This window comes from Myodes glareolus, chromosome 18, assembly GCF_982192425.1.
Source record: "Myodes glareolus chromosome 18, mMyoGla1.1, whole genome shotgun sequence".
Taxonomy (NCBI): domain Eukaryota; kingdom Metazoa; phylum Chordata; class Mammalia; order Rodentia; family Cricetidae; genus Myodes; species Myodes glareolus.
The window spans coordinates 3,913,720-4,057,898 of NC_142043.1; the positions used below are offsets into that span (position 1 = coordinate 3,913,720).

The following is a 144,179-nucleotide window of genomic DNA, read 5'->3' on the forward strand; positions in this document are numbered from 1 at the left end:
GAGGGCATAGAGAAGTTCCTGATATACCCATGCAACTTAAGTAGCAGCTTCCTGTGAGCCAATGAGAGGGAAAAGACAGAATAAACTTCAGTGGGGCTAGAGCTAGTGTACAGGTAGCCAGGAACAGTCTACTTTACAGAAATCCTGAAAATGTTTCATAGAGCTCACAGTTTGGTTGTTCTGAGTTCTATTCACATCTCTGCAACAAAACTTGAACATACAAATCCATCTAACAGACAACAGAGAACAACAGAAAAACAGTACAGCAACACAATCGGAAACAAATAAATTAACAGATGAATTCAGACATGGCGACCTCCTTCATTCATACACTCAAACCAGGACAGTCTGCCCCAGAGACTGGTTCTACAATGTTGTCAGAGCTTGCTTTCTATCTCTTCAAATGTCCAGACTCCAAACAGAATAGAACAACTCACCAATTGCCCAAGCTTCAGTAGTACATTGGCCGGCAATTCTTTTCAATTCGTAACTTTGGGCCAGTTGCAGTCTGGGATCCCCAGGGCATATCAAGTCCAGCTTGGACATGCTCCCTCTGGGGCCTAGCTCAGACCTCTGACCCTGAGTTTGGGGTTTTCCAGGGATCTCACTGGGGCCTCCAAATGTTATGAAGTTTATAACCCCTGGGAAAAGACTGTAAACTCAATTCAATTGTCATTAAAAAATTTGTAGATTTTCTTCTAGCAGAATGAACAATCTTTGAGCCAAATTTGAAATTGCTGTGTAGGAGGAGTATGGAGAAGGACATTTAAAAGGGAAAAACACACAAAGACCTTCACTATCTTTGTAAGTAAGTAACACTGGGTGTGTTCAGCCAAGTTAAGTAATTAAGGCAACTCAAAACAATCTTTGTATATAAAGCAGTTAGTCATATTGTAATGGAGTCAGAGACAAACAGCCAGTGGGTACCGAGATGGATGCCTAACATAAAATGGAGCTTCTGTAACCATTGAAAAAATATTTTTTCAGACTTTGAGCTGCAATTCTTCTCCTTCCTCTATTTCTATATTTTCCTAGAATCCCAGATTGTTTGTATGTTTTGTGTCAGGACTTATTTTAGATTTCAAATCTTCTCTGATTGATGTATTTGGCCATTTCTTCTATTGTATCTTCAATGCTTGAGATTCTTTCTTTCATCTTTTGTATTTTGTTGGTAAAGCTTGTCTCCTCAATTCCTGTAAAAACTCCTTTTTCTTTTCCAGAATTCGCTCAGTTTTGGTTTTCTTTCTGATTCATTTTCAGGCCAGGTCTTAAAGAGTTTTATTTATTTCCTTCCACTGTTTTTGTTTTCCTGGATTTCTTTAAGAGATTTATTTTTTTAAAAATATTTATTTATTATGTACCCAATATTCTGTCTGTGTGTATGTCTGCAGGCCAGAGGAGGGCACCAGACCCCATTATAGATGGTTATGAGTCACCATGTGGTTGCTGGGAATTAAACTCAGGACCTTTGGAAGAGCAGGCAATGCTCTTAACCTCTGAGTCATCTCTCCAGCCCCTTTAAGAGATTTATTAATTTCCTCTTTAAGGACCTCTATCATCTTCATATAGGCAGTTTTAAGGTCTTTTTCTTGTGCTTTAGCTTTGTTGGAGCATTCAGGGCCTGCTGTGGTAGGATAGTTCGACTCTAGAGGAGACATAGTGTCTTGGCCATTAATGACTTTTTTTTAATTGATATTTGTTGAGCTCTACATTTTTCTCTGCTCCTCTCCCTGCCTCTCCCCTCCCCCATCCAATCCTCCCACAAGGTCCCCATGCTCCCAATTTACTCAGGAGATCTTGTCTTTTTCTGCTTTCTACATCCCATGTAGATTAGATCTATGTGAGTCTCTCTTAGTGTCCGCATTGTTGTCTAAGTTCTCTGGGATTGTGATTTGTAGGCTGGCTTTCTTTGCTTTATGTTTAAAAACCACCTATGAGTGAGTACATGTGATAATTGTCTTTCTGGGTCTGGGTTACCTCACTCAAAATAATGTTTTCCAGCTCCATCCATTTTCCTGCAAAATCCAAACTGTTGTTATTTTTTCTGCTGTGTAGTACTCCATTGTGTAAATGTACCATATTTTTCTTATCCATTCTTCAATTGAGGGGCATTTAGGTTGTTTCCAGGTTCTGGTTATGACAAACAAAGCTGCTATGAACATAGTTGAGCACATGTCCTTGTGGCACGATTGAGCATCCTTTGAATATATACTCAAAAGTGGTATTACTGGGTCTTGAGGAAGGTTGTTTCCTAATTTTCTGAGAAATTGCCACACTGATATCCAAAGGGGCTGTACCAGCTTTCATTCCCACTAGCAATGCAGAAGTGTTCCCTTTTCCCCACAACCTCTCCAGTATAAGTTGTCATCAGTGTTTTTGATCTTGGCCATTCTTACAGGTGTAAGATGCAATCTCAGAGTTGTTTTGATTTGCATTTCTCTGATGACTAAGGATGTTGAACATTTCCTTAAGTGTCTTTCAGCCATTTTAGGTTCCTCTGTTGAGAGTTCTCTCTTTAGGTCTGTAGTCCATTGTTTTTATTGGATTATGTGATCTTTAGGTGTCCAGTTTCTTGAGTTCTTTGTATATTTTGGAGATCAGACCTCTGTCTGATGTGGCGTTAGTGAAGATCTTTTCCCACTCTAATGACAGTCTTTACACTGACTTTTAGGCATCAGGGGTAGGGATGATTATAGGTCTAGGTGATGATTTCTAGATTTGTCTCTGTTGGGTAGGTTCCTTGGTTTCTGTTTCTTGTCTGGATTTTTGGAGAGTATGATGACTGTGTGCTTGATAGGAAATATTCTTTGGACCGGATAGTTGTGGCCATTGGAGGTTCCAGATAAAATGTGTTTCTGGGTATTGATAGTTGACACTTAGGAATGGGGTTAGGCTAGGGGTCTGAAAGGGTTTGCAATGGGGAGGAGAGCAACATGTTCAGTCAGGATCTGCTTATTTTGTCTCCTTGGAATGGGAAGAAAGTGAGGAGGGTCTGCTACAAGAGATAGGGATGAAACTGGGGGTTTGACTCTAAAGGAGCAGAAGGAGAGGGAAAGATCTACAGACAGCCTACCTGTTTTCCAGGCAGAAGTGGTCTGCCTGCTGGAGTTGGAGCAGCAAGCGAGAGGGAGATTAGGAGGGGAAGGTGTGTGGAATCCTTAGGACCTGTGGGTAGAGGGGAAGGGGAGCTGCAGTTGCTATACTGTCTTCTTCCTTCTTTGTTTATTCAGTTAACAGTCTTTAAATTTCTTTTGAAATTTAATTCACTTGACATGTGGGGTTTAGCATGCAGAGAAATAAATTTCTTCCTGACAATTTCTTCCATGTAAAATTTATCCTGGCCGGGAGATGGTGGCATATGCCTTTAATCCTAGTACTTGGGGGGGGGGGTGCAGAGGCAGGCAAATCTCCGAGTTTGAGGTCAATCTGTTTATAGAGCAAGTTTCAGGATAGCCAGGGTTACACAAAGAAACCCTGTCTTGAAAAAACAAGAACCCAAAACAAAACAAAAGGGCACTCTCTCTCTCTCTCTCTGTGTGTGTGTGTGTGTGTGTGTAGTTAGAGTGATGGTTCAGTGGTTAAACTTCATAGAGCTCTTGCAGCAGATCCACGTTCCCAAGTCAGCAGCTCACAGCTCCCTTTGAGCTTTGGAGGAATCCAACACTCTCTTCTGGACTCTGCAGGTACCTATGTATGTACTCACAAGCACACACACACACACACACACACACACACACACACACACACTTAAAGAAAAATTTTGCAGTCTTATATGTACTCTTAGTTACTATAGAAACTGAAGAACCAGGATTACAAATTCAAGACCAACATGGGCTACAGAGAGAGTTCAAAGCCACCTTAAGCAACTTAGACAGAGCATGTCTCAAAATGTTAAAAGACTGGGGTATAACTTAGTGATTGAGTTCTAACCCCTTCTCCAGGAGAAAAGAAACTGATTGAAGCTCTGATAGCACATGAGTATAGCCTTAGTCCTCAGAAGCTGATACAGAATTTTAAGGTAGAGGCCTGCTTGGATTACAGTATATCTCATCTCTAAGGAAAAAATATGCAATTTCAATTAATGGACTATCCCACCTTTAAAATCAATAAAATTGAGCTGTCATGTTATACAATACAGTATGTGTTACTGTGTTACAGCTCAACTGTTTTGGTGGAGACAGAGTCTTCCTATTCAGGTTAAGCTGGCCTTGCATGTGCAGCCACTCTCTTCTGAGTGCTGAAGCTACAGCCTTGTGCCACTATGCCTGGCCTTTAAACTTTAACAGAGACACTTAATATAATTTGAAGCCTAGTTGTCTAAGGACTTTGAAATGCTACTATAAGAAGATATTTGTATAATCCTGCTGCGAAATATAACTTTCTAGAATTTAAAATAGTTTTAAAAATTTTTAAATACATTTTAATTTATTTTGGGGCGAGAGAGGTTGCCGTGGGGCACATGTGGAGAGCAACTCTAGGGAGTCAGTGTCGGTCCTGCAGATAGAGCTCCAGGTTTCTTGTGTGGTGAGCTGTCTCCCTGACCTTGCAGCCCTTCCTTAGTGATGCAGATAGAGCTCAGTAGAGGAGAGGCTGTCTGGCTGCAGTGTCAACAGTATGGAGAATGAGTGTGTGTGGGATTTTTTTTTAAAAATTTTTTTTATAGACATTGTGGTTTTGAGACAGGGTCTCAATCAGTAGCCAAGTAGCCTTGCTGGTCTGGACCTCCTTTGTAGACCAGGCTGGCCTGGAACTAACTCACAGAGATCCTCTGGCTTCTTCCTTCTGATTGTTGAGATTAAAGGCATGTGATATTTGGCAGTGCCCATTCCTGACTCTTAAACACTAAGGTAACTCTAAGCACTGGAGACACTTGTGGGCAAGGGGACACCTAAAAGAAGCAGTCGCCACAAAGTATTTGATCCCAGATGACCAGAGAAGAGGCCAATAGCCTTCAGAACTGAATCTATTTCTCTGTCTGTTTCTCGCTCCTCTTTCCCTGTTTCTTTTACCCCAAGCTGGCCTTCAACTCACGACGACCCCTCTGCTTCAACCTCTTGAGTTTTGTGATTTTAGTTATACACCACCATACCTGGCTCGTCTATTAAAACCATCTTAATAGGACTGTATAACTTGGGAAACTGAAGAGAACTCCACAAACATTAGGTTTAACATCCAAAAGCCTCATCACTCAAGTGTTTTTTTTATTTTTTATTTTTTTTTATTTTTATTTTTTTTGCCTTCTATAAGTAAAAAGAAACCCGGAGGTGTGTGGGGGAGGTGTTGGGGATTCGGTGTGGACACAGACTGAAATTGGGGAGATGGCTCAGCAGTTAAAAATCTTTCTCCTTTTGCGGAGTTACATTTCCTTGTAACTTCAGTGTCTGAATCCGCAACGCATCTGGTTTCATGACACACACACACACACACACACACACACACACACACACACTCGCATACACATAATTTAAAATAATATTCTTTAAAAAAAGAAAAATAAACCGGGGTTTGGGGAAAGAAAAGGAGTGAAACCTACTGAGGCGTTATGAATAAGAGCTGGGCCGGTTGGGTTGCCGCGAATTGCTCGCCAAGCCCCGCCCCGTTTGTTTCCCAGGTAACGAGGTAAACAGACTCTACTCTCCGTCCAGCAGGCAAAAAGCAGTCCGCAGGCAGTACAGGGAGAATGTGTTCATTCGTTAGAGTGGGGTCCCCTAAAGCTTTGCAAACTTCCCTAGAGCCAAATATAGCTTCCCCGTTAAAGATGAGTTCTCCGGGAAGGATGAGGACACCAGAAATCATGGAGGTTGGACTCAGCCAGGAAAAAAAGGACGACTTAATAGACAGGGCACTTAGAGATTCAAAATCTTCCACGGACCTGGGACTTGAAATGAGACTAGGACAAAATCTAAGGTGGAGGGAGAGAATGGCATCACCAGAAACAAAATCGCCTCCTTGCCGTGCTCTTGGAGTAGGCTTAGAAAGACGTACTCTTTCTAGGACACCTATGGAGTTGGATAATTTAGGATGCCACAGGGGCTCTCCTTTTCAGAGACCAAAACCTCTGGATGTGTTACCAGGAAGAGTGGGGTCAGAAAATGAGGGCCTTCTGCCTCGGTTTCCCTACGGAGGGACACTTCAGCCTCCTTTGGGCACCGTGTGTGCAAGTCCACAGGCTGCGGGGAGCACAAGGAGACCTGTCACCTGTGGACCTGCGTGGACGGAGGCTATAGCAGAAAAGCAGCCTGTTGTGGGTTTGGAACTCAGAAAAGAACTGGAAAAAGAGCGCAGCTGTGTTGTGGTGAACCCCTATGCAGAGAAGCCCCCCGAGGAGGTAGACATTGGGTTGCCACAAACCCAGGAACCAGGCGAATCCAATAATGCAGAGCCTCAAATAGGCTTAGTAACAGAACCTTCTGAGTGCCCATTTGCCCAACAACCTGAAGAGAAAAAGGAGCCCACGGCCCTGGAACCTGGAGTGGAGGCTCCAGCGCACATCAGGCCCATATATTCTGGAAAATTCTTTGACCGGATGCCTTGCTGGCCAAGTGTAAGTTCATGTTCTTGTGTTTGTTTTTGTTTTACCTAGAATTTCCCCTTGAATGTGTGGTAGCCGTGTCTTACTGAAACGATACAGTAGTGAGGCCTCTTTGTGTTTGGAGAGACAAATAACAAAGTTTTCGCTGGGATTAATTAGGGTTTCTATTGCTGTGATGAAACATCATAGCCAAATACAAGTTGTGGAGAACAGGGTTTATTTTTCTTATACTTTAACATCACAGTTCACCAGCAAAGGAAGCCAGGGCAGGGACCTGGAGGCAGGAGCTGAGTGACCAGCCCAGGGATGGCACGCGCTCTGGGCTGAGCTCTCCTCTAAACACCCCTGAATAAGCCTTACAGACTGATCTTATGCAGGCATTTCTCAACTGACGCTCCCTCCGCTTTGACGTAAAACTAGCCAGTTCAGAGTATTATTATTATTTTTTTTGGTTTGTTTGTTTTTCAAGACAGGGTTTCTATATGTTACAGTCTTAGCTCTCCTGGAACTAGCTCTTGTAGACCAGACTGGGCGCGAACTCATAGAGATCCGCCTGCCTCTGCCTCCTGAGAAGAAATCACGTTGAAGGTTTAGGACCAGGATCTTAAATACCTTGTAGGCGAGATCTTGGGTGGCTGGGCGGGGGAGGGTTTTACCTCTGGTAGGCTTCCTGAGGTTGGGGACCTGGAATTGGAGGAGTGGGGCTAGGTGTCTAGGTGAACATCTAGGTGAGGTTTGGAATGGAGCCCAAAGCTGGAGATTCCCAACAAGTAGCACTCCTCCATGGCCTCTGTATCAGCTCTTGGTTCCTGCCATGTTTTAGTTCTTGTCCTGATTTCCTTCAATGATGAACTGTTGGAGGAGGGCCCACTTGTTTGTTCTGGTCTCCCTGATAGCTTAGCCCTGAAATAACCACACAGAAACTGTATTAATTAAATAATTGTTTGGCCATTAGTTCTAGCTTCTTATTGGCTAGCTCTTACATTAATTTAACCCATTTCTATTAATCTGTATATTGTCACCATGTGGCAGTGGCTTACCTGGATTTGCTGTGTCTGTCTCTGGCGGCTCCATGATGTTTCCCTAACTACTTTCTTCCTCCCAGAATTCAGTTCCGTCTTCCTCGCCTACCTAAGTTCTGCCCTATCAACAGGTCAAGGCAGTTTCTTTCTTCATTAATGGTAATTACAGCACACAGAGGGGATTCCCACATCACCTCCCCTTTTCTGTTTAAATAAAAAGGAAGGTTTTAACTTTAACATAGTACAATTATATATAACAAGTATCAAATAAGAATTGCAGTTACAATATTTATATCTACTTTGTCTTTTATCATAACTAAGGAGAACTATAACTATAAATTCTTCAGCTCCATCAAAGACTCCAGAAGGATATGATATTACCTAATTAAACAAGAAGTACATTGTAAGCAACTTCCAAAACTCTAAAAATGACAGAGATATCTTGCTGCCTGTACAGTCACCCAAAGTTTTCTGTACTGTTGGGGCATCCATCTTCAGCCTGCATGCCCATAGTATCTGGCAGATTTTTCAATGATCAAGAAATTTCAAAGACAGTTCAGTCATTTTCTTCTGTATCCTGCAGAATGTCTTGCAGACTCTTTCAGGAAGCAGGAACCCAGAAGGATCAGCTCACATTTAGGCAAGTTCAGCAGCCATTTCTCTGTGGGCTCTCTGTGTCCAGTGAAGCAATCCAGGCAAGAGCAGTTTCTTGTCCAAATGGCTAAAAATCTCCATAAAGAGCCTCTTCAATGCCCATCATTCTTTTGAAGTAGCTTGGATGCCAGATGATGATGGGTCACAAAACAATCCCACACCAGTTCAGAATTATGAATAATAAAAGGGTTATTTATTTAAGGTGAAAACTTATAGATCACTGTCCTAGACAACAGTCCTCTGTGTGAATAGGAACAGAGCCTAGCAGCCAGAAGTGGGAGCCAGAAACAAGAGAGCAGGCGCACATTCACTGCTGCTTTTACAGTATAAGAGACTATGCCCAAGTGGGCTGGCATCTTAAAGGCTATTGGCTGAAGGAGCAGAATGTGCTCCCACAGCACTATATATTAACATATTCAGCTGGTTTTGGAGATGGACAATGACTTTGTACTTCTCTAAATCCAAGCTTGTTGTTAAAAGGAATAGGGCAGAAGGAAGACTTTAGAAAAATTTTACTTTCTCCATGTCTATTTTGTCTATATCATATTCTTCATTGAATGTATGTTTATATGAATGATGTTTAAGTTTTTCACAATGAATAATAGACTTTTTATTGATATTTATTGAGCTCTACATTTTTCTCTGCTCCTCTCCCTGCCTCTCCCCTCCCCCATCCAATCCTCCCACAAGGTCCCCATGCTCCCAATTTACTCAGGAGATCTTGTCTTTTTCTGCTTTCTACATCCCATGTAGATTAGATCTATGTGAGTCTCTCTTAGTGTCCGCATTGTTGTCTAAGTTCTCTGGGATTGTAATTTGTAGGCTGGCTTTCTTTGCTTTATGTTTAAAAACCACCTGTGAGTGAGTACATGTGATAATTGTCTTTCTAGGTCTGGGTTACCTCACTCAAAATAATGTTTTCCAGCTCCATCCATTTTCCTGCAAAATCCAAACTGTCGTTATTTTTTCTGCTGTGTAGTACTCCATTGTGTAAATGTACCACATTTTTCTTATCCATTCTTCAATTGAGGGGCATTTAGGTTGTTTCCAGGTTCTGGTTATGACAAACAAAGCTGCTATGAACATAGTTGAGCACATGTCCTTGTGGCACGATTGAGCATCCTTTGAATATATACTCAAAAGTGGTATTACTGGGTCTTGAGGAAGGTTGTTTCCTAATTTTCTGAGAAATTGCCACACTGATATCCAAAGGGGCTGTACCAGCTTTCATTCCCACTAGCAATGCAGAAGTGTTCCCTTTTCCCCACAACCTCTCCAGTATAAGTTGTCATCAGTGTTTTTGATCTTGGCCATTCTTACAGGTGTAAGATGCAATCTCAGAGTTGTTTTGATTTGCATTTCTCTGATGACTAAGGATGTTGAACATTTCCTTAAGTGTCTTTCAGCCATTTTAGGTTCCTCTGTTGAGAGTTCTCTCTTTAGGTCTGTAGTCCATTGTTTTTATTGGATTATGTGATCTTTAGGTGTCCAATTTCTTGAGTTCTTTGTATATTTTGGAGATCAGACCTCTGTCTGATGTGGCGTTAGTGAAGATCTTTTCCCACTCTAATGACAGTCTTTACACTGACTTTTAGGCATCAGGGGTAGGGATGATTATAGGTCTAGGTGATGATTTCTAGATTTGTCTCTGTTGGGTAGGTTCCTTGGTTTCTGTTTCTTGTCTGGATTTTTGGAGAGTATGATGACTGTGTGCTTGATAGGAAATATTCTTTGGACCGGATAGTTGTGGCCATTGGAGGTTCCAGATAAAATGTGTTTCTGGGTATTGATAGTTGACACTTAGGAATGGGGTTAGGCTAGGGGTTTGAAGGGGTTTGTAGTCCATTTTTTTTATTGGATTATGTGATCTTTTGGTGTCCAATTTCTTGAGTTCTTTGTATATTTTGGAGATCAGACCTCTGTCTGTTGTGGGTTTAGTGAAGATCTTTTCCCATTCTGTAGGCTGTTATTTTGTCTTGTTGACCATGTCCTTTGCTTTACAGAAGCTTTTCAGTTTCAGAAGGTTCCATTTATTAATTGTTTCCCCAGTGTCTGTGCTGTGTTCTATTTAGGAAGTGGTTCCATGTGTCAATACGTTCAAGTGTGCTTCCCACTTTCTCTTCTACAAGGTTCAGTGTGGCTGGCTTTATGTTAAGGTCTTTGATCCATTTGGGCTTGAGTTTTGTGCATGGTGATAGATATGGGTCTATTTTCATTTTTCTGCATGTTGATATCCAGTTATGCCAGCACCATTGTTAAATATGTTTTCTATTTCTTCATTTGATTTTTTTGCTTCTTTATCCCATAAATTTGGGTATCTTGTGTGGTCATTTTCATTGAATTTAGGAAGTCTTTAATCTCCCCCTTTATTTCTTCCTTGACCCTTTAATGATTCAGGTGAGCATTTTTTAATTTCCATTTGTAGGTTTTCTGGAATTATTAGTATTGCTGTTGACTTCTAGTTTTAAAGCATGGTGATCTGATAAAGTACATTGGTTTATTCTATTTTTTTTGTATTTGTTGAGGTTTGTTTTGTTACCGAGTATGTGATCAATTTTTGAGAAGGTTCCATGAATGAGGTGCTGAGAAGAAGGTATATTTTCTTCTGGTTTGGATGGAATATTCTATAGATGTCTGTTAAGTCCATTTGAATCATAACATCTGTTAGTTCTCTTATTTCTCTGTTCATTTTTGGTCTGATTTACCTGTCCAGTGGTGAGATGGAAGTGTTGAAATCTCCCACTATTAGTGTGTGGGGTTTAATATATGATTTAAGCTTTAGAAGTACTTCTTTGATGTATGAGGGTGACCTTGTATTTGAGGCATAGATGTTCAACATTGAAATTTCCTCTTGATGGATTTTTCCTGTGACTAATATGGAATGTCTTTCTTAGTCTCTTTGATTTTAGCTTGAAGTCTATTTTGTTAGATATTAGGATAGCTATAGCCACTTGTTTCTTAGGTCCATTTGATTGGTATATTTTTCCCCAACCTTTTACTCTGAAATGATGTCTCTCTTTGAGGTTGAGATGTGTTTCTTGTATGCAGAAAAGGGATGGATTCTGTTTTCGTATCCAATCTGTTAGCCTGTGCCTTCTAGTGCGTTAGTTGAGTTTATTTACATTAAAGGATATTAATGACCAGTGGTTGCTTAGTTTTCATCATTGCTGATGTTAATTCATGCATTTTTTTCTTCTTTGGGATTTACTGTAATGAGATCATCAATTATCTGTATTTTTGTTGGTTTAACCATCTTCCTTAGGTTGGAGTTTTCCTTCTAGTATTTTGTGTAGGACTGAGTTTGTGGCTAAGTATCGGTGAACTCTAGATTTGTCATAGAATATCTTGTTTTATCCTTCTATGGTAATTGACAGTTTTGCTGGGTATAGTAGTCTGGGTTTGCATCCATGATCTCTTAATGTCTGCATAATGCTTGACCATGAACTTCTGGCTTTTATTGTCTCAGCTGAGAAGTCAGGTGTAATTCTGATATGTTACTTGGCCCTTTTCCTTTGCAGCTTTTAATATTCTTTCTTTACTCTGTATGTTTAGTGTTTTGATTATTATGTGGCAAGAGGACTTTTTTTTTGATCCAGTCTATTTGGTGTTCTGTAAGCTTCTTGTATCTTTCTTTAGGTAGGGAAAGTTTTCTTCTATGATTTTGTTAAATAAATTTTCTGTGCTTTTGAGTTGAACTTCTCCTTTCTCTATACCTATTCTAAGATTTGGCCTTTTCATGGTGTCCCATATTTCATGGATATTTTGGGTTAAGCTTTGGTTAGATTTAATGTTTTCTTTAACTGATGAGTCTATTTTCTCTATTGTATCTTCGGTGCTTGAGATTCTCTCTTCCATTTCTTGTATTCTGTTGTTCATGCTTGCATTTGTGGTTCCTGATCTTTTATTCATGATTTCTGTGTGTTTTTTTAAAAAATTTTTTTCTCTCTCAGTTTTCAAGTCCTGAATATTTTCTTTTATATGTTTGAGTTTTTTCTTTGGGTTTCTTTAAGTGATCTGCTTATATCTTCTAATTTTTTGTTTGTTTTTTCCTCCATTTCTTTAAGATAATTTCTCATTTCATCTTTAAGAATTTCAAACATTCTCTTGAGGTTACTTTTTAGATCATTTTCTTCTGGTTCATCCATATTTGGTTGTTCAGGTCTTGCTTTTATAGGGTCTTTAGGTTTTATTGTGTTGCTCTTTGTGGTGCTGTATGTGTTCTTACCTTTTTTACTCATCTTTTTCTCTAATAGGTATGGTTGGGGCTGTCTGAGATTCTCTTAAATAATCTTCTAGGTGTAGTGAATCCAAAGCTCAGATGGTTGCTCCTTGTGGTACAGTCAGTGTCACAGTTCTAGTTACCCCGTTGGTTATTCCTGTTCCTGAGGTAGCTCAGTGCTCCTGTGCTTTGGTCTGCTCCTTTGGAATTTGCTGCCTCAGGTCTACTTTGGCCTAGGCTGCTGGATTTGATCTGTTTCTGAAAATCTTGGTCTGGATATCCTCCTGCAGAAGTCCCTGGCTTGGAGTTGGACTTGTTGTAGTGGAGATTGCTGACTCTGAATCTGATTGCTGGCTCAGTCCTGATCCTCCAATGTCCTGGGACTGGGTTTGCTCCTGGCTTCTGCTCCTGTGGAGCTTGTTCTCTCTGTGTCTTAGGTAATTGGTTCAGTCCCGAACAATAGATTTTCCTACAGATCCTTTTCCTGCAGTAATATTTGATGTTTCCAGGAAGAAGACAGGGCCCCACAGCAACAATCCCACCTGGTTGAGATGATGTTGTGAAGCTGACAGCACTACTGTAAGAGCACGTTTCTAGGTGCCAGCTGCTGACATGGTGCACCTTCTCATGACACTCTGGCCAGAAATCCATATAAGAACTTTGGAAAAAAAAAAGAAAAAAAACCTTATTGACTGCTTGGAACTTGTTTGTAACTATACTGGACAATAATTTTGGAATTTAACCACCACTTAATTTTCACAGAATTGCATTAAGAGACATGATAGTGGGAAGCAATTCTAGAGAATGACGTGCCCTATTCCAAAAGAGTTTGTCCTTAGGGTTGGGAACATTGTTTAGTGGTTGTTGTTTATCACTTTTGCTAGATTGAGGGTTGGGGTGAAAACTATGTTTGGAAAAAAAAGGATAATAGTAGTGGATAATAGAGTGAATACTTGTGAGCTATTATTTATGGATAATTTATATTACATTGGTATAATTTTTGTATATTAATACAAGTTCAAATTATATTTGTTAGTTTTGTTAACATTATTTATACACCTATGCAAAGTTATTCTGTCAAATTGTATATATACCTCTGTTTAGGACATTTTTATATGTTGATACAACTTTTAGAATATACTTTCATATTGCATTATATATTACTCATACCTCTGCTCAAGATACTTATAGATTGTTTACATTTTGAGGTCATTTTCCTCATTTGTTGCACATTTGTTTACAGATTTTTTAATGTTCTGACATGAAGTTTTAGTCTTTAAGTTATACAGGTATTAATTACTCTAGGTCAATAGTTGTTCATGTTTGTTGTACATACAGTCAGATCAATTAGATTCTTTAGCTACATAGTGATTGTATTCTGTCTATATAGGTAATCTTCAACCACTTCAAGGATTTAAATAACTTAGACATTTAAATAACTTAGGGTTCTGTTGACATGAGACATGATTGCTTCTGACAGCACTAATCTATTCCCAAGAAAATGTTGAGCACTGAAGACACTCCACTCAGAGTTTGTTTTATTCTTGGCAAAACTGGCCTTTGGGTAAGGAACTGCCCATGCTTCAACCACTGACAAGGTACATGGTATCCAGAAATGGATAAGCAAGACTGTCAAATCTTGCCAAGACATGATAAGATGGTTTTGAATAAATTCCTGTCTCTGAAAATGATCTGTCAGTTATGCTAGGCCTTAGCCAAAGTTGGTTGCTTCAACATTGCAAAGTGAGACTTTGGGTGATTGCTCAGGTAGCTAATTGTCTCCATCACATATTGCTTGCTTTGGAAGCTACTTGATTGTATTTCCTGCCTGCTCAAGTAATATTATCTTCCTTCTCAGGTCTTCAATGGGTTGAATATTAGATAGTCATAGTTACTGTATGCTTATGCTCTGGCTAAGCCATTTCCTATACAAGTTAGAATAGATAGGATAGAATGTTTATTGAAACATTTAGCATATGTTCCTTGCTTAATATTGTTTGTGCTGGTTGTAATTCTAATTAAACTTATATCTGTTCCTAGTGTTTTGTATTGGGTTTGGAACTCTCTTATTTAAACAAAAGGGGGAGGTGCTGTGGGAGGACATTCTGCCCCTTCAGCCTTTAAGATACCAGCCCACTTGGGCATTGGTCTCTTATACTGTAAAAGCAGCGGTAAATGTGTGCCCACTCTCTTGCCTCTGGCTCCTGCTTCCGGCTGCTAGACTCTGTTCCTATTCATTCAGAAGACTGTCATCTAGGACTGTAATATGTAAATTTTCCCTTTAAATAAATAACCTTTTTATTATTCATAATTCTGAACTTGTGTGGGATTGTTTTGTGACTTATGTCATCAATGAACAGCAATATGCAAGTGTAAGCTGAAATAAACCCTTTCTTCCCACACTTGCTTTTTGGTCATGGTGTTTTAACAAAGCAATAAAAACCTAATGAAAACAGTTTCCAAAGTGATTAGTTCTAAAATGTCTGCTTCTGCCACCTTCCACCCTTCCCTCCACCACTTATCCTTTCTTCCTTCTTCCTTTTTTCCTCTTCTTCCTTCTTCTTCTTTCTTCCTTCTCCTCCATCCTCCTTCCTTCTTCTTTCTCTTCTTTCTTCTTTTTCCAAGACAGGATTTCTCACAGCCATGGCTGTCTTGGAAGTCACTATTTAGGCCAGGCTGCCCTAGAACTTGGTTTGTAGACCAGAATGGCATCTAACTCACAGAGATCCACCTGTCTCTACCTCCCTGGTGCAGGGGACTAAAGGCATACACCACCACCTGGCCTTTTTTTAAATCTATCTTTCTGTCTGTCTGTCTGTCTAGTTTTTTGAAGTAGTGTCTCATTTTACACTGAAGTGCAGGCTAGCCTGGAACTCAGTGTATAGCATCTTAGGCTTGTCTGGAACTCACAATGTCACTTCTGCTTCAGCCTTCCTAATTGACAAGATTATAGTTGTGAGCCATCATGTGTGCATGGCACACTCTCTCTTTGAACCTCTCTTCCCTGCCATTCCCTCCCTCCCTTACTCTCTCTGTAGCCCCTGTTGTCTTCAAATTAGCAAGCTTAATGCCTTAGCTTCTTTAAAAGGACAAGAAAGAGGTTAAGGAGACAGTGGCTAATTGAATGAGGTGGCTCAGGCCTGTAACCCCAGCTTTCAGGAGGCTGAAGCAGGAGGATTTCCATAAATTCAGTATAGACTGGCTATAAGATGAGAAATTGTCTCAAAAAACAAAAGAAAGCAAAACAAACGGTGACTAACAGTGCTTAAATATAGCTAATAGGGCCTCAAATTTAGGGTAGTCTGACTATAGGACACACAGTGCCAGCAGGGCTTAAATGGGCCAACAGAAAGATGAAGCCTACACCTTCCAATGACTCATCCACCAAATGCCCTTCTATACAGTTGTTATTGAACATTAAAAAATGGTATTTTTTCCATTTAGCTAATAAAAATAAATTTCACTATATAATACAGAACTATTTTGTTTGGTATGGGCTAGAACCTCTACAAGATTGTTTTCACTGAATTATTGCAGAGGCAACCTTTTATACTGCTATTTTGGTTTATGAACTTCAGAAGTATGAATTCAATTATTGAAAGAAAGATTAACTAAGAAAGTGGCACATCATTTATAGGCACAGAGGTTCATAAAAAATAAGTGAGCCTCAGATTGATTATTAGACTCAGGGACATATGATTACTTAATGAAAGATGTTGTGAAGCTGGCCACTGTTTCGTACCTGTGAATCCCAGCTATTCAGGAATCTGAGGTAAGAGAATAGTAAATTCAGAACAGCTTGGTTACCATAAAGGTAGGAAAAGGAATTGGAGGAGGAGAAAGAGAAGATGGAGGGGGTAGGCAGGAAAGAGGAATACACACATAGGCAGAGAGAGAGGGGGTGCGACGGAGGGGATGGAAGTGGAGGGGAGATGGGAGGAGAGGAGAGAGAGACTACAAGGAACATTAGATTTTGGAACATTCCTAGGAAATATTTCCGGAGAAATAATGCAAGACACAGACTATTTTGGTAGTGTCTGTGTACACTTCACTTGTCAACTTGACACAGTCCAGAGAAGTCTTTCTCAACCTTTTGAATGCTTTCACCTTTAACAAGGTTCCTCACGTGGTGACCCCCCCCCCCCAAAGGGTTGTAACCTATAGGTTGAGAAAGGCTGGTTTAGCATTACCTTAGAAGGGAATCTCTGTTGAAACGTTGCCCAGATTAGATTGACCTGTAGTACCTGTAGTTACAACTGTAGAGGGGTTGTCTTGATTGTTAATTGATGGAGAAGGGCCCAGACCACTGTGGGCTTCTCCATTCCTTGGGTAAGTAGGAGGTTCTGAACTTCATAAGAAAGCTAAGCCTGAGCTAGTGTGCCAGCAAGCAGCATTCCTTCATGGTTTCCTCTATACTGTCTTGACACTGAGTTCCTTGGTCAGAGGTAGTGGTGTGTAAAACAGCAGGCAGGTCTTCTTGGGTTTCTGCCTCAACTCACCTTGAGGATAGATTGTCATCTGAGAGTGCAAGCCAAATAAACGTTCTCCTCCCCTTCATGGATTTGATCAGTGTTTTATCACAGCAACAGAATGAACCCAGAAGTCTGTTTATGCAGGGTCATCTCCATGGACTGGCCTCAGGTGCCGGGAGTTGCTCTTGCTGGGTTTGGGAATATTGCACAAGAGCAAGTCAACAGCCCACTTTTAAGTAGATCCAGAGTAGGGAAGATGACTTGATTTTTATTACCCTCCACTCAAAATACTCCACTGAATATTTTAGGTGATTTATTTTGATTCTTAGAGGATATTTAATTTTTTTAAGGATAATTTCTCCTGTATCTTAGGCTAGTCTTAGACTTTATGTAGCTGAGGATGACCGTAAATATTTAATCCTCCTGCCTTTCCCTCTGAAGTACTGTAACTGCAGGTGTGTCCCAGCATGCCTGGTTTCTGCAGGACTTCCTGGATGTCAGACTAGTTCTATTTCAACTGAACACTTGTCCCTTTTATTTGTTTTGGACAGGATTCTGCTACTGTAACTCAGGCTGTCCTTGAGCTCTTGGGGATGTCCCTGCCTCAGACTCTCAAGTGCTGGGATTACAGGAATGAATCACCACGCTGAGTCCCCAATTCTTTAAATTTTTAAAAGAGCAGTGTACATATAAAAATATCAGCCACTTTGAAATGAAAGGCAAAGGTGTGTGTGTGTGTGTGTTGTGTTTCTGGGAGTACATTAGATAAAACCCAAGTTACAAACAAGTGGGCAAAGCCAAGTAAGAGTTTATTCTCTCTAGGGACTGGGCTACAAATAATATGCCTTCACATATCAAAAATGTATTTTCTGGGTTTATGTGAGAGTTTGTGCAAGTCTAGAGGTTAAGGGAAGGGAATTGTGAGTTAGGGACAGCTTGGACTATGTAAGAAGAGCTGTATCTTAAAAAACTGTATTGGAAACACACAGATACACTCATATATTTGGGCATCAAAAAATTAACCACTGAAAAATGTTAGGATTGTTTGTGACTGAGCATGGTAACGCTTGTAATCCCAGCCCCAAGGAGATTCAGACAGGAGAATTGCTATGAATTTGAGAGAAACCATCTGTCAAAAAACAGACAAAATGCCTTGTTTTTTTACATGATACATACTTGTAATCCCAATCCCAGCAACAGGGAGGTAGGCAAGGATTAGGAATTCAAGGTTACCTATACTATAAAGCCAGTCCCAGACTTAAACAAAGCAGAAAAAGAAGCCCTGTTGGAAGCAAGTAAATGCCTCAGGATGTCTCAGAATTACTGGATGCATGTCTGCCTTTTGTTTGTTTATTAATTACTTAATTGTTTACTTATTTTATTGTGGTTTAAAAATATCCTTTGCAGTATTTGAGGCACAGGCCATGTTTGATATAAAGTCCATTCTTTTAAAATGCCTTTTAATCCCTACAGTAATCTATGTTTTCTCCCTGTAAGGCAGGAAAAGTTAAGCCAGTTGGATACAGAGTTGCAACCTGTTTGACGGAAAAACTTCCCAGGGTGAGCACTTCCCAGTCTTTCTTTGTACCTTGAGTAAGAGCTGCAGGAGACTGAACTGTCTTTCTCGTGAACTAGTGCACAGATTTAATGCGGTCAATTTTGAACTTCTATTATATTTTATTGTATTTTGAAGATGTCTGTTGATTTTGTTCAAGAAAATGAAAAAGTTTACATTTCCTGTAGTTTACCAGAAAAACTCTAGGCTTCAATGTGTATCAGTAGGAATAATGAGATGAGCTGTAACCTGAATATTGCCTGTTTATACATAGACACAGACACACACACCTGCATGGATATATGCCACGTATATTCAGGGAGCCATGGAGGCCAGAAAAGGGCATTAAATCATTTGGAGCTGAAATGGTAGGTGGTTATGTCTGAGCACCTGATCCATCTCCAGCCCCTTAAATTATAATCTTAAAAAGTATTTTGAAGTTGAGTTTTATTTTATGTGTATAAGTGTTTTGTCTACATTTATGGCTGTGTACCATGCATGTGCCTGGTGCTTACAGAGGTCAGAAAAGATTGCCAGATCTTTTGGAACTGGAGTCACAGAGTTCTGAACCACCATATGGATGCTGGAATGGAATCTGGGTCCTCTGTAAGAATAACAGTACTTTTCATGACCAAGCCATCTCTTCAGCCCCTCAAACTATAATGTTTAAAGTACTGTATTTTCATCAGTAAACAGATTTTAAGGAACATGTCCTCATTTGGGGATGATGTTCAGAGAAGTTGAATTGGTGTTTTAGAACTTGTGCTTTATGGTCTTATTTCCTTGTCTTACCCTTTCCAGCTTACTACTCCCCCAGAGGCAAAGAAATATTTCAATTTCAGATATCCACCTCCTGGAGAAGAAAGAGTATTTTATGGCAGAGCAAATGATCCCCAAATTGCACCTTACTTGACACATGGAATAAGATCTAAAATTTCAATGCCGGTAAATCTTTCTTTTTTTTTCCTTATTAATTTACATTGTATTATTAATTTACCAAGTTAGAAAGTTGTACAAATAAAGGTATAAGTGAAATTCATAATTCCTGTGGGTATTTTCTTTCCTCATTATGTCCTCTAAAAATGCTAATCTTGGCCAATGAACTGGGTTTTCAACCAGCAGCAACTAAGAATGTGTGAAAGAAACAGCAGTTAAGCCGTAAACTTAACTGTTCCTCAGATGGTATGAGGCGGTGGCGTCCCATTTCCCCAGTAAAGAGAAATGTCACACCTTGTTAGCCTTTAAGAGAACAGAACTGGCTGGTCTTACCCAGAGGCACAATAGAGAGTCCTGAGTGGACACGGGATCTGAAAGTATTTGGTACTGGCTGCCTGGTTATCATTGTCTAGCTTTATGACTTTCCAGTCATCTGTCTTCTATATCTGTCATCTGCCTTTTATTTAATTTTTTGGTGAGTCTAAAGCTGGAACTCAGGGTCTTATGTGAGCTGGCTATACACTACTTACTATTGAAGCCAATCACCAACCTTCTATTTGATCACTGGTTAATCTATTTTTTTTTTGTCTGTTTGTTTAAAAACCTTTTACCACATTTGTGTGTAAGTTTGTGAGTGTGTGTGTGCATACATGTGCTACAGCGTGAGTGGAGTACATGCATGGAGGTCAGATGAGAACTTGGGGAAGTCAATTTTTTTTCTCCCATCAAGTGATTTCTGGGAAATAAGCACTGATCTTCAGTCTTGGCAACAAGCTCCCTTACCTTTAAAAAATTAATTAATTAATTAATTAATAGTTAGGTGTGTGTCACTGTAGGTGTGTGATATGTGTGTGGGCATGCATGTAGGGATCCTGGTGATCAAACTTAAATTGGCAGGTTTTTGTGACAAGTACTTTTATGTAATACGCTTTCTTGTGGGGATCACCAGTCTACAAATAATGACATGGAAACTTTAGCTTATGTTGTCTCACTAGCTCTTATAACATAAATAAACACATTTATATTAATCTTCATTTTGTCTCATGTCTTTTTACCTTTCTTTCATTCTATATGTCTGGTCTCAACCCCTTCCCCACATTGGCATCTCCTCTCCAGCTTGATTATCTCCTTCTTTTACTTCTTTTCTCTGTCTGGAAGTCTCACCCTTCCTATCTAGCTATTGGATGTTCATCTCTTTATTAAGCCAATCATAACAATATATCTTCACAAGGTGTATAGATATCCCACAACACCTTTACTTGCTACTGCATCTCTAAGGCCCTTTTTTTGTTTGTTTTTGAGATAATGTACTGTGTCCAGCATCTCTCTCTTCTTTCTCTTCCTATCTCCCTGTTTCTTGCTTCCTATCTTCTTATATTTTTCTGTATATTTGTTTTGTTTTGTGACAGGGTTTCTCTGTGTAGCCTTGGCTGTCCTGGAACTAACGTTGTAGACCAGGCTAGCCTCGAGCTCAGAACCACGTGCCCGTCTCCCGAGTGCTGGGACTAAAGACATATGCCACCATGCCCTGGTGCTTTCTATTGTTTTTATCTTTTGTTATTTGTATTTTTTTTTTTTACTCTGTAGTCCAGGCTGGTCTCAATCTTCCTGTTTATACTACCCAAGTGCCGGATTACAGTATTACAGTGTATTACAGTACTGTGTCATCAAGCCCAATCTGGGATCCATATGGTTTGTTCCCTGTGAGTGTCATGCCTGCTGTTCTTGAGTGTTTGAGTCAATTTACTTGGGAACTCCTCACATAAGCCTTTTAGTATCACTGTAGACTTTTAAAGTACTTTAAAAGATTTTATTTATTTACTTATTTATTTAGTACTGAGGATAGAACCCATGGTCTTGTGACTGTAGGTAAGAACTATGTTGTTGAGCTATGTCTCTATATCTTTTTCTTTCTCTTTCTTTCTTTTTTTCTGAATCTAGTGCATGAACTTACAGTACTTTAATACTGAATCATATCTCCATCTGGCCTTGAACTCTCTCTGTAGCCTAGTCCATCCTGGATCTTGGTATCCTGGTGCTTCAGTTCCCCCAAGAACTGAGATTATGGGTCTTAGCTGAATGTTCTAGATTTGGTATGTTAAAATTTTCATTACTAATTTTGACGGTTCATAGGAAGGTGAGCAAAGCCAAAGATGATGGCGAGATATCACTTTAATCATATTTTGTTCTCTTTTCATTTTTACATATACTTGTTTTGATACTTATAAATTATATAATTTCTTTAGGTGAGCACATTGGTAAACCCACAGCCCATTACCACATTTCAACAGAAAATTAAAGACAAAAAAGAATCTATATATTTTAGCAATCAACGGGCACCACTGGGAAAATCTCATGATCAAACACCAGGATTGCCTAAAGGAATGGATGTAATCAACGCAACATTTGGGACACCAATTATCAGAGGTAGTAAAACTAAGGGGTGGGAGGAGGTGGGAAAATATGTTGTATAAAATTGGATCAGGTATGTCACTTGTATATTTTTTGTTGATGGTATGAAGAATTGTTAAGAATGAAAGATGTGACCAGGCACAGGTGGTGGCACATGCCTTTAACCCTAGCACTCGGGAGGCAGAGGTAGGCGGATCTCTGTTGATCCTGAGGCCAGCTTGGTGTATAGAATGAGTTCCAGGACAGTCAGAAGGTTTATTACACAGAGAAACCCTGTCTCAACACCCCCACCAAAAAATAAAAATAAAATAAAATAAAATAAAATAAGAATGAAAGCTGCTCATTATCTTGAAACATGCTCTGTTTTCTGGTTGGATCATTCTCATCATTAGCTAGCCTTGTTTATGGTGAACTTTACATCCTCTTTATCCCTAACCACAAGCCCAATTTTGCATCTTTGCAGGGTAAAATCTCACTACCTAAACATACACATCTCCCAACTTCTTAGTATAATGGTAGTCCTGACTCACTTAAAAATCAAAGCTGACATTAGAGTTGGACGGTGACTCTATTTCTCTAAACCTGAGTATGTTGTTAAAAAAGAAAATAATATGAGTTTCTGTCTCATATCAGGAGCTACCTGTTGTGGGACAGATCTCCCTATACCTATTTTTGACTCTATGGTACTTTTCTTTAAACACATGTCTGGGGCTGGAGAGATGTCTCAGAGATTAAGAGCACTGACTGCTCTTCCAGAGGTCCTGAGTTCAATTCCCAGCAACCACATGGTGGCTCACAGCCATCTGTAATGAGATTTGGTGCCCTCTTCTGGCCAGCAAGCACACACACAGACAGAATACTGTATACATAATAAATAAATAAATAAATCTTTTTTTTTTAAAAAAAAAACCCCACATGTCTGTCTATAGGAATTCAAAGTTTCCGTTTTGATATGAATAATGTTTAAATTTTCCACAATGAACAATACATTTTCTAGAGTAATCTTTGAAGTCTTAAGGAAGAAGATGGGTTCCCACAACAATGATTTCACCTGGTTCATATGATGTCATTATGCTGACAGCACCACTCTAAGATTGGTTTTGGGCTACAAACTGCTCAAGATGACTCCAAAGCGGCTAGCTGACATAGTGCACCTTCTTACAACATTCTGTCCAGAACTTCAAATAAGAACTTAAAAAACAAAAACCCTACCAACTACTCAGATACTATCTGCAATTGTATCAGACAGTAATTGTAAAATTTAACCATCATTTAAGTTTTTATAGGATCCCATAGACTTAACATCACCCCCAAGACAATGGGAAATAATTCCAGAAAATGACATCTCCTCTCCTAACAAAATTTGTCCTCAGGGTTAGGGACAGTTGCCGTCTGCTAGGGGTTGGTTATAAGTTGTATATGGTTGGGGGTAGAAATGAAGTAGGCTCAGGGATCCCTTTTGAAAAAAAGGAATAGATGTGAAAGGAATTTTAGGTAAATTAGTGTATCTACTTGTAATCTATTAGTTATAGACAATTTACATTGGTATAGATTCTTGTATATTGATACAAATTCAAATTATATTTGTTATATTTAATATGCTCCCATTTCTGTTTACAATATTTGTGCATATATGTAAAGTTATTATGTCATATTGTATGCACGCATGTTTATACCTCTGCTTAAGATATTTTGTATATTGATGCAATATTAGGATATTTATCATATTGCATTTCTATCTCTGATCAAGATATTTATATACATTATTTACAGTTTGAGGTCATTGTCCTCATTTGTTGCACATTTATTTAAAGATTATTTAATTATAGTTTTTAAGCTATATAGGTGTTAAAAATTACAGGTCAATAGTCACCCATGTTTATCATACTTAAAGTTAGACTAGTCAGGTTCTCTAGATGCACAGAGGTTGTATTCTGCATGGATAGGTAATCTTCAAACACTTCAAGGAACTGTAGAGAATGACATTTTAATAACTCAGGATTCTGTTGCTGTGAGATACAATTGCTCCCGGCAACACCGATTACTCTCAAGAGAATGATGGGCACCAAAGACACTCTATTTGGAGCTTGTTTTCTTCTAGGCAAAATGGGTATTTGGGCAAAAGAACTGCCCTTGCCTTGATTACTGACAAAATGCATAGTGTCTAATCTGGACAAAAAGGATACAAGCAAAAACGACTGCTTAACCTTGCCAAGATAGGGTAAAATAGTCTTTCAAATTTTCTTGCCTCTGAAAAGGGTCTGTTATATACTGTAAGACTTAGCCAAAGTTGGTTGCCCCAATGTTGAAAATGAGACGTTGGTTGATTGCCCAAGTAACTGGTTATCTCTGTCATTTCTTGCACCATTTGGAAGTTGCTTGATGTACTTCCTGCTTACTCAGTTAATATTATTTCAATTCTCAGGTCTTTGATGGGGTTGAAGACTAGATATTCAAAGTTACTTTTCTCTCATGACTTAGCCAAGCCATTTTTAATATAAGACTTAGACTTCTCAGGGTAGAATAACTATTGAAATAATCTATGCTATTTGCTAATTACCTGAGACTGTACATCTCATATGCTTCTTGCTTGATATTGTTCATGCTGGTTGTTGTTCTAATTTTTTTTCATATTGTTGCCTCTTCTTATTGTCTGAACAACACTTAATATTTGTTCTTATTGTCAATAGTATTTTTTTAATTATAAATGCTTGGCTGATAGCTTAGACTTGTTACTAACTGTTATTCTTTTGGTTTGGTCCCTTTAAGGGCAAGCCTGCCCCCCTGGGGATCTTGCAGGGACCCACAGCTGTCCTTGTTGGACTAGCGGCTGCTCTGCGAGCCTGCCGGGGAACATGCCAGCATTATATTTTTTAACAACAACACTGACCCTTTTTTCCCTTTTCTAATTGATTTTTATTGAGCTCTATGTTTTTCTCTGCTCCCTTCCCTGATTCTTCCCTTTCCCCCTCCACCCTCCCCCAAGGTCCCCAAGCTCCCAATTTACTCAGGAGATCTTATCTTTTTCTACTATCTACTCCCCATGTTGATTAGATCTATGTAAGTCTCTCTTAGTGTCCTCATTGTTGTCTAAGTTCTCTGGAATTGTGATTTGCAGGCTGGCTTTCTTTGCTTTATGTTTAAAAACCACCTATGAGTGAGTACAAGTGATAATTGTCTTTCTGTGTCTCGGTTACCTCACTAAAAATAATGTTTTCCAGCTCCATTCACTTTCCTGCAAAATTCAAGATTTTTTTTCTGCTGTGTAGAACTCTATTGTGTAAATGTACCGCATTTTCCTTATCCATTCTTTGGTTGAGGGGCATTTAGGTTGTTTCCAGGTTCTGGCCATGACAAACAAAGCTGCTATGAACATAGTTGAATACATGTCCTTGTGGCACGATTGAGCATCCTTTGGATATATACCCCAAAGTGGTATTACTGGGTCTTGAGAAAGGTTGTTTCTTAATTTTCTGAGAAATTGCCACACTGACATCCAAAGGGGTTGTACCAGCTTGCATTCCCACCAGCAAGTAATGCGGAAGTGTTCCCTTTTCCCCACAACCTCTCCAGCATAAGTTGTCATCAGTGTTTTTGATCTTGGCCATTCTTACAGGAGTAAGATGGAATCTCAGAGTTGTTTTGATTTGCATTTCTCTGATGACTAAGGATGTTGAACATTTCCTTAAGTGTCTTTCAGCCATTTTAGATTCCTCTGTTGAGAGTTCTATATTTAGGTCTGTACTCCATTTCTTAATTGGGTTCGAAGATGTATGGATTGATATCTTCTGTTAGGTTCCATTGGTCCTCCTGTCTGTTCTTATGCCAATTTACTTTTTCATATGAAGTTGAGTACTGTTCTTTCAAGGTCTTTGAAGAATTTTGCTGGGATTTTGCTGGGCATTGCATTGAATCGAATCTCTAGATTGCTTTTGGTAAGATTGCCATTTTTACTATGTTAATTCTATCTACCCAAGAGCATGGGAGATCTTTCTACTTTCTGGTGTCTTCTTTAATTTCTTTCTTCAAAGATTTAAAGTTCTTGTCATACAAGTCTTTCACTTGTTTGGTTTGAGTTACTCTGAAATATTTTATGCTACTTGTGGAATTGTGAAGGGTATTGATTCTCTGATTTCTTCCCCAGCCCTTTATCATCTGTGTACAGGAGGGCTACTGATTTTTTTTTGATTTAATCTTGTATCCTGCTACATTACTGAAAGTGTTTATGAGTTGTAGAAGTTCCTTGGTAGAATTTTTGAGATTGCTTATGTAAACTATCGTATAGTCAGCAAACAGTGAGAGTTTGACTTCTTCCTTTCCAATTTGTATCCCATTGATCTCCCTTTGGTGTCTTATTGTCCTAGCTAGGAATTCAAGAACTACATTGAATAAATATGGAGAGAGTGAACAACCTTGTTTTTTTCCCTAATTTCAGTGAAATCGCTGGGAGTTTCTCTCCATTTTGTTTGATGTTGGCTGTTGGCGTGCTGTATATTGCCTCTATTATGTTTAGGTATGTTCCTTGTATTCCTGCTCTCTCCAAAACCTTCCTCCTGAAGGGATGTTGCTTTTTGTCAAAAGCTTTTGCAGCATCTAATGAGATGATCATGTGGCTTTTATTTTTCAGTTTATTTATATGGTGGATTACATTGACAGATTTTCATGTGTTGAACCATCCCTGCATCTCTGGGATGAAGCTGACTTGATCTTGGTGAATGATGGTTCTGATGTGTTCTTGGATTCGAGTTGCTAGTATTTTATTTAGTATTTTTTGCATCAATATTCATCAGTGAGATTGCTCTGTAATTCTTTCTTAGTAATGTCTTTCTGTGGTTTGGGTAGCAGATAATTGTAGCCTCATATAAAGAGTTTAACAATGTTCCTTCTGTTTCTTTTGTGTGGAATAATTTAAGGAGTATTGGTCTTAGTTCTTCTTTGAAAATCTTGTAGAATTCTGAGCTGAAACCATCTGGTCATGGGCTTTTTCTTGTTTTGTTATTTTTGATGACTGTTTATATTTCTTCAGCAGTTATAGGTCTGTTTAATTTGCTTATCTGGTCTTGATTTAATTTTGGTAAGTGATATTTATGCATAAAGTTGTCTATTTCCTTAAGTTTTCCAAGTTTGTTGAATACAGGTTTTTGACATATGACCTGATGATTCTATTTCCTCCATATCTGTTGTTATGTCCACCTTTTCATTTGTGATTTTGTTAATTTGGATATTCTTTCTCTGCCTTTTCATTAGTTTGTATATTTTGTTTATGGCTGGGGTTGTGGCGAGGTTTGGTGAAATCTAGATTTGTCGTGGAATATCTTGTTTTGTCCTTCTATAGTGATTGACAGTTTTGCTAAGTCTGGGCTGGCATTTGTGGTCTCTTAATGTCTGCATAACGCTTGACCACAACCTTCTGGCTTTCATTGTCTCCAATGAGAAGTCAGGTGTAATTCTGATAGGTCTACTTTTATATGTTACTTGGCCTTTTTTCCGTTGCAGCTCTTAATATTCTTTCTTTACTCTCTATGTTTAGTGTTTTAATTATTATGTGGCGAGAGGACTTTTCTTTTTGGGTCCAGTGTATTTGGTGTTCTGTAAGCTTCTTATCTTCATAGGCATATCTTTTTTTAGGCTGGGAAAGTTTTCTTCTATAATTTTGTTAAATATATTTTCTGTGCTTTTGAGTTGAACTTCTCCTTCTTCTATACTTATTATTCTTAGATTTGGCCTTTTCATGGTGTCCCATATTTCATGGATATTTTGGGTTAAGCTCTTGTTAGATTTAATGTTTTCTTTAACTGATGAGTCTATTTCCTCTATTGTATTTTCAGTGCTTGAGATTCTCTCTTCAATCTCTTGTATTCTGCTGTTTATGTTTACATTTGTGGTTTCTGATCATTTTCTCATGATTTCTGTTTCTATAATTTCCTCGGTTTGTGTTTTCTTTATTGCCTCTTTCAGTTTTCGAGTCCTGAATAGGTTCATATGTTTGATTTCTTTTTCTTGGGGTTCTTTAAGTGATTTGCTGATGTCTTCCAATTTTTTGTTTGCCTTTTCCTTCTTTTCTTTAAGGGAATATTTCATTTTCTCTTTTAGAGTTTCAAACATTTTCTTGAAGTTATTTTTTTGGTCATTTTCTTCTGCTTCATTCACATTTGGTTGTTCAAGTCTTTCTGTTGTAGGGTCTTTAGGTTTTACTGGTGTTGTTTTGCTATTTGTGGTGTTGCATGTGTTCCTACCTTTTCTACTCATCTTTTTCTCTAATAGGTGTAGTTGGTGTTTGTCTGAAATTCTGTTGAATAATCTTCTAGGTGCCAGTGAATCCAAAGCTCAGATGGTTGTTCCCCATGGTACAGTCAGTGTCACAGTTCTAGTTACCCCATTGGCTACTCCGTGTTCGTGGCGATAGCTCAGTGCTCCTGGGCTTTACTCTGTTCTCTTGGAGTTTGCTGTCTCAGGCCTACTTTATCCTAGGTTGCTGACTTTGCTCTGTTTCTGTAAATCCTGGTCTGGGACCCCTCCTGCAGAAGTCTCTGGGTTGGAGCTGGACCTGGAAAGGTTTCTGGCTCTGGTCTACAGCCTTGGAGATCCCAGGCTCAGGTGCACCTGGAACCGCTGAGGACTTGCTTACTCCTCAGAGGTCCCAGACTCATGCTTGGACACTCAGAGGTTTCAGGTTCCTGTCTATTCCCTTTGATGTCCCAGATCAATGCCCAGACCCACAGAGGTCCTGGCTCACGCCTACACCCTCTGAGAACCCAGACTCATGCCTGGCCCCACTGAGATCTCTGGTTCTTGCCTATTACCTTGGAGGTCCCAGGTTTACTCATGCCCAGACTGGCAGAGGTCCTGGCTCAGACCTAGTTCCTGAAGATCCTAGACTCATGCCCAGACCCACCAGGATCCTGGTTTAGATCTACTCCCTTGAAGGTTCCAGATTCATGTCCAGACCTTCAGTGGTCTCTGGCTCTGGCTCACTTGCTCAGCGGTTACTCCTGTGTACCTGTTCTGGTGGAGATCGCTGACTCTGGATCTATTGGTGGCTCAGTCCTGATCCGCCAGTGTCCCAGGACTGGGTTGGCTCCTGGGTCTGGATTTGCTCCTGGTTTCTGCTCCTGGTGCAGCTTGTTCGCTCTCTGTCCTAAGTAGCTGGTTCAGTTCCACTCTGGTTCCAGTGAAGATCGCTGACTCTTTGAGTCACATCGCTGACTCAGTCCTGTTCTGCCAGTATCCCAGGACTGGGTTGGCTTCTGGGACTGGATTTGCTCCTGGCTTTTGCTCCTGGTGGAGCTTGTCAATAGTTTTGTATTAGGCTTAGAACGCTCTTATTAGGACAGAAGGGGAATGTGTTATGGGTACTCCTTCAGCCAATATCCTTTTACATATCTGCCCATTTTGGGCATGGTCTGAGGTATTATAAGCACAGACAAAAAGTGTGCATAGTATCTTTATTTGGTTCCCAGCTTCCAGTGCACACAGAAGACTGCAAATATCTATCCTTACTGTGAGTTTTGCCCCCAAATAAATACACCTTTGTTATACTCCATTCCAGGCTACTGTGGAGCTCTTTAATATATATTTACAACTGTCTCTATCATCATTATCATGTATATGTGCATGTGCACGATAGGTGTGCCACTTTACATGGGTTCCCGTGTTCTATCCCAGGTCTCCAGACTTGCACAAGTGCTTTATTTTCTGAGCCATCTAACTGGCCCATATAATTCTTAAAAGTTCCTATAAATAATGTTTTTCTGTTTCTGTTGTTATTTTGAGACAGGGTAAATAACTTGTGATCCTTCTGCCTATACTTCCTGAGTGCTTGGATTACAGGTATGCACTACCCACCTGCTTTGTGTGCTACTGGAGACCAACCAGGGCTTCTGCATGTTAGGCAAATACTCTACCAGCTAAGTTGTGTCCCCAGTCTATAAGTAGAATTTTTGTTTTGTTTTGTTTTTGTGACAGGATTTTTCTGTGTAATAGCCCTAGCTGTTCTGGAACTAGCTCTTGTAGACCAGACTGGTCTTGAACTCACAGAGATCTGCCTATCTCTGTCTCCTGAGTGCTGCAATTAAAGGTATGTGCTACCACCACCTGGTATATGAGTAGGATCTTTTAGTCCTTCTTTTAAATTATATATATTTGCATGTCTGTGTGTGGATATGTGCACATGAGTTCAGGTGTCCTAAAAGGCCAGAGGAGTTATAAGTGTGAGCCACTCAATATGGGTCTTGAGTACCCAACTCAGGTCCTCTGGAAGATCAGTAGATGCTCCTAATCAGTGAGTCATCTCTCCAACCCCTCTTGGGTTACTTTTTTATGCAGCTCAGAAACACTTGTAGGGGTGGCACCACCCATAATAGGCTTGGTTCTCCCACATCAATTATGAATTAAGAAAATACTTCACAGATTTGCTTGCAGGCCATTATGATGGAGATATTTTCTCAATTGAGCTTCTCTCTTCCCATTGAAAGTTGAAGATACACTCTGCCCCATTAGATTAACACACAGGTATGCAAGGACCTGAGCTTGATCACCAGTAACTAAGAAAAGGACAGCTTGACATAGATAGTTATCCAGGGACCCTCAGTTGATCCTGATGCTTGTTTCTGAGTCTTTCCTGTCACTGTATTATATCTGCTGCACTCAACTGTCTCTCCACTGCAAAACTTGGTTTTTACTGCCTCAGCTGTCACATAGAAATCCTACAAGGAAGGGTTTAGGTTTAGAAAGAAACCTAAAAAGGAAGAAAAAAATGACAAAAAGGCAAGAAGGGTCGGAACTTGGAAGAGAGGGAGAAAGAAGAGAGGGAGGGAAGGAGAGAGATCTTGCTATGATACTATCTTTTTACTATTACATTCAGTACTTCAAGAATCATTCTCTGTGTGACTTTCTCTAGGTACTATGTCAAGGTACAGACTAACTAGAAAAAAAATTAAGAGGTGATGGTTGAGAGATTGGATGCTTAAAAAAGGAATCCCACACTAGCTCAGAACTAAGAAATAGACAGGCATTTATTAAGGGGTAAAACTTACAAAGTCAGTATTCTCTGTTTGAACGATGGATGAAGATGAGATCCAAAGCAAACCAAACAGCAAAGATGTTCAAATAGTATTAGTGTACATTTCTTAAAATAGAAAAAATAGTCTCTAATACTCGTCTGGGTGTAATGGTAGACCCTTGTCATCCTAGCACTTAGGAGGTCGTCGATGCAGGACACCAGGAATTCAAGGCCATCTTCACCTACATAGCAAGGGAGAGGTTAGCCTGGGCTGTACATGAGACCCCTTTTCAAACAAACTAAACCCCAAAACCAATGCTTCAAAATGTGTATCAGTGGGTATAATGATTCATACATCAAAAACGTACTGTTCCTGTTTGCTTCATTGAATCCCTGAAAGCAAAATAGGCCACTGGAACCATCTGTGAGAACCTTCCAGGGGTTTTCTAGATGTTTGTTTTGCTTTATTTGTCTTCCATTCTTCCTTCCTTCCTTCCTTCCTTCCCTTTCATTTTTTTCTTTCTTTTTAAGACAGGGCCCCTTTCACTATGTAGCCTGCCAAGCCTGGCACTTATTATGTAGACCAAACTGACTTCAAACTCTTAAAACTACATCTGCTTCTTGCTCTGGAGTGCTGGGGTTAAAGATGTGGAGCACTCAACTCACACTCTCAGGATTCCCACTCTAGTCAGTTAGACCCTGAAATATGAACACAGTGTGCAGCATCTCTGTCAGAACACTTGAAGGCCACAGTCATCCTGGAGTTCAACTAAGTGATTATCCTCGATCTATTTATTTTTTGTGTGTTTTCAAGACAAGAGCTCTTACTTACTTGGAAGTCCAGCCTCAAACTCACATTGATTCTCTCTCTATTTCCCAAACACTAGGATTATAGATGTACTCTGCACTTGGGGCTTGAATTATCATTCAAGATATCTATTCCATGAAAGAGACATACAATGCTTTTGTACATTAAAAATGAAGCAAACATCTAAAAAATCTTCAAGTAGTGTTTTATAGGACATTTTCCTCTACTTGGGATTGAAATTGGGGCCTTGAACAAGTAATGCAAGTGTTTTATCTCTGAGCTACATCCCCAGGTATCTTTAATTTTTGTTATAAGATAAGGTCTCACTGCAAAGGCAAGACTGACCTGGAACTTCAGATTTCCTAACTCTACCTTATGAATGCCGGGCTTGCTGTCATGTGCTGCCACAGTGGCTTTCATCATATTATTTTGACATGATTTCTCTCTCTCTCTCTCTCTCTCTCTCTCTCTCTCTCTCTCTCTGTGTGTGTGTACATGTGTACATCACATTGTTGGAGATTAGGCCTGGGGTCTCATACAAGGTAGGCAGGTGGTCTATCGTCCAGCTCTATCCCCAGCTTCTGATGTCATAATCTACTAGTTCACAGACTTCATTCGGTTCCTGACAGAAAAATCAAAACAGACTTTTGAGATTAACATACTAATCTAGATTAACAGACTGACAGGACACGGTGAAGTTGGGAGTGGGGTTACATTTAAAAGATGATTCGGTAGTAGCCAGGTACTGAAACATTTAATAGCAGCATTTATGAGGCAGCGGTAGGAAGATCAGGAGTTTAAGGGCATCCTGAGACCCTGTCTCAAACAAGAATTTTTTTTAAATAAAGTGTTTTGAGTAATCTGGGCATTTTGAGTAATCCATTAGCTATCATTCTTGTTACAGTGCAGGCAGAATAAGTGACAGAAGCAACTTAAGGAAAGGTTTATTTGGTCTCAAGTTTTGAGAGGACATAGCTCCTTATGTTAGGGAAGGCATGGTGGAATTCATGGCAGCTGAGGCATGTAGCTGGCACGCTCCACATGTTCACGGACGAGGAAGTAGAAGGTAAAGTGGGACTGGGCTTTAGCAGCCCAGCAACCTATCTACCTAGCAGCCAACCCAAACTGTGCTACAAGCAGGGCATCAATTCAAACACATGAACCTGTGAGAGATACTTTTAATTCAGACTGAGATGGAGAATGTGCTTGCAGTCCTAGCATTCAAGTGGCTGAGGGAAGACAATCTCAAGTGTGAGCTTAGCCTGGGAGATATGTCTACCAATTGAGGTCCTGTCTAGAAAAAAACCAAGGGGAAGAGACACAGTTTAGAGATAGAGGGCATGCCTAGCATACATAAGGTCCCACATTCAATCCCCAGCATTCAAAGACTCGTAAGTGAAACAAGACAGCTCATGGTAAACAGAATGAGGATTGATTTGTAGGAAGAGGAATTTCTTCTCAACTCCACGCGTTTCTTGTTATCTCTGGCTATGATGAGAATGGAGATTCATATTAAAACAGACTGAATGTTTGTGCTCCAAGTTACAGCTGCCAAAATTTGTACATCAGTGTTGCTCATTTGTAATTCAAAATTGTTTGCATTCTCTTAAGAAGTTGGGAATAAATGTAAGCCAAAATTGTCTAGAATTTCAGGAGTGAGAACTTAACTGGAGTTGAAGTATGGGGGAGGATAACTTGAATGGTTCTGTCAGTGTTCTGATCTTCAGAATTCTCAGGGATCTATAGCAAAATGATACATAGACTCATTCTCTCCCCATTCTCCCTCCCTCCCTTCCCTCTCTTCCTCTCTTCTTCCTCTCCTCTCTCCCTCACTTTTTCCCTCTCTCTCTTTCTCCTCCCTTCTCCCTGTCTCCCTCTCCACTCCTCTCTTTTAGGACAAGGTCTCATGTAGCCTAGGTTGACCTCAAATGCACTATGTAGTTTAACTTGGCCTTGAAGTCCTGGTCTTTCGCTACCTTCAAGTGCTGACAATCTAGGCATGTGCCATTATGTCTAGCTCATCTTGTTTTTTGGTGGCTATGAGATCACCAAGGTGTTCTGTGCAGCTTATGAAACTATCAGACTACACTTGTCATTTGATGTAGTTTCTATACACAACAAGTAGATAGGAGCCCTTAATATTGATCTTGTTGATTCTTTCTTCAGAGCTGTCTGCTAGTGACATTGTGAATCCACCAAAAGCCTTTGAAGACGTGTTTAAAGAAGGACAGGAAGGACATGATTTGTACGTTGTCTCTCACCATGATTATTTTGCAGGTAAGACTCAGTGTGAAGTGAGACTGAGGATAAGGGACCGTCAGATTTGTCAAGAAAAGGACATAGCATGTTTATGAAGTTAGACACCTGAGGGATGTTGAGGTTGATCAATAGGTGGTGATTTATTATTATTTGTAGCATCACAAATCTTGGTAGTTTGGAATGCATAGACTAATGAATCAAGTTCATAAAATATAGAACTTGCTAAGCTGGTGTTACATGATTATAATCAAGATGCTGAAAGAGGATTGCAAGTGTGAGGTTAGCATAACATAGTGAAGCTATATATTAAAAAAACAAACAAACAAGCAATAAAGAGCCAGGAATGGTGACACAGGTCTTTAATCCTAGTACTTTGGAGGCAGAGGCAAGTAAATATCTGTGAGTTCCAGGCCAGTCTACGTTGTATAATAAGTAAATAACTAAATAGAAAGAAAGAAAGGAAAAAATAAAGGAAAGAAATAGTGACTTACTCCTCTAATCTCAACTTTCAGGAGGCCGAGGTAGGAGGACTGCTGTAAGTTTGAGGACTCTGACCTATAGAGTGAATTCTAGATCATTCTTAGTTACAGTGAAACCTTGCCTCAAGACAGCAAGGACAACAATAAAAGAAATGTATAACACATACATGTATTATTAAAATGAAAAATCAGTTGTAGTGATGGTTCATTATGTCAGGAGTTTACCTTGCAAGTCTGGTGATCAGTGTTTATTCCCCAGGACCCACATAAGACTTTTAAGAAAGCAGAGTATGAAAAGTTGTCCTCTGACCTCTACATGTGCACTGTGGTACATCACCACATACACATACACATGCACATGCACATATACAATATTAATGAAGTGAAACACCAGATGAAGGGTTGCATGTTCTTTTTTTAGTTAGTGGGTTTTAGCTTTAAAAATTTCTTATTGGAATCTTAGCCCCACCCAGTTACCATATTTAAGGAAGAAACTGTGTGTTGTCCAGGATGGTCTTTAACTCCTAGATTTAAGTAATCCTTTCTTCTCAAACTCCCATCTAGCTGGGTCTGTGGACATACAACACCAATCTTGGCCAAGTATACGGGCTTATGGATTAGATAGGTTAGGTTCATATACTGTCTTAGAACTTGAGAGTTTACATACCTAATCATCAACTCTTCTTAATTCATTAGTGGCATGGGAGCCTTGTGAGTACACACAAAAATTCTTGGCCTGGTACCTAGAACAATGTTATCAGATATTAAGTGTCCTTGTCTAATGGCATCACAGTACTAGAATAATTTTAAGGACCAATATATATTTGGTAGTGCTGTAAAATACAACTGAATTAAAAAATATGTAAATGCTAGTCTTATTAGAATAAAGAAGTGAACTAGACTGATTTGGGTCTTGAGAAAGCTCTGTCTGGAGTTTGCCATTCTCTCTCAGTTAATCTCTGCTGTTTCCTGCACTTCTTTTTTTTTCATTCAGAAATTTACACTTCCTCCCCTCCTCCCATTCCCTTCCCACTCCTTCCTTCCCCCTCCTCCCTCCCCCTCCCTGCTTGAGAGAGGGCAGGGAACCCTGCCCTTTGGGAAGTTCAAGGCCCTCCCCGCTACATCCAGACCAAGGAAGCTGTGCATCCAAATAGACTAGGGTCCCCCAAAAAAGCCAGTACATTCCTGCACTTCTTAATGTGTTTCCCAAGGCCTGCTAATCTCTACCTATAGCTCCAACTGCTACTGTCCTTGCTCACTTGATCACAGATAGCATCCTTCTCATGCTTCTGACTCCTTTCCTTATCTGTCTCCATCTGCTTCCCTGACCTGCCTTTCATTTTTCCTTTTTTCTTACTGCCCTCCCACGCGTCTTATGAAAATCACATTTTTCCTCATTTATTCCCTAGCTGAAGATTACCTTGATCTTCTGATTCTCCTGTCTCTAGCTCCCAAGTAATGGGCTTATAGGAAAGTGCCACTATACCTGGTGTTGTGGGAATCTTTAATTTGGAGCTGTGCATGATGACTTATGCAGGAGGATGCCAGGACTTCTAAGCTATCCTTGTCTTCATAAGACTCTGTTTCAAAATGATGACCTACAATAAAACAGCAAAAACAGAAGATTTACATGGCTAAATGTGTGTGTGTGTGTGTGTGTGTGTTTGTGTGTGTAAATTGGTGGATGTTTAAAAACTATTTATACCTGGGATCATAGGAGCTCACAGACTTTGGATCAATACCTAGGGAGCCTGCATGATAATGACTTAGGCTTATACATATGTGTGACAGTTGTGTGGCTTAGTATATTTGTGGGACTCCTAGCACTGGGATTAAGGCTTGTCCCTAATGCTTGAGCTGGCTTTTGGAAACCTGTTCCCCATACTGAGTTGCCTTGCCCAGCCTTAATACAAAGGAAAGAGCTTAGTCCTACGTCAACTGATATGTCATGCTTTGTTGACACTCATAGGAGGAGTGGATGGGGCGGGGAGCAGAAGGGAGGATGGGGGTGGGAGAGGAGAGAGGGGAAACTGCCGTCAGGATGTAAACTAAATGAAATAATTTAATTCATAAAAAGAAAACTATTTAGAATAGGGCCGAATACATTAAATAGGTAAAGTGCTTGCTGTTCAAATATTAGGAACTGTGTTTAAATCCTCAGAACTCACATAAAGCTGAGCAGAGGAATACATGTCTAGAACTTCAATCCAGAGGATTTATGAAATATCAAAGGTCACCTAGCCTGGCTATGTAATGGTAGAAAATAGCAAGGAAACCCTGTTTCAGACAAAGTAGAAGGTGAGGACCAACATGCAACCTAAGGTTGTCCTGTGACTTTCACATGCCTGCTACATCATAGCACACCCACACACATGAACACATGCACATATACATCCACACACATCATGCAATGCATATACATATAAATGCATATACATGTGTTATATGTACACATGAACACATATGAGTATTAAAAGTATACTAAGAACAGTTGTAATGAACAATAACAAGTTCAAAATTGTCTTCATTTTGGTGATTTTTATGGAAAGTACATCAGTCTTTTGAAAGTTACATAATCAGAGTTACCTTTTTTGGTGCTGAGTCTTAAACTCATTGTGAGAGTTTAGATATTAAAAATGAAGAAAAAGTAAATATATCATATAGCTCAAGATAACTACAGCTGATAAACTGAGCATTTTTATAGCCTTTATCCATTGAATTCTGTTGAACTATGTAGGTTTGGGCAAAAGGATATGAAGCTTCACGGACTCTGATATACATTTAAAATTATTTATTTAAGGGATTGGAGAGATGGATCAGTGGTTGAAAGTGTACTCTGCTCTTGCAGAAGGCCAGAGTTTGGTTCACAGAACCCATATTGGACAGTTCTTATCCACTTATAACTCGAGTTCCAGTGGGATCCGACACCTCTTTCTGGCCTCCAGGGATAACTGCCTTCATGCGCACTCACTCTCCTATAGACACATAATTAAAAATAAGCTGTTCATGGTGGTACACACCTTTAATCCCTGCACTTGTGCAGCAGAACGGGAGGATCTCTGTGAATTGAAGGCCAGCCTGATTTACATAGTGATTTCCAGGAGAGTCAGAGCTATATAGTAAGACCCTGTTTCAATAAATAAACAAATAAAACTCAAAATAGTACATGTTCAAAATAGGGATATGTCCCAAAATAGGGACAATGTTCAAAGGCAATAAGATCTGTAACATCTTTAAAATACACTTACTTTAAATAACTACTGAAATGATAGATAATTCTTATATAAATATAAACTGATAGAAACATATGGTATTCAAAAAGATTTCTCCATTTCAAATATTTTTTTTTCTTTTTTCTTTTTCTGTTTTGAGACAATAGTTTCTATGTGGTTCAGGCTGGTCCCAAACTCACTGTATAGCTGTCATTGAACTAGGAATGCTCTTGCTTCAGCCTCCCAGCTAATGAGACTACAGGTTTATGCCACCATGCCTGGCATATGTATGTACTTTAGCGTACTACACACACACACACACACACACGTACTTATATATGTACATAAATTTATATATTCCAGCTCTATTTATTTTGTATCATGGAACATTTTGTAGTATTTTTCATATTAGTATGTATAGCACATATTCCTATTCCTATTCCATTTCAATACTATTCTGTATTGAAAATAAATTTCTTCCTACAACATATTCTGATCACCTCTCCTTCCAACCCCTCCACCAGATCATCTCACCTCACCACCCATTAAACTCCATGCCTTCTTTCTTTATATTTTTAGAAAACAGGCAAATAAAAAAACCCGAAAAACAGAATAAAACGAGAAAGGAAAAATCAAAAGACACACACTCACACATGCATAAGCACAGAGAGTCATAAACCCTAATGTATAAACAAAAGACTCTAAGATTAAAAAAATACCCAAGTAGACTAATATGAGACACAAAGTATACAAAAATATCATTGAGTTTGTTTTGTTTGGCCGTCTTTTGCTGGGCCTGCCTTTAGGTGTAATTTATATACCCCAGTGAGACTTCATTGGAGGAAGCTAGTTTTCCTTTGCAGGTAGTTGTCAATTGGAGATAGCTTCTTGATTAGAAATGGGAACTTGTTTCTACTTCCACCTCTCAGTGCTGGGATCCTATTTGGCTTAACTCTGTATAGGCTTTGTGTATGCTGCCACAGCCTCTTTCAGTTCATTAGTCCTGCTGTGTCTGGAAGACACGGTTTCCTTGGTGCTCTTCATCCTGACTCTTACCATCTTTCAGCCTCCTCTTCTGCATAGATTGCTGATTCCTGAGTAGCTGGATTTGATGAATACATCCCATTTAGGCCTGAGTGTTCCCAAGTCTCACTCTGAACATTGTTCATTTGTGGGTCTCCATATTGGATTCCATCTACTGCAAGATGAAGCCTCTCTGATGATGGCTGAGTGAGAGACTGATCTATGGATATAGCATGATGTCATTAGAAGCCATTTTGTTGTTAAATTTCTTTGGCAGAATCATAACATTTGATTTTCCCTTAGGCTCATGGCCTATCTTAGTTTCTTGACCACTTTAGCAGTGTTAGGAGTGGGTTTCATGGTGTGGCTCTTAGATCCAATGTGACAGTGGTAGGCTACTCCTACAGCATTTGTGCCACTATTGCACAACGGATCACACAGTAGGTCACCACTGTAGAGCTCAGGGTTTGAGCTCAGCTGATGTTTTCCATTGTCCTTTGGTACCATGCTGAGTACCTTCTAAGATCATGAGCACTAATCAGCAGGGGTAAAGGCTCTAGGTAGTCACCATGTTCAGTGATTATATACATGTTGTCTTCAAAAATAGGGCTTTACCATTAGTTTGTGGAGAACCAGTAGCCTTAGTAGAAATAGCTTGAGTTGTTTGGTGGTTTCCCTGGGCTCTCTTGAACAACTCAATTAGATGTTACCATCCCTGACACTAGAGATTTCATTTGGTGACAAGGAAAGTCCAATTGGGGTACTGTCTTCTTCATAATTTGGTGACACAATTTACATTTTTTCTTATGTGTATTTATTTTAAGAAACTCCTATGGTATTAGGTTTCCATATGATCCCTCAAATGGTCCTCAGTTTCAGTTTTTCTTCTCTTACCCCCTTTTTCCTCACTGTCTCCATTTAATTCTCCCATTTAGATCACCCCTTGCCCATGCCTAACCAAATATTCTATTTCCCCTTTCTTGGGAGATTCTTCCCTCCCCAATCCCTTAGTCTATACCTAACCTCAGTGATTATATGGATAGTAACCAATTATTGAGGACTTAACAGCTAGCATCCATAAAAAGTAAATACATAGTATATTTATTTTGGGGGGCCTGTGTTATCTCACTCAGGATGACTTTTTTCTAGTTCTGGCCATCTATTTGAGAATTTCATGATTTCATTTTTTTAACTACTGAGTAATATTCCATTGTGCAAATGTATCATATTTTCTTTATTCATTCATCCAATGATGGATATCTAGGCTGTTTCAAATTTCTGGCTATTATGAATAGAGCAGCAGTGAAAATGGATGAATGAGTGTCTTTGTAGTAGGATATAGAGTCCTTTGTATATATGCCCTGCAGTTGTATAGCTGGATCACTACACTGATTTCCATAGTGGCTGTATAAGTTTACACTCCCATCAGCAATGGATGAGTGCTCCCCTTTTCCCATATCCTTGTCCATACTGTATAAATAACTACCCAGCACGTGCTGTCATTTGCTTTAATTATTCATTGCCATTCTGACAGGTATAAGATGGAATCTCAAAGCAGTTTTAATTTGTATTTCCTTGATGACTGAAGATGTTGAACATTTCTTTGTCAACTACTTGTGATTTATCTTTCATAAACCCCATGCTTACTTCTGTAGTTCAATTTTTAATTGGATTGTTTGTTTCCTTGATGTCCTGTTTTTCAGTTCTTTATCTATTTTAGATGTTGACTTAAGTCTGTTGTGATTAGTAAAGGTATTTTCCCATTGTGTAGCCTACACTTTGTCTGAATGAAGGTACAACTGCCGACAGAAGATTTCTGCTTTCATGAAGACCTACCTATTAGTTGTTTTTAGTGCCTGTGAGATCAGTGTCCTGTTCAGAAACCTTTTCCTGCGTCAAGAACTTTAAGACTATTTCTCACTTTGTCTTCTGTCAGATCAGGATATCTGGCCTTCTGTTCAGACCCTCAATCCATTTGAGTTCAGTTGTATACAGGGTGAGAGATATGAATCTATTTGCATTTTTTGACGTGCAGCAATCTAATTTGACCAGCATCATTTGCTGAAGATGCTGGCTTTCTTTTTTCCCCATATATATTTCTGGTCTCTTTATCAAATATCAGGTGTCCAGAAATATGTGGACTTATATCTGGGTCTTGGATTAAATTTTATTGACCAAAGTTTCTGTTTTTTATGCCAATGCCACGCTGATTTTCATTACTATAGCTTTATAGTACAACTTGAAACTAAGGGCAGGGGATACCCCTAGCAGTTCTTTTTATTTTTTAGGGTTGTTTTTAACTATCTTTTTTTCTTTTCTTCTCCTTTTTTTGTGTGTGTTTCCATATGAGTCTGAAAGTTGCCCTTTCAAGATCTGTGAAGAATTTTGCATTGAATTTGTAGATTGCTTTTGGTAAGATGGCTATTTCTCTATATTCCTCCTACCTTTACTTATTTATGAGCATGGGAGATCTTTTCCCTCTTCTGATATGTTCTTTAATCTCTTTCCTTAATGTCTTAAAATTTTCTTTTATTTGCTTCATTGGAGTTACACACATACTATCTCTCTCTCTATGCAACACATATACACATATACATACATAAGTATATACATATATAAATAATATAAATATATAAATAAATATATATCATATATAATATAAATAATATAAATAAACATATTTAAATATATGAGTATATATTTACATATAAATATATAAATAATACAAGCATATAAATATACAAATATATAAATACATATGTATACATATATAAATGTATGTGTAGTGTGTGCATGTGTGTGAAAGAAAGGTATTGTTTTCTTTCTTTCTCAATCTGTCATTGGTATATAGAAAGGCTGCTGATTTTTTTTTGTGTAATTTTGTATCTTACTACTTTGCTGGAAGTATTTATCAGTTGTGGTTCCTGATGGAGATTGTAGAGTTTTTATTTATACTATAACACTTGAGAACTGTTACTTTCCATTTCTTCTAACTTTTCCAGGTTTTGAAGTTAAGTTGGTGTTGCTTATGACAGCGCTTGTTTCTTTTTGTCATGAACTAAATTTAACTTATTATTACTTTTGCTTGGAGTACTGAGGATTGTACCTAGTGCCTCAGCATGTTAGGCAAGCACTCCACTACCAAGATACTCTTCTGGTTTACCATTTTATTAATTTTTGTGTTCTTTTTCTTTTGGTTTGTTTATCTAGGGACCCATTAATCTTGTTGACTTTTTACAAAGAATCAACATTTGGTTTGGTTAGTTCCATATATTCTTTTCATCAGCATTTCATTAATTTTATTATTTCTTGATGGATTTTATTGTTTTGGGGTTAGTTGCCTTGTTTTCTTTTGTCTCTGAATTCTCTTTTCTTTTTCTTTTTTTAAAAATCTACTTATTTATTTATTTATTTATAAAAATTTCCACTTCCTCCCCTCCTCCAAATACCCTCCCACTCCCCCAACTTCCTCTCTTCCTCCCTCTCCAGTCCTAAGAGCAGTCAGGGTTTCCTGCCCTGTGGGAAGTTCAAGTTCCTCCCTCCTCCCTCCAGGTCTAGTGAATTCTCTTTTCTTTTGATACAAAGTCTTACTGTGGAGCCCCGGCTGGCCTACTACTTGCTAGACTTGGCCTCTGCGTTCCAAGTGCTGGACTGCATCATGCCATCCAGTCAGGATTTTTTTTTTAAATATGTTCTTTGTGGCGACAGATTTTCTTCTTAAGACAGCTATTTCCCAGAGATTCTGGTAGTCTGTTCTCTTGTTTTCATTTGATTCTAGGAATTTAAAAATTTTCTCCCTAGTTTCTTCAACAAATCACTGATCATTTAAAAGCATATTGTTTGGTCTCCAAGTATTTGTGTCATATCTGAGATTAGTCTTTTTTATATTTTTTATATTACTTTATAAATAATAACATTCAAAATTTCCTGAGATTAGTCTTTTGTTGATTTCTAATTTCATATAACTGTGGTCTGGTATGAGGAAGGGAATAATTTCAATATTTTTGTATTTGTTAAAGCTTGGTTTGGGGTTTAAATTGTGATCAAATTTAGAAGTAGTTCCACGTATCAGAGAAGAATGTCTATTCTCTATCTCTTAGAAAGAATATTTTTCTGTGGGGATGTTGCTAAATCCATTTGACTGTTACTTTTATACAAGGTCTTACTATGTGGCTCAGACTGTTTTCATACTCAAACTCTCCTTAGCCTCCTGAGTACTGTGATTTACAAGCTTGAAGCTTCATTCTCCTTATACCTCTCCCTTAGCCAGGAGTACATATCTCGTTTTGTTGAGAAAGGTCTTGCTATCAGACTAGACTTAAACTCATGATAATCCTTCTGCCATTGCCTCCTGATGCTGCGATTGCAGAAGCACCATTATACTTTGCTTTTGTGTCTGGTTTTTTATCAATTCCATACTGTTTTGATTGCTACTGCTTTTTTGTAATATATAATTTTGTTCCATTTTTATTATACGTTGTTGCTGGGAATTGACAAGTAGACTTTACCCTTTCAAAGCACAAGTTCTAATATCACGCTACTCTTCCGGCCTTTGCCATACACATAATTACAATTATATATTTATAGAGATAGGGTCTTGTGTATCCTACAATGCTTTGAACTTGCTATGCACCCAAAGATGATCTTAAAATCCTGATCCTGGGACTGGAAAAGTGGCTCATCAATTAAGAGTCTGTATTGCTCATTTAGAGGACCCAGGTTCTAGTCCTAGCTCTCCATGATGACTCACAGCTATCTGTAAATTCAGTCCAGTGAGCTGATGGTTCTGACTTCTTCCATGGACACCTGCACATACCACACTCCATACACATAATTTAAAATATATTAATATATTGATTATTTATTAATTAATTTAATATTAATATGTATTAAATTCATGATCCTTGGGCTGGAGAGATGACTCAGCCATTAATAATGCCTGCTGCTCTTCCAGCATCTACATCAGATTGATCACAACTGCCAGGAGATCCAATGCAGTTTTCTGTAGTACAAAGGTATTCACACACATGTGGCAGATGCACAGATACCTAGACATGCACATAAATAAGAATAGAATGTTTTAAAATGTTCTGATTCTTCTGTCTCCATCTAAGTACTAGGTTATTAAGATTGGGCACTTGGATTATACCAGAGAGATGCCAGGAGACAAGAAGTTGGACATACAGTACAGAACAGAGGTAACCGAGCCACACAATGGAATGCAGATGAATAGAAACAGGCTAATTTGAGTTGATGACAAGCATAAGCTAAAAGGTCAGACTTTCATAATAATAAGTCTCTGTGTCAACATTTAGGGGCTGTCTACCAAGAAAGCTTGCTACAAATAAATGCAAACAGAATTTTTTAAAGAGATGGAGTCTTACTATATTGTTTAGGCTAGTTCCAAACTCCTGCTTTCTTTTCTTTCTTTTTGTTTTTGTTTTTACGAGGCAAGGTTTCTCTGTAGCTTTGGAGTCTGTCCTAGAACTACCTCTTGTAGACCAGGCTGGCCTCGAACTCACAGGACTGCCTCTGCCTCCTGAGTCCTGGGATTAAAGGCGTATGCCACCACTGTCTAGCTCAAACTCCTGTTTTTGTGGGATTCTCCTGCTTTAGTCTCCCAAGAAAGTGGAATTATAGTATCACTACCATGTCTAGCTCAAGAAATATCTTTAAATATGGTCATTAAAATAATTTCATTTCTCAGAGATGATCCTACAAAGAATGACCAGATTTAGTATACCATGAAAGTCTGGTGGAAACTATCTGGGTACTTGATGTGGCATTCCCCTCTGTATGATGTGAATACCACTGGTTAATAAAGAAACTGTGTTATGCCTTTGATAGGGCAGAGTAGAGCTAGACAGGGAAAACTAAACAGAATACTGGGAGAAGGAAAGCAGAGTCAGAGAGAAGACCTGTAGCCCAGCTGGAGCTGGGCAGAACTTTATCCGGTAAGCAATAGCTATGTAGCCATACACAGATTACTAGAAATAAGTTAAATTAAGATATAAGCATTAGCTGGAAATATGCTTAAGCTATTGGCCAAACAGTATTGCAAATAATATGTTTTCTGTGTGATTATTTGGTGGCTGAGCAGCTGGGAACTAGCTAGCAGCCTTCTTACTACAGGTGCTTAGAATTTACCACAGAGATGGGGACAGAGAAGGAGTCAACAACAACAACAACAAAAAAGGAAGATAAAGACTGAGCAGAAAAGGAAAGAAATTAAAAAATATTACAGAGATAAAATAAATTAAAAATATAAATGAAATGCTTGTGAGTGTATTAATTATGCTTATGGCATTATAGTCAATATGCAGGTGTATTAATTATAATCTTTGCATAGAATGTGGTTATGATCTGTTTAATGCTCAGTATCTTATAATAAATACACTAAGCAATGAAAAAAAGATAGGAGTTGGAATCTCTATACTACTTTGGGGATTATGGGCATTTAGAACTGTGTGTGTGTGTGTGTGTGTGTGTGTGTGTGTGTTTACATGTGCCCAGGAACATATGATGAGAGGACAGTTTTTCTGAGCTGGGTCTCTACTTCTACCATATATGTCCCTGAGTCAAACTCAAGTTTTGTGGCAGACTCAATCCACTGATGGATTTAATCTGTTCCAGTGTAGGCATTTTAATGTTACCAATTTCCCTGATGCATAAACAAAGACTGTCCTTTGTGCCCTTGGTAGTTTCTCTCCACAGTGTTCTGTAGTTTGCAGTGTACAAATCTTTCACCGTTTCTGCTAAATTTATTCGTAAGTGTGGTAGTGTGGGGCCTATTGCCTCAGTCATGAGTAGGGTGGGATAGGATGGTTTCTTTAGCCTATGAATTTGAGGCCCTCCTGGAAAGCAGCTTGAGACCAGATCTCAAACAATGATTTGGAGAGAGCATGCCTAGTGTGTACAGGGCTAAGCATTTGAGCTTCAGCTTCACCAATCAACCAACCAAATAGCCAATCAACTGGCAACTGAAAAAAGCAAGTTTATTCCTAAGTATTTTGTTAGTTGGTGGTATTGTAAAGAGTTGCTTTCTCAGTTTCTTTTTGTTCTAGGCACTTATTTTTTGTGGGGGAGCACACAATTCATTGCACTCGTTGTAAGGAGAGGGCCACTTGTTTGTCCCGGCTGCCCGGCTAGCTTACACCCAAAATAACCACACAGAAACTGTATTAATTAAAGCACTGCTTGGCTATTATCTCTAACTTCTTATTGGTTAGCTCTTACATATTAGTTTAACCCGTCTCCATTAATCTTTATATCACCACGTGGCAGTGTCTTACCAAAGATTCTTACTGGTGTCCATCTCAGGCAGAGGATCCATGGCTTCTCTCACTCTGCCCTTCTTCCCAGAATTCAGTTCTATCTTCTCTGCCTACCTAAGTTCTGCCTTATCAGGCCCAAAGCAGTTTCTTTATTCATTAACCAATGAAAGCAACACATGAACAGAAGAACCTCCTACACCAACTCATGGACAAGCACTGGGGAAACTAGGATGTTAAATACACAGGATCGTCTCTTCAAAGGGAGAGATGTATGTCCTATTTTTTTACTCAGGAAGCTGAAAATGGAGGTGGTTAATAGCCAGGTGATTTGTGATACCTGTAGGGTCAGGCCATACTTAACTGTCCACAAGAAGGATTGGAGGTGACTAATAGCCCAGATGATCTCTGTAGTATTTATATGTCTGAGGCCACACCATATCCTTCCTAGACTCCTTAAGGTAATACATGTATTTTTATAGAAGAAGTGACATGTAATTTTCGATGTGATTATGCCTCCTTGTGAGAACAGCATTGTGTTACAACAAAAACCTTTTCTCCAAATTGTACTGTACTTAAATATACATACAATAAACTGCCCTGTGTCAGACAGTAGAAGTTTAACCCAACACTGGTTACTGAGTTGTGTTGAATCAGAGCATGGATCATCAGTTGCCAGCTTTGGTAGTTGCAGAAACCCCCACAGTTAATCTTATATGTTGATTTTATAGCCTTCTATTTTTCCTTAATTCAGTTATTAGTCTTACTGGTCTTAGGTTGTTTATGGGTATGTACGTATGTATGTATATATATATGTTACTTAGAGCTTTACAACTTTACCTTTCGGCTTTTTGAGACATGATTTCACTATGTGGCCTAGGCAAGACCAGAACTCACTGTTCTTCTGTTTAGGGCAGCTTCCTGTGTATAGAGATCACAGGCATACGCCACAATACCTGGAAAAGATGAACACAAGGAGCTCTGTATGTAACATCCCATGGTGTTGCAGCGTGTGTAGAGGAGGGTCTTTGCCACCTGTAGCCAAGTCTGCACAGCTCCCTGTATGGGTACATTCTTGTCCCATACTTTGTCCCACTCATCCAATGCCAGTGAGAATACAGCGTGCTTTCCCTAAGATAAGGGTTTTGTTTTTGTTTTCTTTTGCTGTTTAACTCAGAAGTCTTCTACCCTGCTCTTACCACACACAGGAGAAGCAAAGAACCGAAAGTATAACCCAGAAAGTTTCCATAGGTTTAACTTGTATGGAGTCCCAACACCTCATTTTAATGATGGGCGCACGATGGCTAAAACTTTATATTGGCTCCATGAACTACAAATGTAAGTGTGATTATACCTGGCCTAGCAGTAAACCTTAGAGATCTAGTATATGTACTTGAATAACTACCAATTTAAAATTTCTTTATTTTTTAAATTTATTTTTAAGAGATATTAAATATATCAACACCATTCAGCATAAAATTCATAGAAAAAAATTGATCTTGCAATTTCTTTACTTTCACCAGCATTTTGTCTGATTCCTACAGAGAGAGCCATGATACTGTTTTCTTGTTTGTGCTGTTCTGAAATTGCTTCATGACTTGTTTTTGAGACAGGGACTCACTCTGAAGCCTATAGTAGCCCAAAATTTGGGTCAATCCTCAGTCTGCCAGTGTTAGAATTACCGGCATACTGCAGCTTGCTTTTTACTTCCTTTTTATTGTTGCTTTAGATTCTATTTTTATTTTTAAGTGTGTGTGTTTATGCACAATTTGCATACAGGTGCACCTCACAGGCTGAGACATCACAATATGCAATGCTTTGTTGATACCCATGGGAAACCTGCCCCTTTCTAAAGAAAAACAGAAAAGGAGTGGAATGGGGGGTGTAAAGGAGAGATGAGGACAGAGAATGGAGGAGAGGAGGAAGGGGAAACTGGTCAGGGTGTAAAACACATAAATAAATTAGTAAAATTTAAAAAAAAAAGTCATATACCTTTTTATTTCAAGAAGGAAGAATCAGGGCACAATCACAATCAGATAAAGGTAAAACCAAACTTCAACAGTATAAATTACTCAGTGTCTAGTGTATGGGTTCACATATACGCTCTTGGGCTCAACAGTATAAATTACTCAGTGTCTAGTGTATGGGATTCACATATACGCTCCTGGGCTCAACAGTATAAATTACTCAGTGTCTAGTGTATGGGATTCACATATACGCTCCTGGGCTCAACAGTATAAATTACTCAGTGTCTAGTGTATGGGATTCACGTATACGCTCCTGGGCTCAACAGTATAAATTACTCAGTGTCTAGTGTATGGGATTCACATATGTGCTCCTGGGCTCCTGCAAAGGGCTTTGTTCTCTGCAGCACACACTGTTTGTCTTCTAGGCTTCAGCTGACTGCACTCTAGGGCTGTCACTGTTCTTGCTGGTCATTCCATGGTATTGGCACGTCAGTGCTGGGGTCTTCTTCTGCAACTGGGTTTCATATTCACCAGTAGCTCCTCCTGGGCTCTCTTCTTGGTGCAAATCTTCAACCTTCTTCATAACCCCTTTAATTTTGGGCCTTCCACTGCTATTCCGTCTGCAGTTTCACCAGTGGCCTTTTCTGGTCTCTCACAGTGCCAAGCCTCAGCTGCTTTCCATGACCCCTTCATGCCTTCAAATCCAGTACCACCTGGGAGATTCTTACATTAAACCAAATTTGACTGCCAGCATAGGGTACAGCCTTGGCCACCTCTGGAACACAGCTTCTGTGTGCTGATTCTGAGGAAACACTTCCCAGAAAATTTTACCTCAGTGGTGATGATGATGGTCTCCTCGTCCTCCTCGTCCTCGTCCTCCTCCTTCTCATCCTCGTCCTCCTCCTCATCCTCCTCCTCCTCCTCCTCCTCGTCCTCCTCCTCCTCCATCTCTTCCTCCTCCTCGTCCTCCTCCTCGTCCATCTCCTCCTCCTCCTCCTCCTCCTCCTCCTCCTCCTCCTCCTCCTCCTCCTCCTCCTCCTTCTTCTTCTTCTTCTTCTTCTTCTTCTTCTTCTTCTACTTCTGTCAAAATTTATTGACAGCAATACAAAACAAGCTAAGACTGAAAGCTGCCATTTAACAGGAACAGATATATTGGTGTAGTTTTCTTCATGGAGAGGGTGTGCACTCAACTCATCAGACCTAAGGTAGAACAAAGACTAGACTGTCAACAGCTAACCAAAGACTACACTTCACCTATTAATAGGAAAAAAATTGCTAAAGGCAAAACGAGACATTTACAAATTTTTTTGATGCTAAGTTCACAGAAGTAAACAAAACAAGCTGTAATTACAAGAACTTCAGACACAGGATATAGATGTAACATGACTATTTAAATCTTGTACATCTGCCATAATCTGCTCTATCTTACACTCACTTGTGCTACGATTACATGCTTGTTGCCTCTACACTACAGAGTCAACAGTTATCACTAACAATGCAAAACAGTTAGACCGTGACAAGACTTTGTATGCTTCTGCTCCACTCAAGCTAAGCCCCTCTAAGCCAGGGTTAAGAAAACCTGTTAGTTTTAGACCCTGCTCCTTTTCACTTATGTCATACAAAGTTAAGTCCTTACTTTGCACTTGCAATGTTCTTGCTACTGTCTTTTTTTGAGACATTAAAAATAACTTGTGACAAGTGCAAGAAACAATGAAATTGTACTTCCGATTCTGAGCCTGCAATCTTATTCCTGCTTAGACACACTACACTCCTCTATAGTGCATCCCAGCAGCACAGTGACCCCTTTCCTTTGCCCTGAAGGTGCTTCTGGATAGCATAATACGTGAGCTTTGGCTGCCTGGACAGTCAGGACACCTATGGCCACTGGGACTTTTCACTCCTCTCCTCCTTCTTTTCTATGGTTAATACTACTTTCCTGCTTTTTTTTTTTCCACTGGGGAATCTCCAGGCTTGATGTTGTCATCAGAGGTACAGAGTCGATTTTGGCTTCGAGCTCCCAACTGGTACAGCTGCATTGCTGGACGATCCTTGTTCCTTATGCGGTCTCTCTTAACCACTTCCTCTTTCTTTTCAGCTTTTTCTGAGGTGTATATTGATTCTGTATTCTCACTCTTCTTCCCTTTATCTCGAAGTGCTTCTTTTTCTCTCTTCAGTTCCTCTTCTTCGTTTTGAAAGCCTTCTCTTTTTCATAGCGCTCCTGTCCTTCTGCTTTTGCCTCCTGCGTTCTTCTTTTTGGTGCGTCATCCTATCTTTCATAATCCTGATCTCGGTCCCTGTAATCTCTGGCATTCTCATCATCAGGCCCCTTTGGCTTTCACTTTCTGTTTGACATCAGAACACCTGGACAGAGTACAACTTTGCCCACTGGTTCTTTCTTCATTCAGATTCTTTTTGTCCATTTTCTTGACTTTATCTCTTTATCAAGGTCTTTTTCATCTCCCTTTTCTGGTTTCTTGAGCAGCTTAATCTCCCCCCCCCTTTCTGGAACTCTCTCTATCTTCTTTAGCTTTTCTATATCTTTTCTTTTTTATTTCTCCTCCTATTTCTATTTTCTTCTCTCTTCTCACCGCCTTTTCCTTTCTATTTCTTGTCTCCTCCTTTCCTCCTCCCTTTCTTCTCTCATTCGCTGCTTGTTCTTTAGAAAGTTCAAAATTGGGGTTGTCCTTTTAGCTATTAAGTCTCTATTTTTGGCTTCTATTTATTTCCTCCAGCAATTTCTCTGGAATAGATGTCATTTTCCCATTGTTTGTGGCATAACTCTCCAAAAATTTTCTGTATTCTGGATCAACATCGATAGTCCCAACTTTTGCATCTCTTTTCTTAATCTTCTCTGTGCAGCTTTTGGAAAAGGCGCAAATTCTACTATAACATGATATTTCTGACCTTTATTGTTGAGGAAAACAAAGTCATTAAATCAGTCCCTGAATAAAATAATGCCTTCTTGGCTTTTAAAGTTGATATATGCTCTGGCATACATATGAGGGTACAGACTAGTATCATTGGAAAAAACCTCAAAATAATCGTGCTCAGGTATAGGTTGAAGTTTCTAAAGCAGCTCCTCGGTCAAAGTGCGAGGTAATCTTCCAGTTACCACCTTGCTTAAAGCTTCTCCCTTCTCCCTGTTGCAATCTTGCTTATCTTCCCCTTTAGTGCCTTCAGCAGTAGCTTCAGCGCTGCTGCCTGCGGCACCCTCACTTCTCCTTAGGCCTGTGATCTTTCTCTTCCTTCATGACCGTGGTTCTAATCAAGGACACCAACAATACCAACAGACAACAGATGCAGAAAAAAGCAAGGAATGGTTTCTCCTTTGGAGGATATATGAGCATGCTGAACCTCTTGATTCCACAACTGCCTACGGAGCTGCAAGAGCAGTTTCGTTGTTTGAAGCTGTTTGTGGTAACTTGTTATAGCATCCATAGGAAAGCAATACTTTCAGCTGGCTTTCCCGACTCTCATGTTGTTACTACAAACTAATTACTTAAGAGTGTGTAGTCTTCATAACTGGAGCCTAAAATGCATGCAAGGCTGTTCTTAATCACCTGTCATGACTGAACATTTGGATTTTTCTATTATAACTAATGAGAGTATAATGTTTTCATGAACCACTGAGTCATATCTCACACACACACACACACACATACGCACACACACACAAAACATGCTAGGTAAGTCAAACAGATTTTTTCCTGTGTACGTGTGTGTGTGTGGCACTTGTGTTAATGTGTGGAGTGCACATGTATGTGTATACATATGTGGAGGTCTCAGGGTGGTGTTGATAATGTTTTTTGATCATTCTTTGAGGCCAGGTATCTCAGTCAAACCCTGTGCTCCCTAACAGTTTTCCTGGTTAGCTTGCTTTAGGGATCCTGGATCCTGTCTCTCCCTCGGAAACTAGTGTTATAGGCATGTTGAAACATGCATTCTGAGCACCTGAAGTTCAGCTTCAAGTTTGTACAGCAAGTTCTTTAACAACTGAGCTAGTTCCCCAGCCCTCAGCTAATGTGTGTTGGCATATGTGTGTGTGTGTGATATAAATGCTTTCTCTTTTTAGAGAGACAGGCTCTGCTTCTGTTTATTGGACTGGCACGTTCCCCTGCTATAACCTCCTGACTAACTAATCATAGTTGCTCCACTGCTCCGGTTTTCTGCATTAAAAGTGGTTTTATTAGCTATTTTTATGTATATGGTGTTTTGCCTATATGTATGCCTGTGTACCCTGTGTTTGTAGTGTACACACAGGGCAGAAGAAGGATTTAGATCTCTGAAGCTGAGCCCATGCATGGGTTCTGAGGATTGAACCTGGGTCCTCTGCAAGAGCAACAAGTGCTCTTCACCCGGAGCCCTCTCTCCAGCCCTGCTTCCCATGTTTCTAAACACCGCATGGAGTGCTTCCTTACTACTGATTCTTAGGTGGACATAAAAAGACATAAACATGGTAGGGAAAAGAGGGATGCAGCTACACACACACACACACACACACACACACACACACACACACAAACACACACAAACACACACCCCAGCCTGAGAAGTTCTTTTCTGAGTGAAACTGGCATTTTTGACATTGCCACAGAAAAGAATTTCAGGACGATTTGGTATGAGAAGCAGAGTTGAACTTATTAGCAGAGATTAAAACATTTTAAACAGTTATGGCTTTTTTTGTGTTGTCTGTGGGGTATGTGTATGTGTTTGTACATGTGTAATGTATGCACAAAACTGTCCAAGTTCATGTGGAGGCCAGAGGAAGACATTGTCAAGTATCTTTCCTTGTTGCTCTCCACCTTATCCCCCAGAGGCAGTGTCTTTCACTGAAATAGAAGCTTACCATGTTTGGCAAACTGGCTGGCCAGAGGGAGCTCATGGGATCTGCCTCCCCACCCTTGTCATATGTTCTCAGAATGCACTTATGAGTAGACTCAGCTTTTTTAGGTGGCTGTTTGGAATCTGAACCCAGATCCTCCTGCTGTCGTCCTCTGAGCTGCTTCTGTAGCCCCTAAGAAGATACTTTAACATAAATACAAGTGTGTGTGTGTGGGGGTGGGAGGAGGTAGGAGCTTATAGGAAAGGAAGGCAGTACTCACCCAGGTGTGGGTGAAAGAAAGAATCTTGCCTAAATCTCTTTACAATGTTTGTGTATGTGACTTGGTGGCTTCTAAAGTTTGGCCTCAAAGGGTTGCTGAGGAACTCTCTCTTTTCCTTTACCTCCAGTAAATGAGGTCAGGGATCTGAGGAGGCATTGAGTAGGACAATAGCAGACAAAGTAAAATCACGGGTGACAAAGAAGCAACTGTGCTTTTCTTTTTTTTTCTTTATTAAAAATTTCCACCTCCTCTCCTCCTCCAATTTCCCTCCCACTCCCTCCACTTCCCCTCCCCCTTCCTCTCTAGTCCTAAAAGCAGTCAGGGTGCCCTGCCCTGTGGGAAGTCCAAGGTCCTCCCCCCTCCATCCAGGTCTAAGAAGGTGAACATCCAAACAGACCAGGCTCCCACAAAGCCAGTACATGCAGTAGAATAAAAACCCAGTGCTATTGTCCTTGGCTTCTCAGTCAGCCCTCATTGTCAGCTTTTATGTCAGCCCTCATTTTCTTTAAACATTTATTTAGTGTGAGCTTGCCCCCAAGACATATTTTTATGTAAACATTTATAGTTTTTTAGTGACATTCTCTGAACTAAGTACTTTACAATTGGGAGAGGAGTAAGGAAGTATACGTTTAGACCTTAAGAGTAGTTCATTATTATTTTAACATTATAAGTGGCATAGGACTAAGTCTGTATATGGTTATACAATTAAGTGTGGTTCACTATTATTTTAACGTTCTTATTTGAGATATCTCTACATCAAAGGAACTTTGATCCTATGGGGAGCATCTTTCCCTTCGCATGTTCCATATTGTAAGCATTGAGGCTCAGATGGAAAGGGATCCTGGCAGTCAGAAGCCAAGGCATACTGAGTGTTACTGCTCAGGTGGAAGAGTGTTCTGGTGGTTGGGGACCAGGGAATACTGAGTGCCATGGCTTGGATGGAAGAGTATTCTGGCACTCATGAGCCAGGGAATAACACTGCTCACTGTACACATAGCAGCTTACAGCCTTGCTCTGCTCGGTCTCTGCTCCAGCGAAAGAAGGTCTCACCCAAACCTCCTTGAAGAGATTTATTGGGAGGGAACAATCCAGGAGAGTGGCTGCCTCAGCCAGGGTGGAAAAAGGGCAGCCTCAAACTGAACAGGTCCAGAGCTTATATAGGAATTCTTAGGGGCAAGGTTTTTCCAGGGTGAAGATTTTCAGGGTGGGAATTGGTTAGATTTCAGTCCCTTGATCTCATATTGACTAGATCTGTGCTCAGGGATTGGTTCGTTTCCTTGCACAGAGATTGTTTGGTTTTTCTGCTTAGTTAATCAAGGGCAGATTTAGCTCTGGTTTCAGGGTCACGCTGATTATTTTATGGCTTTTTGGCTCTAGTTTTGAGGCCAGGGCATATTTCTTTAACTGACTCTGATTCTAGGTTCAAAGTGTGTTTCTTTGGCACTGGTTTCAAAGTCAGGGTATATTTCTTTGGTTCTGAGTTCAGGGCTAAAATATTTCTTTCACTGGCTCTGGTTTCAGGACCAGGGTGGGTTTTTTGGCTGACCCTTTAACCTTACACATATTCTCTATCTTTCTGTCCTGCCTGAAAACATTTTCATATTTTTTGATTCATATTGCCAAAGTGTTTCCTTTGGATTGCCCCCCCCCCCCTTTACTGTATTAATGCTAGGCGAGTGTTCTTCCAGACTGCCAGGTCCAAAAGAAAAAGGGACAAATGGTGAATGATGGTGCCTATTAGCATATGAAAGTCTAAGATGACTCGGTACCCATGGCTTCTCTCAGCTTTTCTCACCTGTCACCTACCCTAAATTTTTCCACATTATGAGCTTCCCTTGCCCCAGCTTTTGATTTTTATATAACCCTGCCGTTTTTGCCATGTGTTTTCTTGGTTTCCTTTGCCTGAACTCTTCCTCATCCTCTCTTTTCTTCCTCCCTCTCTTTCCTCTCATGGACCTGTTCAGTCTGTGGTTCATGTTTAGTTCACTACTTTCTCTTGCTCTTCTGGACTCTTCTAGAAGCCTCTGTCTGTACTCTTCCTCATATCTACCATACAAACCTTCTTCTCAACCATACCTTGGATAGGTCATACCCCCACTTTCTATACAGATCATGCTGTCTACTATCTACCAAATGTTTTTTTATTACAGATTTTGTGATAGAAGTATCAATACATGTAGTGTTAAGCATGGAATGTTTTCTGAGACTTGTTCATTGAAGGCACAGTGATATTATGATATCTTTTACTGTGTGAATATTTTACAGCTGATGACATTTTAATAATAAAGACACCTGACAACTTTCTCATTTTGTAGGAAACGAGGAGCTAAAATTGTATCCCAAAGAGCTGATGACTTCAAGGAAAAGTTTCAACACAAACTTGGAAGAGTTTTAGACCCGTGAGTTTGAACTTGAGGCCTCATCAGCTCTCTTGCTTCCATGTTGAGTGGTCCTCTGGTCATCTGGATAGGCTTGATGGCACACATCTGTGATCTTAGTACTGAAAAGTAGAGGCAGGAGGACAGGAGCTTAAGGTCATCCTTACCTATATTATTGAATTGGAGGCCAACCATTGAAAACCAGTGTTGATTTGCATTTTACTAGATTTCTTTTATTGAATAAGAAAACTATTTTTCTGTTGTTTATCAGTGGAATACTGTCACTGCCTACAGCAGTAGACTTGTACACATTTGGAGAAGAGGGAGAGAGAATTCTGTATGAAGCTTAATTTCTTGTATATGAGAAAAAATTATTTTGACCATATTTGCTTTGAATCCTATCACCCCCACCTCCATCCCTCCCTTTCCATGGAATGGTCTGCTGGAAAACCTTCAGCCATTGTTAATGTAAATGAACACTAGACTCTTGTGCCTTCCCTTTGATTTTTCACAGTGTATCTATAGAAGAGTCTATAGACTATAGTCTATGGTAGTTTGTTACGGTCTTAAGGCAAACATATATAATGTTGAGCTTCAGATGGTGAAAACTTTAACTAAAGAGTCTGCTTTCTCCTGTAGAATTGCAGAAACTATGAATGTTGACCCAGGCCACACATTTGGAGCTTGCCTCCAGCCTGAGGACTATGGTAAATATATGACTTTTCTTCTTGACAAATTAACACATGCCCATTAAAGGAGTGGCTTTCTTAGAGAAGCCCACACTCAGGTCCTGGGTGTGACTTTCCGAGAGTCTCGTTTTCTATCAACCCTCATGCTTTCAACATGTATTGAAATATCTGAAATAATCTCTTTCCCCCAAATTCCCATAAAGGGCTGCAGGTGCTGAGGTCTTGTTATTGCTCAGCATGCTGACCTTGGATGCATACTAAATAAACTGTTGAAAAACATACCAAGAAAGCTATGCTGCTGCATTCACCATGGACACAGATACATATACATGCTTTTGTAGTGATAGAGGTTGACCCAGAGCCTGATGCATGCTAGACACAGCATTCTATCATTATGCTGTTTCCAGTCCCCAAAGCTTCAGCTGTGAAAGCATTAAAGCTTTATAACATTAATAATGTATGAGAAATATTTTTTATGTTATATGTGAACTAATACAGTTTAAAGATCCTATCATTAATACTGTATATGGACTTTTACTTAGAAAATAAATATAAACTTGTTAAGCGAACTCAGTGAGATAAGCTAGCTTTTCATTTAATTTCAGTGTTGTACTTACATTATGACAGGGAGGTCTCTTGGTGCCTCTTAAAAATACAAATTCTGGCTGGGCTGTGGTGGTGCATGCCTTTATTCCCAGCACTTGGGAGGCAGAGACAGGAGGATCTCTGTGAGTTTGAGGCCAGCCTGCTCTACAGAGGGAGATCCAGGATAGCCAGAGCTGTTACACAGAGAAACCCTGTCTTGAAAACAAACAAACAAACAAAACAAAAAAATATTGCAAAATCTGGTTTGGCAAGATGACTCAGTGCCAAACTTGGGACCCGTATGGTGGAAGGACAGCGAGCTTCCAAGTGCTGTCCTTTGACCTCCTCATGAGTGCCGTGGTGTACTTGTGAGCCTCTAAGTGCTCATGCCTGTGCACATGTCCCCCATTTACCCTATACACAAGTAAGTAAGTATATGTACATGTGTGTGCAGGTAGCCTGTAGATCAGAGGAGCTGAATTCCTTGGACTTAGAGTTACAAATGGTTGTGAGTCATCTGATGTGGGTGACAGGATGTGAACTCGGGTCCTCTGTTAGAGCATTACATGCTCTTAATCACTCAGTTATCTCTCTTGCTCAGTAAGTATATACTTGTAGCATGATTAATAGAAACCTAGAGAAAGATATTGGGGTTTAACCCGAAGGTCAGAAAAGCAAAACACCTGGCCACTGACTCTTACCTCTACCTCAGTCTGAAATAGTGATCCTGCCTCTAGGAATCTCAGAATGAGGCTATGTCGGAGAGTTGTCTCCTTCTGTTTTATAATCCTCTCTAGTTCTGGGATTAAAGGTGTGCACCACTGGGTTTAAAGGTATGCATCACCTAGTTTCCATGGCAACTAGTATGGCTATTGGGATTAAAGATGTGTGCTACCATTGTATGATCTGCATGGCTGACCAGTGGGGCTGTTTTACTCTCTGATCTTCAGGCAAGCTTTATTTATTAAAATACAAATAAGATGCTGCTACATATTATTTCCTTCTTAAATCTCTGAGGGAGTTGAAGAATAGATAATTACAGTTATAGTTTTCCTTGTTTACCTGAGGCAGAAAGCAAATTATGATAGAAAGTAAATTAGGTATAAGATTTTGGACTCACTAAGATAGATAGAAATGGCATATTTTCTCTGAATTTGTCAAATGTAAGTGGACTAAACATTGTTGATGTATTTATTGCCTATATATATATATTGCATACAGTCATTGTACTTATTGCATATTGTTTTTATATTAGTTATAGCCTCCTTTTTATTTTAGACAAAAAGGGAAAAGATAATGATATTTCATTTGTATTTTAATAAGTAAAGTTTTTCTAAAGATCAGAGAGTAAAACAGCCTCATTGGTCAGTCTTACAGACCAGGCAGTGGTGACACACACCTTTAATCCCAGTAACCACACTAGTTACCATAGAATCTGGGCAGTAGTGGTGCACACCTTTAATCCCAGCCCTAGAGAGGACTATAAGATGGGAGGAACAGCTCACAGACACAGTCTCATTCTGAGATTCCTGGAGGCAGGATCACCATTTCAGGCTGAGGTAGAGGTAAGAGCCATCGGCCAGATGTTTTGCTTTTCTGACCTTCATGTTGAACCCCAATATTTGTCTCTGGATTTTTATTAATTGTGCTATAAATATTAAACACAGAAATGAAGGCTGCAGAGATGACTCAATGGGTAAGAGCACTTGATCTTCTAGAGGACTAGGGTTCAATTCCCAGCACTCACATGGTGGCTCACTTCACTTTCAGGAGATGCAATACCCTCTCTGGCTTCTGTGAACACTAGGCACACATGTACGACACAGACACACATGCAGACAAAATATTCATATGCATAAAATATTAAAAATAAGGAGGAGAAATGCATATTTTAAGCCACATTATAAATTTGCAGAATCTGAAACTGTTTTGTGATATTTGTTTTTGAGTCAGTACAACACTCTGATCTCTAACTTGCTGTATGTCTTATCTATCTCTTCCAATCCCAGGATTACACTGTGCACAGCAACACATTTGTTTATCCATGGGACCCATCTTGAAACACATTTAAATTGTAATGTACCCTCGTCAGGGATGGTGGCTCATTCTGTAATCCAAGCATTTGAGAGACTAAGACTGGATGGTTTCTTGAAGTTTGTGGATATCTTAGAGCAAGAGAACATGTCTAAAATTTTTTGATTGTTCTTTTCAGTATGGGATTGAACCCAGGGCTTTTCGCAATGTGAACAAATGCCCACCTCTATGTATGTCCTTAGCCAAGAGAGATCTTACCTCAAAAATGAGAGAGAGAGAGCAATCATAAGCACTCTGCTGTTTGCACAGCCACATAATTTAGAACCACTCTCAGCCAACCAGCCAGCCAGCAAATCATCAACCAATCTGTAGGTTGCAGAAGACATTTGTTAGGAGGTCTTTCCTCTAGTTTGTCTTTAAATTTTTTTTTTTTAAAGTTCTTCCTGTTTGAGCTCCAACTTGCTATATAGCCAAAAAGGCCTTGAACTCCTGATTCTCCCATCACAGCCTTCTACTAGGGTTACAGAACTGTGATAACATGCTGAGCTTTTGTTTTGATTTAGTCTCACTGAATAGCCCGGGCTGGCCTCAGGTATATGTTAGTTTGTTTTCTATTGTGATAAACACCTTGACTGAAAAAAGCAACTTGGGAAAGAAAGTGTTTATTTCAACTTACATTTTACACTCTACCACTGAGGAAAGCCATATCAGGAACTCTGAAAACAGAAACTGAAGCAGAGCCCACAGAGGAGCACTTCTTATTGACTTGCTCCCCAGGGCTTGCTCAAACATGCTTTCTTATACAGCACAGCACCTCCTGCCCAGTCCCACAATCTACAGCTGAATGGGCCTTCCCACATCCATCACCAGTCAAGAAGTGACAGGCTTGCCTCTTTTCAGATAATTGTAGCTTGTGTAGAGCTGACAAAACATTAGCCAAGACAAGGTAGGTGTGTGCTCCACTTTTGACTAAGGCAGTCTTTGTTTTATAAATAATAAAGAACAGAAAGACCTGGAGCTAGAGTTCAGTGGTAGAGTACTTGCCCAGCACGATGTGGCCCTTGGGGGAGTCCTCAACACCGTAAACATAAAATAAGAGGCATACTTCAAAAGGAAAGAAACACACTAGCGTTTATTAGCATATTGGATTTGATTGATTTTGCTTCTCTTTTTCTTTTTTGTATTCTGAGACAGGGTCGTACTATGTAACTAAGTCTCACTTGAAATTCAGTGTGTTGCCTAGACTGGCTTTGAACTAGTGACCTTCTTCACTTAGTAAACTAGTGAACTTCTTCAGCCTCCTTTGTACTGGAATTGCAGGCACAATCCACAATGCCTAGTAGATGTTTTCATAATCAGAGACTTGTGGGTACGGAGATGACTCAGAAGTAAGAATGCTTGCTGTAATAGCCCGAGGACCCATGTGCAAAGCCAGGAATGGCTCTCCACATCTGTAACTCCAGCATTGTGGGTCAGAGATAAGTAGGTCCTTGGAACTTACTAACATCTGTCCTGAAAATGTGAGCTGCCTGCTGTGTCACATTCAGAGACACCTGAAGTTCTTCTCTGGCCTCTTGCCTGCACTTTCATGAATGTGCACTCCTGCATACAGCCGTGCATGCATTACATCCTTATTTAAAAAGACCAAACAGAAACATTAACTTTTATGTCTATTTTTTATACACAGAAGTATTCTGCACAATAGTATCAGAGCGAGTGTGCTCTGTACCCCTGGAATTCCAGTTCTTAGGAGACTGAAAGGATTGCTGTGAGTTCAGTGATGCCAGCCTGAGCTACATGAGACCTTGTCTACAAAACCGAAGTAGTGGTGGGAAGTGCCAGCATTAGATATGATTGGGTTTTGTGTTTTTCATTCTAGAGGTTTCTAGGTCTCTCTGCTTTTGTCTATCTCTGCCCCTGTTTCTTTCTCTGGAAACACTATGAGCATATTTTAGATTCACATGTAAGACAACTTCTTTCTTCAATAGGAGCTGGTGATCTCATCCATTACAGACGCCCTGGTGAATATCTTCGTGGCAAAGACCGCCAGCGAGCCCTGATTACCGCTGCTCGTCACCACTTGAAGAAATTTAATTATCAACACTTTAACACTTTGCTGTCAGCTTTCAGGCACTATGACAAGGCCAGTAGTCCTACAGAACAAGGGGGTTATGACACATTCGTAAATTCCAGCAGACTGGTGCAGATAGGGGGGTTAGTAAACTATGGCCTGTAAGTCATAGCCAACTCATTACTTGTTCTTGTGAGTGCAGTTTAGTTGATTTATGACTGTGTGGTTTGAAGCATGGTCAATGGCTACTTTTGTCCTTCACATAAACAGAACTGGGTAATTCTCAGTGTTCTGAGAACAAGGGAAAGTGTAGCTCTGCGGATCTGCAGGGGACACTGGACAGTCTTATACTTAAGTTTTGGTGTCTATACATAGAAACTTCAATCTATATCTAAGTGAATCATAGAATACCATTGACTTGGGAATGATATCCAGCTAATGGGTGCAAGATAATTTGATTTTTTTTTTTGAGACAGGGTCTCTTGTAGCTCTTGTGTTGTAGCACAAGATGTAAGAATTAAAGACTTTACATAAAACCACATCTGGTTTATGTGGTACTGGGGATTTAGAAACTGGCTTTGAGTATGCTAATCAATTGGGCTGCACCTCCATGCCAAGATTAAAAAATTTTAAATTACTGTAAATGTAATTTGTTCATTTAGTTTTGGGTGCTGGGGGTTGAACCTGGGACTTTACACATGCTAAGCACGTGGCATGCTCTGACTTGCACCTTCAGTTCCTTTTTTAAATTTTTGTCCTGCTTTTCAGGAAGCTCACAGCCTATTGAATAATTTCAGTGTCAACTTTGTGGCCTTTTAAATTTATTTTTCATTCTTACTTTGCTTTGATTTTCCTCTACTCCTTTTTGTGCCTCATTTTATCTGGTTTTCTAGGCAGTTTAGAATTTAAGAGTTTAGAGTTTAAGAGGATTTAAAAAGATTCTTGTAGGATCTGGGGATTAAACTCAGGTCATCAGGTCTGGCATGAGTGCCCCTACACACTGAGCTTTTTTTTTTGCTGAACCTACAAACCATTTTCGAATGAGTGTGATATCAATACATACGATGTGTGTTGGTATAGAGTAAAACAACCATTATTAATTGTGAATTTAGCTTTTACTCAAAATTAAATAAGCAAAAATTTTAAGAAATTTGTGTACATTATTCATATAAAAGAAAGTTAATAGATACAGGCACAAGTTTGCAATAAATAATTATAAAGAATCCAGGGTAACATGAATATAAATTATGTTACCGCATGGTGCTCTAATTGAGATATGAATAAGGCCAAGTGAAATACAAAACAAACCTTAAAAGTCTTTACAAAACCTTGAAATCTTAGTTCTGCATTAGCTTATCTTCCTTCTGATCCTTAATGGGTTTATGTACTATGTAATTTCCTAAGTATAAGTATCTCGTTAAATTGTAAATTACTCTCTCTCTCTCTCTCTCTCTCTCTCTCTCTCTTTCTCTCTCTCTCTCTCTGTGTGTGTGCAGAATAATTTAAAAAAGAGAAAAAAGAAATATTCCTGTCTCTCTTCCTGTGCTGATCACAGTGTTTGTGTGTGCTTTTTTTCATTTTAAAAATTAATTAAAATATCCATTGCTCACTGGCTAATTTATTTAAGAACAACTACTTTGGCTTTAGGCCTAGGAATTACATAATTGTGCACTAATGAGCAATATTTTTCATTATCAATAAAATAAAATATAAACAGAAAACAAAACATATTCACTTCTAATTGTACTAATTTGAGGCATCAAACGTTGGACTGGTTAGTATTCCATGGATGATGCAGGAGAATCAAGTTTTTTGAGGCCTGTTGATAGGGCTGTTTAGCAAAACCCTGTTTTGTCTTTGTCTCCCACCCTCTGTAAAGAAGTTATGATAACCACACAGGTGACAACAGATGTCTATAAGTCACTGTGTTGCCCTCAAAAATGTGTTTTAAGAAAGTGTAAGTATAAGTGAGTCAAGACAGCACCTTCCTTTAATTCCATCATTGGGTAGCCAGGCACAGACAGATTTCAGGTGAGTTTGAGGCCAGGCTGATCTACATAGCAATTTCCAGGGCAGCTAGGACTACACAGAGAGACCCTGTCACAATAGAAGAAACAAACAAATAAAAAAAAAGGAAAAGAAAAAGAAAAGAATGAAAAGTAAATAAAATGTATGTGTGGTTGTAGAGATGGCTCTTAGTTCTTGTAGAGGACCTGAGTTCATTCCCAGTATTTGCAATTGGCTCATAATTACTTTTAGCTCCAGCTCCAGGGAATCTGATGCCCTCTTCTTGACTCACTGGGCACCTGCACAATGTGCACATTCCCTCATATGGACACATACACATAATTAGAGATTAAATTAAGAAAGAGAAAATATATTTGATGCTTTGTCTGTTTTTTAATGACTACTGGGTATCCTCAATTTCAAGATGATTTTCAATATAAAAATATGTAAGTTAAAATAATCAGATTTAAAATTTTTTTTCATATATACATAGAGACAGACAGACAGAGAAAGAGATAGAGATAGACTGACAGAGCACCCCCATACTCGTACAAACTTGTCTAGATGGGGTTACCTGTAGCACAGGCTGTCCTTGGATTCTGAGCCTCCTGTCTCCACTTCCAAGTTGAGATTACAGGCATGCACTATTATGCCTCACTCAAATCTTTTGTAATTTGTATGTGAGTGTGTGTGTGTGTGTGTGTGTGTGTGTGTGTGTACTGTTGGGATGAAACTCAGGCATCATACTTCCTAGATAAGTGCTTTGTCACAAAACTAGACTCTAGCTCCCTTCAGTCAGTTTTAAACAGCTTACAAATATGAACAAAAGAATCTGCTGTACTGACTAGTCTTAATGGCAACTTGACGCAAACTAGAGTTATCTGAAAGGAGGGAGCTTCAATTGAGAAAAATGCTTCTATCAGATATAGGACAATTCTTAATTAGTAATTGATGTGGGAGTAACCCAGCCTGTTGTGGGTGGTGCCATCCCTAGGCTGCTGGTCCTGCTTCTGTAAAACAGGCTAAGAAAACCATGGGAGCAAGCCAGTAAGCAGTGTCTCTCTGTGGCCTCTGTATCAGCTCCTGTCTCTACGATCCTGCCATGTTTAAGTTCCTATCTTGACTTCCTTTGAAGATGAACAGCAATACAGATGTGTAAGCCTTTTCTCCTTTTTTTTTTTTGTCATGGTGTTTCATCACAGCAGTAGAAACCCTAACTAGGACATCTGCCTTTGCTTTTTAAAAGTTCATTTTGAATGCAGTAAAAAGAAATACGATCTTCTTAATAGCTGCTGGTTATCTAAGTAAGCCACTAGGCAGGCTCCTTATGATGACAGCACATCCCTGAGCATTGTTTAATGATGATGCATCTTTTAAACCATCAACTTTTAATCTGTACAGTGTAGTGTTTGGCATCCTTAAGGAATGTTTTACTGAGAAGCCAGGACAATGTGGATCTAGTGCAGTGGAATCTAAAACTATTGAACGCCTGATTCAGTTTCATAGAAAAATAATCAAGACAGCAAACAAACTTTGGTTTCCTAAATGAATATTCTTCCTTATAAGTATCATTTATTGAGTGCATATTGTCCCATTAAGCATTGCCCTGGATATTTGTAGACATTAAGTTACTTGGAACCTGAAAATGTTAACCATAAATTTGAGTGGCAGCATTATGCCACTTAAGCATAAGCAGGCTTGAGAAAGCATATCATCAAGTTTGCAAGCCAAAGGGTATCATACTGGCAACTACAAAATAGTCCCAACGAAGGAAAAGAATTGGACCATGGAGTACAGCAACTGTTACAACTCAGAGCTTTCTGAGGAGTGTGGTAGTACATGCCTAAGACCCAACATTTGGGAGCCAGGGCCAGGATGATGATAACAGACACAAGCCTGAGTGAGGCTCTGTCTCAAAAAACCAAGACCTGAACAACTCTCACTCTAAAAACTAAAATTAGGATTTCCTTATTCTCCACCTACCTGAGAGCCAGCTGTTAAACACACACAGTCCACAGCACTGGAATAGAAGGACACTAAGAGTTTGGCGGGACTCAGAGTTACAACTGGGACTTTTCACTGTTGTCTATCATTGTCCCTATAATTCATAAGGCAAATTCTTATGCTCCCTGTCCCCCCACCATTTCCTTGAGCTTTGAGTAACATGAGTTTAATGAAAATAAAATGCCTGTGCTTTCAGTGGATACAAGCCTTGTATTTGACAGCAAAGCTGTCAATATTGACAGCATCTATTTTAGCTTTGTGAACTCTTTGATTCCAACAGTAGCTACTACATTGTTTTCCTGACAGGGTAGCAGGTTCATGGTTTGGTTGGTTTGGGTTTACCATAGAGATATTTATAAAGGAGTTTACTTTAATCCAGGCTATTTATATATATTGTCAAGGTAATATGTGTTAACAACAGGAGGGATAGAGAACTTCTCCAGGGCCACAGTAATTTATTTAGAATTCACTTGGTCTGTCTCACTGGGCCATTTCTGTGGGGATTTATCTTCAATGGCACTGAATTCAACTTTGGGCAGCTACAGCCCCAGTAATGCTCAATGATTCATTCATAAGTAGTTTCTCTTGCAAATTCTTTCCCTAAATCTCTCTAATGGGCTAACACATTCAAATATTCCTTTTTTTCCTTTATTTTTTTCAGTACTTGGTATAGAAGTTAGGGCCTCACACAGTTGAGGCAAACATTCTACTCTTGAGCTATATTCCCACTTACAGCACCCAGAATTCACCACCCAAAGCGTGGTGTGGAGCACAAAATGAAATCCTTAGCTCCTCAACATCATCTCTGAGTGCATCTAAGGTTGGCTTGAAGGAACACATGAGGGACTGAGTGGTTAAGATGTCCTAGCTATGGACTTTCTTCCTTAACAAGAACTATCTACTCTGCTCCCTCTTCTTTCAAGGGACCCAATCAAATTTCTCTTTATTCTGTCATTAATTTCCCTCCAGTAATACTTAGTGTAGTCATTTATGCCTTTAACTATCACATGTAAGGAGACTAAGGGTTTTTCCCTCTCTGGAAGAATGAATCTTAACAATGTTACAATGAGGGTAGACTTGAGGGGTTGTAGCTTCTCTCCTTTGCTAGGCCTTCCTAACCTTTGCTTTGTACTATCATCTCTATTTTCCTTGTTGGTAAGCAATGAAATAGAGGACAATTTATGGCCCTGGTGAGAAAATAGAAGGTGTTAACTCTGTCAGCATGAAAAATTATAATGAACTGTCAGACATGCAAAAACATTGCTCAAGTAGAATGTCAAGCGTGTTTTATGATTATGACAGCTACATTCCAGGGCACATAGTTTGGTTTAAAGGATATGATTAAGCAGGGTGTGTGAGAGCAAGCCTGTCATTCCAGCACTTGGGAGGCAGAGGTACGAGGACCAGAATTCACGGGCATTCTCAGCTACACAGTTGATCATAAAGCTGGCCTAGACTGCATGAGACCTTGCCTCAAAACAATAAAATACTAAAATAAATAAGTAAATAAGAGGAAGAAAAGAAAAGAAAAGGATGATTAAAATAAGTGGGGTTGTGAGCATAGCTCATATGTGTTGAATGTGTGCAAGGGCCTGGAATGAATCATCAGGACCAATAACAAAAGGGTTCTGAATTATACTCTGCTTATGCTAGGATCACAAACTGCAAAGTGTGTCTATCAGGTTGAGTCAATGAGGATAATTCTTGCTTTACATACATAATATTTGATTCCTCTTAGTGGAGGTTGGAATTTGCTGAGTGTGTGTGCTAGAGCCATTTTTGTTTTAAATCAGAGACCACACTCATATTACTCTTCTTTGCTTACTGGTTGACAGAAAGGAGATGGGGTGATTGACAGAGAAGAACTGCATGAAGCTTGTGACCAGGCAAACCTACATCTAGACAAGGTGCTTCTGGACCAGCTGTTTGATTACTGTGATGTGGATCAGGATGGCCTGATTAACTATCTGGAATTTGCCAATTTTCTTAACTGGAAAGACAAAGTACCTCTCACAGAGTATGAGAAGAGGGTCATTATTAAAGGTATGACATGAAAACTTGCTGAATTCTTAAGTAGAGTTTTATATTTTTGTAGATTTTTAGGATCTCAACCAACTTTAATATTATGTGTCCTAGGTAGCTTCATCAGTCAATTTGACACAGCTCAGAGTAATTTGAGGGAGTCTTAACTGGGTGATTGCCCACAGATCAGATTCTGTGAGAGATTGTCTTGATTGATGATTCATGTAAATCATGAGGAAAGGAAATTCATGTAAAGTCCGTGAGGAAGAACTCAGTTCACTGAGGTAGGGAGGACTCAGGCTCTGCAGGTGGTACCCTCCCTAGGTAGGTAGGTCTGGGCTGTATAAGAAAGCTGTCTGAGGGGCTGAAGTATTGGGGACTGGCCTTGACAAAAATACATCTTACCAGGGTAAGGGCAGAAAGATTTAGAAATATTAGTAAAGAATACCAAGACATGTGAAAATAATAAAAACAGAAACCTTAGAAAGTACCAGGAGGGCACTCCAGTGAATACTGAAATCCATCTGTGTTTATTTAGTTTTCCATATACTTCTATACCCCAATACAAAAGGGGAAAAAGACAACAAAATACTTCTTTAACACAATACAAAGGACAACTTGAACAATTAATTGCTTTAACACTTTGATGCAACAAATAATTAGCATTCTGTTGTTTAGGCAGTGAAGCTACCCTAGACTAAGTATCCTGAAGGCAGCCACTCACCAGGTAACCTCAATACAAAAGAAGGAGCAGAATATGTTTACATATCCTGACCATCTGTCAGGATGAAATGGATCTACCTGTATGAACCATCTTAATGTCAAAAGAACCAAGTAATCACATCCTGAGCTGGGCTGTGCAGCTATGCTTGTCAACTATTTTGAGTAACCTCCAAACTCTGACCATCAGACAAGGTGGAAATAGGCTCACATTTTTGGGCCTTCACACTGGAGAGATGGCTCATTGGTTAGGAGTATTTAGTGCTTGCAGAGGGGCCAGTTCCCAGCCAATTGAGGTTCAGTTCTAGCGTACACACCAGGGGACTCTCAACTGAATGTAACTTTAATTCCAGGGGACTCACTGCCCTCTGGCCTCCACAGGCACCTGTATGAATGTGGTGCACATAGACTCATGGAGCCTCACACAGAATCACATAGATAAAAATAATAAGTAAAATTTAAAAAAAAGATAGCTGAGCATGAGCAAGAGAAACCAGTAAACAATGTTCCTCCACAGTTTCTGGTTCTGTTCCTGCTTCAGTTCACGCTCTGACGTTTGCCAATGGTGGACTGAGACCTTGTGCAAGCCAAATAAACCCTTTACTCCTCCAACTTGTTTCTGGTCATAGTATTTGTCACAGCAACATGAAGGGAAATAGGACAGTGTGCACATGTGTTTGTTCATGTGGGGATGTATATGGAAGGAAAGGAAAGAATGTGAAACACTCAGGAAGTTGAAAATGTGTGGCTGAGGGGAAGGGCAGCAATGAAATTTGCCTTTTTGTTTTCTAAGGTTTGTTTGTTTATTTATCAGAAGAGGGTGCCACATTTCATTACAGATGGTTGTTAGCCACCATGTGGTTTCTGGGAAGTGAACTCAGGTCCTCCCCTCCCCTCCCCTTCCCTTCCCTCCCCTTCCCTCCCGTACCCTCCCCTCCCCTCTTCTTCCTTTTCCTCTTCTTCTATTTTTGTTTTTTTGAGACAGGGTTTCTCTGTGTAGATTTGGAGCCTGTCCTGGAACTCATACTGTAGACCAGGCTGGCCAAAAGATGCAGTTTTCTGCTTTTAGAGGTATGTGTATGTGTGTGTGTGTGTGTGTGTGTGTGTGTGTGTGTGTGTGGCACAGGGATGGCGGGGGTAGAGCCTCTTGAACTTTCAAGGCATGCCTTTCCAAACTAGATCTCCTAGAACAGTCCCTTAGAGCTCGTTTTTTTAACCCTTGTGTGGATTTCTTCAGCGGTCTTTTGTGGCCGTGGAAGCACCACAGTGCCCTCCAGTGGTGCCTATGGAATAGCTAGATCTTGGCTTTCTGAAGTGACTGACAAGTCGGTCAACAGGTTCAGTTCTACTTCACTGTTTTCACCTTTTAGCAGTTGGGTTGGGCCCAGTGCCTGATGCATGCTGACTCATGCACGTGCTCCCCCCTTGTCATTCACAGTACTGGGTTTTTCTTTGTAGACTAACTTGTAGGAAGTTATTTAGAGATGTGGGCCCCTAGCTCACAGTATGTTCTTATCCCTTCTCTGGATGGGGCATGCTCTTCTCTCCCAGTCCAAGAATATGTGGATCTATCTTTTAACTTTTTTATACTGGGGGGGGGTGTGGAGAGATGACTCGGTGGTAGAAAGCAAATTGTTGCCCATGTGAAGGACCCAGAATCTAATCCTAGCACCCACATGGTGACTCACAACCATTAGGAGCTCCAGTTCCAGGGGAGCTGATGTCCTGTTCTAATCTCTAGCAGCACCAGTCCCACACCTGATATACATACATATGCAGGCAGAAAACATAGTTATAGAAACAGCATACGTAGTGTGTATGTGCTTCACAATGTGTGCCACAGGTCAGAGGACAGTATGGAACAGTTGTCTCTTTACATGTTGGGCCCAGAGATTGAACTCAGGCTTACTCAGAGATTGATTGTCAAGCTCATTGGCAAATACCTTTACTCATTGAGCCATCTCCCTGGCTCATGTGTGAACTTTTCAGTTCCAGGTATGTCTTATATCCCTTTAGGGCTCAGTCTTGGGGAAAGCTGTATAATTGAAGCTGAATAGGAGGCTGAGTCGAGTAAAGAGAGAGCTGGAGCTCTTGTCTGGCTTCCATGAGACTCTGTGCTTACTCTGGTATAGGAAGAAAAAAAGGTAAAGGATTCTTTGTTTCTGGTTCTCTGACTGGAAAGAATTTTTTTTTTTTTGGAATAGCAGAAAGTGACACTAGGTCGTATTGGGATCACACCTGACATTGGCCTGAACTTGCTGTTCCACAGTGGAGCATTGGCACTGGCAACAGCTTCGCAGCTGCTCAGTTCGACTGTTAGGAGGAGGTTACAAAGTAAATTAATCTTTAAGAATCACTACATTTATTATTATTATTATTGCTCATGTGTACTACATATGTGGCTGCACATGTTACAGTGCACATGTAAAGGTCAGAGAACAACTTGAGGGAGTCAGTTCTTTCCTTCTACAATGTGGGTCCCTGGGCTCTACCTTAGGCTGTCGGGTTTGGTGGAGTGGCAAATGCCTTTACCTGCTGAGTCACCTTGCAGGTCCAAATAATTCAGCAAGCACCAAGAAGTGACATCTTCCTGTGCCTTCTTGTCCTCTGGCTCTGGTTTTGCTTCAAGGTCAAGGTAGTAAACGAGACTGTGAAAACATTACTGAGACTAGTGTGAGAGAAGCTGAACCAACTCTTCTGATACGGCCTGAAGACATTGTCCCCAAAGAACCAGGAAGTTCAGAAGAGACTCTCCGGGTACTTCTGAGACCAAGTGACAAAGTTTCAAACCACTATAAGACAACTTCTTCTGAGATCAGTGCAACTGTTGGAGCTGTTCCTTCTATATGTAAGCATGTCACTTTTTTTTTTGTCAAGTTAAGTAATGAGTACACTTGGAAGTGCAATGATCATAGTGTGTCTTTGCACTGTTCCTAGCTTCTCTCTGTGGTAGATTATACATTTCTCAAGGCCTTGGGACTTAGGTTTAACTGTGTACTCAGGGATCTAACAGATGTCTTATGGATCTGTTCATGATGACCCAAGTTAAAAAAAAAACTATATTAATAAAATTCAGACTGATGGATGAGCATGTTGAATGCTTTCCTAAACTTGTGCTTGGTCTTCTGTGCTCAAGGATTATTCCTCCTGCCTCAGCTCCCCATGTCCTTGAAACCAAGGTGTGTCCTGTTGTGCTTGGCCACACTCTGATTTTGTGTAGTCTTTGAACTTTACATATAAGCCATTGTAGTTTGACCATTTTCATTTCAAGTGCTGAGTGGTCAAGGGTAACTGGTGGCTACTCTTAAATAACTGAGTTTCAGGGTGTCTTTTTCGCCCTCACTGATGGCCTAGGTTACCCTATATATGGTGTTCCGACCGTTCGATCTGACATTCCCGCTCCTCGGATTCGTCGTGTCAGTGACAGAAATAACTATGGTGAAGAGGGCAATGCTTACTCCCTGCTGAATCCCTCCATCTTCTCCCAGAAAGGCGTGTTTGAGAGGGACTTCTTCAAGGCCAGATCAAAGGAAGAGGTACAGAAATCACCCCAGTCCTATGCAAATATACAAAAACAGAAGTTTTGACTTAGCAGTGACTACTATTATTATTGTGATCAGTTTTGTTCTTTCTTTTGTTTTTATATGAGATGGCATTTCACTTCTTACCCCTACTCTGGCCTGGAACTCACTTTGTAGCCAATACTGGTCTATAGTTCTTGGTGGTTTTGCTGTTTCAGCTTCCCAAAGCATTGGGATCTACAGGGATGAACCAACATACTTGGCTAGTGTTTTATTTATTTTGTTTAGAGACTAGGTTTTGTAACTGAACATTTCTCTCCTGCCTGCCAGTCCCCAAATAACCACTCAGAGGCTTAATATTAATTGCAAACTGTTTGGCCAAAGGCTTAGGCTTTAGGCAAAGGCTTAGCTAGAAGCAATTATTATTATTATTATTATTATTATTATTATTATTATAAATATTAGCACGTTAAATTCACCCATTTTTCTTAATCTATGTATTGCCACATGGCCATGGTGTTACCTCATTTTCAACATGTCTTGTTTCCTCAACAGCTGGCTTATGTCTCCTGACTTGGCTTTCTTTCTCCTTCGATCTCTGCTTGGATTTCCCACATAGCTATATTCTGCCCTGCCATAGGCCAAAGAAGCTTCTTCATTAACCAATGGTAGTAAAACATATTCATAGCATACAGAGAGACATCCCACATAATTTATCCCTTTCTGTCTAATCAAAAAGGAAGGTTTTCCCTTTAATATTGTAAAATTACATATAACAAAATAGGTATCAAGCAAGAATTACAGTTATAATATTTAGTCTATTTGTATTTGGCGAAATTAAAGAAAATAATATAGCATCTGCCCTATCTTTATGAGTCTAAAGTTTCATATCTGATTTATCTTTTATCATAACTAAGGAAAACTACAATTATAGTTATCTAGTCTTCAACTCCATCAAAGATCCTAAAAGGATATAATATTACCCAAATAAATATAAAGTGCATTGCAAGCAACTTCCAAAACTCTAAAAATGACAGAGACATCCAACTGCCTGCACAGTTACTCAAAGTTCCTCTGCAACATTGGGGCATCTGTCTTCAGCCCACATTCCCAAAGCATCTGGCAGACTTTTCAGTGAAGCAGGAAATTTTAAAAGATTATATTGTCAGTTTGTCAATTACTTTCCTCTGTGTCATGCAGAATGTCTGGCAGTTTCTTTTGTGAAGCAGGAACCCTGAAGGATTGTCCCATTTTGTTTTGGCAAGTTTAGCAGTCATTTTACTGTGTGTCCTGTATGTTAGCTTACATACAGCCCATCAGTACTCAACCCATCTCAGCACTCCTGGTATTTTCAAAATCACTAAAAAATAAAAAAATAAAATAAAAATAAAAGTTTATATAGCATATTGTTATCAATCCAGGAAAGAGAAGTTTCTTGCCCAAATGGCCAGCCTTGCCACACTAAAAGCAAACTTCATAAGGAGCTTCTTCAATGCCCGTCTTTCTCTTGAAGTAATTAGCACTGCCAGGAACAGATATCTCATGTCTAACAAATTCTAAGTTATTAAAACATTTTAAATGTCATATTCTATAGGTTTTGAAGTGTTTGAAGATTACTTATCCATCTGAAATATCTCTCTGCATGTCTAGAAAACTTAATTAACATGATTATAAGTTTGACTATTATAGATGACTGTTAATCTGTATTTTTAATTATACATTGCATTTTTAAATGAACTGCATAAACATAATACTTTAAACAAGAATAGAAATATATATATACAATATAAAAAATTGACATTAAATTTGTATCAATAAACCAAAATCCATACCAATGTAGTTTGAGATTAACATTTGTTATTGGATTAAAGTAGATTTAATAATCTATCCCTTTTTATCTCATTTCTATATCATATTTTCTTTTTTTTTAGAAAGAGATTGACTGCTTTAACTATTTATATATTATTTTTATATTAACTATTTATAACCAACTCCCTTTAAATGAAAACAAACATCTATAAACAATAATTTCAGAATTTGGACATAGTTTTCTATACTACTTCCTGCTCATTGGGAGCATTTGTAATCTTATGGGGATCCTTAGAAAATTTAGAATTATGGTTAAATTAAGTAGTAGTCCGCGAGGCTGCATCATTTCAGCCATTTGCCTTAAAGTTGTTTTGGATATTGGATAACCTGGGTCATCATTCTTATTGGAGACATCTCAGGGAGTCTTCCTTGTTCAAACCATATTAGCCTGGAAGGAATCTACAGCTTCTCATCTTCTGTGGAAACAAAAGCAGAACCTCTTTTCCAAAGCAACATGTCTTAGACCCAAATTTTGATATCAAGATACCTTTATGTTGGTTTAACTTAGCAGTCCCCACAATTAAATCTCTCTCTCTGTGTAGTTAGTCCATTAACAGTCAAAAAAATTCAAAGAAAACACAGTAGTGTACATAATTCAGTCTCTCAGTGTATTTTCCATCTTCCATCTTTATGTGACTTATTACTGTTTAGAGGTGTTTTTTTGTTTTGTTTTGTTTTTGTTTTTGGTCTGAATCTGTCTTTATTGCATATCTGTAATCAGTTTTTGATTACTGTTTAAAAGTGTGAAGCAGGCATGGCTACACCCAGAGCAGCTGCTTTGGCTGTTGGTTCAGCCCTGCTGGGCTTTCCAACATGGCCCAACTCAGAAGCAGTGGGTCCACGCCACCAGCAAGTAACTTGCAGCATACTGCTCATAAACCCCATTCAGGTGCTCCTTAGCAGGACCTCCCAAAAGCGTCACCCATGCCACAAGCATGAACTGGGAAGCCGTCTCCTAAAGGGGTCACACAGCTGTTCACAGTCAGCAAGCAAAGCCTATCTGAAAAAAAAAATGTGACTACTAAGAAACCGTTTCTGATTCTGTTTTTATGTGTCTAGAATTCTTTTTTTAAAAAAGATTTTTTAGGTTTTATGTGAATGCATGTGCCTTGCATTGGCACATTTGTAACCAGACATTTCTCTCCTGCCCTCCAATTCACAAAGAACCACTCAGAGTCTTAATATTAATTACAAATTGTTTGGCTGATGGCTCATGCCTCTATCAGCTAGCTCTTACAACTTAACCCATTTCTATCTATCTGTGTATTGCCACATGGCCATGGTATTACCACATTTTCAACATGTCGTGTTTCCTTGGTGGCTGGCTAATGTCTCTTCACTCTGCCTTCTTTCTCCCTCTGTCTCTGCTGGGATTCCCCACCTAGCTATACTCTGCCCTGCCATCGGCCAAAGCAGTTTCTTTACTAACCAATGGTAATAAAGCATATTAATAGCATATAGAGAGACATCTCACATCAGGGTTTTGTTATGTAGCCCAGGCTATCCTTGAAATTATGATTCTCCTGCCTCAGGATTACAGGGATTACAGGCATATGGTACTGCTTTTAGGTTTATTATTATTATTATTACCATCATCATCATCATCATCATCATCATCATCATCATCATCATCATCCTGGTGGTTCAGGCTAGCTTCCAAATCAGCTATGTAGCTGAGATTGGTCTTGAACTTTTAATTCTTTTGTCCACCTCCTGAGTGTTGAGATTACAGGTATGTTCTGGTACTTGTTGGGCTGGGAATCAATTCCAGGGTTTTGTGCATGTTAGCCCCAACCCATGACTACCATATTTAACTTTTTAGAATTATAGTTTTTATATAGATCCTCAAACATAGGATTCTTGATAAATTATATTCAGTTTGGTTGTAACAGGTTGCTAAGCTTTTCTTTTTATTTCTTTTTGGGTGTATAGTATAATTCTTTCCCCTCTCCCAAAGAGTCTCACTGTGTAAACCAGTAGGGCTTCAACTCTAGAGCATCTTCCTGCTCTTGCCTCCCAAGTGCTGCGATGACAGGCACAAACTACCATGCCCAGCTGTTTTTATTCATTTAAATTTAGTTAATTTTCATTTGGTGGGTTAAATTTAAAAGATCTATCTATCTATCTATCTGTATTTTGTGTGTGTGTGTGTTTCATGTATGCTTGAGTATATGCCAGAGGACAACTTGTAGGAATCGGTTCTTTCTTTCTACAATGTGGGATGAGGGGATCAAACCTAGGCCATCAGTCCTGGCAGCAAGCACCCTCACTGGCTGAGCCACCATCACTGGCCCAGGGCTACAGGAATGCACTCCCGTCCATTTGATACATATAGGCACATAGGCATATGTGAACACACATACTTTGGGGGAGTGTCCATTGTATTAAATATTATAAAGTTTTTTCAATATAAATTTTATTTAACTTAATTGTTTAAAATGCAAAATTGAAACATAAATCTTGATCTAGCCTTAAATTCGTTGTTTCTAGATTTCAGATATATTAACTACCATTGGAGTCAAGCTTTCTGATGAAGAATTTGAAAATGTATGGAATCTCGCGTCAAAAAAACACCACAGAGGAGAAGTTTGTGTTGAGACCATCAGGAATGTTCTAGATGAACTGCAGCATGCAGGCCTAGTCAAGTGTAAAACGGTCATGTGATATTTTGGGAATTCACACATTTAAGAAAAAGTGTCATTAAATCTGTTTTCATCTAAAATGTTCTGGTTTTGCTGTTATGTTGGAACTTGGCAGTCACTCTGGCATATCTCATGTGCCTGTCTATTGCACTGATAAAATAGCTCGTGTGGACTTCATCTTTTTGTGAATTCTAAAGAATCTAAGAACTTGACAAGTGCTATGAGAATCTTCAGCCTTGTCGTGTTCACAGCTAAGAATGATGTTGAAAGTTAATGTTTAGCAGGTCTAATAATTCCACCATTTTAGCAATCTGAAATTTGGTTCATCTGTGATGCCAAGTTCATATAATTTTGTTACTAGTGCTTTGTTATTGTGTTTAGGCTCTGTTATGAGAAGCCACATTCTTAGGGTGCCCTGGTCTCCATGGAACCCAAGAAAAGGAGGTTATTGAAAGAGCAGGATGTAGGAAGCAAAGTCTCAAGACCTAACAATTGATTGCTTAATGGCCACTAGATTAGTATCTTCTTAGTTCTTTTTTAAATTTTGAGACAGGGTCTCATTAATGTAGCCAAGTCTGGCCTAAGCTTAAGACCTCCTGCCCTGCCTTAGCTTTTCCCACATCTGGCTCTTAATACCTTCTTATGAACAAAGAACATGTTGTCCTTGATGCTCTGAAGAAGACATGGCTGCCCCACAGCAGACACAGGCTTCAGGAGGGTACCAGCAGCAGACTCTGCTCATCCACTCCTTCACTCAGACCCTGGCTCTTGATACACATTCCATGCACAGGCAAGAATGGGGCAGGGATGGTGTGACGGTTGATTTTTCTTGTCAGCTTACGTAGTAGATTTAGAACTACATGGGCTTGTGTCTCTAGATGTCTAACAGTCTGTTTCCAGAAAGTTTAACCAGAGAGTAAAGACTTAACCAGACTGTGAGCAGCATCTTCCTGCATCTCTGCATCCTGACTATGGATACGTCTGGAGGATGAGTCAAGACCACTCTTGGATACATAGTAACTTCCTGGCCAAGCTAGGCTATCAAGTGAGATCCTGTTTCAAAAACAAAACAGAAAAAAATATTTTGGAGTAATTTAAGAAGTACAGAAAACTAAAAAAAGTAGTAACCATTAATAACTACTACACAGGAGTGTGCTGATACCTGCCCTTCACACACACACACACAAAATCAGCCCACAAAAGTCAAATGTGAATCTATCTTTCCAGGGCTGAATTCATTGGTAGCTTGATAGCAGCTGTAGAGAGATTATTCTACTAAGCAAAACACCAAATATTACTGCTTCTACCCCTCCAGCTACTTATGTGTCTCCACCTGCCAACTCTTGTGTCAGAGCAAGTTGCACATATTGTGCTTCACTTCTCAATACTAAGAAAACAGGATGATCGTGCCCCATCTCTCTGCTTCCCTCTTTACCTTCTTCCTCTTTCTTTAGGTGCTGGGTCTAACTAGGACCTTTTGTACATTTGGACAGCCAACAATCACAGGACCACACCCTCAGCCATCAATGGGAAAGTTCCAAAATCAGGAAAACTCTGGCATATTAGTCAGAATGCTCAGGAAAACAAAACATATACAGTGAATCTCTCTTCATTTTAGAAAGGGGATTTCTTAGAATGATTTTCAGGCTGCAGTCCAGCTAAGTCAGCAATGGCTGTGAATGGAAGGTCCAAGAATCCAATAGTTGCTCAGTTCACAAGGCTGGATGTCTTAGCTAGTCTTCAGTATATGCTGGAATACTGAAGAATTAGACTAGGTATAGCTCATAACTGCCATTAAGAGTGCCATTCTCCCTTTGAGGTTTCATTTCCTGGCTAATGAAATGAGGTTTCATTTCCTTTCTCTCCATATGATGAGAAGATCTTTTTCCTCAGCATATTCAAAGCCCTTGATTAAATCCTGAGTACTGACCCCCCATCACACCTTTTCTAAATTGTTGCAATTTATTACACTATAGAGGTGGAATCACACAAGACACTTGGGGTTTTGCTTACTGAAAACCCCTTTACAAACATACCAACTCTAATCCAAATATTATGAGCAGACAATGTGAACAGAAAGATAATCCTCATTTGAAGTGGGCATTTAAGCATACTTGTCCATTCTCCTCCTAGTGAAAGCACCCTAGCCCTTGAACAACCCCCTTTGTTTTGTTTTAGTGGATGTGGCCTGCTAAGGATAACCTTTGCTACTCCAGGTCAGGGCATGTGATGTCAGCTGGATGAGGGTATATGAGCTCTACTTTGGATGACTGAGTGCTTCAGGGATGGCCATCTGAGTACAGACTATATTTTTTCCTTTATTTTTTTTAGATTGATATAATTGCATTATTTCTCCATTCTCTTTAAGTCTTTCTATATACTCATCCTTGTTCTCTTTCAAGTTTATGTTCTTTTTCATTAGATGTAGTTACATGCATATATGTATATGTATATTACTAAATATAAACCTACTCAGTCTGTATAGTATTATTTGTATTCATGTTTTTGGGACTGACAATTGGTATTAGATGATCAGTTGGTGTGCTTTTCCCCAGGGAAGATTATTTCTCCTACTCTGATCATTTTAGTGACCCATAGTTTTTAGTGTGGGATTGAAGATTGTGGTCTTCTTTAGCATGCTTGTTGCTATCCTTGTTCAGCTCATGATGAACATAGGGCTTTAAATATTGAAATATTGTCACTCTGTTGAGAAAGTAATGCTGAAAAATTCAATTGCTAACCCATGACTGCAAGTAGATCTTCCTATCTTAAGGAGAGGAAGAGCTCATGTGGTCTGAGGACATTAGTTTTTTCTTCTGATGCCTATGCCATTGTAAATCCCTTGTCTTACTTTCATTAGCTAGCTCTACCTCTAGATATTTTATCTGTACAGAGTAATATGTTATTCTTGTTAATTCAGTCATTTTTAACTGCACTACATTACAGGTGTTAAAAAAGTGCCTGTACATTATTGATTATCTACTGGACTGAAAATTAAAACTATAAAAACAAAGTCTTGTGGCTGAAGAGCTATGCAAACATGAGGACCAGAACTCAGTCTCCAGCAGCTGCCTTGTGGTGTGCATTTGTAAATCTAGTGCTGGGGAAAGGGAGACAAGCAGAACCCAGGGTCTTAATGTAATCACTAAACTTCGGGTCCTAGAAAGTGACCTTTCCTCAAAACAGGGAAGGCAGCACCTGAGGAATGACAGTTGAAGTCAACCCTTAGCTTCCACTTTGATTTGTACATATATGCGTGCCTCTCTCTCTCTCTCTCTCTCTCTCTCTCTCTCTCTCTCTCTCTCAGATCTTACTCTGTAACCTAAGCTAGCGTACACCAGGTTGGCCTTGAACTCAAAGAAGTCCTCCTGCCTTAGCCTCTGGGGGTGCTGAGATTATAAGTGTGAGCCACCATACTCAATTTCCTTCCTCCTTTTCATTAAAAAGTTATCAGGACTGAAATGATACTTCAGTGGGTAAAGGCACTTGACTTGCAAGCTTGGAGACCTGAGTTTGATTTCTGTAATCTATGTAAAAGTGGTCAATGGTATGTGTAGCATTCCATTATACACACATACAGAGTAATTATATTTTAAATATTATTTATTTCTGAATGTGGAAGTTCACACTGTGATCACAGCATGCAGAGACTGAAACAGAACTGAGTCCAAGGTTGACCTGGACTTCATAAAGATCCTGTCTGAACAAAATGCAACAAAGTGAAGCAAAACATTCTCATCCTCTCTCCCTCTTCCCTCCCTTCCTTCCTTCCTCCCTCCCTCCCCCCTCCCTCCCTCCCTCCCTTCCTTCCTTCCTTCTTTTCTTTCCACCCTCCTTTTTTCTTTTCTTTTTGGAGAACTGGTTTTATATAGCCCAGACTGACTTTGAACTTGTTGAACTTGTTAAGTACTGAGGATGACCTTGAACTCCTGACCTTCCTGTTTTAGTTTCCTGGAATTACAGGTGTGTGCCACATGCCTGGATATCTCCCTTCTTTCTTGACTGTCTTGCTCTGTAGCATGGGCTGGACTCAAACTCTTGATCTTCCTGCTGCAGTCTCATGAGTATGCATTCAAGCCAGGTTGTGTTGAATTTGACTAAATCTTGGCAACTTTCAATGAGCTGATATTTTTGCTAGGTATAGGGTATACCTAGTGTGTTAATTGGCATTTAAGCTGTACCTGGTGTTAAGGAACTCAAACCCACTGGGAAAGACCAAAGACTTGATATAAATTAAACTAGCTAAATTTTTATTTAAGCTGAATTTGACCTTGGTTCCCATGGTCAGATTTAGAACTAAGGCCCATCTACAAGGCAAGAAGGCTTTTAAAGACAATTACTTTATTCCTGTGGAATTTACAACTGTGGGAGGAATTGCCTTATTTCCCCATTCATAGCAACAAGCAGAGTTTATAGAAACCAGAGCAAGTAGTTAACAATTTCATAACTGTTTTACAATTCTGGGGTTTGCGCAAGGAGTCAGAGTTGCTAGGAGCTTGTCTAAGAATTTAGAATGTGTAAAATGAATTCTTCTTCCACATCACACTGCCTGTACCTGGAAAATTCATTTGTCTATTGAAGATCTGTTTGTTGTCACCTGGCAGATGTCTGGCCAGAAATCTCACCATTCCTCACTGGGGTGTCTTTATTAATGTCCTATCAATTGGAACCTTTTAGCCTATCTTTAGTGAAAACTAGTATCTTTGTTCTTTGCTGATCTCTTACGTTTGCAGATGCAAGATTGAAGAAACAATCTTTAACTTGTGAACCAAGCTAACACGATCTACAGCCATGTTTGACCAGGGCTTGGTGAAGTGTTAAATGGCCTGACGGAAATTAGCCTCAGAACACCTGGAACACTGACATAAGACACTTTCTTGTGACCGTACACTGATTTAGCACATGACAAGGTATGTAGTGCAGAGAATTACATGAACATCTCATGACTCATGCTTCTTGTCTTTGAATTAGTAAAGAACAGAGTGTTATTCCTTTTGGTCTCTGGTCCCTTTAAAGGACAAGCCACGCCCACTCCCAGTGACTTCTGACCTCTTGTCGCCATCTTGGTCTCTTTTCTCTCTCTTGGCCTGTGCACACGTGTTTCTGTTTTTCTCTCTCCCCTTTTCTCTGTTTCTGTCTTTCTTTTTCTCCCTCTCCTTCTCCCTCTCCCTTTCTCTCTCTGCCCCCTTCCCTTTCTCTCTCTACCCCTCCCCTTTTCCTCCATAACCCCCTGAATAAATATTTCAATCTCATTCTACTTGTCCATGTCTCTGCCTCCTACCTGCCTGCCATGTGCCTACCTGCCCACAGCCAGGCAGCCTCCCTGTCCACAGCCAGCCGCTCTCCCAGGATGCGCTCTTGCTGCTCTGTGAGCTCGCCCGCCACCTGTTCACATGGCCCCTGGGGATCTTGCAGGGACACACAGCTGTCTCTGCAGGACTAGCGGCTGCTCTGCGAGCCTGCTGGGGGCACGCCAGTATTTTTTAAGGAATATTACAGAGAACCACAATTTCAATCAAACTTCATGCATTCATTTAGTTTTTTTTTCAAGCTACTTGCTGCAATGACATACTCTTTCCAAACTGGACTGATTCTGATACATAGTGCTGATTTTTTGATTTTAATTGCAGCCAATCACAGTCTCTAGCATGGTACATTCTGCCAGCCCCATGCTTCACTTATTCTAACTGCAAAACATTAGTAATTTTGGTTCACCAATCAGACCCCTCCTGGGAGCAACCTAGGAGCATTGGATATGAATAATAAATTTGCTGTTCTCTTGGTTTGTGACCTTGAAAAGACATTTAACCTTAAAAGCTGTGACTTTTCAAAATGGAGATAAGGCTATTAATAAATGTGTAAGTTTATTTTGCTGTTTTTGGAAAGATATGTTAAGTACAAAGCATTGTTTTAGATCAATAAATGTTAATCAGAAGGGATCATCCACTTGTAGGTGATATCCTCTCCATTTGCTAACATAGTCTCACTTCTTGGCTCTCTTCCATCCCTGGCATTCTTATTTTGTTAGCAGATAGCTATTGCTGACAGATTAATTTGACAATTCTCACTACTTTGTTGCTCAATTTGTTCTAGGTTTTAAGATCAACTTTTTATTTTATTGTTTGTTTCTATTTGTTAAAAATGTGTTTAAAATTTTTATTCCATTTATTTGTTATTTGTGTTTGTGTGCGTGCGTGCGTGCGTGCGTGTGTGTGTGTGTGAGCACGTGCACGTGTGTGCACACATGCACAAATACTTGTCTGTGGATACCAGAGGCAGGTTGTTGGGGTCATTTCTCTCTTTCCAACATTGCAGGTCTTAGAGATTTAACTCAAGTCACTGGTATTGGCATCTAGTGCCTTTACTCTCTGAGACATCTTACTGATTCCTAATTAATAATAATTTTATAGATTAAAAAAGGCAAATAGGTTTACAGGTATAGCTTTGTTGGTAGCATATACATATTTGTCTTTTAAAATTAACTTTTTTGAGATTGACTATCAAGCAGCTCAGGCTGACTTTGAACTCACCAGATAGCCAAGGATAACCTGAACTTTTTAATGTCCTGCCTCTACCTCTTTTAAAATTGTCTATTTATTTATTTATTTATTTAATATATATGAGTGTTTGTTTGCACGTATGTGTGGTGGCCACAGAAGACAGAAGAAGGCATCAAATCCTTTGGAATTGGAGTTACAGGGAGTTGTGAGCTGACTTGTGGGTGCTCAGAACTGAACCTAGGTTCTCTGCAAGAGAAGGCAGTGCTCTTAACTGTAGAGCCATCTCTCAAGCCCTTGTTCCAACCAGCAGGACTGGAAGAGAACCGAATTCGCCTTGGAGGGGAGGATTGGGAGGGCAAGAGACACGAGAAATGACCACAAGTCTGGCTTTCCGATCAAGCTGCACTTTATTATTTCTCAGGAGCTGTGATAGCAAACAGGCAGGGCAGAGGTGAGGCAGGTCTGCTGGAATGTCAGTGATCTAACTGCAAAGTCAGATCTGGAGACTTCCCCAGCTGATAAGGAAATAATGAGGGTCCACAGTTAACTAACAAAGGAAATACTAATTGCTTCTAAAGCCTGGGGCCTACAGGTCTCACTAGATTAACTTCTTAGGTCCGGAACTTGCCCTGCAAAGGTGAGAATCTTACTTAACCTGTGAATTTAAAATAAACAAAATACACCGGCAGCTGGTTATCTGTGTTTAAGTAATAGTTCAAAATCTAATTTTGCCACTGTTTTTCCAGAAGGAAATCATATATATATATATATATATATATATATATATATATATATATATATATATATATATATATATTTGTGAACTCACTTAGTTCCTCCTGTACCTTCATAAGCATTCTACATGTTCTATAACTAGCTGTAAGTAGTGTTCCTATTCTCTCTCTGTAGTAGAGTCTATTCTCTTGAAGATGGAGTATAAATTAGACCAATCTAGTCCATTATCTGTATTATTGTAGTTTATCAAAAAGTGTGGGTGAATTAAGGGAAAGTATTCTGATTAAATAATGATAATCTCAGAGGATTGGAAGAATGAAGATTGTCATCCATGTCAGATCTCCACCGAGCTGTTTATCCACATGCATAGAACAGGTGAAGAAGCCAGCTCTCCTCTTTTCATCCAGGTGTTCACTGGGGCATTGGCAATTAGTTCTGCATTTAGGAGGTTTTAGTGTAGACACTTAGAGAGTCCTAAGCCAAGTGAAGATTTGAGAAAGAAGGAAATGTCACATGGAGGCAAAGAGAACTTCTACAGCACACTTGTCTCTGATGGCACTGACAAGGAGGCAGTCATTGTTTCAAGCAATTGGGCTAGAAAGATGATATGTGCCTGTTGGAGAAAGTGAGTCCAGAATAAACACTTCAATAGGCTTTAAATAGGGGAGACAATGACTTCCAAATGTTCTCCAGAGGTGGTACAGTCCACTTGATACGGGAAGGGAACTGAATACCCGAGAGAAGAAAGTTATAATACAGAAGCCACAGAAAGTGTCTGTGAATGGGACAAGGCCCTGAACTGGCTACATTGAATGGAAATGGAGGAGGCAGATGATATCAGCACCAGAGCACTCACCAGCTGAGAATGAATAAAAACAAGAGGAAGGAAACACCAGGAAGAAATGCTTGTCTCAGTGGATAGCATCTCGCCAGATGAAACTGCCAGACCCCTCCTGTTTGTAATCATGGGACTGATCGTTCAATTTTGGATGTTTCTTTTTTCTTTTCTTTCTTTTTTATTTTATTTTATCTTATTAATTTTTTTGAGACAGGATCTCATGTAGCACAGGCTGAATATGAACTATCTGTGTAGCCAAGGAGACCCTAAAACCCCTATTCCTCCAGCTTCTCACTCTGAAGTGCAAGCAATACAGACCTGATTCACCATGCCCATTTAATTCATTTTCTTCATGTGCTTCTGTTAGATTTGAAAAAGTAACTTTTAGGAATGGCATTTTGCCTGAATATGGTAAAAAAGGATGGGCAAAGGAGCTGAGTTTACACAAAGGACACTACTGGAGCAATTTCCACGGAAACAAAGGTGTGTCGGAGGAAGTTGGTACAGAAGATGGCACTGAGTGGAATGGGAGGACAGTGGTTTGGGCTGTCCCAGTGAAGCAAAACACCCTGAGGAACAGTTGTGAAATAAATACAAGCTGAAATGACAGGCACTGGACTAGAGTCCAGTGAGTTTACAAGTGAGTTTCTAGAGCTGGCACAGTTGTTATTGTTATTCCTTTTGATCTCTGGTCCCTTTAAGGGATAAGCCACGCCCACTCCCAGTCACTTCTGAGCTCTCACTGCCATCTTGGCCTCTTTCTGTTCCCTCTCTTGGCATGTGCACACATGTTTTCTGTCTTTTCTCTCTCTCTTTTTCTCTGTTTCTGTCTTTCTTTCTCTCCCTCTCCTCTCCCTCTCCCTTTCTCTCTCTGCCCCCTCCCCTTTTCCTCCATAACCCTGAATAAATATTTTAATCTCATTTTACATGTCCATGTCTCTGTCTCCTGCCTGCCTGCCCACAGTCAACCTGCCTGGGACGTGCTCCCACCAGCTCTGCCATTCGCCACGGGGAATCTGCACCGTTGTGCCAGCATTCAGCATTTTTTTAAAAAAAGGAATATTAGTTATTATCACACCATTTTGGGCTTAACAAGCCTACATGATGAGAACATGGAGAACAGGATTATTGAAGATGAATTCATGGAGTCTTGACAGATCTGAATGGAATGTCTCCATCAAATCCCTCTCCTCAGAGATTATGGAACCCTGAAAAGGATGAGGAAGCAAGAGGCAGAAAGGATGGAGGCCATCAGAAGAACAAGGCCCTCTAAATCAACATGAGCAAAGCTTATATGAACTCACAGAGACTGAAGCAGCAAGCACAGGGCCTACATGGATGTACACCAGGTATACTGACTATATACCATAGCTTTCTGCTTTGTATTTTTTTATGGGACTCTTGAGTGTATAAATGAACAAGTCCCTAATTCTTGTGCTTCTTTTGGGGGTTCTTTTCTTTCTGCTTGTTTGCCTTGTCCAACTGTGATATGATGGATTTTGTTTTATCTTACTATATTTTATTTTATCAAGTTTTGTTGCTATCTCTTAGAAGCCTATTCTTTTCTAATGAGAGACAAAATAAGGAGTGGATCTGAATAGAAGGGGAGGTGGAAGGAACTGGGAGGAGTAACTGGGAAGCTGTTATCAGGATGCTATCTCATGCAATAGTATGAGGCAGTATCTATTTTTAATAAAAGGGGGAAGCAGGGAAATTATGCAATGATTGCTTAGAAAAGAAAGAGAAACTTTTCTATTGTTATGTCTTTTAGTGGGGTTTCTTTTACCCCTCTACAACTTCATTGAAGCATAATTGAGAAACAGAAATTATATCATCCAATCACATATTGCCAGGAGAGAGGGAAGACAGAGAAAGTAAAGAGATGGGGAGAGATAGAGAGAAAATGGGGAGAGAGAAGGGGGATAAGATGATGGAAGGGTGAGGGAGAGGGAGAGAGTGGGAAGAGGGGGGTAAGGAAGAGGGAGAGAAGAATGGGAGGGAGAAGGGGGAGAGGAAGAGAAAGAAGGAGAGGGAGAGATATATCTGGGTCTAGAATTTATATTCCGTTGAAATTATTATTAAATAGAATACTACTTTAGACAATGCATATACATATGTTTTCCATGTCATATACAATTCGCTCACTCATAGATAAATTTCTAACTAGTTGAATGTTGAATTAACTCCCAACCCCCAAACATTTTATTCACAGGTAGATTTACTACAGACCCTTATTGTCCCTACTTTCCTCCTCTCTTCCCTGCCTGTCTCTGTCTTTCCTCACTGCTTTCTGTTTGTACTTCTATGCAACTACTCATTACGTATCAACTTTAGTTATATCCTTTTTTGGGAAGAATTCTCTTTTCTGAATGGAGGGCCAAAGAGAAGTGCTTCTTATTTTTAACAGTAGGGGGCACCATAGCATTTCCAAACTTAACTATGAACTATGTTGATTGTACAGAATGGATGCCGTCTACTCAATTTTACTTTCTGATAAAAAGAGAATCCTTAAACTAGAGGAAGGACTGTTTTACACCACACTTAGAAAAATGCAGAGTGATCCATGAAATTTACTTAAAAATTATTGTTGGTAGTAATTAGTGTATAACTGAACATTTAAAATAAGAAAGTACAGGGGCAGACCTGGAATTCATTATATAGATCAGGCTGTCCTTGAACTTATCTGCCTCAGTTTTCTGAGTGCTGGGAAATAATGCTTTTATAGCATTCAGGACAGCTTTGTTAATAGTAAAATGTATTAAACTGACAAAACCTCCAAGAAACCATTGCTTCTTATCTCAGGCAAACATACAATGCATTTTTTTCTACCATACTAACAAGATGGGGAACTTGCTAGAAATGTCATGCAGCATGGAAAGGGTACTTTGGTTTTATGTAATAATCACTCATGAAAGCCCACTGTGATAGGCCTGAAGAGCTGGACTAGCTAGAGGTTAATACTCTAATCATAAACTAGAAGGGCATTTTTTCTCTGATGAAACATTTACAATAATAACTCTGTAAAAAATAATGGGATCTTTTTAAAGCTTATTTATTTCCCAACTAAGTGGTAATTTCCCATCACTCAAAATGCTAATATTTCTTCCTAAAGCCCTAGGGATAAGCCAACTCATGTGTGCTCATTAAAAAAAGTGGTTAAAATAAGCAGGTAAATCTGTTTTTAATAATCTCTGTCCTGTCAGCAATAAGACAGTCTCAGTTGCAAATAAATACATCAACAGAGAGACTTTCTTTAAAGCACACAGGGTCCCATATCATTCCCAAATTAGCCAATTAGCATGATGCTATTGGAGGATCTAATTAAAAAGTGTGTTTAGACTAGGAAATGTTTCCTCTGAGTCGTGTAGAGCTCAGCCTGTATTCCACCTGTAACCTCGCTGTTAGGTTCCCTTTATGTAGGCTGGGTGAAGGTACTTCCACCTGAACTGAGGAAGAATTGTATTCAGTCCCTGGAGTGAACTCAGATGCCATGCCAATATGAAACTCATCACTGTACACTTGTCTTTTAAATCAGGCCCTCCCCATAGCTATATTAGTAAGCTAGAAGAGCAGATCCAAAGGGATGGGAAAAGAGTCTGTAAGAATTTATTCTAATTTACATTAAAAACAACATCATTTGTGCCACACCTGAGAGGCTGAGAGCCCTGTAGTTCTTGAGGCTGGGTTCCTCAGCAGTTGGGAGAGTCCCACAGTATCTGGCTCTCCAGGGGGATGTTAACTACCTGGAAGTTGTTCAGTCTTCTAGAACCCTGAAAAGTTCCTAAAGTCATTTGTCCACAATGAAAATGTGGGCATGCTGGTTTTGAGAACAGAAGGGAATTATCATTTGTGGCAGTGCACATTACCTTGGTGGCAAGAGGAGAGGCCGAGGCCAACAAAAAGCCAAGATCTTTCTTCTACTATGCTCTCCAAAAATGGTTGCACAAGTTTGCATTCCCACTAGCAATGGATGAGTGTTCCCCTTGCTCCAAATCCTCTCCAGCATAAGCTATCATTAGTGTCTTTGATCTTAGCCATTCTGACAGGTGTAAGGTGGTATCTCACAGTTGTTTTGATTTGCATTTCCCTGATAGATGAGGAAGTTGAACACATCCTTAAGTATCTTTTGGTCATTTGAATTTTTTTTGTTAAGAATTCTTTGTTTAGTTCACTACACCCCTTGTTAATTGGGTTGTTTAGGTTTTAATCTCTAATTTCTTGAGTTCTTTATATATTTTGGAGATCTGTCCTTTGTCTGATGTGGGATTGGTGAAGATTTTTTCCCATTTAGTAGGCTGTCTTTTTGTCTTATTGATTGTGTCCTTTGCTTTACAGAAACTTCTCAGTTTCAGGAGGTCCCATTTATTTATCATTGCTCTCAGTGCACTACTGGCGTTATATTTAGGAAGTGGTCTCCTGTGCCCATGTATTGCAGGCTACTACCCACTTTCTCCTCTATCAGTTTCAGTGTGGTTGGATTTATATTGAGGTCTTTAATCCATTTGGAGTTGTTTTGTGCATGGCATCAGATATGGATCTATTTTCATTCTTCTATAGGCTGACATCCAGTTATGCCAGAACCATTAGTTGAAGATGCTTTCTTTTTTCCATTGTATAGTTTTAGCTTCTTTGTCAAAAATCAGATGTTCCTAGGTGTGTGGATTAATATCTGTGTCTTCAATTTGATTCCATTGGTCAATGTCTCTGTTTTTATGCCAATACCAAGCCGTTTTCATTGCTATAGCTCTGTAATAGAGTTTGATGTCAGGGATGGCCTCCAGCATTTCCTTTATTGTACAGAATTTTTTTTCTATCCTGGGTTTTTTATTTTTCCATGTAAAGTTGATTATTGTTCTTTCAAAGTCTGTGAAGAATTGTGTTGGTATTTTGATGGGGATTTCATTTAATCTATATATTGCTTTTGGTAGGATTGCCATATTTACTATGTTGATCCTTCCTATCCAAGAGCATGGGAGTTCTTTCCATTTCTGGTATCTTCAATTTCTTTCTTCAAAGCCTTAAGTTCTTATCAAATAGGTCTTTCACTTCCTTGGTTAGTGTTACTCCAAGATATTTTATGTTATTTGTAGCTATTTTGAAAGGTGATGTTTCTCTGATTTCCCTCTCAGCTTCTTTATCATTTGTGTATAGTTTTTTTGAGTTGATCTTGTATCCTACCACTTCACTGAAGGTATTTAACAGTTGTAGGAGTTCTCTGGTAGAGTTTTTGGGGTCGCTTATGTACATTATCATATCATCTGCAAATAATGAATGTTTGACTTCTTCCTTTCCAGTTTGAATCCCCTTGATCTCCTTATGTTGTCTTATTGCTATTGCCATAACTTCAGGCATTATATTGAAGAGGTATGACAAGAGTGGACAGCCCTGTCTTGTTCTTGATTTTAGTGGAATCACTTTGAGTTTCTCTCTCTCCATTAATTTGATGTTAGCTGTCAGCTTGTTGTATATTGTTTTTTATTATATTTAGATATAATTCTTGTATCCCTAATCTCTTCAAGACCTTTATCATGAAGGGGTGTTGAATTTTTTCAAATGCTTTTTCAGCATTTCAGCATCTAATGAAATGATCATATGTTTTTTTTCTTTCAGTTTATTTGTATGATGGATTACATTGATAGATTTTCATATGTTGAACCAGCCTTGCATCTCTGGGATGAAGACTACTTGATCATGATGGATGATTTTTTTTGATGTGTTCTCGGTTTGCCAGTATTTTATTGAGAATTTTTGCATTGATGTTCATGAGTGAGATTGGTCTGTAACTCTCTTTTTTTTATTGAATCTTTGTGTAGTTTTGGTATCAGGGTAACTGTAGCCTCATAAAAAGAGTTTAGAAACAAAATACTACTTTCATAAATGGCAACATACTATTTTAGTCATCCCCATTTGTTCCAATCATCATTACAGTTCCCAGGTAGAAGAGAGTATAATTTTATGGTGTGGGAAGTGGATGGCCAGGTGTGTTCATCCTTGAGCAGAGCTGACATATTTTTTTTGCTCTGCTTGGTCCCTTTCTGATCTGATGTGGGAAAACCTTTTTTTTTTGGCATGTAAGATGTTTTCTTGAGTTTCATTATCCAGATCATGCTCATGCAAAGTATCTGTCACAGTCTTTTCTCAATCCTTTGGCTTGCTACCACTTATTGTTTCTATCAAGTCACTCCACATTGCACTGGAATGCTTTCTTCTTGTCTATGGGCTTTCATTATATTTTCTTTAATTTGATCCCATACTCAAGGATCTATAGTATCATTTTAAGGAAACCAATGATTATATTTTGATATTAAAACCCAACATTCTTACAAATGAGTTTTAGAAATTGCAATTTCACTCAATCACTTTTCCTTCCTTCCTTCCTTTTCTCTTTAATTTATTTTTTTAAAACAATCTTTTCTCATTTTACATAACTATTCCAGTTCACACTTGCTTCCACCCTCCTGCTACCCCTACCTTCACCTCACTTCTCTCCCTCTACTCCTCAGAGAGGGTCAGATTTCCCTTGGAGAATCAACACAATTTGATACATCACTTTGAGGCAGAACCAAGGCCCTTTCCCCTGTATTTAGGCTGAGCAAGGTATCCCTCCAAAAAGAATGGGCTTGAAAAAGTCAGTTCAAGCACTAGAGATCAATCCTGATCCCACTGCCAGTGACCCCACAGACTTCCCAAGCCACACAACTATCACCCACATTCAAAGGTCCTAGTTTGATCCCATGCAGGTTCCCCTGCTATCAATCTGGAGTCAGTGAGTTCCCACTAGCTCAGGTCAATTGTTTCTGTGGATATCCCCACCGTGGTCTTGACTTATTTCCTCATATTGTTGTTCCTCCTTCTTTGGGACTGGTCTCTGGAAGTTTGGCCCAGTGCTTAGGTATGGATCTTGGTATCTTCTTCCATCAATTGCTGGATGAACATTCTATGATGACAATTATGGCAGTCATCAATCCGATTACAGGAGAAGGCCAGTTCAGGCACCCTCTCCACTATTGATTAGGGACTTAACTGGGATCATCCTTTTGGATTTTAGGAAATTCCCCTGGTGCTAGGTTTCTTGCTAGCCACAGAATGATTCCCATAATCAAGATATCTCTTTCCTTGCTCTCCCTTTCTGTCCTTACCCCTTCTTGACAATCCTGTTACCTCATGTTCTCTTCCTTCCTCTCCTTTTCACCCTCTCTCCTCCCCTCCACCCATGCCCCCAATTTTCTCTGAAGATCTTGTATATTTCCCATTCCCAGGGGGATCCATGGGGATCTTAGGGTTCTTCTTGTTACCTAGCTTCTCTGGGGTTGTGGACTATAAACTGGTTATCCTTTGCTTTACATCTAATATCCATGTATGAGTGAGTACATACTGTGCTTGTTTTTCTGGGTCTGAGTTACCTCACCCAAGATGTGTTTTCATAGTTTCATCCATTTGCATGCAAATTGATGTCATTGTTTTTAACCACTCAATAGTACTCCATTGTATAAACGTACCACATTTTCTTTATCCAGTTTTTGGTTGAGAGGCATCTAGGTTGTTTCCAGATTCTTGCTATTATGAATAATGTTGTAATGAACATGGTTGAGCAGATGTCCTTGTGGTATAAGTGTGCATCCTTTGAGTATATGCCCAAAAGCAGTATTGCTGGGTCTTGAGGTAGATTAATTCACAATTTTATGAGAAACTGCCATACTGATTCCCTGTACAAGTTTGCACTCCCACCAGCAATGGAGGAGTGTTCCTCTTGATGTGCATCCTCTCTAGCATAAGCTGTCATCAGTGTTTTTGATTTTAGCCATTCTGACTGGTGTAAGATGGTATCTCAGAGTCATTTTGATTTGCATTTCTCTGATAAATAAGGATGCTGAGCAATTCCTAAAGTATCTTTTGGCCATTTGAGATTCTTCTTTTGAGAATTTCTGCTTATATCTGTATCCTATTTTTAATTGGAATATTTGTTATTTTGATATCTAGTTTCTTGAGTTTTTTAATATGTATTCTGGAAGTCAGATCTCTGTCTGATGTGGTGTTGGTGAAGATCTTTTCCTATTCTAAAGGCTGACATTTTTGTCTTATTGACCATGTCCTTTTCATTACAGAAGCTTTTCAGTTTCAGAATGTCCCATTTATTAATTGTTGCTCTCAGTGTCTGTGCTACTGGTGTTATAGTCAGGATATATTCAGTGTCTGCGCCCATGCATTCAAGGCTACTTCCCACTTGCTCTTCTATAAGGTTCATTGTGGCTGGATTTATGTTAAGATCTTTGATCCATTTGGACTTGAGATTTGCACATGGGGATAAATATGGATCTATTCTCATTCTTTTATATGTTGATATTCAGCTATGCCAGCATAATTTGTTGAAGATGCTTTCTTTTTTATATTGCATAATTTTAGCTTCTTTGTCAAAAATCAGGTGTTCATAGGTGTATGGATTCATATCTAGGTCTTCAATTCAATTCCATTGGCTCACCTGTCTATTTTAATGCCAATACCAATGTATTTTCATTACTCTAGCTCTATAGTAGAGCTTGAAGTCAGGGTTTGTGATGCCAATGAAAGTTCCTTTTTTGTACAGGATTGTTTTGGCTATCTTGAATTTTTTGTTTGTCCACATGAAGATGAGTATTGTTCTTTTGAGGTCTGTGTAGAATTGTGTTGGGATTTTGATGAGGATTGTCATGGATCATTATCTTGCTTTTGGTAAGATTGCTATTTTTATTATGTTGATCCTACCTATCCAAGAACATGGGAGATCATTCTATTTTCTGATGTCTTCTTCAATTTCATTTTTCAAAGACTTAAATCTCTTTTTCTACAGGTCTTTCACTACTTTGCTTATCATTGACCCAATGTAGTTTTTTTATTAATTAATTTGTTTATAAAAATTTCCACTTCCTCCCCTCCTCCCCATACCCTCCCATTCTCCCCACTCCCTCTCCTCCCCCCCCACTCCCTCCCCTTTTTCCTCTCCAGTCCTACGAGCAGTCAGGGTTTCCTGCCCTGTGGTCAGTTCAAGTTCCTTCCCTCTCCCTCCAGGTCTAGGAAGGTGAGCATCCAAACAGACTAGGATCCCAGAAAGCTAGTACATGTAGGCAAAACAAGACCCAGTGCCATTGACAATGGCTTCTCAGTCAGCCCCCAAGTCAGTCACATTTAGAGACTCCGGTTTGATCACATGCTCGTTCAGTCCCAGTCCAGCTGGCCTTGGTGAACTCTCATTAGATCAGTCCCCTTGTATCCGAGGGTGAACGCATCCCACACGGTTCTGATTTCCTTTTTCATGATCTCTCTCCTTCTGCTCCTCATTTGGACCTTGGGGGCTCAGTCCAGTGCTCCAATGTGGGTCTCCGTCTCTATCTCCATCTATCGTCAGATGAAGGTTCCCTCTAGTCCTGCCTTTCTTGCTCACGTTCTCCCTCCTTCTGCTTCTCATTTGGACCTAGGGAGTTAAGTCCAGTGTTCCAATGTGTGTCTCTATCTCTATCTCCATCCATCGCCCGATGAAGGATCTATGGTGATATACAAAATATTCATCAGTATGGTTATGGACCAGTGCCAGTTCAGGTATGCTCTTCTCTGCTGCCCAGGGAACAATCTGGGGACCTCTCCTTGGGCCTGGGAACCCCTCCAGAATCAAGACTCTTGCAAACCCTAAAATGGCTCCCTTAGTTGAGATATATACTTCCCTAGTCCCATATCCATCCTTCCTGCCCCTTCCCATTCCCCCAAGCCATCCCCAATCCTCTCCCCTCCCTTCTCTCTAACCATCTCCCCTTACTTCCACTCCCCCACCACACCCCCCCTGCACCCAAGTTTGCCTGGCAGTCTTGTCTACTTCCAATATCCAAGAGGATAACTATAAGATTTTCTTTCATGTTCACCTTCTTATTTAGCTTCTCTAGGATCACGAATTATAGGCTCAAAGACCTTTAACTATGACTAGAATCCACTTATGAGTGAGTACATACCATATTCCTCTTTTTGGGTCTGGGTTACCTCACTCAGTAAAGCATTTTCTATTTCCATCCATTTGCATGCAAAATTCAAGACGTCATTGTTTTTTACCGCTGAGTAAAACTCTAATGTGTTTATGTTCCACACCTTTTTTAACCATTCTTCTATTGAGGGGCACCTAGGTTGTTTCCAGGTTCTGGCTATTACAAATAGTGCTGCTATGAACATAGTTGAACAAATGCTTTTGTAGTAAGATAGGGCATCTCTAGGGTATATTCCCAAGAGTGGAATTGCTGGGTCTTAAGGGAGGTTGACTCCCAGTTTCCTGAGAAACCGTCACACTGATTTCCACAGTGGCTGCACAAGTTTGCATTCCCACCAACAATGGATGAGTGTTCCCCTCATTCCACATCCTCTCCAGCATAGGCTATCATTGGTGTTTTTGAGTTTGGCTATTCTGACAGGTGTAAGATGATATCTCAAAGTTGTTTTGATTTGCATTTCCCTGATCGCTAAGGAGGTTGAGCATGACCTTAAGTGCCTTTTGGCCATTCGAAGTTCATCTGTTGTGAATTCTCTGTACAGTTCAGTACCCCCATTTTTTAATTGGGTTAATTAGAGTTTTAGTGTCTAGTTTCTTGAGTTCTTTGTATATTTTGGAGATCAGACCTTTGTCTGATGAGGGGTTTGTGAAGATCTTCTCCCAGTTCGAAGGTAGCCTTTTTGTCTTACTGACAGTGTCCTTTGCTTTACAGAAGCTTCTCAGTTTCAGTAGGTCCCATTTATTCATTGATTCTCTTATTGTCTGCGCTCCTGGGGTTCTGCTTAGGAAGTGGTCTCCTGTGCCTATATCTTGTAGACTACTTCCCACTTTCTCTTCTATCAGGTTCAAAGTGGTCGGATTAATGTTGATGTCTTTAATCCATTTGGACCTGAGTTTTGTGCATGGTGCTAGATATGGATCTATTTTCATTCTTCTACAGGTTGACATCCAGTTATGCCAGCACCATTTGTTAAAGATGCTTTCCTTCTTCCATTGTATACCTTTAGCTCCCTTGTCGAAAATCAGGTGTTCATAAGTTTGTGGGTTAATACCCGGGTCTTCTATTCGAATCCATAGGTCGACTTCTCTGTTGTTATGCCAATTCCAAGCTGTTTTCAATATTGTCGCTCTGTAAGAGAGTTTGAAGTCAGGGATGGTAATGCCTCCAGAAGTTCCTTTATTGTATAAGATTGTTTTGGCTATCCTGGGTTTTTTGTTTTTCCATATAAACTTGATTATTGTTCTTTCAAGGTCTGTGAAGAAGTTTGATGGGATTTTGATGGGAATTGCATTGAATCTATAGATTGCTTTTGGTAGAATTGCCATTTTTACAATGTTAATCCTCCCAATTCAAGAGCAAGGGAGATCTTTCCATTTTCTGGTATCCTCCTCAATTTCTTTCTTCAAGGACTTAAAGTTCTTGTCAAATAGGTCTTTCACTTCCTTGGTCAGAGTTATCCCAATATATTTTATGCTATTTGTGGCTATCGTGAAAGGTGAATTTTCTCTGATTTCCCTCCCTGCTTCTTTATCCTTTGTGTATAGGAGGGCAACTGTTTTTTTTGGAGTTGATCTTGTATCCTGCCACATTACTAAATGTGTTTATCAGCTGTAGGAGTTCTTTGGTAGAGTTTTGGGGGTCGCTCATGTATACTATCATATCGTCTGCAAATAACGAGAGTTTAACTTCTTCCTTTCTAATTCGAATCCCCTTGATCCCCTTGTGTTGTTGTACTGCTATTGCTAGAACTTCAAGCACTATATTGAAGAGGTATGGGGAAAGTGGACAGCCTTGTCGTATTCCTGATTTCAATGGAATGGCTTTGAGTTTCTCTCTGTTCAGTTTGATGTTAGCTGTCGGCTTGCTGTAAATAGCTTTTATTTTATTTATGTATGATCCTTGTATCCCCAATCTCTTCAACACCTTTATCATAAAGGGATGTTGAATTTTGTCAAATGCTTTTTCAGCATCTAATGAAATGGTCATATGGTTTTTTTCTTTCAGTTTATTTATATGATGGGTTACATTGATAGATTTGCGTGTGTTGAACCAGCCCTGCATCTCTGGGATGAAGCCTACTTGATCATAATGGATAATTTTTCTAATGTGTTCTTGGATTCGGTTTGCCAGGATTTTGTTGAGAATTTTTGCGTCAATGTTCATGAGTGAGATTGGTCTGTAATTCTCTTTCTTGGTTGTGTCTTTATGTGGTTTTGGTATCAGGGTAACAGTAGCTTCATAAAAAGAGTTTGGCAATGACTCTTCTGTTTCTATATTGTGAAATACCTTAAGGAGTATAGGAATCAGCTCTTCTTGGAAGTTCTGGTAGAATTCTGCATTGAAACCATCTGACCCTGGGCTTTTTTTTTGGTCGGGAGGTTTTTGATAACAGCTTCTAATTCTTCGTGACTAACAGGTCTATTTAGATTGTTCACCTGGACTTGATTTAACTTTGGTAAATGGTATTTATCTAAAAACCAATCCATTTCTTGTATATTTTCCAACTTTGTGGCATACAAACTTTCGTAGTAAGATCTAATGATTCTCTGAATTTCCTCTGTGTCTTTTGTTATGTCCCCCTTTTCATTTCTGATCTTATTAATTTGAGTGTTCTCTCTCTGCCGTTTGATTAGTTTGGATAGGGGTTTGTCAATCTTGTTGATTTTCTCCCAGAACCAACTTTTTGTTTCGTTGATTCTTTGGATTGTTTTCTGTGTTTCTATTTTGTTGATTTCAGTCCTGTTTGATTATTTCCAGGTGTGCTGTTAAGTCTCCAATATGTGCTTTCTCCGTTTTCTTTAATTGGGCATTTAGTGCTATGAACTTTCCTCAGAGCACTGCTTTCATAGTGTCCCATAGGTTTGAGTATGTTGTGTCTTTATTTTCATTAAATTCAAGGAAGACTTTAATTTCTTTCTTTATTTCTTCCTTGACCCAGGGATGATTCAGTAGTTGACTGTTCAAATTCCACGCGTTTGTAGGCTTTCTGGTGATCGAATTGTTATTGAATTCTAACTTTGTTCCGTGGTGGTCTGACAAGACACAGGTGGTTACTAATATTTTTTTGTATCTGTGTAAGTTTGCTTTGTTACTGAGTATGTGGTCAATTTTCGAGAAGGTTCCATGAGCTGCAGAGAAGAAGGTATATTCTTTCCTATTTGGGTGGAATGTTCTGTAGATATCTGTTAAGTCCATTTGATTCATTACCTCTAATAATTCTCTTATTTCTCTGTTGAGTTTCTGTTTGATTCACCTGTCCATTGGTGAGAGAGGAGTGTTGAAGTCTCCTACTATTAGTGTGTGTGGTTTGATGACTACCTTGAGTTCTAAAAGTTTTTCTTTTACTTAAGTGGGTGCTTTTATATTAAGGGCATAGATATTCAGGATTGAGACTTCCTCCTGATGAATTGTTCCTGTTATGAATATGAAATGTTCATCTCCATCTCTTCTGATTGATTTTAGTTTGAAGTCAATTTTGTTAGATATTAGAATGGCCATACCCACTTGTTACTTAGGTCCGTTTGCTTGGAAAACCTTTTCCCAACCCTTTACTCTGAGTAGATGTCTATCTTTGTGGTTGAGGTGTGTTTCTTGTAAACAGCAGAATGTTGGATCCTGTTTTCGTATCCAATCTCTTAGTCTGTGCCTTTTTATAGGTGGGTTGAGTCCATTAATATTAAGTGATATTAATGACCAGTAGTTGTTGATTCCGGTTATTATTTTGTGTGTGTGTGTGTGTGTGTGTGTGTGTGTGTAGTAGAGTTTGTGTGTTTCTCTTCTTTGAGTTGTGGTTGTGAAGGGTTGCTAGATGTCTGGGTTATTGTAGGCAGTGATGGCAATGTTGGATTCCTTGGGTTGCGATTTTCCTTCTGTTACTTTCTGTAAGGCTCGATTTGTGGCTACGAATTGTTTAAATTTATTTTTATTCTGGAATATTTTGTTTTCTCCGTTGATAGTGAATGATAGCTTGGCTGGGTATAGTAGTCTGGGTTTGCATCCATGGTCTCTTAGTTTCTGCAGTACCTCTATCCAGGATCTTCTGGCTTTCATGGTTTCAATAGAGAAGTCCGGTGTAAGCCTGATAGGTTTACCTTTATAAGTTACTTGACCTTTTTCCTTTGCAGCTCTTAATATTCTTTCTTTAATCTGTATGTTTTGTGTTTTGATTATTATATGGCGAGGGGATTTTTTTTTAATCCAGTCTATTTGGTGTTCTCTATGCTTCTTGAATCTTCATAGGAATATTGTTCTTTAGATTGGGAAAGTTTTCTTCTATAATTTTGTTGAGTATATTTTCTGGGCCTTTGATCTGCAGTTCTTTTCCTTCTTCAATCCCTATTATTCTTAGATTTGGTTTTTTTATTGTGTCCCAGATTTCTTGAATGTTTTGTGTAGAGAATTTGTTGGATTTGCCGTTTTCTTTAACCAGAGCATTTATTTTCTCTATGGTTCTTCAGAATCTGAGATTTGTTCTTCTATCTCTGTATTCTATTGGTTATGCTTGATTCTGTAGTCTCCGTTCGTTTTCCCAGGTTTTCCATATCCAGCCGGTTCTCAGTTTGTGTTTTCTTCATTGCCTCCATTTCAATTTTCAATTCTTGAACTGTTTCCTTTACTTGTTTGATTGTTTTTTCTTGGTTTCTCAGGGTATCATTCACGGATTTACTTAATTCTACAAACTTTTTGTTATACTTCTCATCCATTTCTATACTCATTTCTTCAAACATTCTTTTATACTTCTTGTCCAATTCTTTAAGGGAGTTATTCATATCCTGTTTAAGGGACTCTATTGCTTTCATAATGGCACTTTTTCCCACTTCTTCTGGATTAAGGTGTTCAAGTCCTTCTATTGTAGGGTCATTGGGATCTAGTGTTTTCATGTTGTTTTTCAGATTGTTGGAGGAAGTCTTGCCTTGGCGTCTGCCCATCTCTTCCTTCAAATGCTCTCTATTGGATCTTCTGGACCGGGTCAGGTTCCCTTGTTGGGCAGGGACTTCACTGACAGAATGCCCACCTGTCCTCAGGCAGGCTTTTAAGACACAGGAACTGCCTCCTGCCGGGATGTGCCTACAGCCCAGGCCCAGCGCGCAAGGCAGCTGAGCTGGGGAAATTTTATGGCCCCAGGGGGAGGGGACAACTATAGGCATTTGTACCTGGATGGAAGCTGGGATGGCAGGCGGGAGAGCTTAGCAGGGTGGAGCCAGCACTGCAGGGTGGCCTGAGAGTCTATGGGGTTGGGGAAAGTCCGATCTCCTCCTCGCCGGGCCCCTGCCGTGGGCCAGAAGCAAACTCACCCCTCCAATGGCCCTCTGCTAGAAGTCAGGGCCCCTTGCTGGTCAGGAATGTTGCTGAGCTGACACCGAGCCCACCTGTCCTCAGGCAGATTTTTAAGACACAGGAACTGCCTCCTGCCAGGATGTGCCTACAGCCCAGGCCCAGCACGCAAGGCAGCTGAGCTGGGGAAATTTTATGGCCCCAGGGGGAAGGGACAACTATAGGAATTTGTACCTAGATGGAAGCTGGGATGGCAGGCGGGAGAGCTTAGCAGGGTGGAGCCAGCACTGCAGGGTGACCTGGGAGTCTATGGGGTCGGGGAAAGTCTGAGCTCCACCTCGCTGGGTGCCTGCCGCAGGCCAGAAGCAAACTCACCCCTCCGATGGCCCTCTGGATTGAAGCTGGGAGTACAATATTGAATGGTTATAAAGAGTGGACATATTTGTCTTGTTCCTGTTTTTAGTGGGATTGCTTTGAGTTTCTTTATGTTTAATGTGATATTGGGTTTCAGCTTGCCATATATTGCTTTTTTTTGCCTAAGCTATCTTTATTTTTTCTTTTTCTTTATTTATTTAGTAAAAATTTCCACCTCCTCCCCACCTCACATTTCCCTCCCACTCCCCCCACTTTTACTCCCCCTCCCTCTCCAGTCCTAAGAGTAGTCAGGGTTCCCTGCCCTGTGGGAAGTTCAAGGCCCTCCCCCCTCCATACAGGTCTAGGAAGGTGAGCATCCAAACAAACCCAGCTCCCACAAAGCCAGTCCATGCAGTAGAATTAAAACCCAGTGCCATTGTCCTTGGCTTCTCAGTCAGCCTTCATTGACAGCCACATTCAGAGTGACCAGTTTGATCACATGCATCATCACTCCCAGTCCAGCCGGCCTTGGTGAGCTCCCATTAGATCAGCCCCAAAGTCTCAGTGGGTGGATGCACCCCTCACGGTCCTGACTTCTTTGCCATGTTCTCCCTTTTTCTGCTCTTCATTAGGACCTTGGGAGCTCAGTCCAGTGCTCCAATGTGGGTCTCTGTCTCTATTTCCATTCATCGCTGGATGAAGGTTCTATAGTGATATGCAAAATATTCATCAGTGTGGCTATAGGATAAGGCCAGTTCAGGTACCCTCTTCTCTACAGCCCAAGGAACAAGCTGGGGACATTTCCTTGGACCTGGGAATCCCTCTAGAGTCAAGTCTCTTGCCAACCCTAAGATATTTACTTCCCTGCTCCTACATCCACTCTTCCTCCACACCAACCATCCCATTCCCCCAAGCTCTCCCCAATCCTCTCCTCCTCCCTTCTCTCTCCCCATCACCCCTTTCTCCCACCTGGCCCCCACCCCTGTGCACCCAAGTTTTGCCTGGAAGTCTTGTCTACTTCCAATATCCAGGAAGATAACTATATGATTTTCCTGGGGTTCACCTTCTTATTTAGCTTCTCTAGGATCACGAATTATAGGCTCAATGTCCGTTATTTATGACTAGATTCCACTAATGAGTGAGTACATGCCATATTCATCTTTTTGGATCTGGGTTATCTCACTCAGTAAAGTGTTTTCTGTTTCCATCCATTTGCATGCAAAATTCAAGATGTCATTGTTTTTTACCAGTGAGTAAAACTCTAAAGTATATATGTTCCTTTCCTTCTTTATCCATTCTTCTATTGAGGGGCACCTAGGCTGTTTCCAGGTTCTGGCTATTACAAATAGTGCTGCTACGAACATAGTTGAACAAATGCATCTCTTGGGTATATTCTCAAGAGTGGTATTGCTGGATCCTGAGGTAGGTTGACTCCCAGTTTCCTGAGAAACTGCCACACTGACTTCCAAAGTGGTTGCACAAGTTTGCATTCCCACCAACAATGGATGAGTGTTCACCTTACTCCATATCCTCTCCAGTATAGACTATCATCGATGTTTTTGATTTTATCTATTCTGACAGGTGTAAGATGGTATCTCAAAGTTGTTTTGATTTGCATTTCCCTGATTGCTAAGGAAGTTGAGCATGACCTTAATTGTCTTTTGGCCATTTGAATTTCTTCTGTTGAGAATTCTCTGTTCAGTTCAGTACCCCATTTTTTAATTGGTTAATAAGAGTTTTAATGTTTATTTTCTTGAGTTCTTTATATATTTTGGAGATCAGACCTTTTTCTGATGAGGGGTTGGTGAAGATCTTCTCCCAATCAGTAGGTTGCCTTTTAGTCTTAATGACAGTGTTCTTTGCTTTACAGAAACTTCTCAGTTTCAGGAGGTCCCATTTTTTCATTGATTCTCTTATTGTCTGTGCTACTGGGGTTCTACGTAGGAAGTGTTCACCTGTGCCCATGTCTTGTAGACTACTTCCCACTTTCTCCTATATCAGGTTCAGTGTGTTCAGATTAATATTGAGGTCTTTAATCCATTTGGACTTGAGTTTTGTGCAAAATTCAAGATGTCATTGTTTTTTACCTCTGAGTTAAGTCTTTGTGCAGTTTTGGTATCAGGGTGACTGTAGCTTTATAAAAGGAGTTAGGCAATGACTATTCTGTTTCTATTTTATGAAACACATTAAGAAGTATAGGTATTAACTCTTCTTGGAAGTTCTGGTAGAATTCTGCATTGAAACCATCTGGTCCAGGGCATTTTTGTAGGGAGGTTTCTGATGACAGCTTCTATTTCCTTGTGACTTACAGGTCTAGTTAAACTGCTCACCTGGTCTTGACTTAATTTTGGCATAGTGTATTTATCTAAAAAAGTGTTCATTTTTTTTCACAGTTTCCAATTTTGTGGCATACAGGCTTTTGTAGTAAGACCTAATGATTCTCTGAATTTCCTCTGTGTCTGTGGTTATGTCCCCTTTTCATTTCTGATCTTGTTAATTTGCGTGTTCTTTCTCTGCCGTTTGATTAGTTTGGATAGGGGTTTGTCAATCTTGTTGATTTTCTCCAAAACCAGCTTTTTGTTTCATTGATTCTTTAGATTGTTTTCTGTGTTTCTGTTTTGTTGATTTCAGCCCTCAGTTTGATTATTTCAAATCTTCTACTCCTTCTGGGTGAGTCTGCTTCTTTTTTTTTCTAGAGTTTTCAGGTGTGCTGTTACATCTCTAATGTGTGCTTTCTCTGTTTTCTTTTTGTGGGCACTTAGCGCTATGAACTTTCCTCTTAGCACTGCTTTCATAGTGTCCCATAGGTTTGGATATGTTGTGTCTTTATTTTTGTTGAATTCAAGGAAGACTTTAATTTCTTTCTTTATTTCGTCTTGACCCAGAGATGGTTCAGTAGTTGACTGTTCAGTTTCCATGTGTTTGTAGGCTTTCTGGGGTTAGAATTGTTGAATTTTAACTTTATTCCCTGGTGATCTGATAGTACACAGGTGGTTACTACAATTTCTTTGTATCTGTGGATGTTTGCTTTGTTACCAATATGTGATCAATTTTTGAGACGGTTCCATAGGATGCTGAGAAGAAGATATATTCTTTTCTGTTTGGGTGGAATGTTCTATAGATATCTGTTAAATCCATTTGGTTCATTACATCTGTTAGTTCTCTTATTTCTCTGTTAAGTTTCTGTCTAGTTGACCTGTCCATTGGTGAGAGAGGAGTGTTGAAATCACCCACAATTAGAGTGTGGGGTTTGATGTATTCTTTGAGTTCTAGTAATGTTTTGTTTACATATGTGGGTGCCTTTATATTATGGGCATAGATATTCATGATTGAGACTTTCTCCTGATAAATTGTTCTTTTTATGAGTATAAAGTGTCCATCTCCATTTCTTCTGATTGATTTTAGTTTGAAATCATTTTTTTTTATATATTAGTATAGCCACACTTGCTTGTTTCTTTGGTCCATTTGATTAGAAAACCTTTCCCAACCCTTTACTCTGAGGTTGTGTCTGTCTTTGAGGTTGAGTTGTGTTTCTTGTAAGCAGCAGAATGTTGGCTCCTGATTTCATATCTATTCTCTTAACCTGTGTCTTTTTATAGGTGAATTGAGTCCATTGATATTAAGTGATATTAATGACCAGTGGCTGTTAACCCTGGTTATTTTTTCTGGTGGTAGTGTTTGTGTGTTTCCCTTTTTTGAGTTGTGCTGGTGGAGGGTTGTTAGATGCTTGTGTTATTATGGGTGTTGTTGACTTCCATGTTTTGTGATTTTCCTTCTAGTATTTTCTTTAAGACTGAGTTTGTGGCAACGTATTGTTTAAATATGTTTTTGTCCTGTGATATCTTGTTTTTTTCATCGATGGTAAATGCAAGCTTTGCTGGGTATAATAGTCTGGGCTTGCATCCATGGTCTCTTAGTGTCTTCCGCACATCTATCCAAGACCTTCTGGCTTTCATGGTTTCCATTGAGAAGTCAGGTGTAATTTTGATTGGTTTCCCTTTATATATTACTTGACCTTTTTCCCTGGCAGCTCTTAATATTCGTTCTTTATTCTGTATATTATTATATGGCGAGGGGAACGGTATTCTGTATGCTTCTTGTACTTTCAGAGGAATATCCTTCTTTAGGTTGGGAACGTTTTCTTGTATAATTTTGTTGAATTTATTTTCTGTGCCTTTGAGCTGTAAATTGTCTCCTTCTTCTACCCCTATTATTCTTAGGTTTGGTGTTTTCTCTTTTTTCTTTTTTTTGAAAGTAATTTTATTAAATTATAAAAGTTTCCATTTCCGCCCCTCTTCCCAACACCCTCCCACTCCCCCCACTCCCTCTCCTCCTCCCTCTTTGTCCCTTAGGGAAGTCAGGGTTTCCTGCCCTGTGGGAAGTTCAAGTTCCTCCCCCCTCCCTCCAGGTCCAGGAAGGTGAGTATCCAAACAGACTGGATCCCAAAAATCCAGTATATGCAGAGGAAACAAGTCCCAGTGTCATAGTCAATGGCTTTTCAGAAAGACTTCGGGTCAGCCACATTCAGAGAATCCGGCCAAATTCCGAGAATCTGGTTGGATCACGTCCTCGTTCAGTCCCAGTACAACTGGCTTTGGTAAACTCTCATTAGATCCGTCCCCTTGTATCAGTGGGTGATAGCATCCTCGCAGTCCTTATTTCCTTTTTCATTTTCTTCGTCCTTCTGCTCCTCATTTGGACCTTGGGGGGCTCAGTCCGGTGCTCCAATGTGGGTCTCTGTCTGTATCATCATCCTTCGTCAGATGAAGGACCTATGGTGATAAGCAAAATATTCATCAGTATGGTTATGGGCCAAGGCCAGTTCAGGCACCCTCTCCTCTGTCCAGAGAACAATCTGGGGATCTCTCCTTGGACCTGGGATCCCATATATAATCAAGTCTCCTGTAAACCCTAAAATGACTCCCTTAGTTGAAATATATTCTTCCCTGATCCCATATTCATCCTTCCTTCCTCACCCCCATCCCGGTCCACCGAGCTTTCCCCATTCCTCCCCTACTCCCTTCTCTCTAACCCTCTCCCCTTCCATCAACCCTCCCCCCCATGCACCCGAGGTTACCTGGGACTCTTGTAGTCTACAAGATATAGGCACAGGAGGCCTCTTCCTAAGTAGGACCCCAGTAGCACAGACAATAAGAGAAACAATGAAAAAATGGGATCTACTGAAACTTAGAAGCTTCTGTAAAGCAAAGGACACTGTCAGTAAGACAAAAAGGCTGCCTTCTGACTGGGAGAAGATCTTCACCCACCCCTCATCAGACAAAGGTCTGATCTCCAAAATATACAAAGAACTCAAGAAACTAGACACTAAAACTCTAATTAACCCAATTAAAAAATGGGGTACTGAACTGAACAGAGAATTCACAACAGATGAACTTCGAATGGCCAGAAGGCACTTAAGGTCATGCTCAACCTCCTTAGCGATCAGGGAAATGCAAATCAAAACCACTTTGAGATACCATTTTACACCTGTCAGAATAGCTAAAGTCAAAAACATCAACGATAGCCTATGCTGGAGAGAATGTGGAATGAGGGGAACACTCATCCATTGTTGGTGGGAATGCAAACTTGTGCAGCCACTGTGGAAATCAGTGTGGCGGTTTCTCAGGAAACTGGGAGTCAACCTCCCTCAGGACCCAGCAATTCCACTCTTGGGAATATACCCTAGAGATTCCCTAACATACTACAAAAGCATTTGTTCTACTATGTTCATGGCAGCACTATTTGTAATAGCCAGAACCTGGAAACAACCTAGGTGCCCCTCAATAGAAGAATGGTTAAAAAAGGTGTGGAACATATACACATTAGAGTTTTACTCAGCGGTAAAAAACAATGACATCTTGAATTTTGCATGCAAATGGATGGAAATAGAAAATGCTTTACTGAGTGAGGTAAGCCAGACCCAAAAATAGGAACACGGTATGTGTAGAAGGCCGCAGCCACATTCTCCATCCTCAAGATGGCGCTAACATCCGGCTTCATCGCCAGGTGAATGCACACGTGTTGGTATCTTTCCACTTCTGTGTCCCCGCCTATTCCCGAGGCATCACCTGGGACTGGGAGCAGCGGACCAATCCAAGAGTGACACGTCCAAAGCAGGGTCTGTTTCCTATATAAGGGATGGGTTCCATCATATCTGGGTCTCCGCCATGTGGCTTATGCTCTAGCTCCCAAGAGGATTAAAGCTTTTCTGCAGAAGTGTCCTATGTGTCCCGCGTGGTTCTTGCAGGTGAGACGGTAGCACAGGACATCTGGTGCCGAAACCCGGGAAGAAGAAGAACTTTGCACCGCCGGAGACCAGGAGGATTTCAGAACTGCAGTCATGCATGCTTAGAGAGGTACGCTCTAAAGTCCAGAGAGCATATCAAAAACTGAGCAACAATGGGAGGTTGTGCGCGCACACTCAGATAAGTTAAAAAGGACCCCCAATGATTCTAAGAAAGTAAAAATGGGGGAGAAGGCTGATTTACAAGGTCAAAAGCTTTATGTTATGTTGTTTGTGTTGTCTGTTGTGTACTGGATAGGAGAAAGATATTTAAATTTAGAAGCTGCTAAGGATATGATGTTTTGGAAAAGAGGTTCTGTTTTCGTCTCCACAGAAAAGGAGAGCCTAAGGGTGTACTTGGGATTTATGTGGTTTGAATCACCGAGACCTCCTGAAATGTTGTAATGTTCACCCCTAAAATGCAGCGGCCCAATAACAGCAGGAAGCAGCCAGAGAGATTAACGGCGCCCAAATTCCCTAAAAGATTAAATGAGGTCCTTTCAATGGTTGCAGAGCAGCAAACCTGCTTCTCTGAGTTCCGCTTTGCTCCATACACCGGTTTGGGCTCGGAGTGGGTGGAGCTGAGCTTTGCTTGGTGGCTATGGTGGAGGGCACGTTGCGCCGGCTCAGTTGGTGCCTGGCCTGGAGGGTGTCACGTACCGAGAATGAGAGTGGTGCCACAATCTGCCAGGCCAGAATTGTACCTAATTGTACCTTACAATGTACCTAAAACTGTGAGGGTCTCTGAGGCTAAAATGGCTCTGGTTCCACTTGGCTATGCTAAACTATGCTGACTTCAGGCAGGACTGATCGTAATTATCATAATAAAAGCGCAATTAAGGTTTAGACGCAGTAAACAGGCAGTACCGTATTACATATACATAGTGCGACTTAAGTTTTTAAGAACTGCTTAGCATTTTAAGAACTCAAGTCCTCCTAAAAGATTGCTGTGTATACGCTTGGCTTGTCTGGTGTTTCAGGATCCGCAGGGAGATGGATGCGAAGGGCCCTTGGATTTTGGGGTGATTGGGTCGTTGGCTGGATCTGTGAGAGTTTACAGCCGCTTTTGCTGTGACACTGGTGTTGAGAGTTTGCTAGTAGGGAAGCGGCCCTGTTTGCCGCCTCTCCCATCGGCCCCTTGAGCCGCAGCGGCTCTGGTGCGAACCTTGAGATGTTGCCGGCCTGTGCCACCTCGGTCTGGGTGTCGGCTCCTGCCACACTCCCCCACCAACACAGCCGCGGAGGACTGGGCTGGCCCCGCGGGGAAAGCAGGGGTGCCTGGGGGTGGAGCCGCCACTTCCTGGCCTGGGACATGCGGACCCGCGCAACGAGCAGGCCCAGGGCCGCGCACAGCCCTTGGATGGCGGGTGGGCTCTGGAGCCCGAGGCCACCGTACCCAGCAAGGAATACGGGAGCCAATAAATCTTAAATCTAATATCAACAAACAGGGCCTGGGTTTTTCCTAGGCGCCACTGGGGCAGCACGGCCTATATCATAAAATACAGAGACCCTCAATCAATTATCTACCACAGTGGCTACAGCCCTGGATCAGCAGGCTACCATAGATACATCTATTAGAGGTAAAATAATGGTTCTTAATTAAAAAATTAACCTAATGCAAGAACAGGTGGATAGCTTATGGCAGCTTGCCCAATTGGGCTGTAAATGAAAAACTCCAGCCTTATGTATGACCAGTGTACCATATGAGAACTTTATAAAAATGGCTAACTTGTCCCGAGAATTGTCTTTGTATCTTGCAGGAGAATTTTGATGGTTTGCTGTCCTCCTTGAGACGGTCCATCATGACAATCAACTCCACGCCAGTGGACATAAGCTTGGCCGAAGGATTCCAGTCCTGGGTTATGTCCTTCATCCCCTACTTCAAAGAATGGGTGGGGATGGAAATGTTTTGGAACGGTCCTACACTATGGAACAGTGTTTCGCCTCTGGATGGTCTGCTGACTCAAATCCCAAAGCCATAGGGACAAAGTGGTTATCTGCACCAGCGCTGGCTGCCCTGGAACAGGGAGCCTCTGCTTATATATGGTTATCTATGTTAAAGCAATAAGGTTTAAGCCAACCAGCTCCTGCACCCCTAGGACTGTGGTCCATGGCACAGGGTGGAGTGCTTGGCTTAGCTAGCCCTGAAGGTTGTCGAGCTGAAGAGCGTCGCACAGAGAATGGCCCTCTCTGAGAGATAAGTCGCCCTGCATAAGGGTTTCCTGCCGTATATTCCCCTTTCCCAGAAAAATGGCAGAGGGCAGGCCGGATAGGTTCCAGATGTCATGAGCCTAGGGACAGATTCCGTGTAAGCCTATTTTAATGTTTCTATTTTGGGAAGTGCGACCTCTATCTTTACCTTCTGAGGGAGTTGCCTTTCTGCAAAGAAGTAAAATTAGGGGGAGATGTAGAAGGCCGCAGCCACATTCTCCATCATCAAGATGGCGCTGACATCCGACTTCACCGCCAGGTGAACGCACATGTGTTGGTATCTTTCCACTTCTGTGTCCCCGCCTACTCCCGAGACATCACCTGGGACTGGGAGCAGCGGACCAATCCAAGAGTGACACGTCCAAAGCAGGGTCTGTTTCCTATATAAGGGATGGGTTCCATCATATCTGGGTCTCCGCCATGTGGCTTATGCTCTAGCTCCCAAGAGGATTAAAGCTTTTCTGCAGAAGTGTCCTATGTGTCCCGCGTGGTTCTTGCAGGCGAGACGGTAGCACGGGACAGGTATGTATTCACTCATAAGTGGATTCTAACCATAATTAAAGGTCTTTGAGCCTATTATTCGTGATCCTAGAGAAGCTAAATAAGAAGATGAACCTGATGAAGATTATTTAGCTATCTGCCAGGTTTGGTCTTTTCATGGTGTTCCAGATTTCCTGGATGTTTTGTGCTCAGAATTTGTTGAATTTGTTTTGTTCTTTAATCAGTGAGTTTTTTCCTCTCCAGTATTTCTTCTACCTCTTGTATCCTGTTGGTAATACTTGTCTCTGTAGTTCCTGTTCATTTACCCAAATTTTCCATATACAGACTTCCCTTGGTTTGTGTTTTCTTCATTACCTCCATTTTATTTTTCAAGTCTTGAACTGTTTCCCTTACCTGTTTGATTACTTTTTCTTGGTTATCTTTGAGAGATTTATTAATTTCCTTTACCTTTTTGTTTGTCATCTCCATTTCTTTATGGCAGTTTTTCACATTCTGTTTAAGGTCCTCTATTAGTTTCATAAAGTTCCATTTAAAGTTTATTTCTTCTATTTCTTCTGGAGTAGGGTATTCAATTCTTCTTGTTGTATGACCCTTGGATTCTGGTGATGTCATGTTGCCTTTCAGGTTGTTGGAGGAATTCTTGCATTGGCGCCTGCCTATCTCTTCCTTCAAATGCAACTAGGAGAGTCATGGTGTCTTGGTCCAATCTTTGTTGTGACTGACTCTCTGGGTGGATCTCCTCAGTGCCGGTGCAGGAACTGTTTCTATCTGGATGGAACTCCTCAGCACTGAAACAGGGATGCCTGGTATTCCAAGGACCCTGCTGACAAAAGGGCGGTCATGGGAGAAGGACAGGGTTGAGTGGAGCACAGAAGACCCTGCAGCAGAAGCTGAATGTGCCCTGCATTCCCTTGAGGGGGGCCTTCAGACCTGCCTGGCCGGCAGACACTCACCCCTCTGGGTGGGTCGCCTTAGTGCGGGAGCAAGAACTGTTTCCGGGCCAAGGACTTTGCAGACAATAGGGCAAGCTTGGGGGAGGCAGAGTCGTGTGCAACAAAGAAGCCCAGGCATCAGGAGCTGGGTGTGTGTGCTCATTTCCGGGACAATCCGCCCAGGGGATGGCTCACACTCACTGGTCTGGATATAACTCCTCAACACCATATATTGCTTTTATTATGTTTAGATACATTCCTTGTATCCTTAATTTCTCCAAGACCTTTATCATGAAGGGGTGTTGGTTTTTGTCAAAGACTTTTTCAGCATCTAATGAGATGATCATATGGTCTTTTTCTTTTAGTTTATATATATGGTGGATTGCATTGATAGATTTTTGTATGTTTAACCATTCCTACATTTCTGGGATAAAGCATATCCCAGAAATATCATGGGATATTTCTGATCATGAAACTGATCATGGTAGATGAGTTTTCTTTTGTGCTCTTGAATTTTGTTCGCCAGTATACTATAGAGTATTTTTGATCAGTGTTCACAAGGGAGATTGGTCTGTAATTCTCCTTCTTAGTTTTGTCTTTGACAACATTTCTTCTCTTTCTATTTCATAAAACAATTTAAGGAGTATTGATATTAGCTCTTCTTTGAAATTCTGGTAGAATTCTGCACTGAAAGCATCTGGCTCTGTTTTTTTTATTTTTTGGTTGAGAGACTTTTGTTGACTTTTTCTATTTTCTTATGGGTTATAGGTCTATTTTTACTGTTTATCTGGTCTTGATTTAATTTTGGTATTTGGTATCTATCCAGAAAATTGTCCATTTCTTTTTGAGTTTCCAATTTTGTGGAGTATAAGTTTTCTTTTATTGATTTTAATTGAGCTCTACCTTTATCTTTGTTTCCCTCCCTGCCACATTCCTCCCCTTCAACTCTCCCCTGAGGACCCCATGCTCCCAATTTAATAAGGAGATCTTGTATTTTTCTACTTCCCATGTAGAATAGATTTATGTATGTCTCTCTTAGGGTGCTCATTGTTGTCTAGGTTTTCTGGGATTGTGATTTGTGGGCTTGTGTTCCTTGCCTTATGTTTAAAAACCACTTATGAGTGAGCACATGTGATAAGTTTCTGTCTGTCTGGGTTACCTCACTTCAAATGATGTTTTCTAGCTCCATCCATTTGCCTGCAAAATTCAGAATGTCGTTATTTTTTTCTGCTGTGTAGGACTCCATTGTGTAAATGTACCACATTTTCCTTATCCATTCTTCAGTCGAGAGGCATTTAGGTTGTTTCCAGGTTCTGGCTATGACAAACAATGCTGCTATGAACATAGTTGGGCACAGGTCTTTGTGGCATGATTGAGCATTCTTTGGATATATACCCAAAAGTGGTATTACTAGGTCTTGAGGAAGGTTGTTTTGTAATCTTCTAAGAAATCACCACACTGACATGCAAAAAGGTTGTACCAGCTTGCATTCCCACCAACAATACAGGAGTGCTCCCTTTACCCACAACTTCTGAAGCATAAGTTGTCATCAGTGTTTTTGATCTTGGCCATTCTTACAGGTGTTATAGGGAATCTAAGTTATTTTGATTTCCATTTCTCTGATGACTAAGGATGTTGAACATTTTCTTATGTGTCTTTCAGCCAGTTTAGATTCCTCTGTTTAGAGTTCTCTGTTTAGGTGTGTACTCCATTTTTTTATTGAATTATTTTTTTTCATGATCAATTTTTTTTGTCAGCAGATTATTTTTTATTACTTTATGAATAATACCATTCAAAATTTCCACTTCCTCCCCTCCTCCAACTTCCTTCCGGCTCCTCTACTCAGCCTTCCTCCCTCACCCTCCAGTCCTAAGAGAGGGCAGAGTACCCTACCCTGTGGGAAGTCCAAGGTCCTCCCACTCCATCCAAGCTTAGGAAGGTATGTATGCAAACAGAATAGGATCCCAAAAAGCCACTACATGCAGTAGAAACAAATTCCAGTGCCATTATCATTGGCTTCTCAGTCTGCGCCAAATGTCAACCACATTCAGAGGGTCCAGTTTGCTCACATGCCCATTCAATCTGAGTCCACCTGGCTTTGGTGAGCTCCCATTAGCTCAGGCACACTGTGTCAGTGGGTGGACCAACCTCTCGTGGTCCTGACTTTCTTGCTCATATTCTCCCTCCTTCTGTTCTTCATGTAGACCTTAAGAGCTCAGTCCAGTGCTCTGATGTGGGTCACTGTCTCTATCTCCATTTGCCATCAGACGAAGGTTCTATGGTGATATTCAAGATAGTAATCAGTCTGACTACGGTACAAGGCCAGTTCAGGCACCCTCTCCTCCACTGCTCAGGGTCCTAGCTGGGGACATCCCTGTGGACACCTGGGAACCCCTCTAGAGTCAAGCCTCTTGTCACCCCCAAATTGCTCCCTTAATTAAGATATTTTCTTCCCTGCTCCCATATTCATCCTTCCTCCATCTCAATCATCCCACTTTCACAAGATCGCCCCAACCTTCCCCTATCTCTTCTCTCTCCCTCTCTCCCCTTCCCCCTACCCACCCTCACCCCCAGGCTCCCAACTTTTGCCTGGCGATCTTGTCTGCTTCCAATTTTCAGGAGGATCTATATATGTTTTTCTTTGGGTTCACCTTATTATTTAGTTTCTCTAGGATTGTGAACTACAGGCTTAATGCCCTTTGTTTATGGCTAGAATCCACTAATGAGTGAGTACATACCATATTCATCTTTTTGGATCTGAGTTATCTCACTCAGGATAGTGTTTTCTATTTCCACTCATTTGCATGCAAGATTCAAGATTTCATTGTTTTTTACTGCTGAGTAGTGCTCTAATGCATATATATTCCACACTTTCTTTATCCATTCTTCTATTGAGGGACAATTAGGTTGTTTCCAGGTTCTGGCTATTACAAATAGTGCTGCTATGAACATAGTTGAACAAATGCTTTTGTAGTATGATACGGCATCTCTTGGGTATATTCCCAAGAGTGGACTTGCTGGGTCCTGAGGTAGGTTGACTCCCAGTTTCCCGAGAAACCACCACACTGATTTCCAAAGTGGCTGCACAAGTCTTCATTCCCACCAGCAATAGAGGAATGTTCACCTTACTCCACATCCTCTACAGCATAGGTCATCATTGGTATTTTTGATTTTAGCTATTCTGACAGGTATAAGATGGTATCTCAAAGTTGTTTTGATTTGCATTTCCATGATTGATAAGGAAGTTAAACATGTCCTTAAGTATCTTTTGGCCATTTGAATTTCTTCTGTTGACAATTCTCTGTTCAGTTCAGTACCCCATTTTTTAATTGGTTTACTTAGAATTTTAGTGTCTAGTTCCTTGAGTTCTTTATATATTTTGGAGATCAAACCTTTGTCTGATGTGGGGTTGGCGAAGATCATCTCCCATTCAGCAGGATGCCTTTTTGTCTTAGTGGCAGTGTCCTTTGCATTGCAGAAGCTTCTCAGTTTCAGAAGGTCCCATTTTTTTCATTGTTGCTCTTATTGTGCTATCGGGGTTATACATAAGAAGTGGTCTCCTGTGCTCATGTACTGCAGGCTGCTTCCCACTTTCTCTTCTATCAGGTTCAGTGTGTTCAGATTAATATTGAGGTCTTTAATCCATTTGGACTTGAGTTTTGTGCATGGTGATAGATATGGGTCTATTTTCTTTCTCCTACAGGTTGACATCCAGTTATGCCAGTACCGTTTGTTAAAGATGCTTTCTTTCTTCCATTGTATATTTTTAGCTTCTTTGTCAAAAATCAGATGCTCATAGGTGTGTGGATTAATATCTGTATCTTCAATTTGATTCCATTGGTCAATGTCTCTGTTTTTATGCCAATATCAAGGTGTTTTCATTACTGTAGCTCTGTAATAGCGTTTGATGTCAGGGATGGTAATGCCTCTGGAAGTTCCTTTATTGTACAGGATTGTTTGGCTATCCAGGGTTTTTTGTTTTTCTATATAAAGTTGATTATTATTCTCTCAAGATGACAATTTCTTGAGTTCTTTGTATATTTTAGAGATTAGACCTCTCTCTGATGTGGTGTTAGTGAAAATCTTTTCCAATTTCGTAGGTTGTCATTTTGTAATGTTGACCATTTCCTTTGCTTTACAGAAGCTTTACAGTATCTGGAGGTCCCATTTATTAATTATTTCTCTCAATGTCTATACTACTGGGGTTATATTTAGGAAATGGTCTTCTATGCCAATGCATTCAAGTGTACTTCCCAACTTCTCTTCTATGGGGTTCAGTGTGGCTGGCTTTATGTTGAGATCTTTGATCGATTTGGACTTGAGTTTTGTACATTGTGATAGATATGGATCTATTTTCATTCTTCTACGTGTTGATACTCAGTTATGCCAGCACCATTTGTTTAATGTGCTTTCTTTTTCCCATTTGATATTTTTTGTTTCTTTTTCAAAAATCAGGTGTTCAAAAGTGTGTGGATCAATATCCAGGTCTTAGATCTGGTTCCATTGGTCCTCCTGTTTGTTTTTATGCCAATACCAGGCTGTTTTCAGTACTGTAGCTCTGTAGTAGAGTTTGAAGTCAGGGATTGGTGATGCCTCCAGAAGTTCTTTTATCGTTCAGGATTGCTTTGGCTATCCTGGGTGTTTTGCTTTTCTATATGGAGTAGCATACTGTTCTTTCGAGGTCTGTGAAGAATTTTGCTGGGATTTTGATGGGCATTGCATTGAATCTGTAGATTGCTTTTGGTAAGATTGCTATTTTTACTATTTTAATTCTACCTACCCAAGAGCATGGGAGATCTTTCCACTTTCTGGTGTCTTTTTCAATTTCTTTCTTCAAAGATTTAATGTTCTTATCATACAAGTCTTCCACTTCTTTGGTTAGGTACTCCAAAATATTTTATGCTATTTGTGACTATTGTGAAAAATGATGTTTCTCTGATTTTTTTCTCAGCCCATTTATCTTCTATGTATAGGAGGGCTGCTGATTTTCTTGAGTTAATCTTGTTTCCTGCTACATTACTGAAAGTGTTTATGAGTTGTAGAAGTCCCTTGGTAGCATTTTTGGGGTCGCTTATGTAAATTATCATATCATCATCAGATAGTGAGAGTTTGACTTCTTTTCCAATTTGTATCCCCTTGGTCTCCTTTTGTTGCCTTATTACTGTAGCTAGGACCTCAAGAATTATATTGAATAGATATGGAGAGAATGAACAACCTTGTCAGTAAGATCACTGAGAGTTTCTCTCCATTTAGTTTGATGTTGGCTGTTGGCTTGCTGTACATTGCCTTAATTATGTTTAGGTATGTTCCTTGTATCCCTGTTCTCTGCAAGACCTTTATCATGAAGGAATGTTGTATTTTGTTGAAAGCTTTTTTTGGCATCTAATGTGATGATCATGTGGTTTTTGTTTTTAGTTTGTTTATATGGTGAATTACATTGACAGATTTTCATATGTTGAACCATTCCTGCATCTCTGGGATGAAACTGAGTTGATCATGGTGGATGATGGTTCTGATGTGTTCTTGGATTCTTTTTGCCAGTATTTTATTTAGTATTTTTGCATTGATGTTTATGAGTGAGATTGGTTTGTCATTGTCTTTTTTAGTAATGTATTTTGGTTTGGGTATCAGGGTAATTGTAGACTCTTAGAAAGAGTTTGGCAACGTTCCTTCTGTTTCTATTGTGTGGAATAATTTGAGGAGTATTAGTGTTAGTTCTTCTTTGACAGTCTTGTAGAATTCTGAGCTGAAACCATCTGGTCCTGGGCTATTTTTTGGTTGGGAGACTTTTGATGACTGTTTCTATTTCTTCATCAGTTATAGGTCTGTTTAATCTGCTTATCTGGTCTTGATTTAGTTTTGGTAAGTGATATTTATCCAAAAGTTGTTTATTTCCTTAAGTTTTCCAATTTTGTGGAGTACAGGTTTTCAAAATGTGACCTGATGATTCTCTGTATTTCCTCTGTGTCTGTTGTTATGTTCCCCTTTCATTTCTGATTTTGTTAATTTGGATATTCTCACTGCCCTTTCTTTAGTTTGAATAAGAATTTGGTTTTTTTTGTTGATTTTCTCGAAGAACAAACTCTTTGTCTCATTGATTTTTTTGTATTGTTTTCTTTGTTTATATCTTGTTGATTTCAGCCATCTATTTGATTATTTCCTGTTGTCTAATTCTCTTGGGTGATTTTGCTTCTATTTGTTCTAAAGTTTTCTTTTTTCTTTTTTTTCAAAGTTTATTAATTTATAAAAGTTTCCATTTCCGCCCCTCCTCCCAACACCCCAACACCCTCCCACTCCCCCCACTCCCTCTCCTCTTCCCTCTCCATCCCTAAGAGCAGTCAGGGTTTCCTGCCCTGTGGGAAGTTCAAGTTCCTCCCCCCTCCCTCCAGGTCCAGGAAGGTGAGCATCCAAACAGACTGGATCCCAAAAATCCAGTAATGCAGAGGAAACAAGTCCCAGTGTCATTGTCAATGGCTTTTCAGAAAGACCCCGTGCCAGCCACATTCAGAGAATCCGGCCACATTCAGAGAATCTGGTTGGATCACATGCTCGTTCAGTTCCAGTCCAACTGGCCTTGGTGAACTATCATTAGATCAGTCCCCCTTGTATCAGTGGGTAAACGCACCCCTCGCGGTCCTGATTTCTTTTTTCATGTTCTTCTTCCTTCTGCTCCTCATTTGGACCTTGGGGGACTCAGTTCGGTGCTCCAATGTGGGTCTCCGTCTGTATCGCCATACATCGTCGGATGAAGGTTCCCTTTGGTCTTGTCTTCTTTGCTCACTTTCTCTTTCCTTCTGCTTCTCATTTGGACCTAGGGAGTTAAGTCCAGTGTTCCAATGTGGGTCTCTGTCGCTATCTCCATCCATCGCCAGATGAAGGTTCTATGGTGATAAGGAAAATATTCATCAGTATGCTTATGGGCCAAGGCTGGTTCAGGCACCCTCTCCTCTGTCAGGAGAACAAACTGGGGATCTCTCCTTGGACCTGGGATCCCCTTTATAATCAAGTCTCTTGCAAACCCTGAAATGACTCCCTTAGTTGAGATATATACTTCCCTGATCTCATATCCATCCTTCCTCCCTCCCTCCCATCCCAGTCCCCTGAGCTTTCCCCATTCCTCCCCTACTCCCTTCTCTCTAACCCTCTCCCCTTCCAACAACCCCCCCACCCCCTCATGCACCCGGGGTTACCTGGGACTCTTGTCTATTTCCTACCTCCTGGTGGATAGCTAAATAATCTTCATCAGGTTCATCTTCTTATTTAGCTTCTCTAGGATCACGCATAATAGGCCCAAAGACCTTTAATTATGGCTAGAATCCACTTATGAGTGAATACATACCATATTCCTCTTTTTGGATCTGGCTTACCTCACTCAGTAAAGCGTTTTCTATGTCCATCCATTTGCATGCAAAATTCAAGATGTCATTGTTTTTTACCGCTGAGTAAAACTCTAATGTATATTAGAGTTCCACACCTTTTTTTAACCATTCTTCTACTGAGGGGCACCTAGGTTGTTTCCAGGTTCTGGTTATTACAAATAGTGCTGCTATGAACATAGTTGAACAAATGCTTTTGTAGTAAGATAGGGCATCTCTTGGGTATATTCCCAAGAGTGGAATTGCTGGGTCTTAAGGGAGGTTGACTCCCAGTTTCCTGAGAAACCACCACACTGATTTCCACAGTGGCTGCACAAGTTTGCATTCCCATCAACAATGGATGAGAGAGTTCCCCTCTCTCCACATCCTCTCCAGCATAGGCTATCATTGGTGTTTTTGACTTTAGCTAATCTGACCGGTGTAAAATGGTATCTCATAGTTGTTTTGATTTGCATTTCCCTAATCGCTAAGGATGTTGAGCATGACCTTAAGTGTCTTTTGGCCATTCGAAGTTCTTCTGTTGAGAATTCTCTGTTCAGATCAGCACCCCATTTTTTAATTGGGTTAATTAGAGTTTTAGTGTCTAGTTTCTTGAGTTCTTTGTATATTTTGGAGATCAGGCCTTTATCTGATGAGGGGTTGGTGAAGATCTTCTCCCAGTCAGAAGGTAGCCTTTTTGTCTTACTGACAGTGTCCTTTGCTTTACAGAAGCTTCTCCGTTTCAGGAGGTCCCATTTATTCATTGATTTTTTTTTTATTGTCTGTGCTACTGGGGTTCTACCTATGAAGTGGAAGTTCATAGCACTAAGTGCCCATTTAAAGAAAACGGAGAAAGCACACATTGGAGACTTAACAGCACACCTGAAAGCTCTGGAAAAAAAAGAAGTAGACTCACCCAGGAGGAGTAGAAGACTGGAAATAATCAAACTGAGGGCTTAAATCAACAAAATAGAAGCACAGAAAACAATCCAAAGAATCAACGAAACAAAAAGTTGGTTCTGGGAGAAAATCAACAAGATTGACAAACCCCTAGTCAAACTAATCAAACGGCAGAGAGAGAACACTCAAATTAATAAGATCAGAAATGAAAATGGGGGCATAACAAAAGACACAGAGGAAATTCAGAGAATCATCAGATCTTAGTACGAAAGTTTGTATGCCACAAAGTTGGAAAATGTACAAGAAATGGATTGGTTTTTAGATAAATACCATTACCAAAGTTAAATCAAGACCAGGTAAACAATCTAAATAGACCAGTTAGTCGTGAAGAATTAGAAGCTGTTATCAAAAACCTCCTGACCAAAAAAAGCCTAGGGCCAGATGGTTTCAATGCAGAATTCTACCAGAACTTCCAAGAAGAACTGATACCTATACTCCTTAAGGTATTTCACAATATAGAAACAGAAGAGTCATTGCCAAACTCTTTTTATGAAGCTACTGTTACCCTGATACCAAAACCACATAAAGACACAACCAAGAAAGAGAATTACAGACCAATCTCACTCATGAACATTGACGCAAAAATTCTCAACAAAATCCTGGCAAACCGAATCCAAGAACACATTTGAAAAATTATCCATTATGATCAAGTAGGCTTCATCCCAGAGATGCAGGGCTGGTTCAACACACGCAAATCTATCAATGTAACCCATCATATAAATAAACTGAAAGAAAAAAACCATATGACCATTTCATTAGATGCTGAAAAAGCATTTGACAAAATTCAACATCCCTTTATGACAAAGGTGTTGAAGAGATTGGGGATACAAGGATCATACATAAATTTAACAAAAGCTATTTACAGCAAGCCAACAGCTAACATCAAACTGAATGGATAGAAACTCAAAGTCATTCCTTTGAAATCAGGAATACGACAAGGCTGTCCACTCTCCCCATACCTCTTCAATATAGTGCTAGAAGTTCTAGCAATAGCAATACAACAACATAACGGGATCAAGGGGATTCGAATTAGAAAGGAAGAAGTTAAACTCTCGTTATTTGCAGACGATATGATAGTATACATGAGCGACCCCCAAAACTCTACCAAAGAACTCCTACAGCTGATAAACACCTTTAGTAATGTGGCAGGATACAAGATCAACTCCAAAAAATCAGCTGCCCTCTTATACACAAAGGATAAAGAAGCAGAGAGGGAAATCAGAGAAACATCACCTTTCACGATAGCCACAAACAGCATAAAATATATTGGGGTAACTCTGACCAAGGAAGTGAAAGACCTATTTGACAAGAACTTTAAGTCTTTGAAGAAAGAAATTGAGGAGGACACAAGAAAATGGAAAGACCTCCCCTGTTCTTGGATTGGGAGAATCAACATAGTAAAAATGGCAATTCTACCAAAAGCAATCTATAGATTCAATGCAATCCTCATCAAAATCCCATCAAACTTCTTCACAGACCTTGAAAGAACAATAATCAAGTTTATATGGCAAAACAAAAAACCCAGGATAGCCAAAACAAACTTATACAATAAAGGAACTTCTGGAGGCATTACCATCCCTGACTTCAAACTCTATTACAGAGCGACAATATTGAAAACAGCTTGGTATTGGCATAAGAACAGAGAAGTCGACCTATGGAATAGAATAGAAGACCCGGATATTAACCCACAAACCTATGAACACTTGATTTTCGACAAGGGGTCTAAAGGTATGCAATGAAATAAGGAAAGCACCTTTAACAAATGGTGCTGGCATAACTGAATGTCAACCTGTAGAAGAATGAAAGTAGATCCATATCTATCACCATGCACAAAAATCAAGTCCAAATGGATTAAAGACCTCAACATTAATCTGACCACTTTGAACCAGATAGAAGAGAAAGTGGGAAGTGTTCTAAAGTTTTCAAATGCTCTGTTAATTCACTAGTGTGGGATTTTTCCAGCTTCTTTATGTAGGCATCTAGTGCTATGAACTTTTCTCTTAACACTGCTTTCATTGTGTTTCATAAATTTGGGTATGGTGTGTGACCATCTTCATTGAATTTTAGGAAGTCTTTAATTTCTCCCTTTATTTCTTCCTTTACCCATTCATTATTCAGGTGAGTATTGATTAATTTATATTAGTTTGTGGGCTTTCTGGAATTAGTGTTGTTGTTGAATTCTATTTTTAAACCATGATGATCTGATAAGTTACATTAGGTTATTCCATTTTTTTTGTATTTGTTGAGGTTTGTTTTGCCGCTGAGTATATGGTTAGTTTTTGAGAAGGTTCCATGAGGTACTGACAAGTAGGTATACTTTTTCCTTTTAGATGGAATATTCTATAAATGTCTGTTAAGTCCATTTGAATTATAACATCTGTTATTTTCCTTCGTTCTTTGTTCATTTTTTTTTCTGACTGACCTGTCCAGTGGTGAGAGTGGAATGTTGAAGTCTCCCACTATTAGTGTGTGTGGTTTAATGAATGATTTAAGCTTTATGAGTGTTTTTTTAACATATGAAGGTGCCCTTGAATTTGGGCACCTTCTCATTCAGTATTGAGATTTCCTCTTGATGGATTTTTTTCCTGTGAATAATATGAAATGTCCTTCTTTGTCTATTTTGATTTGTTTTATTTTGCAGTCTATTTTGTTAGATATTATGATAGGTATACCAGATTTCTTCTTAGGTCCATTTGATTGGAATATTTTTTCCCAACCCTTTACTCAGAGACAATATCTGTCTTTGAGGTTGAGGTGTGTTTTTTTGTATGCAGAAGAAGGATGGCTTCTGTTCTTGCATCCAATCTGTTAGCTTGTGCCTTTTTATAGCTGAGTTGAGTCCATTTACATTAAGGGATATTAATGACCAGTTATTGCTATTTCCTGTTAATTTAGTTTTCATTGTTGGTGATGTTAAATTTTGCATTTTTACCTTCTTTGTTATTTGCTGCCATGAGACCACCAATTGTGTTTTTGTTGATGTAGCCAACTTCCTTGGGTTGGAGTTTTCCTTCTAGTATTTTGTGTAGGCCTGGGTTTGTGGCAGGGTTTTGGTAAAATGTGGTGTTGTCATGGAATATCTTGTTTTGTCCATCTATGGTGATTGAACATTTTGCTGGGTATAGCATAGTAGTCTGGGCTGGCATCCTTGTTCTCTTAATGTCTGCAATATGCTTGATCATGACCTTTTGGCTTTCATTGTGTCCAGTGAAAATTCAGGTGTAATTCTGATTGGCCTGCCTTTATATGTTACTTGGCCTTTTTCCTTTGCAGCTGTTAATATTCTTTCTTTATTTTGTTTGTTTAGTGCTTTTATTATTATGTGGCAAGGGGACTTTCTTTTGGATCTAATCTGTTTAGTGTTCTGTATGCTTCCTATATCTTCAGAGACATATCTTTATGTTGGAAAGGTTTTCTTCTATGATTTCGTTAAATTTATTTTCTGTGCTTTTGAGTTTGAAATTCTCCTTTTATACCTATTATTCTTAGATTTGGCCTTTTCATGGTGTCCCATATCTTCTGTTTTTTTTTCTTTTTTGGTTAAGCTGTTGTTAGATTTAATGTTTTCTCTGATTGATGAGTCTATTTCCTCTATTGTATCTTCAGTACTTGTGATTCTCTCTTCTATCTCTTGTATTCTGCTGTTCATTCTTGTATTTGTGGTTCCTGTTCACTTTCTCATGATTTTGTTTCTCTAAGTCCCTCAGCTTGTATTTTCTTTATTGTCTCTATTTCAGTTTTCAAGTCTTGAATACTTTCTTTCACATGCTTGATTTCTTTTTCTTGGTTTCCTTTAAGTGATTTGCTGATGTCTTCCAATTTTTTGTTTGTCTTTTCCCCTATTTCTTTAAGGGAATTTATCATTTGCTCTTTAAAAGTTTCAAACATTCTCCTGAAGTTATTTTTTAGGTCATTTTCTTTTTCTTCATCTATGTTTGGTTATTCAAGTCTTGCACTTGTTGGGTCTTTAGGTTTTCCTGGTATCATGTTGCTCTTTGTGGTGTTGCATATGTTCTTATTTTCTCTACTCACCTTTTCCTCTAATATGCATGTTTGTGGCTGTCTATGATTCCGTTCTAGGTGCTAGTGAATCCAAGGCTCAGATGTTTGTTCCTTGTGATACAGTCTGTGCCATGGTTCTAACTATCTAGTTGGTCACTCTGTGTTCCTGGAGATTGCTCAGTGCTCCCGGGCTTTACTCTTCTCTTGGAGTTTGCTGTCTCAGGCCTGATCTAGTCTATGTTGTTAGCTCAGACCTGTTTCTGTAAATGTTCCTGGTCTGGATTCCTTCCTGCAGAGGTCCCTGGCTTGATGCTGGCCCTGTAAAGGACTCTGACTCCGATCTACTCCCTTGGAGCTCGGGTGCTCCCAGAGCTGCAGAGGACCTGGCTCAGACTTACTCCCTCAGAGGTCCCAGGCTCACATGTGAACCTGCAGAGGTTTCTGGTTCCTGCCTGTTCCCTTTGACATCTCACACCCATGCCTGAACTCTCAGAGATCCTGGCTCAGGCCTACTCCCTCTGAGGTCCCAGAATCATGCCTGGACAGACAGAGATATCTGGTTCCTGCCTACTTCATCAGAGGTTCCAGAATCATGCCCAGACCAACATAGGTCCTGGCTCAGGCATAGTTCCTTGGAGGTCCTAAACTCATGCCCAGATCCACAGGGGTCCTTGTTTAGGTCTACTCCCTTGAAGGTCCCAGATTCACATCCAGACCCTCAGTGGTCTCTGGCTCTGGCTCACTCACTCAGCAGTTACTTATCTCTATCTGTTCCAGTAGAGTTCACTGTCTCAGGTCTGCTCTGACTCGGGTTGCTGGCTTAGTCTTGGTCCACAAATGTCCCTGGTCTAGATCTGCTCCCACTCTCATGGAGCTCATATTCTGAGGCCCACTTCAGCCTAGGTAGCTGGTTCAGTCTCTCTTGCTCCCATGGAACTCACTGCCTCAGGCCTGCTCTGGCTTAGGTCACTGGCTCAGTCCTGCTTCCACATATGATCCTGGTCTGGATCCACTCCAGAGTATAAGTTTTCAAAGTATGACCTAATGATTCTCCATATTTCCTCCATATCTGTTGTTATGTCCACCTTTTCATTTCTGATCTTGTTAATTTGGATATTCTCTCTGCCTTTTCATTAGTTTGGATAAGAGTTTGTCTATCTTTTTGATTTTCCTAAAGAATCACCTCTTTGTTTCATTGATTCTTTGTATTGTTATTTTGTTTCTAGTTTATTGATTTTAGCCCTCTATTTGATTATTTTCTGCCTTCTACTCCTACTGAGTGAGTCTGTTTCTTTTTGTTCTAGAGCTTTCAACTGTGCTCTTAAGTTGTTAGTGTGAAATTTCTCTAGTTTCTTTAAATAGGCACTTAGTGCTGTAAACTTTCCTTTTAGCACTGCTTTTGTAGTGTCCCATAGGTTTGGGTACATTGTGCATTCATTTTCTTTGAATTCTAGAAAGTCTTTAATTTTTTCTTTATTTTCTTGACTCAGGGATGATTCAGTTTAGCATTGTTCAATTTCCTTGAGTTTGTAGACTTTCTGAAATCAGTGTTGTTGTTGAATTGTAACTTTAAGCCATGGTGATTAGATAATATACAGAAGGTTACTCCTGTTTTTTGGCATCTTTTGAAGTTTGCTTTGTTACCAAGTATGTGGTGAGTTTTTGAGGGGGTTCCATGAAATGCTTCGAAGAAGCACTGCGTTTGGGTGAAATGTTCTATAGATGTATTTTAAGTCCATTTCAGTCATTATATCTGTTAGTTCTCTTATTTGTCTGTTAAGTTTCTGTCTAGAAGTCATTTTCATTTGTGAGAGTGGGGTATCTATTATTAGGGTGTGGGGTTTAATGTGCGATTTAAGCTTTAGTAATGTTTCTTTTATATATGTGGTTGTGCTTATATTTGGGGCACAAATATTCAGAACCAAGTCTCCTTCTTGAGGACTTTTTCCTGTGATGAGTATGAAGTGTCCTTTTCCATATCTCTTGATTAATTTTAGTTTGAAGTCTATGTTATTTAGATATTAGAATATTTAGATATTAGGTATACACTTGCTAGTTTCATTTGATTGGAAAAATCTTTTCCCAACCCTTTACTATGAGATAATGCCTGTCTTTGAAGTTGAGGTATGTTTCTTGTATGCAGGAGAAGGATGGATCCTGTTTTTGTATTCATTCTGTTAACCTATGTCTTTTTATAGGTGAATTGGGTTCATTGATATTAAGAGATATTGATGATCAGTGATTGATACTTTTTGTTATTTTTTGGTGGTATTATTTGTGTGTTTCTCATCATCAGGATCTGCTGGTGTGAGCTGTGAGGTGTGAGGGTATCTGTTAACTTTCTTGGACTGGAGTTTTCCTTCTGGTACTTTTTGTCAGTATGAATTTCTGGATAAGTATTGTTTAAATATGATTTGTCATGGAATATCTTGTTTTCTTGATCTACAGTGATTGAAAGCTTTGTTGGGTATTATCTGGGCTTGCATCCAGGGTCTTTTAGTGTCTGCAGCACATCTGTCCACAGCCTTCTGGCTTTCAGTCTCTCCCATGAAGTCAGAGTAATTCTGATAGGTCTGCCTCTATGTTACTTGGCTTTTTTCCTTTGTGGCTCTTAATATTCTTTCTTTTTTTGTATGTGTAGTGCTTTGACTATTATATGATGAGAGGACTTTTTTGTTTCAGTCTGTTTGGTGTTCTGCAAGATTCTTTTACCTTCATAGGCATAACTTTTTTTAGGTTTGGAAAGTTTTCTTCAATGATTTTGTGGAATATGTCTTTGTGCCCTTGATCTGAACTTCTTCTCTTTCTTATATTCCTATAATCCTTAGGTTTGGTGCTTTCATGATGCCCCAGATTTCCTGGATGTTTTGTGTTAAGGATTTATTTAATGGACTATTTCTTTGACCATGTAATCTATTTCCTCTGCCATATCTTCAACTCCTGAGATTCTCTCTTCCATCGCTTGTAATGTGATGGTTATGCTTGCATTTGTAGTTCTTTTATGTTTACTCAGATTTTCCACTTCCAGAATTCCCTTAGTTTGTGTTTTTTATTGCTGGAATTTCAATTTTCAAATCTTAAAGTGCTTGGGCTGCATTTGTTTCACCTGTTTGAGTGCTTTTTCTTGGTTTTCTTTAAGAGATTTTTTTTGTTTTTTCAATTTTTTTGTTTGTCTTGTCCTCAATTTTTAAAAGAAAAATTTTCATTTCTGCTAGAGATGATGCCTCAGCAGAGAAGTGGGTCTTGAATCTGGGATGTCTGGAAGGTGAAATGAGCACAGGAACACAGGATTCTGATGCAAGCTGACAGGCTCTCCGCTGCAGGAAAGGATCTTCTTCTTTTATCCTGAGCTTCACATCTCAGTCTTTTATATATTATTGTAAATTTTACACAAAGAAAATGATTTTTTAAACCATAGGTTAATCACTACTTTGGCAAAGTAGTTCAGAAGAAGTATAAATATTTTTTTGAAATCAGAACATCATCATTCATTATGACATTTTCCTAGTTCCCAAGCCCTATGCCAGCCACTATATTTTTAGCTCTTAGCTGATTTAATCATAAAACAACTTCTGAGGTTTTCATCTCAGAGGCTACCTACTTGGAGTTTACAGAAGCATAGATCAGTGGGTTTTACTCCATTGTTGCACCTTTCCCATTGTTGTTCCTCATAATTCGAGTTTTGATTTATAAGGTCATAGGCAGTCAGCCCTAAAACCCTAGGTTCTTCTCTTCAGAAACTTTATTAATCGGAGTTAAGTTCTTTTCTGTTTCAGTATAATTTTGCCAAGTTTTTTTAATCAGGCAAAAAACAAGTTATGCATTTTCCACAAATTTCCCCAATTCTTTCATCAGTCAGGTTTTTTCCCCCCATAACTTGCTTTACAGTTTCAATGCCTGCCCACTCTATCAGATCAGGAGGACTCATATTATTGTACAGCACATCCATATTTTCAGAAGCCACTGGTGTGGAAGAAGAAGAAGAACAAGTATACTAGTAGAATTGCTATAACCAGAATCATCTGTAACATTGCCAAATGCATGGGCAGACACCACAGAAGTGGTCCTTGGGTGTTTTCTCCCTGGCCATCACATAACACGCTCTTTTAACAGTCACTGGTTTTCCTGGAGGGAATTGTTTCTTGCATCTTAGGAACCACACGTGGAGGGTGTTATGATCTGCTTGTCTGGTCTGTCACCTGGGTACCTTGTCCCTTTAAGAGACAAGTTTTGCCCTCTCCCTCCCTTTCCAGCCTCCTCCAGCCTTAGCAGCTCTTGCTCTCTTTTCTTTCTGTCTTCTCTCCTGAAGAGTTAACTTCTGTTCTCTCTCTCTCTCCTTTTCTCTTTTGCTCTCTCTCTCCTCCTTTACTAAATAAATTATACCAATTTTCTCTGCATGATGTCCATCTGTCTTTTACCCACAGCAGTTCCTTGTGTGACTGGCTGCCCCACTGACCTGCCAAGGTCTCTCACCCCCCACCTCCCGCCAGCCTTGGACCTACAGAGGCCTCAAGTGGTGGGACTGACTGCCCCTCATGGCCCCCTGCCACCCCTCAGGGACCTGCGCCATTTTATCTAAACCATTTCAGAGGGGTCTATGCTTTGTTGTCTCCAGCACATTTCCTCTTTAAGGGTCTCTATCATCTTCATAAAGTTATATTTAAGGATGTTTCCTTCTGCTTCTTCTGGGTTAGGATATTCAGGTCTTTCTTTTGCAGGACCACTAGGTTCAGGTGTTGCCATATTGCTCTTTAGGTTGTTGAATGTGTTCTTGAATTGGTGCCTACCCATCTCTTCCTCCAATTGGTACATGTAGGGCCTGTGGTTTAGGTGGTCCCTCTGCCTCCTAGTGCAGGTATGAACGCGCTTCTGATAGTCACTGGTGCAGTTCTGGTTGCTCCTCTTTGGGAGCTGTCAGGGTCAAGTCTCTGGTGGTTGTTAGGTGCAGTGGGATAGATAGATAGATAGATGCAGGTGTGAAGAGGCTGCTATGGGGTCTTTGGGGTTTGGTAGTTGGGGATGGGTACAGGATGACAGAACCACTGTTTTTTTTTTAAAGAAATAATGTATCAGCTCAATATATGGTGCTGGTTTTCCTATACTTTTCCTCATTTTAATCCTTGTTTACCTTCTTCTGTAAGGGTCTTAGAGTCCTGTTTTATGTTTTCATTTTGGTTCCTGTTTGGGTGCCACTTGTCACCTTTTCAATTGACCTGTGAAGATCTTGTCTGCTCAAGATTACTAGTCAAAAATTGGAGCCTTGGGGGTGCGGGTGGGGTGGGAATAAGGGGAGATGAATAGAGAGAAGTGAGAAGGGGAGGATGGGGAGAGCTTGGGGGAATGGGATGGTTGGGATGGAGAAAGAGTGGATATGGGAAATATAGATCTTAATTAAGGGGGCCATTTTAGGGTTGGCAAGAGACTGGACTCTAGAGGGGTTCCCAGGTATCCAAGGAAATGTCCCCAGCTTGTTCCTTGAGCAGCTGAGGAGAGGGCGCCTGAACTGGCCCTATCCTATAGCCACATTGATCAATATCTTGCATATCACCATAGAACCCTCATCCGGCGATGGATGGAGATAGAGACAGAGACCCACATTGAAGCATTGGACTGAGCTCCCAAGGTCTTTATGAGTAGTAGAAGGAGAGAGAACATGAGCAAGGAAGTCAGGACCGCGAAGGGTGCGCCCACCCACTGCGATGGTGGGGCTGATCTAATGGGAACTCACCAAGGCCAGCTGGACTGGGACTGATGGAGCATGTGATCAAACCAGACTCTCTGAACGTGGCTGACAAGGAGGGCTGACAGAGAAGCCAAGGACAATGGCGCTGGGTTTTTATTCTACTGCATGTACTGGCTTTGGGAGAACCTAGTCTGTTTGGATGTTTACCTTCCTAGAACTGGATGGGGGGTGGACCTTGGACTTCCCACATGGTAGGTAAATCTGACTGCTCTTAGGATTGGAGAGGAAGGGGGAGGGTGAATGGAGGGAGGGGGGTGGAAATGGGAGGAGGGGAGGAGGTGAAAAATTTTAATAATAATAATAATAATAAAAACAAACCTGAAAAAAGAATGTGAAACAGACAAAAAAAATCTTGTCTGCTGAACCTGGAATCAAGGACCTAAAAAATGGGGTGGACTGTAGTCTAATACTGTAGACAGCCTTGCTTCTGTTTCAGTGCTCTTTTATACATGAATGTAACAAGGAAAGCAGTGATTCATGGAAGGTTGTTTGAGTTCAGAAAAACATGTAAATAAATATCAGTAAATGCATATCAAATATTAATAGAGCATTCCTTTCCCAGAACTTTCTCAAGACACTTCATTTGAAACACAATTGCCTGGTACATATTATAGATTATGTCTGGGAAAGCATAAAAACACGACAGATTCAGGCTACACTGATCAGACTGTGTTCTATAGCTCCATGTTCCTTTTAAAAATCTCACAAAGTAATTGTATTCAAAGAAGCACTCACCATAGACCCCCCAAGAATATTCATGAGTGTAGTGAAGAAGAGACTAGGCTATGTACACTACATTCATTTTCCCCTCTCCTCTTTTTCAGACAAGATCTCACTGTGTGAGCCTGGCTGCTCTACAATTCACTGATTCATTCTTCTGTTCTTGTTAATCTTGGACTTATACATTTTTATGTTTATTTTGAGTGTGCTGTGTACATATGTTTGTATACATGTACATGTGTGTAAAGACTAAAGTCTGCAGGACAGACCAGGGCACCAGACCTCATTATAGATGATTGTGAGCCACTATGTGGGAGCTGGGAATTCAACTCAGGACCTCTGGAAGGGCAGTCAGTGCTCTTTACCTCTGAACCATCTCCCCAGTGTGCCTTACCCTCTCTGAGGAGTGGCTGGGGGTGGGGTTGGGAATGGCAGGTGGAGGGAATGGGAGGAGTGGAGGGAGTGGGAACTGAGATTGGTATGTAAAATGAAAAGAAATAGCTTGTTTTCTTTAAAAAATGAAATAAAAGAAATTATATATATATATAAAAAGAAACGCAGGGGCAGCCTGCCTGCCTGTCCGGGAAGGGAGCACAGCCCTTCCCCCCTCAGCTTCTGCGGCAGGGTCTTCGGTGTTCCAAGGGACCCCTCCCCTCCCCCCACTGCTGCGGGCCCTTTGTCTCCTGAGTCCTGGGAAGACCAGCTAGCCCTGTTGCCCTGCTGAGCAGTTCTTCCCAGAGAGGTGAGTGGGTGCTCACTGGGACAGCCTGCCCGCCCAGGAAGAGAGCACAGCCCCCCCCCAGCTTCTGCAGCAGGGTCTTCGGTGTTCCAAGGGACCCCTCCCCTCCCCCCACTGCTGCGGGCCCTTTGTCTCCTGAGTCCTGGGAAGACCAGCTAGCCCTGTTGCCCTACTGAGCAGTTCTTCCCAGAGAGGGCTGAGGAGCTCTATCCAGAGAGTGCTGTGAAGTCCTAGCCAGAGAGTGCTGAGGAGTTCTATCCAGAAAGTGCTGAGGAGTTTCATCCAGAGTGGGGGAGATGGGCAGGCGCCAATGCAAGAATTCCTCCAACAACCTGAAAGGCAACATGACAACGCCAGAATCCAGGGAGCTCGAAACTAGAAGAATTGAACACCCTACTCCAGAAGAAATAGAAGAAATCGACTCTAAGCGCTTCTTTATGAAAATAATAGAGGAACTTAAACAGGAGGTGAAAATCTGCCGTAAAGAAATGGAAGATAAGTATAACAAAAAAATTGAGGAAATGAGTAAAGAAATGGAAGAGAAATATACCAAAAAGTTTGAAGAAATGAGTAAATCCGTAAATGAAATTCTGGGAAACCAAGAAAAAACAATCAAACAGGTAATAGAAACAGTTCAAGATTTGAAAACTGAAATGGAGTCAATGAAGACATCACAAACCGAGGGCCGGCTGGCTATGGAAAATCTGGGTAAACGAACAGAGACTTCAGAAACAAGCTTAACCAATAGAATACAAGAGATAGAAGAGAGAATCTCAGACTCTGAGGACACCATAGAGAAATTAAACACTCTGTCCAAAGAAAACAGCAAATCCAACAAATTCTCATCACAAAACATTCAGGAACTGTGAGAACAATAAAAAAAACCAAATCTAAGAATAATAGGAGTAGAAGAAGGAGAAGAATTGCATTTCAAAGGTCCAGAAAATATACTCAACAAAATTATAGAAGAAAACTTTCCCATCCTAAAGAACGATATTCCTATGAAGGTTCAAGAAGCATACAGAACACCGAATAGACTGGATCAGAAAAAAACATCCCCTCGTCATATAATAATCAAAACACAAAGCATTCAGACTAAAGAAAGGATATTGAGAGCTGCAAAGGAAAAAGGTCAAGTAACTTATAAAGGTAAACCTATCAGACTTACACCAGACTTCTCTATGGAAACCATGAAAGCCAGAAGGTCCTGGATAGAGGTACTGCAGAAACTAAGAGACAATGGATGCAAACCCAGACTACTTTACCCAGCCAAGCTATTGTTCACTATCAACGAAGAAAACAAAATATTCCAGGATAAAAACAAATTTAAACAATACGTAGCTACTAATCAAGCCTTACAGAGAATACTAGAAGGAAAATCGCAACCCAAGGAATCCAACATTCCCAACACTGCCTACATTAACTCAGACATCTAGCGACCCTTCTCAAGCACAACTCAAAGAAGGAAAACACATACACGCTACTACCCAAAAAAATGACCGGAGTCATCGATCACTGGTCATTAATATCACTTAATATCAATGGTCTCAACTCACCTATAAAGAGGCACAGACTTAGAGATTGGATACGAAAACAGGATCCAACATTCTGCTGTCTACAAGAAACACACCTCAACCACAAAGACAGACACCTACTCAGAGTAAAGGGTTGGAAAAAGGTTTTCCAAGCAAATGGACCTAAGAAACAAGCGGGTATGGCCATTCTAATATCTAACAAAATCGACTTCAAACTAAAATCAATCAGAAGAGATGGAGATGGACATTTCATACTCATAACAGGAACAATTCATCAGGAAGAAGTCTCATTCTTGAATATCTATGCCCCTAATATAAAGGCACCCACATATGTAAAAGAAACTCTTCTAGAACTCAAGGCAGTCATCAAACCACACACACTAATAGTAGGAGACTTCAACACTCCTCTCTCACCAATGGACAGGTCAATCAGACAGAAACCTAACAGAGAAATAAGAGATTTACTGGAGGTACTGAATCAAATGGACTTAACAGACATCTATAGAACACTCCACCCAAATAGGAAAGAGTATACCTTCTTCTCTGCAGCTCATGGAACCTTCTCGAAAATTGACCACATACTTGGTAACAAAGCAAACTTCCACAGATACAAAAAAATATTAGTGACCACCTGTGTCTTGTCAGATCACCATGGATTAAAATTAGAATTCAACAACAATGGTACCCCCAGGAAGCCAACAAACACATGGAAGTTGAACAGTCAACTACTAAATCACCCCTGGGTCAAGGAAGAAATAAAGAAAGAAATTAAAGTCTTCCTTGAATATAATGAAAACAAAGACACAACGTATTCAAACCTATGGGACACAATGAAAGCAGTGCTAAGAGGAAAGTTCATAGCACTAAGTGCCCACCTAAAGAAAACAGAGAAAGCACACATTGGAGACTTAACAACACACTTGAAAGCTCTAGAAAAAAAAGAAGCTGATTTACCCAGGAGGAGTAGAAGACTGGAAATAATCAAACTGAGGGCTGAAATCAACAAAATAGAAACACAGAAAACAATTCAAAGAATCAATGAAGCAAAAAGCTGGTTCTTGGAGAAAATTAACAAGATTGACAAACCCCTATCCAAACTAATCAAATGGCAGAGAGAGAACTTGCAAATTAATAGGATCAGAAATGAAAAGGGGGACATAACCACAGACACAGAGGAAATTCAGAGAATCATTAGATCTTACTATGAAAGTTTATATGCCACAAAGTTGGAAAATGTAAAAGAAATGGACATTTTTTTAGATAAGTACCATATACCAAAGTTTAACCAAGACCAGGTGAACAATCTAAATAGACCTGTTAGTCGTGAAGAACTAGAAGCTGTTATCAAAAATCTCCCTACCAAAAAAAGCCCAGGACCAGATGGTTTCAATGCAGAATTCTACCAGAACTTCCAGGAAGAGCTAATACCTATACTCCTTAATGTATTCCACAATATAGAAAAAGAAAAGTCACTGCCAAACTCCTTTTATGAAGCTACAGTCACCCTAATACCAAAACCACACAAAGACACAACCAAGAAAGAGAATTACAGGCCAATCTCACTCATGAACATCGATGCGAAAATTCTCAATAAAATACTGGCAAACCGAATCCAAGAACACATTTGAAAAATCATCCATTATGATCAAGTAGGCTTCATCCCAGAGATGCAGGGATGGTTCAACATACGCAAATCTATCAATGTAATCCATCATATAAATAAACAAAAAGAAAAAAATCATATGATCATTTCATTGGATGCTGAAAAAGCGTTTGACAAAATTCAACACCCATTTATGATTTAGGTGTTGGAGACTGGGGATACAAGGATCATACCTAAATATAATAAAAGCAATATACAGCAAGCCGACAGCTAACATCAAATTGAATGGAGAGAAACTCAAAGCCTTTCCACTAAAATCAGGAACACGACAAGGCTGTCCACTCTCTCCATACCTCTTCAATATAGTGCTTGAAGTTCTAGCAATAGCAATAAGACAACATAAGGGGATCAAGGGGATTCGAATTGGAAAGGATGAAGTGAAACTTTCGTTATTTGCAGACGATATGATAGTGTACATAAGCGACCCCAAAAACTCTACCAAAGAACTCCTACAGCTGATAAACACCTTTAGTAACGTGGCAGGGTACAAGATCAACTCCAAAAAATCAGTGGCACTCCTATACACAAAGGATAAAGAAACGGAGAGGGAAATCAGAGAAACATCACCTTTCACGATAGCCACAAACACCATAAAATATCTTGGGGTTACTCTAACCAAGGATGTGAAAGACCTATTTGACAAGAACTTTAAGCCTTTGAAAAGAGAAATTGAGGAGGATACCAGAAAATGGAAAGACCTCCCCTGCTCTTGGATTGGGAGAATCAACATAGTAAAAATGGCAATTCTACCAAAAGCAATCTACAGATTCAATGCAATCCCCATCAAAATCCCATCAAACTTCTTCACAGACCTTGAGAGAACAATAATCAAGTTTATATGGCAAAAAAACCCAGGATAGCCAAAACAAACTTATACAATAAAGGAACTTCTGGAGGCATTACTATCCCTGACTTCAAACTCTATTACAGAGCTACAGTATTGAAAACAGCTTGGTATTGGCATAAGAACAGAGAAGTCGACCTGTGGAATCGAATAGAAGACCCAGATACTAACCCTCAAACCTATGAACACCTAATTTTTGACAAGGGAGCTAAAGGTATACAATGGAAGAAGGAAAGCGTCTTTAACAAATGGTGCTGCCATAACTGGATGTCAACCTGTAGAATAATGAAAATAGATCCATATCTATCACCATGCACAAAACTCAAGTCCAAATGGATTAAAGACATCAACATCAATCTGTCCACTTTGAACCTGATAGAAGAGAAAGTGGGAAGTAGTCTACAAGATATAGGCACAGGAGGCCACTTCCTAAGTAGGACCCCAGTAGCACAGACAATAAGAGAAACAATGAATAAATGGGACCTGCTGAAACTGAGAAGCTTCTGTAAAGCAAAGGACACTGTCAGTAAGACAAAAAGGCTGCCTTCTGACTGGGAGAAGATCTTCACCAACCCCTCATCAGACAAAGGTCTGATCTCCAGAATATACAACGAACTCAAGAAACTAGACACTAAAACTCTAATTAACCCAATTAAAAAATGGGGTGCTGATCTGAACAGAAAATTCACAACAGATGAACTTCGAATGGCCAGAAGACACTTAAGGTCATGCTCAACCTCCTTAGCGATCAGGGAAATGCAAATCAAAACCACTTTGAGATACCATCTTACACCTGTCAGAATAGCTAAAGTCAAAAACACCAATGATAGCCTATGCTGGAGAGGATGTGGAATGAGGGGAACACTCATCCATTGTTGGTGGGAATGCAAACTTGTGCAGCCACTTTGGAAATCAGCGTGGCGGTTTCTCAGGAAACTGGGAGTCAACCTCCCTCAGGACCCAGCAATTCCTCTCTTGGGAATATACCCTAGAGATGCCCAAACATACTACAAAAGCATTTGTTCAACTATGTTCATAGCAGCACTATTTGTAATAGCCAGAACCTGGAAACAGCCTAGGTGCCCCTCAATAGAAGAATGGTTAAAAAAGGTGTGGAACATATACACATTAGAGTTTTACTCAGCGGTAAAAAATAATGACATCTTGAATTTTGCATGCAAATGAATGAACATAGAAAACACTTTACTGAGTGAGGTAAGCCAGACCCAAAAAGAGGAACACGGTATGTATTCACTCATAAGTGGATTCTAACCATAATTAAAGGTCTTTGAGCCTATTATTCGTGATCCTAGAGAAGCTAAATAAGAAGACGAACCTGATGAAGATTATTTAGCTATCCGCCAGGAGGTAGAAATAGTCAAGAGTCCCAGGTAACCTTGGGTGCATGGGGGGGGGGGGTGAGAGGGTTGTTGGAAGGGGAGAGGGTTAGAGAGAAGGGAGTAGGGGAGGAATGGAGAAAGCTCGGTTGACCGGGATGGGGGGAAGGGAGGAAGGATGAATGTGGGATCAGGGAAGAATATATTTCAACTAAGGGAGTTATATTAGAGTTTACAGGAAACTTGATTATATATGGGATCCCAGGTCCAAGGAGAGATCCCCAGATTGTTCTCTGGACAGAGGAGGGGGTGCCTGAACCGGCCTTGGCCCGTGACCATACTGATGAATATTTTGCTTATCACCATAGATCCTTCATCTGGCGTTAGATGACGATACAGATGGAGGCCCGCGTTGGAGCACCGAACTGAGCCCCCCAAGATCCAAATGAGGAACAGAAGGAGGAAGAAAATGACGAAGGACTGCGAGGGATACTATCACCCACTGATACAAGGGGTCGGATCTAACGAGAGTTTACCAAGGCCAGATGGACCGTGACTGAACGAGCATGTGATCCAACCAGATTCTCTGAATGTGGCCGGATTTTCTGAATGTGGCTGGCCTGCAGTCTTTCTGAGAAGCCATTGACAATGACACTGGGACTGGTTTCCTCTGCATATACTGGATTTTTGGTATCCAGTCTGTTTGGATGCTCACCTTCCTGGACCTGGAGTGAGGGGGGAGGAACTTGGACTTCCCACATGGCAGGAGACCCTGACTGCCCTTGGGGACAAAGAGGGAGGAGGAGAGGGAGGAGGGGAGTGGGATGGCGTTGGGAGGAGGGGTGTAAATGGAAACTTTCTATAATTTATTAAAATTACTTTAAAAAAAAAGAAACGCAGGAGTTAAAGGATAAAAAAGACTGAAGTCAATTCCAGGTACTTTCCTCTATTTCTCACTATCTTATTTGAAAATTTCATTACACTTAATTGACTAACTAACTAACCAACTTATTTAGTGTGTGTGCATGCACATGTTTGTGTGAAAATCTATAAGATTTTGGAGGCAAATCCAAAAAAGGCAAATCCAGGAAAGCTTCTGCAAAGGGTATGGTCACTGTGAGTACTTATGTATCATTCTATCACTTAGGTAAAGATACTATAATAAAGAGACAAGGGAAAATTATGACTTTGTACAGACTTGCCTTCTGAAAACAAACCTACAAGGCATGCGACATGAATGAAAAAAATTGTTGTTGTACAAAATAGTTTATTCTACTGTTCAGTTCCTCCTTGACTGAAAAATTTGCACAAAAACAACATTGACTTTGAATCCATGTGGATTTGTTCTATGTGTGCTGGTTCCTCAGTGTCTTGGGGAAATGTCCATGGGCAAGTTCCACAGACGTTGCTTCTCAGTTTTCTCATCTGTTATGAAAGTTAAAGATGTGCATGAAAGTCTGAGAAGAGTCAGCTCTGTGAAGAGGGCTGAGTGAATGAGACGCTCGATTCCCCTTTCTCTGTCCCCAGTTCCATGTATTTCGAGGTTTTCTTTTTCCTCCATTCCATTTACACTCCATTCTCCACAGTGGAGGCTGAATTGGAGTCTCCTTATTTAATGTTTGTACAGGCTTGGTTTCTATTTCATTGCTCTCTTCCCTTTAAATTTTAAGTGACAAGACCAAGCTTCTACTGTGCATTAATATCATAGATTATTCTTACTGCAGGGCTTCATATAAATTTACTGAAACTCTTTCAGGAAGTTGGCAGGGAATAAACAATCTGTCCTATTGGGGTACTGAACTGAACAGAGAATTCTCAGCAGACGAAGTTCAAATGGCCAAAAGACACTTAAGGTCATGTTCAACCTCCCTAGCCATCAGGGAAATGAAAATTAAAAGAACTTTGAGATACCATCTTATACATGTCAGAATAGCTAAAATCAAAAACACCAATGATAGCCTATGTTGGAGAGGATGCGGAGTAACGGGAACACTCTTCCACTGCTGGTGGGAATGTAAGCTTGTGCAACCACTTTGGAAATCAGTGTGGCGGTTTCTCAGGAAACTGGGAGTCAATCTACCTCAGGACCCAGCAATACCACTCTTGGGAATATTCCCAAGAGATGCCCAATCATACTACAAAAGCATTTGTTCAACTGTGTTCATAGCAGCATTATTTTTAATCACCAGATTCTGGAAACAACCTAGATGCCCTTCAATGGAAGAATGGATAAAGAAGGTGTGGAACATATACACTTTAGAGTAACTACTCAGTGGTAAAAAATAATGACATTTTGAATTTTGCATGAGAATGGATGGAAATAGAAAACACTGTTCTGAGTGAGATAACCCAGGCCCAAAAACATGAATATGGTGTGTCCTCACTCATTAATGTACTCTAACCATAAACAAAGGACATTAAGCCTAGAGAAGCCAAATAACAAGGTGAACCCAATGAAAAACATATATAGATCCTCTTGGAAATTGGAAGCAAACAAGATTGCTGGGCAAAAGTTGGCAGCATGGGGGTGAGGGTATGGGTGGGGGTGGTTTTAGGGGAAAGGGAGAGGGGTAAAGAGAAGGGAGAAGGGAAAGTCTGGAGAGAGTTTGGGGGAGTGGGAGGATGGAGATGGGGGAAGGGTGGATATAGGAGCAGGGAAGAAGTTATCTATATTAAGGGAGTCATTTTAGGATTGGCAAGAGACTGGGCTCTAGAGGGGATCCCAGATGTCCATGGGGATTGTAGGACCCCGCCTTTTCTGTGGATACCCACACCCAATCCAGGCGCGCTTTCCCGAACTTGGGCCCACGAGAATGGACGATTGTCCTGAGGGTTTGAACAGACACACACAAAAGAGACCTTGCTCACTTACCAAAGAGTAAATGGCCACTTTATTAAACTCAAGTTGGGTATTTATACCAGTGGGCAAGGGAGTTCAAAAGGGCAAGGCCTCCTCCCATCAGGAGCAGGAGAAGTAGATTACAGGTGCCAGGCGCCTCAGGCAGAATCAGCTGGGGGAGGCAGGTGTATAGGGCCCACTGCTAGAACATTGATTACAGGTGGAATCACCATAACAAAAGAGAGCCAAATTCTTCCTAAGCTATCCCCTCAAGCCAGTGCTAGTGCAGAATCTCCAGGGAGCCAGAGGTCAAACGGCCCTGCGAATCGCCAGGAAGAAAAGGGGAAAAGACCTTGGTACCTACAGGGGATGTCCCCAGTTATGTCTTTGGGCAGCAGAGTAGAAGGTGCCTGAATTGACCCTGTCCCACTAACACACTGATGATTTTCTCTAATGTCATTTTCTTTAGAGGATTATGAAGTAGTATGTACTTCCCTAGCCACACCATATTTTTGACATCATCGTGTTTTCAATTTCAATTAAAGCTGAGAACATCTGATGAATAGATGAAGTGGCCAGTGAAAGAGAGGGTCATATTGGCTAATGGACATTTTGACAGTCTGGCATCATCCTTGCATCAATTTATAAGGATGTTTTAATTATCTTGACATCTCTCCTTGAATCATTCTTCATGTACTTTCTATTCAAAAGTCTTATCAGTAAAACCAAAATCATCAGTAATTAAAATGTCATTAATCTCTCAGCTGTCTGCTGGACTCATCATTAAGATGAATGCCAAAGTTTTTATAGTCTGAGATGGAAGCTGATTTTCTGGTTGCTATTGGAAATGGTTTAGACCTCTTCAAATATTCAATAAACTTTTCAGGTCAATGCAGCACATTCATGTTGTGACTACTGAATTGAATTAAGCACTCTTTTATGTACAACTAAAAAGAACATCTTGTCAGAACTTGGCACATTATTAGTTGGCCCAGGTAAGATTACACAAAGAACTTGGATATCCATGCATACTGTGTTGAGGTTAGCTAGAAAGACAGAAATTTAAGGGGACATGGAAAGGGAAAGGAACTGCCACTGTTGAGTCTGGTTCCTTTCGGCAGCTGGGAATGAGGAATCTCAGAATGGTCAACTTTTTTGTGAAGATTGATGACATAGAGGAGAATACTTCTTGTATTTGGCTGTTTTCAATCAAGAATGATAAAATAGAGCTGGAAGTATGGCTCATTGTTTAAGAGTACTTCCAGAAGACCTGCGTTCAGTTCCCAGCACCCACATCAGTTAGGTGGCTCACAAATGACTGTGACTCCAGCTCCAGGAGATCTGCTGACCCCTCTTCTAACCTAAACATGCACACACATATGCGCAAATATAAAATAACAATAAATGTTTAAGACAAAACTATATGGTGGAGTATGGCCTTAATTCTTTCTCAGATATTATCTAGGAATCTCACAAAAATACTATTAATATTGCTTACTATGAAAAATTCAGACTTTCCATGCAACCTCTGCAATCAGACATTCAATCTACCATAGTAATTGTCCTACGATCTCAATTAAATTACTTAGCAAATCTTCAAAGATAGAGCTTCAGAACTCACCTAAAACATAAATATGGTGATTGTGAAGACAATTGAGCATGAACGATTTTCTTGAGAAGCTCATACACTTTGTGTATGTCTTACTCTTTTCCAAGTGCTTCTCTTTCTATTAACTCTGTTAAATCTATGTTAACCATTCTTCTGAATAAACTCAAACTCTGCTTTATACATGCTAGTTCTGAAATTCTTTTCTGCACCAAAGTGAAGAATATTGGATTTCTTCAGATTGTTACAATGATAACTGTGGCCATTCAGTTCTTGCCCCACTATTTTTGCCAGTATGACTCAAGTACAACTAAAATTACTTAATTTTTTGCTGTGTCGAGACCTGGGGAATGTGATAAAAATAAGCCAAGAGAAATGAATCAGCAGTTAAGAGCACCTACTGCTCTTGCAGAGGACCCCAGTTTGACTCTTTGGTTTCCAGCATCCACACAAGTCATCCTACGAGTATCTGTAGCTCGAGCTCCTAGGGATACAATTTTTCAGGCCACTGTGAGCACCTGCACACATGTGGAATACACACAGATGTATAAAAGAAAAAATAAATTTTATAAATAGGCTTGCACAGAAACATACATCCAATCATCTTTACACTAAAAATCAACCAGGAAAAATTGTGATTTTAGATGATTAAGGAAATCTGAGGTTATGAATCAGGAATCCATTATCTTTTCTAGTGTGAAACTTAAACTTCCAGTCCCACAGGGGAAGGATGCATCTTTCATATCTACTCCTTTTGTTACAAGGTTGAAGTAAAACAGAGAAATTTCCAGAATTTAATCAGAGACAAAGTTAGGTGGAAATTCAGAAAGATTTGATGGAGATATGCTAGCAGGAGAAGGAAGTAGCTTGCCTGTCTGGTGTCCAGGGCAATCTCCTCCCTGTGTGTCATTTCTTGGTTCCCTAAGACCTAGACAGATGAGATCTGAGTGTGGTTAGGTGTTAGATTATAGAGTTAAGGATGTGTAGATATTGTCGCAAAGCAAACCTATTCAAATTTCAGGGTCTCTGAGAAATACAGGCTGACTATACATTGATGTAGGGGTCCTCTCTGTGTGTTCTGATTACCATTAATGAATAAGGAAGCTACTTAAACCTGTTCATAAGGCAGAAGTTAGGTAGGTGGGGAAGGTGGAACTAAATGCTGGGAGAAAGAAGGCAGAGTCAGAGAGATGCCATGGATCTGCCCCACAGACATACTGAAACTTTGCTGGTCAACCACGACCTTGTGGTGATACACAGATTAATGAATATGGGTTAAATTAAGATGTAAGAGTTAGCCAATAAGAAGTTAGAGATAATGGGCCTAGCAGTGTTTTAATTAATACAGTTTCTGTGTGATTATTTCAGATGTAAGCTTGCTGGGAGGCTGGGAGAACAAGCAGCCCTTCATCCTCCAACAGGTTGGTGCCCAATGTGGGGCCAACTAAATCCACATAGAACCTGAGAGAGCTTGAAAAGGAATTCTAGACAAAAAACCCAAGAAAACTAGCAACAACACCACCACCACCACCACCAAAAATATTGAGAGTTTAACACAGCTTCTTGCTGTTTGCTGGTATCATGGTGCAGCTTTTTAAAGAGAGGTTTTCCTGACTCATCAGCATCAGCATCAGCATCAGCAGCAGCAGCAAAAATCCATGACATTTTGAAATGCAGGCTTTCTGGGATGTGCTGCCAGCACAACCTCTGACTCTTTTGAGAGACCAAGAATTTGAATGGGGTTTGTGAATAGACTGCTGCAGCTTGCTTAATACCAACATGGATCAGCTTTGTGCCTGGAATTGGGGCAGTGTGTGTGGTTTAGAGGCACAAGAGGCTCTGCCATGCTGGACTGTATGGAGTAAGCAGGAAGTACCATATATACCCTAGTAATCATGCAGATTAAGTTTTAGACTGGACAGGCAAGCAGGGGCAGGCAAGCAGGAAGTACCGTATTTGACATAGTAATGTCACAGCTTAAATTCTTAAGTGTTTAGAATTTTAAGAAGTGCTTCTGGTCAGAAAAGAATTACAGATATGCAATAAAGACAAGTCCATAGCATGGAAAATAGTTACTAGGGGGTATCTACCCTGAGACTTTCCAGGGCTCTATGAAACTCTCATGCTTTAATTCTAATTACCACAGAGGATCTTGATACCTTCACCAAAAAAATGGGAAATTATAGAAAGTCACCTGAACCACCTCTGAAAGTCTGTTTATGGCAGTGTTTGAATAAGACACTTAGGAGAGATTACACATGGTCCTAATCTGTTGTTTGGGATCCATGTGATATCTCAGCAATCCTGGTGTAAGTCTGTGTGGTGACCACTTCTGTTTTTACTGTTTGCTTGTTTGTGGATCTCTCTGTGTGATTCTGTCAGTTCTGTTGGTTGGGGAAACATACATAAAATGTAGGGGAGTCAGCAGTTCTGTGACACTGTTAAAAACACTTCAAGGAGGGTTTTATAGAAAAGGATGAGGGATGAGTATGTTATTATTATTATTATTATTATTTTGTCATGGAAAACTCTGAACTCTCTGTGAAACTGATCAGCCCTTTTTTGTAGTAGGGTGGCCCAGCACAGGATCTTCAGACCCCCAGATGGTCTACACCATCTGGAACATGGTGATTAAAGGCCTCATCCCCTTCTACCAGTTTCCTTATATTGAATGAATTTCTCTGATGCAGGATTAGCATCACACCGTGGCATAAGGCTTGTGCTTTCTTCCTGATAACCAAAATTCTCTGGGTTTAGTCAGGTCACCCAGACAAACTTAAACCTTAAATCTGTTTTCTCAGTCCCATCAGAGGAAAATGAGTTTCCTCCTTTGTATGTCCCAGTGTAACCTCTGACAACACCCAGAGAGGGAAAAGTAGTTCCCAGCATTGTGCTTGGGTGAGGGGGAAGAGATAGTATCTTCTATCTTTGGCCCCCCCTCCCCTCCACACATATGGAGTGCCTCTGGCTAAAGATGCTTCTGGAGGAATTTCCCTGAGGCAGAGGCAGCCCCATCCTTCCTCTAAGGGAGGAGCTCCAAGAGGGTTCAAGACCTGAAGGTTTTCCCTCTACTCTTTTTTTATCTTTTATTGTTTTTGTTTTTCTTTCAACCAATGATTTGCAAAATCAGAAAACTCCAAACTCACTATTTTCTGAAAAAACCCAGACTCTAATTAGTCTCTTCAAGACTGTCTTTTACACTCAACAGTCAACCTGGAATGATTGTGAAAAGCTCTTGGCAATCCTCTACACAAGAGAGGAGAGAGAGAGGATCTGGCTTGAGAGGGTGACTACCCTCAGACCAGGCAGAAAATTTCTTGGGCCTAAATAGAGTGGACTTTCCCTTCTTCTTGTAAGGGAACTATGGACAAGTTTTGCTAGGTTCTTTTAGGGAGACTGGAGGCAGCTGCTAAAAAGCCCACCAATGTCTCTTTGGTGAGTGAGGTTATACATGAGCCCCAAGAATTGCCCACTGGGTCCCTGCAGCACCTGACATAACAACTGAGAAGCAGAAAAGGTGCTGTACACAGAGAAGAACAGTTTTTGTTTTTCAGAATAGAATAAGGTATGCTGGGGCTGAAGTTGTCACTTTGGACAGGACAGTGTGGGCCCAATTCTTCAGTTGATAGACTTCAGCACAAAGAGTTGAACTTCTGACACAAGCACTTCATTGGGGGAAAGGAAAATGTTATCACTGTGCACACAGACAATTGGTGTGAATTTGCTGTGGCCCATTTCCATGGACCTCTATCAACCAAGGTGACTCCTTACCTTATCCTGAAATGAAATAAAAAACAAAGAAGAAATTGTGACCATGCTAGATGTGGCATTTCCAGATCTTGGTTATCCTGTCTGGACTTAAAATGTTCCAGTACCCAAACTTCACACAAGAACTAACCACATGGACAAAAAGGGAAGATGCCATATAGGAGGCAAATGGATGGTGATGATTGCTGAATGGGAGACTCATACTCCCTTGTACAGTCGGACAACAGACTTCGCCAGGCCACCTGTCTAGGGACATCCCGAGTTGCTAAGTTATTCTGGCCCAGATATTATATCCCTCAACCTGACAGTCTTGCAAAAAACACTATATCCAGAACTTGTGCACACATCAACCCCAAATGAGGAAGATGAGCCCTGGAAAGAATTTGCATGAAAGAAACACCTTCAGAGAATAAGGGGACATTCTCTGGAAGGGTAGAGCCTATCTGAATGGAGACAGCCTCAATGGTCACCAATAAACTCCTGTAAAAGTTGATTAATAGGTTTGGATTGCCCATCTCCCTGGTCTCACAATGGCCAGGCCTTTATGGCTAAAGTATCCCAAAATCTGGTCTGAAATGTTGATTGAAAACTTTATTGAGCCTATAGGCCACAAAGCTCAGAACAATTATAAGGGATTAATAGGACCTTGAAGGAAACTTTTATCAAGTATGTCCTTGAGTCTGGCAAAAATTGGGCCAGCCTCCTACCACTTGCCCCCCCGCCCTGAGGGCTAAGGGTACCCTATATCAAGAACATTTCACTGCATTTGAAATTGTTTGGGAAGCCTCCTCCTTTCATCCCTAAATTAAGAAATGTTCATTTGTAGGACAGAAATGCCAGCCATTCTCTCCTCAAGGTTTTAAAGGTCCTGAAACAAGCCCAGAGGACTATTAATTAGATTGAACCAGAGGCTGGACCCTTGTCTGTGTCTGAGTCTGAGTCTGTCCATAAGCTCTAGCCTGGTAACCTTACATGGGTAAAAAGGATCTCACCTGAGAGCCTGGACCCAGGGTGGAATGGCCTATATTCTGTGATCCTCACTACTCCTACAGCAGTGAAGATCATTGGTGCCACCATGTGGGCCCACCAAACTCAACTGAAGAAGGCTACAGAAAATGAAAATAGATGGTGATCACCATGCCCTTAAACCTGCTAAAGATAAGACTGACACAGACCCTATTACTTTGATTGTTCTATTTTGTCTTCTTTGTCTACCTATGGGAAAACGTTGTAAGATCTATATTATGTTGTATATATTGTCACATGTGCTAGTGTATTATGGAGAATAGGGCAGAACCTACTCAAATCTAGATTCTGGGTTTCTTTGCACATGACAAGTCATCCCCATTTTCATTTCTTGGTTGGTGCAGGCAGGCATTGTGAACTTAACTGTAGTTACAGCTGTAGCCCTAATTGTGGGGCACTAAAAGCTTCAAGGACTTCAGTGCTCCAGTAGCATAAGCCATCTGGAGAATTCTATTCCCTTTCTGGAAGTCTAGGTAGACTCCTTAGCAGAAGTTAGTCTTCAGAATTACAGAGGACTAGACCTCCTCTTCAGAAACAGGGCTGTCTAGTACTAATAGGCAGTAGAGAAAAATAATGACATCTTCAAATTTGCAGACAAATATATGGATCTAGAAAACATCATATTGAGTGAGGTAACCCAGACCCAGAAAGACAATCATCATAAGTACTCACTCATAAGTGGTTTTTAAACACAAAGCAAAGGAAACCAGCCTACAATTCACAATCCCAGAGAAGCCTTGACAACAATGAGGACCCTAAGAGAGACATACATCCATCTAATCTACATGGGAAGTAGAAAAAGACAAGATCTCCTGAGTAAACTGGGAGCATGGGGTCTATGGGAGAGGGTTGAAGGGGAGGGGAGAGACAGGAAGGGGAGCAGAGAAAAATATATAGTTCCATAAAGTCAATAAAAAAGGCTGTCTCTGTATGGCACTATA

The 144,179-nt window shown here is 40.1% G+C and overlaps 1 protein-coding gene and 1 pseudogene across 2 annotated transcripts; one reads left to right on the forward strand and one right to left on the reverse strand.

Moving 5' to 3' along the window:
* Positions 1-5,634: 5,634 nt before the first annotated feature.
* On the forward strand, positions 5,635-75,516 carry Efhb (EF-hand domain family member B). Of its 2 annotated transcripts, XM_085679367.1 has the most exons (13): positions 5,635-6,544; positions 18,397-18,459; positions 19,256-19,399; positions 21,637-21,817; positions 33,778-33,888; positions 47,064-47,193; positions 55,240-55,323; positions 55,942-56,009; positions 60,599-60,753; positions 66,528-66,735; positions 70,064-70,282; positions 70,789-70,970; positions 75,315-75,516. In XM_085679367.1, exons 1-13 carry the CDS (start codon positions 5,681-5,683, stop codon positions 75,486-75,488), a joined length of 2,583 nt encoding a protein of 860 aa, XP_085535493.1. In that variant the 5' UTR covers positions 5,635-5,680; the 3' UTR covers positions 75,489-75,516. The 2 variants fall into 2 exon arrangements, with proteins under 2 accessions (XP_085535493.1, XP_085535494.1); XM_085679368.2 differs by lacking the exon at positions 70,789-70,970 and having other exon boundaries at positions 75,315-75,490.
* LOC125415907 (regulator of nonsense transcripts 3B pseudogene) lies at positions 49,717-51,073 on the reverse strand (annotated as a pseudogene).
* Positions 75,517-144,179: the final 68,663 nt, after the last annotated feature.

Bases quoted from the DNA above. Each gene is read 5' to 3' on its own strand.
- Efhb (XM_085679367.1), top strand. From the start codon at position 5,681: ATGTGTTCATTCGTTAGAGTGGGGTCCCCTAAAGCTTTGCAAACTTCC. The intron at 33,889-47,063 runs GTAAGACTCAGT...TACCACACACAG, and splicing joins TCACCATGATTATTTTGCAG to GAGAAGCAAAGAACCGAAAG. The intron at 55,324-55,941 runs GTGAGTTTGAAC...TTTCTCCTGTAG, and splicing joins CTTGGAAGAGTTTTAGACCC to AATTGCAGAAACTATGAATG.